The sequence below is a fragment of the Myxine glutinosa genome, chromosome 13, assembly GCF_964187855.1.
Source record: "Myxine glutinosa chromosome 13, kmMyxGlut1.1, whole genome shotgun sequence".
In the NCBI taxonomy this organism is placed as follows: Eukaryota; Metazoa; Chordata; class Myxini; order Myxiniformes; family Myxinidae; genus Myxine; species Myxine glutinosa.
The window spans coordinates 40,156,540-40,266,255 of NC_136273.1; the positions used below are offsets into that span (position 1 = coordinate 40,156,540).

The 109,716-nt window shown below is 46.6% G+C and overlaps 1 protein-coding gene across 1 annotated transcript; it reads left to right on the forward strand.

Moving 5' to 3' along the window:
• The first annotated feature begins 1,235 nt into the window (after positions 1–1,235).
• LOC137438862 (XK-related protein 6) lies at positions 1,236–61,259 on the forward strand. Its single transcript, XM_068134296.2, has 4 exons — positions 1,236–2,227; positions 36,035–36,225; positions 59,486–59,673; positions 59,764–61,259. The coding sequence occupies exons 1-4, from the start codon at positions 1,371–1,373 to the stop codon at positions 60,547–60,549; spliced, it is 2,022 nt and encodes a 673-aa protein (XP_067990397.1). The 5' UTR covers positions 1,236–1,370; the 3' UTR covers positions 60,550–61,259.
• Positions 61,260–109,716: the final 48,457 nt, after the last annotated feature.

The window sequence follows — 109,716 nt, forward strand, 5'->3', positions numbered from 1 at the left end:
CACACGAGCTTACTACAATCGCACAAGGTTAGTACATGGGCACGAGGTTGGTACATGCGCACGAGGTTGGTACATGCTGAACAGGTTGGTACATGCTCACGAGGTTGGTACATGCTGAACAGGTTGGTACATGCTCACGAGGTGGGTACCTGCACACGAGGTTGGGACATGTGCATGAGGTTGGTACATGCTGAACAGGTTGGTACATGCTCACGAGGTGGGTACCTGCACATGAGGTTGATACATGCTCATGAGTTTGGTACAAGCGTACGAGGTTGGTACATGCACACAAGAGTGGAACATGTGCATGAGGTTTCCACACGCACACGAGGTTGGTACTTGCACACGAGGTTGATACATGCTCACGAGTTTGGTACATGCGTACGAGGTTGGTACTTGCACACGAGGTTTCCACATGCACACGAGGTTGGCACATGCGCACGAGGTTGGTACATGCACACGAGGTTTCCACATGCACACGAGGTTGGTACATGCACACGTAATTGGAACATGTGCATGAGGTTTCCACATGCACACGAGGTTGGTACATGCACAGGAGGTTGGCACATGTACACGAGGTTGGCACATGCGCACGAGGTTGGTACATGCACACGAAATTGGTACATGCACACGAAATTGGTACATGCACACGAGGTTGGTACATGCACACGAGGTTGGTACATGCGCACGAGATTGGGACATGTGCACGAGGTTTCCACATGTACACGAGGTTGGTACGTGTGTGTGTGTGTGTGTGTGTGTGTGTGTGTGTGTGTGTGTGTGTGTGTGTGTGTGTGTGTGTGTGTGTGTGTGTGTGTGTGTGTGTGCGTGCGTACATGTACACGAAGTTTGGACATTCGTTCGCGGTTTGTACAAGTGTGCGTGTGCTTCCCCGAGCTGTGTGTTCATAAGTGTGTGCAGTGTGTTGTCATGAACACATCGTCCTTCCGGTGACCCATGCACCAGTTCGGTGCCGCTCACTCCATGAGACGAGTTCATTTAGCGATTACGATCGGCCCCGCCAGGAGTGTTGAGAATGTGGGAATCTGCTCCAGCGTGAGGACATCATGATCGTGCTGTTCACACGTGCTCAGCATCCGGACGGTCGAACGAGAGTGAGCAGGTAGCGCCCTCGCAGGTTGTCGAACCCGCAACCCCCAGCCTCTCATCGAGGCTCGGCTGCCCCGGAAGTGCAGGAGAAGAGGATCAGAGGTGGGCTGGGGGAGCCAGGGGGAGCAGGGCGAGCCGGGCCGGGCCGGACAGGTACGCGCCGGCCCGGGGGGAGGGGGTAACAGAGGAAGAGATAACGGAGGAGGAGGTAGCGGTGGAGATGGTGTTCGTGATGATGTTGATGGAGAAGATGATGCTGGATGATTGGCTCTACATGTGCTGATCTCTCCCGTTCTTGGAGGAGAAGGGCTCGGAGAAAGAAGGGAGAAAGAGGGAGAGGAGAGTCAAGAAAAAGACGACGGAAACATTGGAGGAAGAGGGGAAGGAGGTGGATGAGGAGACGGAAGAGGGCGCTTCTCATTCGGACGATGCCCGTCAGCAAGGCGGGAGCGGGTGGTGGAGCGGGGGCTTCGGGGCCCGGACACGGCACGGCCGACGGTCCCGGGGCGATCACCGGCGGAGTCTCGGGCGCCAAGGGCAGCGGTCACAGCCCGGGCAAGGCCGCGGTTAGCTCACAGCGAGCGGCCGCAGATGGAGGACTCGGGGGTGCGGGAGGGAGCAGCGTGTTCCAGATGTGCCATTGCTGCGAATCCCTGGCGTGTTACTGCGGCTGCGAGAGCGAGTGCTTGCGGGCCCTGTGCGCCCGGGTCGGTCGGAGAGCGAGACGCCCACGAGCGGATCCCCGGGACGAGCCGGGGCTCCCGGAGCGGGCGGGCAACCCCGGCGCCGAAGCCGCGCCGGACGCGTGCTGGGCGACGCTGGGCCTGCTCGTGTGCCTGGCGGACTCGCTCAGCGACCTGTGGCTGGCGGCCAGCTTCTCGTACGCGGGGGAGACGCGCTGGTTCGCGCTGACGCTCTTCTTCGTTCTGGCCCCTTCGCTCGTCGTCCAGGCGGTGAGCTTCCGCTGGGCCGCGCAGGACCTGCTCGAGGTGGATGCGCGCCCGGGTCTCGCCCTCGGCACGAGTCCGCGCCACCGCGTGCCCGGGCGCGTGTGCCGCGCGTGCGTCTGGCTCTGCCAGGTTCTTCTGCACGCGTTGCAACTGGGCCAGGCGTGGAGGTACTCGAACCGTGCGGCGCGTCACACGGGTCGTGCGTCATTGGGCGCCTCGAGTCGCGTGATGTGCGCGGCGCGGCCGGCTCGGGGAACTCGGGCTCTCGAGCTGGTTAAAAACCCCTGTGTGACGTTCGCGTGTCCCCTTGGTAACCGCCACGCGTGCTCTGTGCACCCGTCATGTCTTTGTTCCAGTGTGACGTCTTCGCTAAACCTCTTGACCCGGTATTTCTCAATCCAAAAGTGATTTGCAGGACAAGTCAAGGCAGGGATAGAACGACAGAGTAGAGAATGGTTGAGGGATGAAGTTACTGAATGAGTGCACAAACTTCAGATTATACATGAATTGTTCTTCTTACATTTATTTATTTTTGGTGTAATGACAAAACCCTGTTTGAACTTACAGAATCAAACTTGTGTGGCAAATAATATTATTAACTTACCTTGCTCGTGTGTGTGTGTTTGTGTGTGTGTGTTTGTGTTTGTGTGTGTGTGTGTATACATATATGACCCCCCCCCCCCCCCCCCCCCGCTTAATCTCGCTCTCACTTATACTCTGCTCCTGGTGTTTCACCCTTTACATCTTGTTCCATCCCATTATACTCTTCCACGAGGCTAAATCATGTAAACAAAAACAAGACCAACAGGATAGTCTAACAGCAGCGTAGCCGGACTTGTTGAATAATTTAGTTGAAGAGAATACTATGTAGTATCACCTGCAATGAATACCAGTTAGCAGTTAGCAAATAATGTATTACTTTTTTTTTGACTTAAGGCATGGATGGACAGCCTGGTCGTGAATGACTTGGGTAAAAAAAAATGGTGAATAGCAAATGATGAACTAACTAGATGGTATTCTTAGATTACTTTCCCTGCGCAGTCCACTTGGTGTGAGCCAACTCTTTCATCCAATATGGCTGCCACACCACGTGAGTGATGACATCATAAATTTATATTCTCTAATATAATTGTTGCGTAGATCACACTCAAGAAATTTCAAACTGATCAGACTAAGCGTTGTCCCTGTCGAATTATGACGTCATAATTACGGCACCAATGACGTCATTGTTGACAGCACCTATTCCCCATATGGAGGTCTTTACAATGAGCCACGTTTAAATTTTTTCCATGGAGCGGTTTCGGAGATATAAGGGTGCAAGATAGGGGTTTCGGAGATATTTCAGTTTTTCCAAGATGGCGCCTGTATCACGTGACCCATGGCGTCATAATTATCATTAAAATATTCTACAGGAGGAGGTGCTCCTATGGTGAAAATTTTGTTGAAATGTGAAAATCGCTACGGGATTGCTGCGGGTGAAAAAATTACACCACATGTACGCCACACGTGCACCACACATACGCCACACATACACCAACGTACACCACACGTATGCAACCGAATGCCTAACCCTGATTTTCACCTCGCATCGAACAGTTCGTGAAGGAAGGACAAAAAAAACGTACCCAGTCTGAATGTTGCTATATCCAGTCAATGGTGAAACTGCAAATGGGGAAGCCGCGAATGTCATGGATGGAAACCCTGACGTCATTTCCTCATTCTGCTTTAAACTCAATATCTGTATATTTTCATTCCAAACAGCATCATTCATCATTCCAATCACATATTAATACTATATTATTACTACATATCAAAATATAATGTTAAATCAGGATTGTATTGAGATATTATCAAACCAGAGAACCGTCATCATCTGTTCACTTCCGGATTCGGGAGAAAGGTCTGTGTTGATCACATTTCAAAATCATAATTGTATTGAGGAATTTCTGAAACCTCCTACCTACCTCATGACACCCGCTGGGACCACAAAACTTTCCACTGAAGGTTATTATATTTTCTTTTAGTAAAATATGCAACTGTAATGGTTACTAAACTCGTCTCCCTGTCATGTGACCAGAGTCTTAACTGATTGGTGTACGTTTGTGGGGACATACGGACAGACAAACGCTGTTCGAGATGGCATTTCCTTACGTGCTACGCCGTAACTATATCTCCTCTCGAAACACAAATACTTGAATGAACATCTGCATCGAGTCAACTAAACTTCCATTTTATTTTTCATTATCTGAGGTGGACAAAGATGTTTGATGAAATCATGTTTCCCTCAAGTATGCACCTTAACCTGTATCTATATCTAACCCATCCACCCACTCTTGGTACTCTGAATCCTGCGTTGAGGTAGTGCTTTAAAACAACTTGAATTCTCCTCCTGGATGGCAAATCCAACTGAAGACAACCTGAGACCATTCCACAAAGCCTGCAACAAGTGTGTGTCCACTCGCTGGAGAGACAGAAAACAACATCTGCCCAATCTCAAGAATGAACCTTCGAACTTGTCTCCCTCCTCTAAAACCTGGTGGCACCTTGAGAAGTTGGTCGTTTCTGGTGTATGCTCCCCTTCCATCCTCTCCCTCACTTCAAAAGGAACCATAGCTGACTCCGCTCGTGAAAAGACCGAATGCCTCAATTCTGTGTTTGCTTCCCAATTAGTGTCCCTAACCTCTTTCTCTTTCTCTTTCTCTTTTTCTCTTTCTCTTTCTCTTTCTCTTTCTCCCTCCCCACCCTTCCCAGACATATCCAACTGCTCCTGGATTATACCTTTTGCACCTGAGAAGGTGGAGAAGTTTCTGGCAACCCTTGACTCTGATTCTGCAACTGGACTGGACGGCATCAGCTTACGTGTCCTAAAAAACTACTTTGCTGCTCCTGCACCTCTTCTCTCTTCCCTTTTCACCATGTCGTTTACCACAGGTCATCTTCCATCTGCTTGGAAATCAGCCAACATCACAGTATTACATAAAAGATGAAAAAATGGATCTCCTTAGCTACAGACCACTTAGCTTACTTCCAATCATCGGCAAGGTCATTCAATCCATCATCGCAGTTGACGTACAATCATTCCTTTTTTCCAAAAGCCTCATTTCCGATCATCAATTTGGATTCAGACCTGGTCACTCTACCTTGGACATGCTACCTCTACTCTCTCAACAATGGATGGAGGCCTTCAATATCAGACATGAGATCAGGGTTGTCTCTCTGGCCATATGTCGAGCTTTCAATACAGTCTGGTATCCCGACTTGCTCTCCAAACCATCTGCCTATGGAATCCAAGGCCAACTCCACTCTTGGATTACTGACTTCATCCACTCTCTTCGCTAACATGTGGCTCTCAACGGAACCCTTTCTTACTCTCTCCCCGTCAAGGTTGGAGTACCCCAAGGCAGTGTTCTTGGCCCCCATCTTATTCCTCATCTTCATCAATGATCCACTGACTCTCTGGAAAATCCTCTTTATTTCTTTGGTGATGACTCCACCCTCTGCCATGACATCCCTCATCCTTCTGACAGACAGCAGTCTCTTCCCTCTCCTCAGACCTTGCCAAAATCACAAACTGGTCAAACACTTGGAATACGTCTTTCAATTCTGCGAAATCCCACACATACTCTATCTCTCTCTCCGAAAGGACCATTCTGCAGTCTTCCATCTACTCTCTCAATAACTCTGTCAAAGAGGTTCAGTCACTCAATCTATTGGATCTCACTGTCATCCATGATCTCTCTTGTGCAAACCACAATTCAAAGTTGGCATCCAAACCCAGATGTCCATTGTGCAAAGTCCTTCCTTGGTACACCTGAGCTTCTATCTACCTAACAAATCTTTTATCCGCAGCTCGATGGAGTACTGCTCTCCACTCTGGGTTGGCTCCCCTGCCTTACATCTTTCTCAGCTTGACGCCATGGAAACAAAGGCCTTCAAGATCATTGGAATCTCTCGCAATGAAGCTGAGTCTATGGGCCTTTCACTTCACCATCGTCGACAGGTCACTGGTCTCTCTGTATTCTTCCACCTCATTTATGATGTTGCACCCTCTGCCCTCTCCATGCCCTGTCCCTCCTAAGTATCTGCTGGCAATCGCTGACATGCAATCCACCAGCAATCCCCTCCCTGTGACTCCTTAAATCCAGAACCACTGCTTACCACCACTCATTTATTCCTCTCTTTCTTTCTTCCCGCCTGTGGAACCACCGTCCACACTCTCTTCGATCCAATTATTCCCTTCTTCAAGATAGCTGTTCACTACCATCTCAAGTCATCCCCCATTCAAAGGCATGATCTTTTCTCCACACATTGAAACCACCTCCACCCCTCTAAATTTTTTGTTTATGTATCCAACTTGTCCACCCCTTGCATTCTCCCGTACCCTTCATAGTTACCTGCATCCCTTGTTTGTCCATCTCTGTCTACCTTCTCCCTCTGCCCTCCCCTGTCTCCTGCTGTTCCCTTTGTTATGTTGTGTTCTGATTTGTTCTGTGTCCTAGCTCTACCATGAGCGATGACCATATACAGTATATTTTAAAAATGTCAAAATGTCTATTGGGTCTGAAGGATATAACTGGTTTAGCGGGTGTTTATGAGGTGTAATGGGTTAGGGTTAAGCAAAATAGATAGACAGTTAAATAGATAACCAGATGGTATTCATATAATACTTACCCTACGCAGTCAACTTGGTGCGAGCCATCTCTTCTGTTTTTGAAGTGTTTTTTTTATTTGATCCAATATGGCTGCCAGACCACGTGAGCAATGACATCATTAATTGATATTCTCTAATATCATTGTTGCATAGATCACGGTCAAAAAATTTCAAACTGATCAGACTAAGCGTTGTCCCTTGTCGAATTATGATGTCATCATTAACAACACTTATTCCCAATGCTGATTTCTTTGCAATGAGCCACGTTTCAATTTTTTCCCTGGAGCGGTTTAGGAAATATAGAGGTGCAACATTTTTGGGGTTTTCCAAGATGGTGCCTGTACCACATGACCTATAGCGTAATAATTATCATTAAAATATTCTACAGGAGGACATGGTGAAATGGTGAAATCCTATGGTGAAAATTTCCTGTCGATCGGACCAACAGTTGCAGAAAAAAAAAATTCATACTGATCTGATGAAGCGTTATATTTTTCAAATTATGATGTCATAATGAAGGCAACTATGACATCATTATCAACATATCCTATTCCCATGGGGAGTACTTGATAATGAGCCATGTTTCAATTTTTTCCATTCGGCGGTTTCGTAGATATAGAGGAGGAACGATTTTCCAAGATGGCGCCCGCACTTCGTGACCGATGACGTCATAATTACAAATAAAATAATTCTACAGGCCGAGGCGCTCCTATGGTACCATTTCGTGTCAATTGGATAGACGGTTGCCGAGAAAATGCATTTTAAAAATGCAGACGCAGGTATGCCACACAAAATGCAGGTATGCCACACATGCGCAACCGATCACTTAAACCTGCTTTTCGCTTCGTGAGCGCAGGATAAATACACAGACACACAAAGGCAAAATGGATAGATAGATAGACAGACACATGTAGACGAAATGGATAGACAGATAGACAGACACATATCGGGAAATGGATAGATAGATAGACAGACACACATAGGCGAAATAGATACACAGACACATATCGACGAAATGGATAGATAGATAAACAGACACACATCAGGAAATGGATAGATAGATACACAGACACACACAGGCGAAATGGATAGATAGATAGATAGACAGACAGATACACAGGAGGAGCAAAAGGCTCCTCTACCATGGAAGATCCTGCAACAACATTTTTGATCCTACACAGTGAGTACAAATAGGCCTTATTAGCCTGTCCCATTTGAACTTAAATATCCAGGCCATAATTATTTTTTTTATGAATTGAACTTTTGTCATCCAACCTTTATTATGAGAATATGGAGAAAAAAAATGAATAAAACTTACATTTTTTGTGGTTTTCCTCATTTAGTTCGAGTAAAAAGCGGACGCTGACAGGCTTTGCATTTTTAGATGCTTTCTAGTTACCCTCGCCTGAGGAGAGGGTCTTGCATTTGAGTCCGTTTGTTTGTCCATTTGTTACTTGCCGGAAAAGATTCCGGCAAGTATGTTGGTTGGTTGGTCTGTCTGTCTGTCTGTTTGTTTGTGCGCAGTACTACATCTACACCATTGCACATAGAATCCCCAAACTTTACACTCATATTTGTCTTGCCCTGGAATAGACTGTGCCCAATTTTTAACTCTCTCAGCCCAAGGCCTCCATTATGACGTCATAATTCGATAATTCGACAAGTACAAAACTTCATCCAATCAAGATGCAATTTCTTGAGCGCCAAGTCGGCATAAACTGGTGGCGAAAAAAAAAATGATGACATCATCGGTCATGTGGTTCGGCCGCCATATTTGTCCAAAATGGCCGATAAGAAAAAAGTACATTCCGGCAAGGCCTCGGTCTCTGTCCGATTTTTCATTTGTTTGTTTGTCTGTTTGTTTGTCCGCACAGAATAAATATGATTTTCTCTGCAACCGTTGGTCCGATTGACAGGAAATTTTCACCCTAGGTGCAACTCTACCTGCAGAATTTTCTAATGATAATTATGATGTCATATGTCACTTGGTATGGGCGCCATCTTGGAAAAACCGAAAAAACTTTGCACCTTTATATCTCAGAAAGCACTGAATAGAAAAAAATTTGAGACATGGCTCATTGTAAAGAACTCTGTATGGGGAATAAAATATGTTAATGGTGATGTCGTAGGTGCCTCAATTATGACGTCATAATTCGACAAGTACAAAACTTCACCCGATCAAGATGAAATTTATTGAGTATCATGTAGGGATAAATTGGTGGAAAAAAAAAAGATAATGACGTCATCGGTCATCGTGCCCATATTCGTGTTAACACAAAATCCTTAAAAACCACTGAAAACGTCCTTGCAAGGGTCTGAATGAAATCTCTGATTGCTCTTTCTAGTTGTATATGCATTACCATTACCTGCTTCTCCAATCTGTCTGCAAATAATGTAGATCATCGCCGATGCATCCTTGTCCCAAACTATCCACCCAGACTTGCTACATAGTGCATTCAATACTTTACTTGTCATGTAATACTTCATTTTAGCCTGAACTGAGAATATTTGTTTTTATCTTGTAGTTTACCGGAAAGGAAAGGAAAACGGAAAGAAGAATTGAAGGATGAGCCACCATTGGTAAAGGAGGTTCAGGAAAATGAACACCTTGAGATTCAGAAAATAGAGCAAAAGGAAGAGAGGTTCTGGAGATGAAGGAAAAAATTGATTTCACAATAAAACAAGACTCTGTTCATAAAGAACAAGAAGATGAAGAACAAGAAGAAAAGCTGTTGGTAGAGCAAGCAAACCTGCAGGAAAGAGAGGATAGGTTGGTCCAAAGTATCACCATAGTATCACCATGAGCCCGTTGAATGTATAGGGGTGTTTTATGCCTCTGCCGACGAAGTCGCCGGAGGAATTATGTTTTTGTGTTGTCCATCCGGCTGTGTGCCCGTTATTGGCTTTCGTTAACTTAAGAACGGCTGAAGGGATCTAAGTCAAACATGGTACAGCTATGTATAATTATGTAAAGATGTACTGATTAGATGTTTGAGTCAAGAGGTCAAAGGTCAGAGGTCATGTTAAGTAAAAATAAATGTTACTGGGCCAACTTGTGAACCAGTGATGGGAATTTTAACAAACTTGTTATAAAGTAAAAGGTTTATGGTTTATACCATGTGGTGGCTCTTAAAATAGCTATTTATATTCTTTATACTTTAAAAATAACTCCAAAAGGAAAAGGAAATAAAGGAAAGTAGGTCTGAACTATTTTTTTATTATTAAATAATAACGTTTGGTTTTAAGCAATTTTTAATTTGTGAAGCGAAGTGTATTCGATGCTTTCAAGTTTAAAAATGGACAAGAGAAGTAATTCAGTCAAGACAGTTCTCCCCACTCTCTCCCTGTCCAGTGAAGTCAATTAAGTCAATCCTCTCAAGTTGAGGTTGAAGTGTCACTTTCCCCCCTGTCACACCCATCTTGCCCTTCAACCCTAACCTCCCACCTCTCCCCTGTGAGCGAATTTCTCCCCTGTGAGCGATCCTCTCCCCTGTGAGCGAATTTCTCCCCTGTGAGCGATCCTCTCCCCTGTGTACGATCCTATCCGCCTCCCCTGTGAGCGGTCCTCTCCCCCTGCCCTGTGTGCGATCCTCTCCCCTGTGAGCGATCCTCTCCCCTGTGAGCGATCCTCTCCCCTGTGAGCGATCCTCTCCCCTGTGAGCGATCCTCTCCCCTGTGAGCGATCCTCTCCCCTGTGTGCGATCCTCTCTCCTGTGTGCGATCCTCTCCCCTGTGTGCGATCCTCTCCCCTGTGTGCGATCCTCTCCCCTGTGTGAGATCCTCTCCCCTGTGTGAGATCCTCTCCCCTGTGTGAGATCCTCTCCCCTGTGTGAGATCCTCTCCCCTGTGTGAGATCCTCTCCCCTGTGTGAGATCCTCTCCCCTGTGTGAGATCCTCTCCCCTGTGTGAGATCCTCTCCCCTGTGTGACATCCTCTGCCCTGTGTGAGATCCTCTGCCCTGTGTGAGATCCTCTCCCCTGTGTGAGATCCTCTCCCCTGTGTGAGATCCTCTCCCCTGTGTGAGATCCTCTCCCCTGTGCAATGTGCATGATGAAGGGGGAGAGTGGGGATGGTTGGAGGATTTGAGGTCTTGAAGTCACATTTTACATTGCGTGTAATTACACATTACAAACTATTTCACATGTGTTTGGACATGTATTCACATGTGAAGTAAATAAATTGTGAAGATTACATAATTTATGGATATGATGAATTGCCAATAACCATTTTGTAAATTTCTACCTGCAGCATCTACTCAAGATGTCCAAATGTCACACACGTCTATACCCATGGGTTTCCCTCGGGTGCCCCATGAGTACATTATAAGTAACAAATATATTTACTAATTAAAATGTGTTTTTTTTACCTGCGGCGTGTTGCAGGTCTACAAGAGCTCCGCGTTGCTGTTGTTGTACTTATTGGGGATCAGTTTTTGAAATGTGCATCCATTGATCGGACAGCTGCCGGACCCCACCCACATTTGTTGCTTTACTCCACCCACCATGGCACCCAGATGAAATAATATGGCTGCCATCTTGCTTTTCTGGTGGGCCTAAGACATTAGGCCTGTAGGCCTCTGCTGATTATACATTGCCCAGGATTGTTGCTTCAGACTTCCATTGGCTTTGTTTTGGTTGTGTGTTCCCACCGGCGGAGGTTTTGGGGAGCGCAGGGGGGCAATGCACCAACCTTAATTTTTTTCAGTAGTTTACAATTAAGATAAAAACACCCCGTATTTAAACGTGAGTAACAATAATGAACGTAAACTGTGTTTGTAATTTAACGTACACTGTAACTACACTAACAAACGGGAATTTTGGAAATCAGACCTAGCTACACAGTACCAATTATTAATATTCAGCCCTTGCCCCCCAAATAGAGAAGTCAAACTACGCATATGCAGTGTTGCTCACAATGAGGGACCCCAAAAATCTAATCGAATAAAAATTATTAGTAAGGTTTAATCAAACCATATCATGCTTAAATTAGTAAGATTTAAGCATGATATGCAGCTCCTTTAAAAAATAGCGCTACACAATTTTTGAACAGCCCCATATTGGGGTAAACAATCTGTGACTGTGTGATGAATCATCTCGTTCTGATATCACTATGGCGTAGGCTGACATGGATGAGAGGTGTCGATTTAATTTTTGAATAGCACATTAAGTGTGTGTTTCCCAATCGCAATGATCATCTTTGAGGAGTGCTTTAAATGCACGTTTCCCAATCGGCCCGTTGCTGGATTTTGGCGTGCAAACAACGTTTTCAACAAAAGAAAGAGCAGTTAAGCGATGGCATCTCATACAAGCATGGTACACAGATTCAGTTTGTCACACTGTTCAATTATTGCTCGACAAAAGTGGTGAATTAGGGAATTTGTGGGTAGTATCCAATGGGTAATTCGCCATTGGAGATCACCTACGTGTTTTGGGATGGATAGTTTATAATAACATATCCAATTTGGGCAGAAAGGAGGGATGTGTGGCAGAACTGTAGACCACTTACAAGGTGCTTGGGTGCACAAAGAAGGGAAAAGTACTTCTAAACCTTTTAGGTAAACGGTTTTCCAGTTGTTACCAGAAAGAGAAATAGAGTGGCCAAATTTCACAGATTCTAAACGGGGAGAACCAGATAATTGAAGATTGGTGAAGGAGGTAGGAATGGAAAGTGAAAATGAGTGCAATTCAGAAGGAGGTATCTGAGGATTCCACCCAACTTGGTTGTACGGTAAACTTAACAACTTGTCTGTCTATTCTTGAGGTCAGATCTAATACCAGTCACTGAGGCAAGAGAAGAAACACTGAGCCACCTATCGCTTGTATTGTTTTTTGAGGTGGCACACTTTGGTTGTAGAGGCATGAACAAATTGTTAAATTAAAATCCTATCATTTTCAGAGACTTCAAAAAGCGTGTTATAAAATAGCGCGTCATTAAAAAACATTGACTGCTCACAAGTAGCGAGGTTGCGAAGACAGGTGAAGGCTTGCCAAGCATTTATAAGGCTTTGGTGAAAGTAAGGCAGTGGAGATATACCAACTCTGGTTAAGTCAAACAGGAACAGCTCCTGAGTGTATCCCAATTTCCCAGCTTGACAGAAGATGCTGTTGGTAAGGTGTCTCCAAGCCAGTAGGGGCTCATACAAGAAATGCCAAGTCATTTGTAGACAGAAGGCGATGATGCAGCACGTGACGTTAATAAGTCCTTGGCCACCCTCATACAAAGGTTGATTCAGTCTTTATGGTTGCAGCCAATGTTTTCCGACCCAGAAAAAGTGAGGAACGCACTTTTGTATTTCATCCATCATTACAGTGGGTGGCTGAAAAGCAAGGATCTTGTGCCATAAGATGGAGGTAACCAGGTTGTTTATTATTAATACTCTGCCTCAATAAGAGAGTTGGCAAAGTCGGCCTTTCCATTTCAGCAAAAGCAGTTCAATACATTCAGGCAAGCCTTCCCAGTTGAGCCTCACAAAATTACCGGGACCAAGGAAAACCCACAAAAATGTAATCCCATCTCTCGTCCAAGTAATATTTAAAGCGATTGAAAGCGGAAAAGGGAGTGAGGGGATTGGAGGAGGTAAGAAGGTTCAAATGATCCCGAACAACAGAGATATCAACAGCATGTTGTGAATTGCAACGCAATAGGTTTGATCAATGTGCAAAATGTCTTTTAACCGGGGTGGAAAGTCTGGTGTTGGCTTAACAGTTAAGGTGGTTGGCTTAAGATCTTAGGGTCTTGAGTTTGAGCCCCTGTTATGCCGTTGAAATAACACCAGGTGGATCGTCCTGAGGTTTGGATTATAATCTTCCTGGAGGTTTGGATTAATTTGAAGCAACGTTTCCTTTATATATTGTTACCTCCGCCATCAAAGGTGGATGGAGGTTATGTTTTCACCCATGTCTTTGTCTGTCCGTTTATTTAATTTGTGAACAAAATATCTCAAAAAGTTGTGGGACAGATTCGGACGAAATTTGGCTGAGATGTAGCGTATGTAACCAGGACGAAATGATTCGATTTTGGTGAAGATCCGGATCCGGATCCGGCTACGAGAATTTTTGAAACGAATTCTTCACCATTGGGAGATCGGGCCAAAAACGATACATAGCAGGATATCTCAAAAAGTTGTGGACGGATTTGGACGAAACTTGGTGGACCGGTTGGGTGTGTGACAAGGACTATTCGATTCGATTTTGGTGAAGATCTGGATCCGGTTCCAGCTAGTAGAATTTTTTAAGTGATTCTTCACCATTGGGTGATATGGCCAACCATGCGGAGGTATATGCTCTCTATTAAGTGCCGTTCTAGTTATGTATATTATTAATTACATAACACACCAGCACACAAACACGACAAAATACATCACACAAAACAACTCCTGACGAGGGTCTGCAATCTCTAAATGCTCAATCTTGTTTACCGATGCAACTGAATTCAGATAAGGGAGTGATCTATATTTACGCAGGGACCCAGTGAACAGCACCGAGAGCGCCCACAGTAAACGAGTGCTTAGGTCTGGAGGAGTGAATGGTGCACTAATTTGGAAAGGATCGCACATGTTTCCAGATGAATGTGTGCTATGCCATTCCAACAAGTACAAACAAGATTGCATTTCCGGAATGAGTTCACTGGTAAGGTTGGATAGGTGTGAACAAGTCAAGTTCTGCAAGAAGCTTAGTGAAAAGAAGACTCCATTCTGCTTCCAGAGATTGACGGTGAGGATTTGGTTGCCCTTGAGTTACCACCATGAGGCCTCAAAGAGTACAAAAGATTTCTTAGTAAGCCTGCCAAGCCATTGATACCATTCCAGACAGGATACATGGATGCATACTCAAACTTCGGTGATGCAGACATCATCAGAGTACGTTTACGAGGTAAAAAGGAGATTCTTACATTAGCCAGACTCAACGAGCTCTTCATATGAACAATTAAGCAAGTGGAAGGCATCGATGCTCCATATCACACATGGAATCTAAGAAAAGACTACCGGTATGGAAAACTTTTCCCCAGCTCATCTTTCTGACACCAGCCAACCGTCAAATGAGCAACATGGTTACCTCCGCCACTGAAGGTGGACAGAGGTTATGCTTTCATCCCTGTTTGTCTGTCTGTGAGCGCAATATCTCAAAAAAAAAAGTCACGGACAGATTTGGATGTAACTTGGTGGACATGTGTGACAAGGACGGATTGATTAGATTTTGGTGACGATCTGGATTAGGATGCAGATACTATATATCTTTAGGTGATTCTTCACAATTGAGAGATAGGGCCACAGTGATATATAGCATGATACTATATTTCAAAAATTTGTGGATGGGTTGGGTAGGTGACTAGAACAAGCCGATTAGATTTTGGTGTGTGACAAGGACGAATGGTCCGGATGTAGATCCGGCCTGTCGGTGGGATACAAAGCCAACTGTTCAGCCTGACGGAGGTACGTTGCCCTACAGAGTGTCATTCTAGTTTATTCTGAAATTTCTTCAGTTTGGCAGATTATCTGGTTGATGCTGAGCCTCCTGAAGAGGTGTCTGAGATGTCTCTCAAAGGCCGTAAGTCTACTTGCTTCTGTGCATTGAATGTCAGATGGGGTATGCTGTGACCATATTGGTTTGAGGGCGCCAATGGTAAGAAGGTGGCGGTCAACGACGAGCGGTACTGCGAGGTCTTATCCCGATTACATGCTGATCTCGTTAAACTAGTGTCTCCTCTTTGAACAAACGCGGAACAGACATTGAAAATGTCAATTACAAGCAGTATAATGAGCGATTTGAAAATGGCATGGTGTATGCTTTCCATCAATGTATCACTGAACTTGCTATCTTTTGTAATTTTTCTACAATAAAACGTTCAAATAGTCCATTTTTTTGAACCAGCCTGTGTTCCGGACCCAAATGACCATCGTTGGGCAATGTACAATGCTACTCCAGTCATGAATTCGCTGATTGGTAGTAACCAACCACCATCACCGCCTTGGCCTCTAACTGCATAGCACTTGTCAATCGATAAAGCCAAGGATGTGGTTCCACGCAAGCTTCATAATTCATTGGCCTGGGTTGTCAGTGGATCATCGGATCCAGATATTTCAACCTTTGTGTGTGTCAGATGAGTGTCATCACAAGATTTTGTCAATTTCACAAGTCATAATCTACTTGGCCAAGAAAGGCAAAACACCGATGCCCAAACATATTGCTCTAGCAGCTACAGCTCACCATTTGAAAGAGATTTAAGAGTTAAACTTTTTTAGAATGTCATGATACTTCATATTTCAATATCATTAATGTTTACTGCACTTGTCTTTGTCTGATAATTGTATATAAACATTGCACATGGACATCAAAGAATTACAAGCCAACCCGGTTTTAAGACGAGATATATTCAACACACCGACACACAATATTTGCCAGCTTTGACACATTTCCAAATTTATAATTTCTTTGAAATATCCTTGTTGCACAAAAACTGTATTTATGGGACTTATACCCCTATGTGCAATGGCCCATTCAGCTCAATGGGGGTTCATCCTTTTTCAGGCTTTCTTAGAGGACCAAAAGCTATTCAAGTCCCATTAAGTCCCAAAACAGTTCAAAGTTAGCGGTCCACCAAGGCCAGGTGATTCCCCTTTGTCAAGACTATTCAGGGCAATGGAAAGTTCCCCAAGCATGAGTGGTTTCAGCTCACCTTTGCTCTGGGGTTAAGGTACATATTATACCATCAAGCAAATAAGATAGACAATGCAAATCGATATCAGTTGTTTGATAAAGCTTGGAGAAAAAAAAAGTCTAGCTTCCTGCTTGATTCCTTCAGGATAAATAACGACGTGCTGAAAACCTAATCTTGTTAACGCTCCTTGGGTTTGGCTATCGATTATACGGGATTACTAAGGAAGGCCTTCTTCTCCAGCAGTCTGAGCTTTTCATCGGGGTCAGAGTGGGGTTTTTATTCGTTTGCATATGTATGATTTCTTTTTTCAATTCAGGCCTTGTGTAGTTAGAAAACGATACTGTTAACAGAAATCCCAAATGTTAGACCTTTGCCTTGCCCCATCGTAGGTGTTCATTTCTAAATTGGGGTTTGCAATAAAGTGAGCAGACCATAAACTTTCAAATACAGCTCCAAACAAGAAAAAGAGCAATCGAAGATTGCAAACCCTCGCCAGGATGTATTTTCAGTGGTTTTTAAGGCTTTTGTGTTAAAACAAATATGGCGGCCGAACCACGTGACCGATGACGTCATCATTTTTTTCTAAACCAATTTATTCCTAGATTATGCTCAAGAAATTTCATCCTGATCGGATGAAGTTTTGTACTTGTCGAATTATGACGTCATAATGGAGGCACCTATGACATCATCATTAACATATTTTATTCCCCATGGAGAGTTCTTTACAATGAGCCATATCTCAATTTTTTCTATGCAGCGCTTTCGGAGATATCGAGGTGCAACGTTTTTCGTTTTTTCCAAGATGGCGGCCGAACCACGTGACCTATGACGTCAGCAATATCTTTTTTCTCCACCAATTTATGCTTACAGGATGCTCAAGAAATTTCATCTTGATCGGATGAAGTTATGTACTTGCCGAATTATGACGTCATAATGGAGGCACCTATGACATCATCATTAACATATTATTCCACATGGAGAGTTCTTTACAATGAGCCATGTCTCAATTTTTTCTTTTCAGCGCTTTCGGAGATATAGAGGTGCAAAGTTTTTCGGTTTTTCCAAGATGGCGGCCGAACCACGTGACCTGTGACGTCATAATTATCATTAAAACATTCTACAGGTGGAGTTGCACCTATGGCGGAAATTTCCTGTCGATCGGACCAACGGTTGCAGAGAAAATCATATTTATTCTGTGCGGACAAACAAACAGACAGACAAACGGACTCAAATGCAATACCCTCTCCTCTGGCAGGGGTAATAATGGTTATCTAAAACAGTGACATTAAGTTTCAAAAACATATATATAACTGTGAGAAATAGCAGAAACTCCACAATATGAGTCGGGTGCCACATTTGCATAAAATATATAACCGGAAGAAATTAAATGAGTTACAGGTGTAGCTTCAGATCTAATAGGCCTTCTTCTCGGTCTTCCTCAACGAGAGTGAATGTGGTCTAGGCTCATAGAAGAGCTAGGACACAGAACAGAAAAGGACAAACATAAAGGGAACAACAGGAAAAAGGGGAAATGCCAACGGCAGGGTGGAGGGAGAAAGGAGACGGACAAACTAGGGATGCAGCTAACATGAGGGGTAGAGGAGAATGCAAGGGGTGGGTAAGATGGATACATAAACAAAATTTTGAGCTCGGTGTTTGTTTGTTTTTGGACTAACAGCTCTGCCCAGAGGGGGCAGAGGATGCAAGACGAGAAAAGATTATGGTTTTGGATTGGGGATGACTTGAGATGGTGATGAACAGCTGTCTTGAAGACCTGGGGGGAAGAATGAGATTGAAGAGAGTGTGGAAGGTGGTTCCACAGCTGGGGAAAAAGAGGAATAAATGAGTGGAGGTGAGCATTGATCCTGGATTTAGGTAGTTTCACTGGGAGGGGGTTGCTCATGGACCACGTGCATCTCGATGATATATTGGGGGGGGTGGGTGGGGGGGACAAAGCACGGAGGGGGCAGAGGATGCAAGATGAGAAATGAGGCGGAAGAAGATAGAAACCACCGACCTGTCGGCAATGGCAAAGTGATAGGCCCATAGACTCAGCTTCATCATGACGACAGATTCCAATGATCTTGAAAGCCTTGGTTTCCACGGTTTCAAGCTGAGCAAGATGTGAGGCAGAGCAGCCAGCCCAAAGGGGAGGGCAGTACTCCATCAAGCTATGGATGAAAGCATCATTGTAGGTGGATATGAGTTCAGGTGTGCCAACAAAGGACTTTTGCACGATGGAGGATGCCCAGTCGGCATCTGGATTTGGAGGCCAACTTTGGCTTACTTTGAAATGTGGCTTGCCCAAGAGAGATAACAACTGAGAGTGAGACCCAAGAGTTTGAGTGGCTGAACTTCTTTGAGAGGGTTGTTGAGAGAGTAGGTGGAAGCGATCTCGTGTGAGATTTCTTAGGATTGAAAGACATATTCCAAATGTTTGACCAGATTATGATTTTGTCAATGTCTGAGGAGAGAGAAGAGGCTGCTTCCACCTGTCTGCCAGAAGGAATGAGGGGTGCCGTGGCAGAGGGTGGAGTCATCACCAAAGAGATAAAGAGGATTTTCCAGAGAGTCAGAGATCATTGATGAAGATTAGGAATAAGATGGGGCCCAGGACACTGCCTTGGGTACTCCAGCCTTGTAGATGGAGGAGAAGAAAGGACATGGTTAAGGTGCATTCCATTATCTACAGAGCGATTGTGAAGTTGCTCAAGAATGAATCACATACGAGATTCCATATGAGTACTGTACTGGGCTATAAAGTGTTTTGCAATCTTTGAGAAATGATCAGTTGGAGCAACTGGGTGAAAGTTTTCAATGGTGGCAGGGGATGATTTCAGAATAGGGACATCACGTGCTCTTTTCCACTGTGCTGAGAATGTCTGTTGCACGTACGACGCATTGATTATGTCCGTCAAGGGTTAAGCTGGTTCAGACGAGAACTGACGGATAAGTCTGGCAGAGATGTTGTCAAGACCACATGCTTTTCGAGATCTGATTTTCCCAAGTTCTCGGTAGATCTCTCAAGGTCGAACCTGACAAATTGGAAGAGATTGTAAATACGCAGGAAGTAAGGAGAGGTTCAGTGGTTTTAAATCACTTTCAACTGATGCAAAGTGGGGACCTATTGCATCAGCAAGAGCTTTGTGATCTGATTGATCAATGTTCTCAACTGCAATATTGAGATGTAAACTGCTATTGCTGGTAGTCATGAATAAATTCTCGCGATACTGTGCTCTTGGAGTTTATTTGAACGTTTTAGATGTTCAACTTTAAAAGTGTAGTAATTTCACTTTTCTGTCTTCATTAGGCGTATGACCCTATTGAGGTAGTGTCTCCAGCGTGGACATTTTCCACAAAGGTAGAAGGCACGCTGACAATTTTGTACGAGTCTTTATGTACGGTGTTATCTACGCTTTGGCCTGTGGATGCTGACGAACAATTCGCTGTGGAAAGTTGTTTTTTTGAGGCTCCATAGTCGTGGAGGAGCTGCGACACAAATCACGCACACACGTAGATATGGACATATGAGACAACACCAGACTTGACTTTCACGCAAACCCAGCCGCTGAGATTGGGGGAAGTGACATTACTTCCCAGAGCACTCTGGGTACCAGAGACATCATCTTTATGACATCGCTTTTCTCTCGCTTGCTAATTTAAAGATTTAGCCACAGACAGGAGATAGGAATAACAAAGGGATTCATTGACTCAAGGTGATGGTCCAACTAAGTTAAACTGTGTTGTTGGGATGGTAGGGAAAGGTAAAATGTGTTCAGGCCTGCTTCAATCATGAAAGGGAAACTTCTTCAGGAAACATCACCTAGACAGCGGGATTAAAGCAGGTGTGATCACAGGAACAGCGGTAAAAAGCAAGTGATAATGGTTATGCTGTGCAGGCGTTGACAGCGAAGTCAACATACAATGCGTAGGTATCCACAGGTGGTGTGCTTTCACACATACATATGTGTGGGATGTTGCTCCTCGAAAGTCCAAAAAGATCAGTTGTGTTGCTGGCATTCTGACCCAGATTTTAGAATGTCTGGCATGTCTCTCACTCACACTTACACCAGAGGCATGTTTGGTGTCTCTGTTTCTTTCACTTGCTCTCTTATCTACTTATTATGTACACAGTTATGGCAGAAGTTTGAGCCCCTCCACTACTTTCCATGTCCACCACCCACCCCAACCGATATGTTGGAACTTAATTTTGTAATATTATAAACACATACGATTCATCACAATAAATAATAACATTACTACACTCTTGATGGTTTTTAATTCTCCTTAATGAATATTTACATTGTTGTACCTATTAATATGGTATTATATATGTTGGTTTCAATCAAATTCAAGTGTGTTCTGGTTTCAGAACCATTTCACTTTGAGAACAGGGTCCAGGAATTCAACTTGTCAAACTGTATGTACACTACATGGCCAAAAGTATGCGGACACCCCTTCTAATTAGTGGATTCGGCTGTTTCAGCCACACCCATTGCTGACAGGTATATATATATATTGTTGCGAATATGGAATTTGACCTCCATATCCGCTTGTAAATATTCCCCTATCTTCTCCGATACTCCCCAACTCTCCCCTTACCCCATTCCCTAGTCCCATTGTCTGTAAACAACACCCATTAGAGCCGATCTTCCCCTTCATTCCCCCATTAAATGTCGTGCCCAGGTCCCCCGCACCACACGTAGACCATTATAGGACATCTTGCTAGTTATTCTTAATCTATGTCAGTTAAGGACTTGTTTCCATTAATTATGACTCTTCGTTGCACCAGAATGTGATGATATGGCACCAGTAGGAGTTTAGGACCTTCCCATACCTCCCCGCATCTCTTCCCATCATCTCAAGCTCCAACAACAACCACAACAACAGCGGCTTTGCGTCCTCACTCCGGCTCGGTTGGCCGCCATTGAACATGTGCTCGACGGGGTTACCCAGAAGGGGGCTCCCTGTCGGCCCCTCGTCAAGGGCGGAGCCGGTAACCCCCGCACCCAATGAGAAGCCATGGGCCGATGCCATATGGGGCGGAGCTAACGAGCGAGGGCGTGACTCCCCGCCGGATATACGCGGCCCCGCGCCGGACGTGACGTGAGATGCGCCCCGAGCTTGGAAAGACAAGACGCCACCCTCCAGAGCGCTGAGCGACCTCCCCGGCATCTCCACCAAAGTCGCGACCCACGAGCGCTGAGAGACCTCCTGCATCTGTTGGGCCGCGCCATCCTGTCCCTGAGCACAAGGTGCACCTTGTGCTGGCCATCAAATACCCGCTTTCCTGGCCATCAAACCCCGTGTGAGTGAGCCTTGTCCCGTTTATCTGTGGTCTGTCTAGGGTTAATATAAGAGTGTGTTTAAGTGCCCACCTTCCTATGTTTCCCTCTTGTCCCTGTAATCTAACCTTCCGCCTTAATATAACCTCCTCCGGAGGTCTTGAGAACTGAACCCCTGGTGTCGTATTGTGTCATTATAACCCAGCCGGGTGTCTTCTCTTTCCTATTGAGCCAGCATAGCGCGGCTTCGTCGACATTCGGGCACAATCGGGTAACTTGTACGGATACGGCGGCCATCCCGCTCGGCCCACCATACCATCAAAGTCGTATCTGTAACAATTGGTGTCGAGGAGTGAGATTGGACCCGGAGCGCGTTTACGCGCTCGAAATTATAACAGCGAAATTTGATTGTGTTTTACAAAAAAAAATAAAAATAAAAACCCGAATTTTGAAAGTCGCGCTATGGCGGGTCAAGACGGCTGGGGTCCGGTAGGGGAGAGTGAAGCAGGGTCGATCCAGGACCAAATTGAGGGACATGAGGGACATGAGGAGAGCGAAACAGCGGGGGTAGCAGACGCGCGAAATTGCGCCTCGCACATAGCTACGGCGGCCGCACCCGCTGCACAAGTGGGAGGGATGGCCCAGATGCAGGTCCTCATGGAGCAATTTATGGCGCAAATGCAGGCGTCCCTCAAACTGCAGAGTAACCAATTGGGGAACCGGATGGATGCTCAGAGTGAGCAAATGAGGGTTGATAGTGGGCGAATGGAGGGCCAAATGGGGGTAATGGGAAACCAAATGGCGGTAATGAGGGACGAAGCGAGGGCTCGGAGTGAGCAATTGGGGGTAATGAGGGACGAAGCGAGGGCTCGGAGTGAGCAATTGGGGGTAATGAGGGACGAAGCGAGGGCTCGGAGTGAGCAATTGGGGGTAATGAGGGACGAAGCGAGGGGTACCAGTGAGGGGTTAGACAATAATTTTGAGGAGTTAGACAAGAAATTTGGGAAGATAGACAATAATTTTGAGGGGTTAGACAACGGGATAAAAGAAGTGAAAAATGGGTTAATGGGGGTAGAAAATAGAATGGCTGCCCAGGAGAATCAGATAGAGGGAGTGAAAAATGGGTTAGAGGGGTTAGAAAACAGTATGGAAGGCAAATTGAGGGACATGAGGGACCAAGCGGAAAGGGAAGTTAACCAAATGGGGCAGCAGATAGAGGGGGTCAGAATGGGGGTAGAAACCAAACTGGATGCTCACAGGGAGGAAATGGAGCAGATGAGGGTGGCATCTGGGCAGGAGATGCAAGTGATGGGAGAGGAGATCAGAAGAGGAGTGAGTGAGGAGGTCGGAGGAGTGCGCGAGGAGGTGAGGCACTGTGAGGAGCACATGGAAAAGGAGGTGAGAAAGGGGACTGTAAAGTTACAAGGGGGCATAGAGGACCTGACGCAGGAGGTGGAGCAGCTGACGGTGGGACAGACGGAGTTAGTGGAGCAGGTTCAAAGGAACACTGCGGTATTAGGAGGTTTAAAAGCGACACAAAACGACATAAAAAACGACTTGATAGCGACAAAGAGGGAATGTCAGATGGTACGTGAGGGACTGACAACGAGGCTGGACGAGGTGATAGAGGTTATGGAGACGAAGGACCGGCAGGTGAGGACGCACATGGAAACGGTCAAGGTAGCCTTGGAGGACGAGCTTGAGGAGACGTACCGGGGAATAAAAGAGGTGAGGCACAAATTAGAAGAAGTGGAAGAAGGGGTGAGCGAAATTAAGAAGCGACGGAGAGGGGATAACAAGGAGATAAAAGAGGAGATAAAAGAATTGGTCCAAAGTCTGTGTTTGGATCGTGATGTGCTCATTAACCGGATGAGGGATTCGCAGGTGATGGAGGAGAAGCGAAGAGGAAGAGGACCTGGTGTAAGTGGTGACCAATATGGTCGTGCGTATGATGCGCCAGGGGATTTAAGAAGCTTGGGGGTCGAGATGGACCCGGGTGTTCGTGAGAGGCCGTTGGTGAAGTGTGCGACAGGTCTGGTGTGCGAAAAAGGAGGTGTGCGAGAAAATCCGACTCTGGGGTGTGTGAGGAAAAAGTGCGTGCCAAGGAGTGAGGGTGCTGGCGAGAGTGAGTCGGTCGTAGCGAGTGTGCGAGGGAGCACATGGAAGCGCGGTGTGGTGAGTGTTGCAGAGGGTGTAACGGGAGAGTGTGCGCGAGAAAGGTGTGTGACGGACAGGTGCACGAGGAAAGAGTGCGCTGTCAGAAGTAAGGAAGAGTGTCCACCTGTGGTGAGTGTTACAGAGGGTGTGACGGGAGAGTGTGCGCGAGAAAGGTGTGTGACGGACAGGTGCATGGGGAAAGAGTGCGCTGTCAAGAGTAAGGATGAGTGCGCTGTCAGGAATGGAGGTGAAAGTAGTGAGAGTGACATGGAGCGTGAGTTAGTTGTGACAGGTGAGCGAGGATGTACACCTGGAATAGAAGGATGCACACCTGGAATGGTAGAGCGTGAGTGGGAATGCACGCTGGAGTTGGTGGTGAGGCACGTGGATGGGTGTGCGAATGAGGGCACACCTGTGATTGTCACAGAGGAGGTGACAGAGGAGGGGGCGCGAAGAGGTGTTTTGGTGAGGTGTGCTACCAACGAATGTGTGCCAAAGTGTTCGGTGGTCAGGTGTGTGACCAAGGCTGTGAGTGGAATGGGTGTGCCTGGGTGTGTAAGGAACGGTACGAGGAGCATGGGCACGGCTGGATGTGTGAGCAAGGAACGGGCTGCGGGATGTAAGCGTCCAGGTGAAGCATCGACGTTAGACGGGTTAGAGGTTAGAGCGACTTTTAGCCGAAGCAGGCCCTCGGTGCGTGCCGGGCCTCGCTTTGAACGGCCGCGTCCAGGCTCCACTAGGCGGAGCTGGCAGCCCAATAGAAAGGGTCGTCATGGCGACCACTTTTTGGTGAGACGTGCCGGCAGGTCTAGATCGGGGCATTGGATGGTTCCACGCCGAGGTGGTGTGTGGGATCTCGGGCCGGGTAAACCTCCTTCCCTGCACCGAGTGCCGGATGTATCCAGCCGCTGGCACAAAACAACCAGCATCCATTGCTTGGCTTTACGAAGCCGGGCTTTGGACAGGGATTGGCGCACCGAGAGGTATTAGTGAGTAGACTGGGTGATGAGGTTAGTGTTTTGGACCCAAAATTAGAGAAAAACAAAATTTGATGATTGGCAAGGGATTGGCAGTAGTGATTGGCAGATGATGGGCAGTGATTGGCAAATTTTTAATTTGTTGAAATTAGATGTGAAAAATTGGTAGTGAGAGACCCCCGATGTGGTGGGATGGCAAATCCACCATCCCTCACAGGTGGGGGGCAAAGGAGCAATAGATTATGGGGTGTATGGCAGTGAAAACTAGCCCGGGTGGGTTAGGATATGGTGTGTAGGGATCTAGCGAAGATGACCTTAGGTAACGTTAAGGTTAGTTAGTGACTGATACCTGTAGTGGGGACGCAGGCAGATTAGTGTGGATTATAATGACGAGGGAGCGCAATAGTTTAAAGGGACGACTGGGAAGCGCAAGTTTCAGAAGGGAGTAGTTAGCTGAGATGATGCCGTGTTTGTGAGAATTGAACAGGTGTGATTGCACAGGGGTGCAACTGGACAGGTGTGTGGAGCAGTGTATGAGTAGTGAGTGTGTGGATCAGCGCGAATGCGCTTGGGGAGAGAAGGGTGCAGGTGGCACCAGGTGTGAGAGCACAGGTGTGCAGGTACCGGTGTGTGGAGAGAGTTGGAGTGAGTGGTACGGAGTGGTGTGCATGGTGCGAAGGTGTGGATGGGGGAAGAGTGGACCCCTTTCACGAGCACCCGGGGCGGGTAGTGTAAGTGTTAGGTAGAGGGTGCAGGTAAATTGTGGTTGGATATTGGCATTTGTGGTGCGGTTGCAGAATGGTGTTGTGAATGGGTGCATTAGTGTTGTGGAAATGGCTGGGCGTGTAGCCTGTTAGTGTGTGTAGTTGGTTGGGCACTCCACCACTGTGAGGATGTCGGCCAGGTGAGGCCGCAGGTGGGCTCTGGGAGCCGGTAGTTGTGAGTGGGTGCCTGAGGATCCCGGGTGTGGATCGGGCAGCCCAGTGCCAGAGAGGGCACGGAGTGGGGAGAGAGCCAGAGGGCCTTCCCCAGGTAGTTAGGTTAGGGTGAGGAGCAGGTAAGCTCGGAGGCAACTGCAGTGGTGGAGGTGTGCAGGTGGGTAGACCCACTGGGAGAGGTACACGCCGCAGCCCAGAAATTGTGCGAGGGCACCGGGAGATGAATCGGGGGAGTGAGACCCCAAATTGAAGAGCACCACAGTTTGGCCAATGGGAATTGGTTGTTTAGAACCAATAGTGTAAGAGGGCCAATGGTTGGCCGGAGAAAGACCCCGGGTAGTGTAAAGTTGTTAAAGTCATTTAGGAGATAGTTAGGATTGATGAACCTGTCGCACCATACGCAGCCACTTACCTGTGGTGATGATGATGACTCCACACCTGTGTTTTCTTTGTTTGTGTTGCAGAAATGAGAATTGCTGTTGGATTTGTGAGACGCATCACGACGTGGATGAGACATTGGGGTGATTCCATCTCTCCCTCCCTAGGAGGGACTGATGATGAATTGGTGATGGCAAATTTTGATGTTGAGTTGGAGATGGCAAATTTTGATGAGAGTTGAAAATGGCAAATTTGATTGGTTAGGAGGGAGAGAAGACGAATTTGGTATATGGGAGGAACGGGGAAGACAGTAGGGATGTTTGTTGATTTGTAAAGTAGATGTTTATGGGTAGTGTTGTGTTTTGTGGATGCAGTAAGGGGTAAGGGAGGGGCCATGTAGGTTACCTGGTGGGGGGGGGCGTACGATAGGAACGTACCTGTCTCACCTGGTTCCCATGTGCCCCCAGTGTGCATTACCTTATATTGCGTGCACTTTTGCGCCCTTACCACCTTACTCACTTGTTTCTTCTTTTGTCTCCCACCTCCGAGGATCTGGCTTTGGGGTAGAGAGAGAGGAGAGAGAGGTGCTGGCTACGCAGTTGTGGGCCTGCACTTTCGCTGCTTGTTGCCTGGATCGATACACCATATGGACCGCAATGTTGGTGGCCACCCACAATGGACCGTAGTTCTTTTGCGGCCAAGCACCACCCGGGGATGGACCTATGGGTCAACGGGGCACCTATGCCATACAGGTGAACCACTAATAATTAACACCAAGTGCACCACAAGAAGAGCAAGAGACACCTGCAGGGTTAGGGGTTGTCGAATTTATTTTTATTTCATTGAACAATGGTGACTGCACCGATTGGTGGTGGGGTGGTGCTGTTGATGCTCGGAAAGGGTGCTCTGCACGTTATTAAAGGCCGTCGGCCACAGAGCACTCGTGGGTTGGCGTATCGATGTTGGCAAGCGCGCTCTCTCTATGCATAACATCTGCATGTGTTCCTCCAAAAACAGGTCCTGGATCGTAGTGTAAATAGCAGCATAGTCTTGTAAATAATGCTCCCTACCGGCTGTATGTTTAGTTTGAGAATTCTTTCCGGATTCGGTTATCCTGTGGGTGTGTTTCTGAGAGGAGAAGGGTGCAACGTCGCAGGGGGACATATTTACTCATTTGTGAATATCTGTAAAACTGTCGCACTCAGGGTAGAGTTAATAGTAGAGGGAACTACATTGCGTGCCACACTAAAGTAGGTAAAAATTTATCGGGTCGGGACGCCCCGAGGGTAGAGAAGGGTGCAATGTTGCGAATATGGAATTTGACCTCCATATCCGCTTGTAAATATTCCCCTATCTTCTCCGATACTCCCCAACTCTCCCCTTACCCCATTCCCTAGTCCCATTGTCTGTAAACAACACCCATTAGAGCCGATCTTCCCCTTCATTCCCCCATTAAATGTCGTGCCCAGGTCCCCCGCACCACACGTAGACCATTATAGGACATCTTGCTAGTTATTCTTAATCTATGTCAGTTAAGGACTTGTTTCCATTAATTATGACTCTTCGTTGCACCAGAATGTGATGATATGGCACCAGTAGGAGTTTAGGACCTTCCCATACCTCCCCGCATCTCTTCCCATCATCTCAAGCTCCAACAACAACCACAACAACAGCGGCTTTGCGTCCTCACTCCGGCTCGGTTGGCCGCCATTGAACATGTGCTCGACGGGGTTACCCAGAAGGGGGCTCCCTGTCGGCCCCTCGTCAAGGGCGGAGCCGGTAACCCCCGCACCCAATGAGAAGCCATGGGCCGATGCCATATGGGGCGGAGCTAACGAGCGAGGGCGTGACTCCCCGCCGGATATACGCGGCCCCGCGCCGGACGTGACGTGAGATGCGCCCCGAGCTTGGAAAGACAAGACGCCACCCTCCAGAGCGCTGAGCGACCTCCCCGGCATCTCCACCAAAGTCGCGACCCACGAGCGCTGAGAGACCTCCTGCATCTGTTGGGCCGCGCCATCCTGTCCCTGAGCACAAGGTGCACCTTGTGCTGGCCATCAAATACCCGCTTTCCTGGCCATCAAACCCCGTGTGAGTGAGCCTTGTCCCGTTTATCTGTGGTCTGTCTAGGGTTAATATAAGAGTGTGTTTAAGTGCCCACCTTCCTATGTTTCCCTCTTGTCCCTGTAATCTAACCTTCCGCCTTAATATAACCTCCTCCGGAGGTCTTGAGAACTGAACCCCTGGTGTCGTATTGTGTCATTATAACCCAGCCGGGTGTCTTCTCTTTCCTATTGAGCCAGCATAGCGCGGCTTCGTCGACATTCGGGCACAATCGGGTAACTTGTACGGATACGGCGGCCATCCCGCTCGGCCCACCATACCATCAAAGTCGTATCTGTAACAATATAATCAAGCACACAGCCATGCAATGTCCATAGACAAACATTGGCAGTAGAATGGGCCGTACTGAAGAGCTCAGTGACTTTCAACGTGGCACCGTCATCGGATGCCACCTTTCCAACAAGTCAGTTTGTCAAATTTCTGCCCTGGTAGAGCTGCCCCGGTCAACTGAAAGAGCTGTTATTGTGAAGTGGAAACGTCTAGGAGCAGCAACAGCTCAGCCACGAAGTGGTAGGCGACACAAGCTCACAGAACGGGACCGCCGAGTGTTGAAGCATGTAGCGCGTAAAAATCATCTGTCCACGGTTGAAACACTAACTACCGAGTTCCAAACTACCTTTGGAAGCAACGTCAGCACAACAACTGTTCATCGGGAGCTTCATGAAATGGGTTTCCATGGCCGAGCAGCCACACACAAGCCTAAGATCACCATGTGCAATGGCAAGCGTCGGCTGGAGTGGTGTAAAGCTCGCCGCCATTGGACTCTGGAGCAGTGGAAACGCGTTCTCTGGAGTGATGAATCACACTTCACCATCTGGCAGTCCGACGGACGAATCTGGGTTTGGCAGATGCCAGGAGAACGCTACCTGCCCGAATGTATCGTGCCAACTTTAAAGTTTGGTGGAGGAGGAATAATGGTCTGGGGCTGTTTTTCATGGTTTGGGCTGGACCCCTTTGTTCCAGTGAAGGAAATCTTAATGCTACAGCATACAATGACATTCTAGACGATTGTGTGCTTCCAACTTTGTGGCAACAGTTTGGGGAAGGCCCTTTCCTGTTTCAGCATGACAATGCCCCCATGCACAAAGCGAAGTCCATACAGAAATGATTTGTCGAGATCGGTGTGGAAGAACTTGACTGGCGTGCACAGAGCCCTGACTTCAACCCCATCAAACACCTTTGGGATGAATTGTAATGCCAATTGAGTTTAAAGTAGAGTAATGAGGATATGACGTAGGGGTTTCCACCCATGACATTCGTGGATTCGCTATTTGCAGTTTCGCCATTGATTGTGTATCGAAACATTCAGACTAGGTATGATTTTTGCCCAAGTCCTTCACAAACTTATTGTCAATGCCTGACATTCAACTGAAGGTGGCACAGGAATGTGGAATTTTTTGGTTCATGGTTTAGCATTTGCCATTTCCGCATTGTTTGTTTGCTTTTAGCTTCCCACTTGTGCATAGCATGGGTACCTCACTGGTATATACTGTGTTATGGAGCATAAAGAAGAATGCTAAAAGTATTCGTAATGCTGTGGCTCATTCTACGCCGCTGTCTGCCAAGATAACCACGTAGATTAGGAACCCACAAATGGAGAAGATGGAGAAAATGCTGTCGCTATACATTGAGCATGAAACAAAGAAAAAAAAAATCAAACCTCAGTAACCTGACGCTTAGGTCTAAAACTCTCAAGCTTTATGAGCGTGTTTATCAAGAGGAAATGCTGCTGAACCTGAGCCATTTCAAGCTAGTAAAGGATGCCTGAATAAGTTTATTTTTAGTTAAAATAAAGTTCCAGATGCATAAAAACAATCTTTCTGTTAATGTTTGTATTCATTCTGATATATTAATATGATTTCAGTGTAGTTAAAATGTATTTGAGACATTATATTTGATGTTGTTGCACGCATTCCCCTTTTCTCCATATGTTTATATATTCGATATATGCGATTTCCGTTTATGCAAGGTTTTCGCAGAACCTAACCCTCGCATAAATCGAGGGATTGGTGTATATTTACGTATATATGTATCAAATTAATAAACCAAATCAAATGGTTTATTAATGAGCGTAATATGGTCACGAATAAACAATCAGCAGTATATTGCCCTGATGTGAGCCTGGTGTTGGCTCAGCGGTTAGGGTGCCGGCTTGGGTTCAAATCCCGGTTGATCGCTGAATTAACATCAGGGGGGTTGACTCAGCCTGTCATCCTTCCGAGGTCGGCAAATTGAGTATACCAGTTCACTGGTAATTCCGTGTGTCACAAGAGACGACTAACAGTGTTGGCGGCAGGAAGGGCATCCGGCCGTAAAACATTGCTTCAAAAAGGGGACCACGGTGCCCAAAAAAAGGCCAACCTCCGCCCTGCGGCGAAAAATGGCCTCTGAAGGCGGTTCAGTATGCTGCCCTGATGAGCCCACAACAAGGGCGAAATATAGATCGACATCTTTGCTTTCGTCTATTTGTGACCATAGGATTTAAATCTCAGTCGGCAAAGGCTTGAGTACCACGCGGATGCCTCCTAGTTTGGAGGTGATGTGTTGGCATAATTTATGCACATGACGTCAGCATCATGTCGTATGGTCAGTGTGCTTCTTTGGTTGAATTTAATATTCCTGGCTACAAACCTCCTGACTGACCAGCAGGACAGAGACAATGTGCTCGTGTGGCAATCGCTACACCATGATTACCTGCACTAGCTATGCCCTCACCAGTCACCATGGCAAATCTCCTCTGCAGACTCAGTCCACAAACGTAACCAACTTTTGTCTACAAAGTATTCACACTCTGATACATGCTGTAAGGTAACTATCCGTTCTTTCAACCTAGCAATAACTATCCTCATGTGAGCTATTTCCTCATACTTCCGACAACATTGAAGAAGATCACTCCTTTTGCATCTTCAGATGCATAGGGCTGACGAAGCAGTTTCCTAGGCTATTGGGCACAATCCTGGACAGGTCGCCACTCCGACGCAGGATACTCGAATGGAAAGATGACAGGCTGAGTCAACCAAACCTGGTATCTCATCAACGGCATGACAGTGCCTCAAACTCAAGACCCTAAGATCTTAAGCCCTGCTCTTTAGATGGCGGGTTTCATACCGGCTGAATAAGAAACCTCTTGCCAACACTCTCCCTGCAATTTTACACTGCGATGGCTGGGATCCACGATTTGAAAACTCTCCCACCTAGCCACTTAGCAAGCACACAATTTGGCGAATGTTACATACAACGGGGCACTATGTGAGAAAACGAGCAACTCTCGGACGCCGAAAGCATGAAGGAACAACTGCCTTGTGAAGACTCGCCAAACGCCATTAGGTCAATGTTAAAACACCGTGGGCATCGAGCTTCAGGCAGCCAAAGCTGTTGTATAATCCTCCAAGCACTTCATGGAATGGATGGCTCGGCTGACTTAAAGGACTCCAAGTGGTGATGGGTTGGCACATCATTTATGATCGCTCGTAGTCTCGAACGCAAGGCCCTCCGGTCCTTGGTTCCGAGGCGAGGGGAGCATCAGAAAGACATGGAAATACCTTTCCCAACACCCCTTGTGGTAACGCATGGTCATGTGTCGCATATGTCATTACGAAATAAATAACTCTTCACCTATCTCCTTATTCAAGCCTGGTGTTGGCTGAGCGGTTAGGGTGCTGCTTGGGATCCTAGAATCCTGGGTTTGAATCCCGGTTGATCACGGAATTAACACCAGGGGGGTTGACTCAGCCTGTCATCCTTCTGAGGTCGGCAAATTGAGTACCAGTTCACTGGTAATTCCCTGTGTGTCGCAAGATGCGACTAATAGGGTTGGTGGCAGGAAGGGCCATAAAACATTGCTTCAAAAAGGGGACCACTGTGCCATAAAAAAGGCCAACCCTCGCTCTGCGGGGAAAAATGGCCTCGAAAGGTGGTTCTATCTCCTTATTTCATGTCAAACGTTTACTCGTGTGTTCGCGGGGCAACCACCACCATTGGAAGTAAAGTGAAACTGATGTTTCATGCAGCTGCTCTTCCTCCCCTTTGCTCCAAAGAACTTGTAATGCCTTGGAATCTCCCGTGATGAAGCTAACTACGAGGGCCTTTCACTTACTCACTGCAGGTTGGTGGTCTCTCTGTCTTCTACCGACTCCTCTCCAGCCTTGCTCCCCCAGCTCTCTCTGTGCTCTGTCCCCCAAATATTCCTAAAGGTCGCACAAGATCTGCTAGCAACCCTCTTATGGTGAAACTGCCAAAATCAAGACTCTCTGCTCACCTTCACTCTTTCATTCCGCTTTTCTCCCGCCTCTGGAACAAACTCCCTCACTCTCTTGAATCCCACTCCTCCCTCCAGGTCTTTAAAACAGATGTTCACCACCATCTCTTATCTTCCCCCATCCAAAACCTTGATCTTTTCTACCCCCGCTAATTCACCCCAGATCCACTTTTTTGAAATTCCAACTTCTTTCCTGGAAGTCCTAGCAGTGTCCATATGTTTTGTAGCTCTCCCACCCCCCCACCCCCCTTCCCTTCCCATGCCCCCGCCCAAAGCCCTCTCCATCCCACAGATCTCTCGATGTCCCTGCTCTCAAATGTTGTGTTTGTGTGCTTCCCCTTCTCTCCCCATCTTGTCTACCGCTCCCCTTATTATATGTTTTGTGTGTCTGTTTGATTTTTTGTGTAATAAATGTTAGCTCTTTCATGAGCCTCGATCCTGTACACACACACAAAAAAAACCCACCTAAAACGTCACCTTTTTAACTCAATGTTGATTCCCATGGCAGATAGAACACCTTTGCTTCACACGTTGGTTCGCTTGACCTTTGCCAACAGCTTACAGTTGACAAAACCGTGTGTTCAAATATCTATGGACACAAACCAACATGAACCTTGAAAAGTCTAAGATTCATCTGAGATGTATTAATATAGGTCTTGCAATGACATTCTACAGTCATACCAGCTCGGCGAGATGGACTAAGTTTGTTGATGTCTTATTAATCCACATCTTATACCCATGATTCGTTCAATTGAAAAACGAAGTACAGCGGATGCCACAGCAACTGCCTGCTCTCAACATTTCTGTGATTTTACTAATGCAAACTTTTCACTGATGTACTAATGTATCAAGTGGTTCTACGAATGTTCCTTATTGCCCGCTTCAACCCACTGATTTAATAATTGTTTAGTATATCAAAGTCGTGAAAAGAAAGCTTCTTTTATGACTTTAACACATTTTCCTCGACTCATGGATACCTGTTTCTCACATTTCCCGGTCTCTGTTCCTACTATATAAGAGATGTTGGTCTATGTCGCCATTTTTCTCAGAGTTCGCTGAACGGATCTTTGTCAAACTTTCAGAGGTTTCAGAGTGAGTGCCTGGGAATGTTTAGGCAAAAAAAAAAAAAAAATTGAAAAAAAAAAGGTTGGTTTTTTTGGATTGAATTTTTTTTTTTTTAAAGTAGAAAAAAAAAATCGCTCGATAGTTATATATACAAGTACAGTTATATACAAGTACACATTCCCATAAATAAATACAAAACAATCACCAGACATTTGAACACAAATAAATCAAACAATTCCAGAAGTGTACGAAGTTGGTAGTACAGCTTCTTCTTCCTGATCGGCATCACACTTAACTCAGAAGCGTGATGAACGGCACATTCACCCACCAGCATATATATATGAACCCCCTTCCTCCCCCCCCCCCTCCTCTCGTACCCCCCCTCCCCCGCCCAGCAACGCCGGGTACTTCTGCTAGTCTCTATATATAAAGGAGGAGTGTCTGTCTGTCTGGATGTCCGCTTATAACTCAAGAACTACACATCGGAGAAAAGTTTTAGACACAGATTCGGAATCGGCATATAATTCCGGTGGTTATAGGCTACTTTTTATTTTAATATCAATGGTTTAAAAAACCGCGCCAGCTGCAATTCCATGGTGTAGTTTGTGGCGGCGCTATTGCCCCTTTCCGATCCCATGACGCATTGCGGTTCCGATTCGCGATAAGGTCTATGCGCTATCACCGACACTTTTCCACCTTTTAATCAGATATACCTTATCGTCCATCTTAACCACATTACGCTTGGAAACACTAGCATTATCCTTCTTCGGACCCATGGCTAACACAGACACAGTAAAGGAATACTGTACGTCGCCTCTGTTTTGAATGCGAATCAGTGGTTGCGCGTACGTACAGTATACTGTACATACATATTTATATATTTTTAATGTGCTTTTTATTGTATTTTAAATTGTTTTTTAGCTTCTTTTATTGTTAATTTATGTACTATTTTATTTATTTTAAATATATTTTTAAGGAAAACAAATGTTGTCACGTCCGTAGGAGTGACGTAAAGTCACACATAATGACAAAATGCGCACCATTTTTTCGCGCCAAGAACGGAAAAACATTCCTCATTAATATCATTATGGCCAAGGTTCGTCAAAAGTCGGAAATTGCTCTGGCTGTGGCCTCAAGTGGAATTGCAGCTACACTTCTTGAAGGAGGAAGGACAGCACACTCAACTTTCAAACTGCCTTTGGATTTGACCAAGCAAGACACCCCAACCTGCAACATTAGCAAGAATTCAGCAAACGCCAAGATCCTTCAACAGTGCAAAATCATCACCTGGGATGAGGCTACTATGAACCACAAGCAGGCATTCGAAGCAGTGAACAGAACACTCCAAGATATTCGCAACAACAAGAAAATCATGGGTGGTGTGACAACTGTTCTGGCTGGAGACTTTCGTCAGACTCTCCCAGTCATCCAACGGGGCACTAGAGCAGATCAAGTCAAGGCCTTTATCAAGTCTTCTTATCTCCTCTGGCCACATGTGCAAAGACTTACCCTGAATACCAACATGAGAGTCCACCTTCTTGGTGACAACACTGCAGGGGCGTTCTCAAGCCAGCTTTTGAAAGTTGGCAATGGCCTATACCCTCAAGATGCATCAGAACAAATAATTCTACCATTTGGACAGTTTGTTGAAACAAAAGATGACTTGATCAAAAAGGTCTTTCCCAATATGGAGACCCAGTTCCAGGACTCATCATGGCTTGCCGAAAGAGCCATTTGTTCAAGAGATCAACAATTTGCTCCTCCACCAACTTCCCGGTCATGAAAGAAATTATGATTCTCTTGACAAAGTGACAGATGAAGATCAGGCAGTAAACTTCCCAACTGAGTTTCTCAACAGTCTTCAGCCTCAAGGACTCCCAACACACAGGTTGATTCTCAAGGTGGGAGCACCAATCATGCTTCTAAGGAATTTTGATCCACCAAAGCTGTGTAATGGAACACGATTGACAATCCAGCAAATGATGCCGCATGTCCTAGAGGCAACCATCCTCTCAGGACAATACAGAGGAGAGAAAGTATTCATTCCAAGGATACCACTTATTCCACCTGACCTTCCATTCTCCTTCAAGAGGATTCAGTTCCCCATCAGGCTATGTTTTGCTATGTCCATCAACAAGGTGCAGGGGCAATCAATGAAGGTTGTAGGCCTGAACTTCACAGAACAAGTGTTTGCCCATGGCCAGCTGTACGTGGGCTGCTCGAGGGTTGGAAAACCAAGCAATCTTTATGTTTTCGCACCAAGTAAGAAAACCAGAAATGTTGTATACCCAGAGGTTTTGAGAAATTGAAAATTGACAAAACGTCATGTAGGAAATGTACTGTGATATTGCTCTAAAATATACATGTTCTTTTCATCATATATTTGTCTTATTCTTATTCAACCCGGGCGAAGCCGGGTACCTCAGCTAGTAATGAATAAATGTCTTGAGATTTGGTGCTCAACCCATGACATGTGTTTTCCAGGTACGTGCGTGTGGCGTACCTGTGCACGCGATGTCGGCGAGTGGACGGCGCACACCTCAGTTGGGCCCTGCGCTGCGAACTTGCAGATGCCGCGAGGCTACGTCTACTCGGAGCTTTTCTGCAGTGCGGACCTCAGCTGGTGCTTCAGCTGTGCATCATGCTCCAGAGAACACGCACCGACGGAACGCAGGGTGAGCTCGGGTCCATGGACGGTTTTGAATCCGTGCTGTGACGTGAACGCCAAAACCCACAGTGAGCACCTGAAGCAGAATTATGAGAGCATTGCAAGCAAGTATTGATACAATGTTCCATTAACTAGTATTTTCGGAGATATCAAGTGTGCTTTTACATCATGTCGAAGGATATACAAGGAACGGTGCAGGAGACTATTCGGCCAATCATGCCTGCACTACAGCAATACCAGAAACCTTCACGCATCCTCACACAAGCTACCTACAAGTCCCACCAGTATCCCTCTATTTCTAATTAATCTGGATACCTACAGTATATAATTCCAATTTTAAGTTACTAGTACACCCGCAGACTCTGGGAGGAGCAGGGAGGGTCATTCCTCTTTGGGGTATATAGATTACAGTCGATCTATGGTCGGGTCTCAAGAACATTGGGTGTGTTCATTTATCAAGTTTCTTGTGGAGAGATCGCCAAGTGGTTTAAGCATTCGAGCAAGCACTCTATTCAAAACCGTTAAGGAATGGCTGGCTTGGCAAGCGCTAGCTAGCTGCTTGGTAAATGAGCACATCCCGGTCTTCCTCCCTTTGTTTCATATTAAACAGCGGGAGCGAGTTTCAAAAGTTCGCTACGAAAAATGCCACGGTAGTGGTAGAAAGGGCCATGTTATGAACTCAACATTTTTGGGTTATATAGAGTACAGTAGATCTTCGCTCAGTTCTGCAAGTAAATCTTACTTCATGGATGTCGGGATTCCTCCAAATTTCTTCAATTAATGTTACAAACAGCATTAGTGACTGTTTGAAAAGCTAAGCATACGTGTTTGTGGTTTATAATATTTTTCCTTTCTGTAGAGGTCGTTGCTCACACGGAAACGCCATTATAACTATAAGCTATTTATACATGTTAACACTGCAGGAAAAACGCCTTGGGGAAGTGGGACATTATTAGTATTAATATTGTAATAAAATCAGTAATAACATTAATAATATGCGATTATCATTAATTTTGTTATTCAAAGCGTCTTTGGAAAAATGCCACGATAAATCTTCTTATTTGGAAAAACGCCACGATAAAGCTAATTTAACATTGATATACACCTCAACACGTAACACCATTGACGGCAATGGTGGGGAAAACCTTAAATCCTCTTGGGGGGGGGGGGGGGGGGTGCAAACGAATGCGCTACAACCTTCATTATGCAACCCTTGGTCATCCTGTTATGTTTGTTTGAGATTGGATAAGTAGCAACGGAATGTATTGGCGTCAAAAATTCATCAGACAGACGGACAGACACAAATGGCGTATTTTAGTATATAAAAGGCATTTTAAGGCCATTTTCCCTGCTAGAGCGGGGGTTAGCCTTACGGTCCCCATGACAATCTTCTCCATTTTGCCCTATTTTCTGCATCTCCCCTTGTTAACCCCCTTGCCCACATTTCTTCTTCCACCACCTTTAGCCAAGTCTTTCTCGGTCTTCCCCGTCCTCTACTTCCTTCTACAATAATTTCCATCACTCTTCTCAAAGGGGGACCAAAAAACAACAACAACCACAGTTCCCGAAAAAGGCCAACCCCCGCTTGCGGGGAAAAATGGCCTCTAAACGGTGGTTACTCTTCTCAACCAGTCACTTTCATCCTTCCTCAACACATGACCAAACCATCTCAACCTGTTCCTCTTCACAGCATCAATCACAGGCTCTATTCCCATCATCTTTCGCAATTCATCATTTGTCTTCCTCTCTCTCAACGATACTCCGCACATCCACCGAACCATTCGCATTTCCACCCTTTCCAGCCTTCGTTGCTGCTCGACGTTCATTACCCATGTCTCGCTCCCATAAAGCATAACACTTCTCACACATGCAGCATACACCTTTCCCTTCAGCTTCAACGACACTCCCCTCCTCGTCAGCACGCCACTCAGTTCCCGAAACTTCTTCCATGCACATCTCACTCTAGCAACCATTGCCGAGTCTGATCCACCTTCTCCCTTCAGCATGTCTCCGAGGTAGCAAAATGTTTTCACACCTTCCAGCTTCACACCGTCTCCAAGATCCAACTCAACATCAAAATACATAACATCTGCAGCTTATGTATTTTTGTATGATGTACTCTTTTTGCTGTCTCTACCTTTCTAAGGAGATCATTCCATGCATCAACTACTCCCTGACTGATAGACCCCTACATTAATGCCGTCGTAACTCTCATCTTCCTTACTTGCAGGCCATGGACCCTGTTCCTATCATTGTCTATTCTGCCGAAAAAACAGTCTGCAGTTTTTATGTCTTCACCCTTCATTATCTTAAACATCTCAATCAGATACCCTCGCAACAACCTCCTTTCTAATGTATGAAGTCCTCTCTCTCCTTAAGCTGCTCCTCATAGCTTAGTCTAGCTAGGCCCGGAATGAATTTAGTAGCCCGATGCTGAACCAGCTATGTCCATCCTCAGATGTGGTGACCAAAACTGAACACAATCACTACGTTCCTGTACAGCGTTAGAATTCGTACCTCTTTCGATTTATGACTTATCCCCCTACGGATGTAACATAAAACCCTATTATAGTCCTTGAGCCAGACCAAAAGTAATGCTCCGGCGGGGGGAGTAATTCTCATTATGATTTTCCATTAGACCAATGTCTCAAGTGTCAGAAAAGGTGTGATGGACATCTGAGAACGGTAGCTTAGTGCCCGGATGGACGCCATCTTTGAAACCACCCAGCTCGAAAATGCCCATTTGGTGGGGTACATTGTTGCACGTGTATCTGGACTTCTATACTAGCTATCGATGTGCGGTTGACGACTAAATATACGTCCGATGTGTACCGTCTAAATAAAAAATAATATGAAGCATTTTGTTTTAGATTAATTATTATAAAAATCAATTATCGAAAAAAAATCATATATTTTTCAATATTTTATTATTAGACTTGTACTTTTTTTTAGTGAAACAACACTGGTATGATTTTCCAAATTATGCATTGTGCTACACCGTTTATCTGTCTATAAAAATAACTCAAAAACTAAAACATATCATCCACCACGAGTTTACAACAAATAAATGTAAAGAGGCATAAAATGACTTAGGCCGCCGCTGGCATTATCTATTCTGACGATAACGCAAGTTAGGAACGTCGTACGGAGAGGATTTTAACACCATACGATATCTAATAAGCAGGCGGAAATTGTTACATAGGAAATCTGCACTTTGGTGGCCATCTTGGATTTCAAAATGGCCGCCAATTATATTAATTATTCATTACTAGAGTTTGGAAAGACGTATGGAGCTGATTTTAACACCATACGATGTATATTCCTAATAAGCAAGCGGAGGTATCATTGAACATGTCATGTTTTAGTCAAATAACACCGGTATGATCTTCCAAATTATACATTTTGCTAAACCGTTTATCTGTCTATAAAGATTTTCAGGCAATTTAGCCTGCATTATAATAGAGAACAACATATGCTATACAATATACAGTGCACACAAAGTTAATCATCAGAGTCGCCATCAGAGTCATTGGCATCCTGAGCCACGATAGCATCATCCTGCACCATGTTGGAGCATCCCTGCAGCTTACACACAACAGTGCACTTCAACCCATTCAGTATGCAGGAGCAATCTGACGGTCGACACGTCCTTCTGCATGTGCATGAGATGAGATTCAAGACGACATCTGGAGCTGGTAGACCCGCCATCCATCGGATTGTGAGCGAACCGCCATCATCGAGTTCCCAACCATGTCCTGCTGATGGTGTTGGGACGTCTGGTAGGTTTTCAAGGCTGCGTCGCCAGATAGCCGCCTGATAGTTGGCCCTAAGCGTATGCTGCATCAAGGAGTCTTCACAAGGCGGCAATTGTCCAGATTCGATCTGGCCCTTCTTTGCACAGAACATGTGATAACGGAGCGAATTAACACCGACGATCTTCGTGTTCTTGGCGTACAGCTGACACGTGAAGGCCTGAATGCTATTGAAGACGTCTGTTGGTACATTCCACGAAGATCCCAGATCTGTGAATGCTTGAAGATACAGCTCATTCGCTTGCACAAGCTTCAAAGCCTTTATCTTTCCTTGGCTAGCCAGAGCACTCACAGTGTCACACCCGCTCCATGCATGAAGCCCTGGCAATGCACTGCAAACTCCAGACCCCAATACCGCAGCCAACTTTCCAACGTCGATCATTCTGACTCGAACCTTTGTTCCTCGTCTGATGAAGAGCTGACTATCGATGGTTCTGCTGAGATGAAGACTGATGATCAGAACGTCGGTGTCATCTGCCACTAAGATGATCGTCTTGTAGTGGGTAGCGGCGTGCTTTGCGTGGAGAAACATACGCGTGTCTGCTTCCTCGTGGCTACATTCGAGTGCTTGCACCAACTTCCACCTATCGCGGGTCAGTACCAGACATTTTTCACCACAGGTGACATGCAGTGTTCTGTTGCCTAGCTTTTCGCGATTTGTTTCATGTTTCCACGACTCTGCCAGAAACACAACCAGTTTCTCCTTTGTCTGGCTGCAAGCAAGGAGACGCCGCCAGTTCATGATTTTGTGTGCGGGTCTGAACTCGCTGAAACTGATGCCTTCATTTGAACCGCGGTTCACACGCTCAGCTGCTTTGATGGATTCTTCTGTGTATGTGTCAAAGACAACATCGATGCGCTCACTGCCTTGACCAGCGTGAAGCACTGCAGCAAGGATGCGGTCAGATAGTTCTTCGAACGTGTCGTTCTCGCCATGCATCTTTTGTATGAGAGCCATCGCATCAATTTATTGTTGCACTTCGCTTGTCAACGTTCTCGGCTGGTTCCACAAGACCTTCCATGTGTTTCGCAAGTGCAGCTTTGTTCGTTTTTTTCATTGACCCATCAACGTTTGCCAAAGACCATGGTAACGGCCCTAGTGGGTGACAAAGGACAAGTTGCATGTCGAGGTTCCTTGTCTTGGCGATGAGTATCATGGTGGCAAACAGTTGTCTGTCAGCTCTCAGGACGATCTCCTTGTTTGTGCCCTTCACAACTTTCTGCTTGATCTTACCAAAGGTCTTCAAGTTTAGCTTGTTCAATGTGTCATGAAAGCCTGTTCCCTCTTCAAGACGTTTCTGGAAGCTTTGATACGCCGCTTCCCCCTTTTGCAGGGTGTTGAGTAGGTCATTAGAAACGTCCTCCCTCGCAGCCGCTCCGGTAGATATACTGAGAAGACATGACGGATCATCGGCGAATGGATTGGTCCAGTCATTTTCCAGTAGATCACAGATAGCTGTGACGCCAGACTCATCACGTTTGATGCGAGAAGTAGACAAGTCAGGGTGCTTGGCGTGAGATGTGTCGCTGCCATTCACAAGGATAGTTTCTCGTAGTTGCCTCAGTGCAGTAGCCCGATTTTCTGCAGTTAGATAGTATCGTGACACAGCCCCTTGTCGAAGACTAAAACCTCGTGTTCCTCCAGCTGTTTGCGTATCTTTGTTTACTGTTTCTTCTGTTGTCTGATCAACAGCGATTCTGGCAAATGGATTCCCTGGTCTAAGCTGTACGGAGAAGTAGCCTTGATTGAAATGCCTGTACAACTCGGGGCATGTTTCGTGGAGTTGCGTCATCTGTGCATAGTACACTGGTAGATATCTAGCATAGTTCACCTTGTTCATTGCGAAACACCAAGGGATCACTCTTCTGACACAAGCCAAGTGAAGCATCCAGTCGCCTTCTCTATCCGCACGAATCAACCCCAGCAGGGTCTCTACCATATCAATATACATCATCCAGAAGCGAGCCAGGTCTCCATGTTTGGTTCGCAGAAAATGTAGGTATTTCGCGAACATGTCAAAGCTCTGTACACATGAATCATCATCGAGAGCAGCAGCGAGAGTCTCGTGGCAAACAACCTCCTTGATGCTGCGAATTTTGAGGTCAGTGCTTCGAATCTGGGGTTCCTTGTCAGGATGATTGCTTTCTATCCACACCTGGAAGCCCTTCCAAATGATGCGCATTAGTGCCTCGTACATCAACTTGTGGAGTCGCACAGCACGGTTGTATTGCTTGCCTTCCAGAACCCTGTTGATGGAACCTTCAGCGATTACTCCTGACTCAACAGCTACATCCCGAAGGCCTGCATCTCCAAACATTTTCCCAATGCTCGACATGAAGTTACAGATGGTATGGAAGTTCCCCATCATGAGCACGATTCTTCCATATCGATCGACATCTTTCCATGCTATTTCAGTCGCCTTAGCAAATAGTGCCTGGTCTAGCACCACCGGTATACGCTCAAGCTGAAGTGATGACATGATGTTCAGAGCTTCTCTGAGGATTTCTTGCACTGTTGCCATATCTGTGGCAGGCGCGTTTATAGTCGGCAGGTAGCCAACTACATCTTCCGTCACCTGAACACGATCTCTAGTCATGATGTTGAAACCAGTCCACGAACTGATTGTCTGGTCGCATGGTTCCAGCATGCGAGTCATAATCCATACGTGATTTCGGCGCTGCGCAAGGGATGTTGCGCCTGCAAGAGTGTCAGAAAGATCTGCAGGCTTGATTGCAGGTGGGCCCTCTCGTTTCCCACCGCTGTATATTGGAACTAAATCGCTGGATGACGGGATAGATCGCTTCTTATCTGCTTTGGATACTGCCGATGGAGGTTGGGGCGGCAAACACGACTGCGACTTCGGTTGGACGATGATACCGTTGACGCGATGCGATGTTCCGCCACCACTCAGCGATTCCTCTAGCCTGTCGATGTTATCGAATGCTAATACAGTCGGGACCGAAGGGTGCACATGTGACGGAAGTGGTACTGTATCTTTCTCCACACTTGCTAATTTGTCTATGCATAGCGCTGTCTCGATTTCTTCCAGAACTGTGTACGAACATCCGTGCCCGAGTCGATTCAATATTCTGATGACCTCTGTATTACCGGTGAGCGTTTTCATGACCCACGGAAGTAGGACATGCTTCGATGTTCTGATGGTACCCCGGTGTACAGCATTGATGATATCTTGAGCCATCGACCATACCAGTGTGTCGGCACGCGCAGAGCTACCCCCACTCCCGCAAATCAAAGTATGCAGAAATACGCGAAGAGAATCTGGTATCTTCACGTAATCTGAAGTGAGTTCTGCTGGCTGAGGCGGCCAACGTTCATTGTAATGAGCATCTTTGATCTGGTGTCGCAGTGAAGTAGCTGCACGCACAATGTTACTTTCACCGTCCGTTCGTTCAAATGCTTTCACTTCTGCTTTCAGGTTTACGCACTCTGCAGCAATCTCTCGCTTTGTCAGATTATCGGGCATCAAGTATACACGGTGTTTCACATTGAAGAAGATGAGCGATTCTCCAAACTCTCTTTGTAATGTGCGCTGCAGATTCTTCTTGATGGAGTCACGGACATCAACTGAAAATGTATCTGAAGACAGGATATCTGTTGCAACATCAACTATTGGAACAATCCTCGGGTTCAAGAACAAGTCAGTGCGAATGAAATTGAATATACATCGTATCATTTCTTTTTTCTCGATATTATCTTCAATGTCAGTTTCTACTTGAGGTTTTTGGGGCCGTGTGTAGTTTCTATAGCAGGAGAAGTGGTAGTGAGCCTCAGCTGCAACCATATCTCGTGTAGTCAATGCCAAAACTCTCTCATCATTGCGAGCTGTCGCAGCATCTCTTATTGTCTTATCTGCTCGAAGTTCAACAGCCAAGACAACTGTTTCACGGGTACGACTGCCTTTTATGAATTTTGAAGCACGCTGGCAAAAAATGCATTTATCATCGTAGACCGTTGAAGTTGATCCTGTCTCTTCCCGTGATGATCGCCGTCGCACCGCATCGCCAGTATCAACTGAAGAACTTCTAGCTGCATTGGTCAAAGTAGCTAGGTGGTTTTTGTGAGTGAAGTCTGATCTACAAGCCCTATGGTATAATATTGGAATATTAGGAAGTTCAACTGCGCCTTCTTGGACTAGCTTTAGAATTGGATAAAAGTTTCTAACTGCGGCTGCGTCACACAATGTCTTCCAAGAACTGTTGCCCGCTGCCTTGCTTAGTTCAGAGAGTGGCGACTTCTTGCTGCACAGGATGCACGTTCCGGACTCAGGTTCAATCTTCGCCCGTTTCGCCTCGACACCGGCCATCTCAGCTGAAAGAACAAAAAGACTGACGTTAGATTACTCCGATATCCGAAAAGCTCGCCAGCTTACATAGACATACTCATCCAAGTCAGTGAACATGTTAGATGGCGCCACAATACAACTCTATAATAGAGTTGTATGTGGCGCCATCTAACATGTTCACTTTTAGTTCTTAAGCCACCCACCCCCCCCCCCCCCCCCCTCAGAAATTAATCAGGTCACCGCAACAAATCTCAGACTGAGATATAGAATATAGAATATAGATATAGAATAGACTGACGTCACTTTCGGCACTGGGTTCTGTGGGTTGATTATCGGCGGGAAATTCCAACTGACATAGTTTCGGTTTGTGGAAAGTGCATGCCTTTTCATATATTTTTTGTGTACACTCGTGGTGGATGATATGTTTTAGTTTTTGAGTTATTTTTATAGACAGATAAACGGTGTAGCACAATGCATAATTTGGAAAATCATACCAGTGTTGTTTCACTAAAAAAAGTACAAGTCTAATAATAAAATATTGAAAAATATATGATTTTTTTTCGATAATTGATTTTTATAATAATTAATCTAAAACAAAATGCTTCATATTATTTTTTATTTAGACGGTACACATCGGACGTATATTTAGTCGTCAACCGCACATCGATAGCTAGTATAGAAGTCCAGATACACGTGCAACAATGTACCCCACCAAATGGGCATTTTCGAGCTGGGTGGTTTCAAAGATGGCGTCCATCCGGGCACTAAGCTACCGTTCTCAGATGTCCATCACACCTTTTCTGACACTTGAGACATTGGTCTAATGGAAAATCATAATGAGAATTACTCCCCCCGCCGGAGCATTCACTTCAAAAAATGGCCGGTTGGCTCAAGGACTATTAGCCTTACCTACAGCTGCCTGGCACGGACCTGTCTGTCGTCTGCCCCGCTCTGCACCTCCAATGTCAGCAGCACAGTGTACTTCACATGATGATTTACAAGGACATCAAGAGATATTAGTGTACTTTACATGATATACAAGGACATTCAATGTCAGTGAACTTACATGATGGACTAGACCTTATAACTTGTACTCTGCTCACAACAGTGGAACACTCTTTGTTGTGTCAGAATGGACCTCTGGTAGCTTGTAACTGTTGCTGCGTTTTGGCCTGAGGAAGAAATGCTGAAATCTATCTATCTGGGTACTTCCCAACATCTTTCTAGGGCTAGTAGCTTGGGCTAGGAGTTAGGGCTCGGAGTTAGGGCTAGGAGCTTGGGCTAAGAGTTTGGGATCTTTGTTCCTTTCACATTTCTTTCTACTTTTTCATATTTCTCTTTATTCATTTTAATTCTTTCTTCTTCTTTATTTCTCTTTTTCTTTATCTATCTGTCTTCGGAGAAGTAAAATCTTGCACAATTTTTATTTTCTGGAATGTTCACTTGGCTGCACCTGGATGGGTTTGAGGGTAGTGGAGTAGCGGCTGAAACCCGAAGCCTATCCAGGTTTCTCCTAACGACTCCATCTTTACTCTATACTTTTATTTATTTGTTTTTGGTTCCTTCTGATGACTCCAATGCAGTATTTGGTTTTCAATTTCACTAGGACTGAACTACATCACTAAATAGAGTATATTGTTGCGGATATGGGACTTGGCCTCAATATCCGCTTGTAAATACTCCCCTATTTCCCCAATACTCCCCAACTATCCCCAATCCCCCATTCCCTAGTCCCATTGCCTGTAAATAACACTCTGTAGAACCGACCTTCCCCTTTTTCCCCCATTAAATGTCGTGCCCAGGTCCACCGCATCTCACGTAGACAACTTTCGGACATCTTGCTAGTTATTCTTAGTCTATGTCAGTTAAGGACTCGTTTCCATTAATTCTGACTCTTCGTTGCACCAGAATGTGATTATATGGCACCAGTAGTGAGTTTAGGACCTTCCCATACCTCCTCCCATCTTCTTCCCCAAACAACAACTACAACAACAACTACAACAACAACTACAACAACGGCGCGGCGCGGGGGAGTGTGCGTCCTCACACCGGCTCGGTTAGCCGCCATTGACCATGCGCTCCGACGGGGTTACCACGAAGGGGCTCCCTGTCAGCCCCTCGTCAAGGGCGGAGCCGGTAACCCCCCCGCACGCACCCAATGAGAAGCAACGGGCCGATTCCATCTGGGGCGGAGCTAACGAGCCGAGGGCGTGTCACTCCCCGCCGGATATACGCGGCCACTTACCGGACGTGACGTGAGATGCGCCCCCGACTGAAGAAGACAAGTCGCGACCTTCCAGCGCTGAGAGCGACTTCCCCGCATCTCTAGACCGGACCGGGTCGATCCTGCCCTGAGCCCAGGTGCACCTGGAGCCATCGATTCTGCCTTTCCTTGCCATCAATCCCCGTGTGAGTCAGTTTTTGTCCTGTTTATCTGTCGTCTGTCGGGGCTATAATAAGATAAGTGTGTCTAAGTGCCTGTCTTTCTATGCTGTCCCTCTTGTAGTTGTAATCTGACCTTCCGCCCTAATATAACCTCCTCCGGAGGTCTTGAGAACCGTATCCCTGGTGTCGTGTCATTTTAATCCCAGCCGTTGTGTCCTTTTCCTTCATTGATTTAGCGTAGCGCGACTCGGCAACGTTCGAGTATAATCGGGTAACTTGTGCGGACACGGCGGCCATTCCGCTCGGCCCACCCTAACATCAAAGTCGTGTCTGTAACAATTGGTGTCGAGGAGTGGAATTCGGACCCGGGACTAAATTTATTAGGCCCAAATTTTGGAACACCAATTGTACCACTAGGGTAACAATTGGTGTTGGGGAGGTAGAATTCGATTCGGAGCGCGTTTCCCACGCTCGAAATTATAACGGCGAAATTTGAATTTGTTTTACGAAAATAAAAACCCGAATTTTGAAAGTCGCGCTATGGCGGATCAAGACAGCTGGGGTCCGGTAGGGGAGAGTGAGGCAGGGTCGGTCCAGGACCAAATTGAGGGACATGAGGGACAGGAGGAGAGCGAAGCAGTGAGGGCGGCAGGGTCGCAAAATAGCGTTGTCGCGCACGTGGGTGTAGCGGCACCAAATTTAGCCGCGGCCGTGGTCGCGGTAGCCGAACCCGAGATGCCAATGAATTGGAACCTGTTTATGAAACAGATGATGGCCTTTATGGTAAAAACAGACGATAATTTCAAAGGGATGGGAAACCAAATGGGGGTAATGAGGGACGAAGCGAGGGGTACTGGTGAGGGGTTAGACAACGGGATAAAAGAGGTGAGAAATGGGTTAATGGGGGTAGAAAACAGAATGGCCGCTCAAGAGAATCAAATGGAAGGGATGCAAAAGGGGTTAGAGGGGGTAGAAAATAGAATGGCTGCCCAGGAGAATCAGATAGAGGGAGTGAAAAATGGGTTAGAGGGGTTAGAAAACAGGATGGAAGGCAAATTGAGGGACATGAGGGACCAAGCGGAAAGGGAAGTTAACCAAATGGGGCAGCAGATAGAGGGGGTCAGAATGGGGGTAGAAACTAAACTGGATGCTCACAGGGAGGAAATGGAGCAGATGAGGGTGGCATCTGGGCAGGAGATGCAAGTGATGGGAGAGGAGATCAGAAGAGGAGTGAGTGAGGAGGTCGGAGGAGTGCGCGAGGAGGTGAGGCACTGTAAGGAGCACATGGAGAAGGAGGTGAGAAAGGGGACTGTAAAGTTACAAGGGGGCATAGAGGACCTGACGCAGGAGGTGGAGCAGCTGACGGTGGGACAGACGGAGTTAGTGGAGCAGGTTCAAAGGAACACTGCGGTATTAGGAGGTTTGAAAGCGACACAGAAAGAACTAAAAGACGACTTGATAGCGACGAAGAGGGAATGTCAGATGGTACGTGAGGGACTGACGAGGTTGGACGAGGTGATAGAGGTAATGGAGACGAAGGACCGGCAGGTGAGGACGCACATGGAAACGGTCAAGGTAGCCTTGGAGGACGAGCTTGAGGAGACGTACCGGGGAATAAAGGAGGTGAAGCAGAAATTAGAAGAAGTGGAAGAAGGGGTGAGCGAAATTAAGAAGCGACGGAGGGAGGATAAGAAAGAGATAAAAGAGGAGATAAAAGAATTGGTCCAAAGTCTGTGTTCAAATCGTGATGATGTGCTCATTAACCGGATGAGGGATTCGCAGGTGATGGAGGAGAAGCGAAGAGGAAGAAGACCCGGTGTAAGTGGTGACCAATATGGTCGTGCGTATGATGCGCCAGGGGATTTAAGAAGCTTGGGGGTCGAGATGGACCCGGGTGTTCGTGAGAGGCCGTTGGTGAAGTGTGCGACAGGTCTGGTGTGCGAAAGAGGAGGTGTGCGAGAAAGTCCGACTCTGGGGTGTGTGAGGAAAAAGTGCGTGCCAAGGAGTGAGTGTGCTGGCGAGAGTGAGTCGGTCGTAGCGCGTGTGCGAGGGAGCACGTGGAAGCGTGGTGTGGTGAGTGTTACAGAGGGTGTGACGGGAGAGGGTGCGAAAGAGTGTGCGCGAGAAAGGTGTGTGACGGACAGGTGCATGGGGAAAGAGTGCGCTGTCAAAGGCAGGGAAGAATGCACGCCTGTGGTGAGTGTTACAGAGGGTGTGACGGGAGAGTGTGCACGAGAGAGGTGTGTAACGGACAGGTGCATGAGGAAAGAGTGCGCTGTCAAGAGTAAGGGTGAGTGCGCTGTCAAGAATGGAGGTGAGAGTAGTGAGAGTGACAAGGAGAGTGAGTTGGTTGTGACAGGTGAGCGAGGATGTACACCTGGGATGGAAGGATGCACACCTGGAATGGTAGAGCGTGAGTGGGAATGCACGCTGGAGTTGGTGGTGAGGCACGTGGTTGGGTGTGCGAATGAGAGCACACCTGTGATTGTCACAGAGGAGGTGACAGAGGAGGGGGCGCGAAGAGGTGTGTTGGTGAGGTGTGCTACCAACGAATGTGTGCCAAAGTGTTCGGTGGTCAGGTGTGTGACCAAGGCTGTGAGTGGAATGGGTGTACCGAGGTGTGTAAGGAAAGGTACAAGGAGCATGGAAACGGCTGGATGTGTGAGCAAGGAACGGGCTGCGGGGTGTAAGCGTCCAGGTGAAGCATCGACGTTAGACGGGGTAGAGTTTATAACGACTTATAGCCGAATCGGGCCCTCGGTGCGTGCTGGGCCTCGCTTTGAACGGCCGCGTCCGTGCTCCACGAGGCGGAGCGGGCGGCCCGATAGAAAGAGTCGTCATGGCGACCACTTTTTGTTGAGGCATTCCGGCAGGTCGAGATCGGTACATTGGATGGCTCCACGCCGAGATGGTGCGTGGGATCTCGGCCCGGGTAAGCCCCCGTCCCTGCACCGAGTGCCGGACGCATCCAGCCGCTGGCACAGAACAACCCGCATTCATGGCTTGGCTTTACGAAGCCGGGCTTTAGACAGGAATTGGCGCACCGACAGGCATTAGTGAGTAGACTGGGTGATGAGGTTAGTGTTTTGGCCCCGAAATTAGAGAAAAACAAAATTTGATGATTGGCAAAGGATTGGCAGTAGTGATTGGCAGATGATGGGCAGTGATTGGCAAAAATTTTGATTTATTGAAATTTGATGTGCAAAATTGGTAGTGAGCGATGGGCCCGGTGGGTAAGGCTGGCATCCCTGCCACCCTTCCCATATGGGGGCAAAGGAGCAATAGTTTATGGGGTGTATGGCAGTGAAAACTAGCCCGGGTGGGTTAGGTTATATTGTAGGGATCTAGAAGAGATGACATTAGGTGACGTTAAGTTTAGTTAGTGACTGATACCTGTAGTGGGGATGCAGGTAGATTAGTGTGGATGATAATGACGTGGGAGCGCAATAGTTTAAAGGGACGACTGGGAAGCGCAAGTTTTAGAAGGGAGTAGTTAGCTGAGATGATGCCGTGTGTGTGAGAATTGAACAGGTGTGATTGCACAGGTGTGCAACTGGACAGGTGTGTGGAGCAGTGTATGAGTAGTGAGTGTGTGGATCAGCGCGAATGCGCTTGGGGAGAGAAGGGTGCAGGCGGCACCAAGAGTGAGAGCACAGGTGTGCAAGTACAGGTGTGTGGAGAGAGTTGGAGTAAGTGGTACAGAGTGGTGTGCATGGTGCGAAGGTGTGAATGGGGGAAGTGTGGACCCCCATCACGGATACCCGGGGCGGGTAGTGTAAGTGTTAGGTAGAGGGTATAGGTAAATTGTGGTTGGATATTGGCATTTGTGGTGCGGTTGCAGAATGGTGTTGCGGATGGGTGCATTAGTGTTGTGGAAATGGCTGGGCGTGTAGCCTGTTAGTGTGTGTAGTTGGTTGGGCACTCCACCACTGTGAGGATGTCGGCCAGGTGAGGCCGCAGGTGGGCTCTGGGAGCCGGTAGTTGTGGATGGGGCCCGAGGATCCGGAGGACGGACCCGGGTAGCCCAGTGCCAGAGAGGGCACCGAGTGGGGAGAGCGCCAGAGGGCCTTCCCCAGGTAGTTAGGTTAGGGTAAGGAGCAGGTAAGCTCGGAGGCAACTGCAGTGGTGGAGGTGTGCAGGTGGGTAGACCCGCTGGGAGAGGTACACGCCACAGCCCGGAAATTGTGCGAGGGCACCGGGAGATGAATCGGGGGAGTGAGACCCCAAATTGAAAAGCACCACAGTTTGGCCAATGGGAATTGGTTTTTAGAACCCATAGTGTAAGAGGGCCAATGGTTTGGCCGGAGAAAGACCCCGGGTAATGTAAAGTTGTTAAAGTCATTTAGGAAATAGTTAGGATTGATGAACCTGTCGCACCATACGCAGCCACTTACCTGTGGTGATGATGATGACTCCACACCTGTGTTTTCTTGTTTTGGTGCAGGAAATGAGAATTGCTGTGAGGATTTGTGAGACGCATCACGACGTGGATGAGACATTGGGGTGATTCCATCTCTCCCTCCTTAGGAGGGACTGATGATGAATTGGTAATGGCAAATTTTGATGTTCAGTTGAAAATGGCAAATTTGATTGGTTAGGAGGGAGAGAAGACGAATTTGGTTTATGGGAGGAACGGGGAAGACAGTAGGGACGTTTGTTGATTTGTAAAGTAGATGTTTATGGGTAGTGTTGAGTTTTGTGGATACAGTAAGGGGTAAGGGAGGGGCCATGTAGGTTACCTGGTGGGGGGGGGGGGGCGTACGGTAGGAACGTACCTGTCTCACCTGGTTCCCATGTGCCCCCAGTGTGCATTACCTTATATTGCGTGCACTTTTGCGCCCTTACCACCTTACTCACTTGTCTTCTTCTTTTGTCTCCCACCTCTGAGGATCTGGCTTTGGGGCAGAGAGAGAGGAGAGAGAGGTGCTGGCTCCGCAGTTGTGGGCCTGCACTTTCGCTGCTTGCTGTCTGGATCGATACACCATATGGACCGCAATTTTGGTGGCCACCCACAATGGACCGCAGTTTTTTTGCGGCCAAGCACCACCCATTGATGGACCTCTGGGTCAACGTGGCACCTATGCCAAACAGGTGAACCACTAATAGTTGGCCCCCTGACGGCCACAATTTAGAAATGGACGCGGTTGGCGCCTTTCTTTATTTCTAAGGAAGCCAGAACACCAAGTGGGCTCCAAGGCAAGACCAGCGGCAGAACATCGGCCGGCTGCGACACCACCGGTGATTTATAGACACTTTATTGGTGCACCGGATGGTGCTGACTGTGTGATGGGGTGGTGCTTTTGGTGCTGGGAAGGGGTGCTCTGCACATTATTAAAGGCCGTAGGCCACAGAGCACTCGTGGGTTGGTGTATCGATGCTGGCATGCGTGCTCTCTCTATGCATAACATCTGCATGTGTTCCTCCAAAAACAGGTCCTGGATCGTAGTGTAAATATCAGCGTAGTCTTGTAAATAATGCTCCCTACCGGCTGTATGTTTAGTTTGCGAATTCTTTCCGGATTCAGTTATCCTGTGGGTGTGTTTCTGAGAGGAGAAGGGTGCAACGTCGCAGGGGGACATATTTACTCATTTGTGAATATCTGTAAAACTGTCGCACTCAGGGTAGAGTTAATAGTAGAGGGAACTACATCTGAGTGCCACACTAAAATAGGTAAAAATTTATCGGGTCGGGACGCCCCGAGGGTAGAGAAGGGTGCAATGTTGCGGATATGGGACTTGGCCTCAATATCCGCTTGTAAATACTCCCCTATTTCCCCAATACTCCCCAACTATCCCCAATCCCCCATTCCCTAGTCCCATTGCCTGTAAATAACACTCTGTAGAACCGACCTTCCCCTTTTTCCCCCATTAAATGTCGTGCCCAGGTCCACCGCATCTCACGTAGACAACTTTCGGACATCTTGCTAGTTATTCTTAGTCTATGTCAGTTAAGGACTCGTTTCCATTAATTCTGACTCTTCGTTGCACCAGAATGTGATTATATGGCACCAGTAGTGAGTTTAGGACCTTCCCATACCTCCTCCCATCTTCTTCCCCAAACAACAACTACAACAACAACTACAACAACAACTACAACAACGGCGCGGCGCGGGGGAGTGTGCGTCCTCACACCGGCTCGGTTAGCCGCCATTGACCATGCGCTCCGACGGGGTTACCACGAAGGGGCTCCCTGTCAGCCCCTCGTCAAGGGCGGAGCAGGTAACCCCCCCCGCACGCACCCAATGAGAAGCAACGGGCCGATTCCATCTGGGGCGGAGCTAACGAGCCGAGGGCGTGTCACTCCCCGCCGGATATACGCGGCCACTTACCGGACGTGACGTGAGATGCGCCCCCGACTGAAGAAGACAAGTCGCGACCTTCCAGCGCTGAGAGCGACTTCCCCGCATCTCTAGACCGGACCGGGTCGATCCTGCCCTGAGCCCAGGTGCACCTGGAGCCATCGATTCTGCCTTTCCTTGCCATCAATCCCCGTGTGAGTCAGTTTTTGTCCTGTTTATCTGTCGTCTGTCGGGGCTATAATAAGATAAGTGTGTCTAAGTGCCTGTCTTTCTATGCTGTCCCTCTTGTAGTTGTAATCTGACCTTCCGCCCTAATATAACCTCCTCCGGAGGTCTTGAGAACCGTATCCCTGGTGTCGTGTCATTTTAATCCCAGCCGTTGTGTCCTTTTCCTTCATTGATTTAGCGTAGCGCGACTCGGCAACGTTCGAGTATAATCGGGTAACTTGTGCGGACACGGCGGCCATTCCGCTCGGCCCACCCTAACATCAAAGTCGTGTCTGTAACAATATCATAGTAATGGAGTTCATGTTCTCATGATTGGCCAGTGGTGGCGTTTCGTGTGCAGCCTGTGGCTGCTGGTTGCATCATTTCCTAGGGACGCAGCTGTGCTGCTGATGCAATACCCTCGATTACCAGTCAGCTGGTACTCATTTTGCTGACCTTGGAAGGATGACAGGCTGAGTCAACCCACCTGGTGTTAATTCAACAGCTGCCTCCTCCTTTTTCTTTTGCATCCTCAGATACATAGGGCTTCTGAAGTAGTTTCATATGCTATGGGACACAATCCTGGACGGGTCGCCACTCCGATGCAGGGTACTCCGAGGGCCTCAAGAACTGTGTTGGAAACTCAACTGATGGTGCAGCAAACATGCAGGGGCGCTACAAAGGCTTCAGTACTCTGCTATCAAAGGAAGCTCCAATGGGTCATTCCATGTCAAATCATCAAAGAATCTGCCGTCATCTCTCAGATTTTTGTAAAACTTTGGGAACCAATTGGGACCCATGAAAAACGGCAAGAACTCAAATATTTTTGCTAACAGCCTCTTAATTAGTGAGATACAGACTAACGAACTTTGGACTAATTAGCGCGACGTCGCGAATTCAAATGGCCATATCTCTAAAAGTATAACACCTAGAGAGCTGGTTTTGGTGTCATTTTAAAGGTATTTTCATGCCCTATAAATTTGTCTGGGCAACATTTTCCTACCTCCAACCACAAAAAAGTTATCACAAAATATAAACTTCAATTGTGAATCCCCAAAAAATGTATCCTTCAAATTTCCTCAAATTCATCCCAGAGGTACCTTATGATGTCACGAAGCTTCCACATAAATTTTGTGATGGGCACTCCAATAGTTTCTGAGATATGAGCAATAATGTACATGTACGTATGGCATATAGGTTCGAAAATCAGCATTTGTAATGTATTATACAATCAATAAGTGAGTTCAAGTACACAGTGTTCACTAACCTGACTTAGGCTTTCAATTTCCTCTTCAATGCAGCAACAGCAGCACTTGTTTCTTTCTTGGAAATACAATATGTCCTTCCAGTTGCAGTGGTTGGTTCAACAGTAGTAAGCACATCCTGGTAGTCAATAGTGAGAGGGTCTGCTGGTTCCGGAAATGTATATGATGGGGATGGTCCATGTGGATGGAGGAACTTAACATCCACCTCATGCCTCTCTGGGGTATGTTCCATGACACATGCAACCCACCAGTGACCATCATAATCCACTGTAACATAACCAGTTATGGCTGAGACATTGTGATCGATCATCCCAGGTGTAAGTTTCAAACTTGATTCAAACTTGATTCAAACTTGTGCTTGAGTTGCTCTATCATCTCCTGTCCTGCATCCTGGAGTTTGTTAGACTAGGACGTGCCCGTACGTGGGTGCCCGTTCCTTGCCAAAAAAAAAAAAAAAAATGTCTTCGCCCATGCATGCATGGGCGTGCCCATGGGCCCATGGGCGTGCCCGTAAGTGCGTGATGTGACCGTACAATGAATGTATCGTCCCGACGCCGCAGCTCGGATGGCGCTGCAGTTAATCGGACCTGTATCGGCAGAGTTATTATAAACGTGTACTACAATCGATCGTACCTTACAGCGTCTGCTCGCCACGTTCAGCATCAGTACGTCGTCACTATGACTATCCGTAAGTCCGGAAGTGACGTCCTCATTTGACTGTCCGGAAGGTCGCATATCGCAGTTACGATGAATCGCAAATTAGTTTTAATTAGTTTTAAAACATAGTTTAACGCCAACATAGCGCCAACATAGTTTGCCAACGTGAAATAAATGAATACGCTCTCAAATGTGCCGTCCGAGGCAGAGTCTGTTCGCCACGTTCGGCACACGTGATAGCTCGCTGCTCTCTGATTGGTTGAATCGTTTTTTGGACATAGCTCGGTAACTACTTCTCCGATTAATATGAAACCTTGAAAAGGCACATCCTCGGGTCCCCAGCAATATACCTGGCAAGTTTCAAGTATATCGGACCCGTGGTTGTCGAGAAACAGCAGTCACAGACAAACAAACACACAGACACACAGACACACAGACACACACACATGCACACAGAGTTTACTGGAATTATAGATAGATGGCAATCCTGTCGCGATTTCCAATTTTTTCTTCACAGTGTCACCGATTTTCTTGGTTTTGGATTTCACATATTTATCTGCAGCAAGTCTCTTTTTTGGAATAGGTGATTCTCCAATCAATCCCAAAGACTCATTCAGTGTATTCAGTTCCATTTCAGGAGAATGAAATTCAAACTCCCCTGAACTGCCTGGTATTGGTGATTCACCTCCACCATCATTGTCCTCACTACTGCTAATAGCGCTGCTGGTCACTGGTAATGGTATTTCACTCTGAGTCTCTACCACACCTGGTTGTCTTTTTGCCAGTTTCTTACGACACTGGGTACAGATTTTCTGTGCACTTTGCAGTTTGAGGCTTGGATGAGCGGCTATGGCTTTTTGGCTAACAGCTCTCAAGCCAGACGACTTTGGTTTTTCATGAGCTCCAAAGGGATTGCAGCAGGATTTCTGCTTCAAGATGAACTTTTCCTTGGCAGTCGTCATTTTTCTGCAGCTCCTTCAGAAGTGAACTGCCAATTTCTGTTGGTGGCAGGCCTAAGCATTACACTAAGCCAACTTGGACTTTCCCTGGGGATCTTAGACTGTGAAAGTTGCATCACCTCGAATTACCCACATGGGAAATCCCAGTTGGAATTCCCCAGATGAGAATTCCCCTCAGGCCCAGTTGAAAATGAAAGTATATGATACTTCAAAGCAATTGATGGTTGTTCCCTGTGTTCCCTGTCATGGCTAGGTTAGAATGATTGTATAATACATTACAAATGCTGATTTTCGAACATATATGCCATACGTACATGTACATTATTGCTCATATCTCAGAAACTATTGGAGTGCCCATCACAAAACTTATGTGGAAGCTTCTTGACATCATAAGGTACATCTGGGATGAATTTGAGGAAATTTGAAGGATACATTTCTTTTGAATTCACGATTGAAGTTTATATTTTGTGATAACTTTTTTGTGATTGGAGGTAGGAAAATGTTGCCCAGACAAATTTATAGGGCATGAAAATACCTTTAAAATTACACCAAAACCAGCTCTCTAGGTGTTATACTTTTAGAGATATGGCCATTTGAATTCGCGACATCGCGCTAATTAGTCCAAAGTTCGTTAACCTGTATCTCACTAATTAAGAGGCTGTTAGCAAAAATATTTGAGTTCTAGCTGTTTTTCATGGGTCCCAATTGGTTCCCAAAGTTTTACAAAAATCTGAGAGATGACGGCAGATTCTTTGATGATTTGACATGGAATGACCCCAATGCAGATCCATGTTTGGTGCCACGCACATGTGTTAAATCTCGTTGTGACCGAAGCTACAAGCGTTGTGGTGACTAGCGCATCACTGTTCTCACTACTGAATGGCATTGCAGTATTCTTTCGGGAATCTTATCAGCGAATGAACATCTTGAGTCGACACTCCACTACTGTGAAACGAATGGGAACTATCGGAGAAACGAGATGGTGGTCAAAGGATGCCGCTTTGAAGAAGGTTTTTGGTTCATTCAACAACCCAACTGGAGCGCTTTTCATGGAAGTTATCACCACTCTTAATGCCATACGAGTTGCTGACCAGATCCAAGCAGCTGTTAAGGCCAAGGTGAAGGGATACATTGACAGTCTCCTGAAGTTTGAAACAATTCTGACTGCACAAGTATATCTGCAAGTATTCTCCCGCACTACAGCGCTCTCCAAGTATCTACAAACTGTGCAATTGGATCTGCTGACTGTGCACCAGATGGTGGATGAATTGCTAGAGAATATGCAGATGCTACGGGATGACTTCCAAGCTTGTCATGATGCAGCTGCAAAGTTTGTTCAATGGGCTAATGACCAGTTGGATGAAATGGATGTAAATCTTGTTATGGAAGAGTCCCTTCATATAAAACGGCAAAGACAGTACAAACGCATTGATGGCGAACTGTCCATAGATGAGGCTACATCAGCTTCTGACCCAGTAAAGAAGTATCGCATTGAAGTGTACAACCGAATAGTGGACACTATTGTGAGCAGCATTGAGCAGCGGTTTGACAGATCAGCAACATCAACATTGTATGCTGATCTCTCACTTCTTCACCCAAGGAACTTTGATCAAGTGCCATCGGGAGCTATTGAAGAGCTGCATAAACATTTGGTGAGATTTGATGATGGTGTCACTGCGGAACAGCTAGGAAAAGAACTGCGAAGCCTTGGAGAACAATGGTCAACACTGAAACAATCAGTAGCAGATGCTTATACAGTGCAGGAGGACAGTGAGTCTGAACAGGACAGGAAGACTCTGTCAAGTACATGTAAGTGATGTAAAGCCTGTCCTCTCTGCTGCTACAAGGTGCTCCTCAAGTTGAACCTCTTCACTGATGCCGACAAGAGCATTGGGCTTGCCTTCAAGCTGCTGCTGACGCTGCCTGTATCACAAGTGGCATGTGAACGGTCTTTCTCTGCTTTGAAGAGAATCAAAAGCCGTCTGCGAAGTACAATGACACAAGAACATCTTGAGGCGTTCATGTTGATGTCTGTGGAAAAAGGGATCCTGGTCAAACTTGAAACTAAGGATATCATTGATGGTGTGGCTGCCAGAAGCAGCGAACTGCGCAGGCACCTACTCTCTTAGACATGACATGTGCTTGTGTTACTGAAAATAAATTTAATCTTTAGTGGATTTTATTTAGTTTTTGTTTTTCAAGCATTTCGTCTATTTTCTCAGATAAGCAACATATTAATGAATAATGGGCCGACCTAGGTGAAGGATGCCCGGGCCGGTTTTAAGACCCAGTCTGCTACTGGGTACTCGATTGGCTCATTCTTCAAACAGTGGCTCAAACTTATTAAGCAAACACCAGGCTTTTATTGGCCAGTACCTGCAGACATTGTTTGATCTACCTGAAAGAATATAATGATAGGATATTATTTTTAGCTCACCTGGAACTTAGTCTGGAGAGCTTATGCGATGGCGCGTCGTCCGTTCGTCAGTCCGTAAACACTTGCAACTGCATCTCCGAAACCGCTGATGGGATTGTGACCAAACTTGGCACAAATTATATTTGGTATGTTGCAACTCAAGTTTGTTCACAGCATGAAAAAGCTGGGTTCTAAGGGGGGTCAAAGTGGATCCAGGTTTGACCCCCCAAAATAGGAATTTGCTTTTTCCTCTGAAACTACACACACTATTTTGATGAAACCTAACCACAACCTTCATCACCCAGGATGTACCAAAGTTTGTTCACGGCATTAAAAAAAATTGAGGTCTAAGGAAGTCTACAGGGGGTTTGAGCCCCCTAAAATAGGTATTTGCTCTGCTCTCCGAAACTTCACACACAATTGTGATGAAACTTCATCACCACCTTCACACCCGTGATATACCAGTGTCTATTCACGGTAATAGAAAAGTCGGGATTTAAGGGGTCTACCGGGGAGGGGCTGGGGGGTGGGGGTGGGGAGGGGGATGGCGTGGGGTTGTCCCCCAAAATAGTTTTTTTTTTCTTTCTTTGTTTAAAGTCCTATGATTACGTTAGTACAATTCTACATGCTACCCTGTGTTCTAGCAACCATTGAAATTGGTTTAAAATGCCTTGATACTGTTTTAAAAAGCTTTAGTTGGTGTGGTATACTGCCTTATTCTTCTGGGTGAGCACCCAGCGTTATTGCAATTTGCTCGCACAGATGTAAAATGTAAACTGATGAATTTGAGAATGTTACTTGTTTGGTGGTGAACTCCTAAACCTTGGTGGTGCTCCATGCTTTTATTGCCTTGTTTGAAGTTAAATGCAAATCGATCTAAAATGATTCAATAAATTATTTCCTTTACCTAATTTAACAATGATTCCTTGCATCCCTTACTTTCATTCATATCCCTGTTTGACAGCCATGGCAACGGCAGTATCGCTGCTTGCACTCAGCTGGGCTTTGGCAGCATACAACAAGGCCTTGAGAGATGCGCGTGATGACAAAGCCACGATGGGTCTGGCTAGGGCTGCCCTGCAGCTCACTTGGAGAGCTTGTACCATCTTCTCTCGTGTTGTTTCATTCGCTCTATTCGCTTCCATCTTCCAGGTGAGCAGCTGAGCTGTATGGGAATATGGTAATTGGATGCTTTAATTTTCAAGTGTATGAAACTTCAGCCTTCTTTTATGCATCATACAGGTATACTTTGGAATTTTCGTTGTGGCCCACTGGTACCTAGTAACCTTCTGGGTCATCTATGGTGGCACTGACTTCTGCACATCAAAGTGGGAAGAAATCCTCTTCAACTTAGCTGTGGGGGTAGTCTACATCTTTTGTTGGCTCAGTGTTCACGAGGGTCGGACGTGTGGCCGTATGCTGGCTTACTACGGCCTTGTCGCAGCTGAGAACCTCACACTTACTCTTGCTTGGTTCATGCACCGACACACCGCCAGCACAGCATCCTTTGCTGTACCCGCAGTCCTTGCTGTGATTGGAAGTTTTGCCGCGGGTATGTCATGCGCACTCGTCTACTATGGCTTAGCACATCCGTCTGGGCGCCGCTTTCGTGGTCTGCCAAGCTCCTGCTGTTCAGAGGTGCTCGACGGTGTGCCATTACCCCCAGATTCTCAGCCCCAGCAGCAGACAACCCCGGTGGTTGCCTCAGGTGATGAGGGCTTGGGGCAGCCAGGACTTGGTGACCCTGACGCGTGTCCACACACATGGCGTCCGAGCCAACCCTCGGCGGCAGTTCCGACCACAACACTGCCGGATGCAGCTATCATTCGAGTAGACATGCCACGGAAACGCTACCCGGCATGGGAAGCACACCACATCGATCGACGGTTACGTTCGGCCATTGTGGGATTGCAGACATCGGCCTTAAGGGCAGTACCCTCTCTGACAACAGCAGCCACGGTCGCACCGGTAGTTCGTTACCGTGACGGTGCCATTTATGAACTGATAGAGTATGAGACAACAGTTTGAGGATTTCCATTTGTTTTGCTCGCCTTAATTTTTTTGGCACTCTGCAGTCCTTATCATTTTCACCTGTTATGTTTTCCGTCTTCTGGATGACTCATGACTCTCTCTCGTATATACATATATATATATATATATGTAGGCACACATACACAGAGACCTTTAAACCACTCTGTACATTTGCTTTTGACCTTCTATCAAATTACGTCTCATTGTTTTCTCTTCTTCAACTAGTATTTATTTATCTTTCTACCTTCTTCCAATCCTTTCTTATGTTGCTGTAATGTATTAAACCTTTTCATCCGTTGCTTACCTACAACTGCACACCAAAAACCTCTTTCGCTCTCAAGAGGAGTTTTTTCTTTCACAAGATCTGTTGTTGTAACACAACTCTTTGGAAGACTACCCCTACTCTGCCATCATCAAACATTTTAAGGTTAGCATACCGTGAAGGGATTAAGACTTGTACAATGACATTGTATAATGGAAGATCATGTTTTGATGAGCTCCAGCATTTCCTCAACTTTTCCATGGCAGAGGAGTTCCCTCGCCTTCCACAGATTGCAGTGAATGAAGCTTGCCCACTGAAAAAGTTGTTCTGCAGGAAGTTTATCTGCAAAATCATTTAGAATTGTGCGTATGTTGCAAAATGCAGACCGAATCACCTTCAGAAATACAACCAGGACCTCGTGAGAGTTTTGAGGCAAAGGCGTAAAGGTGTTTTTGTTTTCTCAAAGGCATTCCTCATGATACCTCTTCTGTGGTGCTTCATCTCCTATTCAAATTTGAATCCTCACAAATCCTCACTCATGATACCATCTCCCTTCACGCCATTCAAGTCTGGACGTTTCTCACCTCCGGAGCTGCTGCTCACCGGTGAGTCCTGTGACCTTTTCAAAGGAATGCACGTTGCCGTGCTGTCTCGGTTTTTATTGTAACAATATTGATTGCGCAAAACATCATTGAGCAACTTATTTATTTGAGTATATTTGTCCATCACAGGTCATGAAAGGTGCAGTAAATGGAGGGGTTGGCTGGTTGAGGATGTGACCCAACAAGTTGGGGAACCTGAACATTTAGGAGTTTATGAAGCTGCTTGCCATTTGGTGTTTGATGGAGAGTCCTGCATCACTGGCATGGCCATGATAGAAGATGGAGAAATGTAGAATGTAGTTGCCTGAGCAAATTAGCGGAAACCATTTATGTTGCTACATCACTGCAAGCTGCCAGAACACAAGTGACTCAGTTGTAACGATCAGGAATACCTGCCTTACTCCTCTTCTTCTCTTTCCAGTTCTGCCTACTTAGCCAGTCATCTCAGGAGGCCTGCACTGCCGATGCAAACTCATCACAACCTCAATCCCCACATGAGCTGCTCTTTGTTGAAAGATGGATTGCCATTTTGCTTGTGTGCCCTGTCGTCAAAACCTGGTGCTAACACCTCGGGCACCACGTTTCCTCAACGGCAATTGGGCTTTCCAGGACGTCAGTACTCCCTCGGCCCTTCTTTCATGATACAATCTTGGTTGTACTTCGAATTGTTCTTTATGGTGATATTTTGCCACCTTGTACATCTCCTTTAACTACTCCGTTAAACGAGGTGTTATCCCAATTGAAATAGTCATGCTGCCATTTGCATTTCTCTTTAACCCCCGGTGTGCTTGCCACTTTGGGGGTCATCTACTTATACAGAAGCAAAGAGAGGTAGATCATATTGAGAAAGCAAACAAAATAAGGGGAGCAGCAGCCAGAGAGGAGGTATAAGAGGGTGAAAGGGGAATGTATGAGATCAAGGAGTTCTGATATTTTTGCCTACGTAAAATGTAAATGTTGCTTTTTAGGTACAATTACCGGTAAAGGGGAAATGGTAATATCTTTCTTGGTCCTCTTGGCCAGATGAAGGTTGTTTTTTTAATCTCTTACTGGACAGCGAGTGTAGCCGAAAGTGTGAAGGATGTCACTCTTGTGTAGGTTCTCTTCAAAATTGCAGTTCCAACAAAAACGAGGACAAAAAAAAACTTCACATTATTTACTTGATTGAGAAAATACTATGAAGAAAAAAGTCTCGCAATGCAAATCACATGATATATCTGGATATAGATAAATGCATTGCCTTTCAAATTGATATATCTATATGAGTCTCTTGATATAGCAAAATACATTGCCAATCACAAGATACAGTATATCTAGATACAGCTAAATGCATTACCAATCACATGATATATCTAGATACAGCTAAAACCATTGCCAATCACATGATATATCTAAATACAGATAAATGCATTGCCATTCACAAGATATATCTAGATACAGCCAAATGCATTGTCATTCACATGATATATCGATATACAGCTAAGGCCATTGCCAATCACATGATATATCCAGATGTAGATAAATGCATTGACAATCACATGATATATCTAGATACAGCTAAATGCATTGCCAATCACATGATATATCTAAATACAGATAAATGCATTGCCATTCACAAGATATATCTAGATACAGCCAAATGCATTGTCATTCACATGATATATCGATATACAGCTAAGGCCATTGCCAATCACATGATATATCCAGATGTAGATAAATGCATTGACAATCACATGATATATCTAGATACAGCTAAATGCATTGCCAATCACATGATATATCAAGATATAACGAAATGCATTGCCAATCACCTGATATATCTATAACTAAATGCATTGCCAATCACCTGATATATCTATAACTAAATGAATTGCCAATCACATGATATATCTTGGTATAGCTAAATGCAATGCCAATCACCTGATATATCTATATATAACCAAATGAATTGCCAATCACATGATATATCCAGATATAACGAAATACATTTCCATTCACTTGATATATCTCGATACAGCTAAAAGTATTGCCAATGACATTATTTATCTCCATATAGCTAAATGCATTTGGGTTCACATTCTTTATCTAGATACACCACATGAATGGCAATATGTTAAGCTATATCTAGATATATCATGTGATAGGGAATAAATTTAGCTGTATCTAGCTAAATCATGTGATTGGCAATGCATTGCTGTATCTATCTATATCATGTGATTGACAGTGCATTTTGCGGAATCTAGATATATCATGTGATTGGCAATTCATTTAGTTATGTATAGATATATTAGGTGATTGCCAATGATTTTAGCTGTATCTAGATATATCATGTGATTGGCAATGCATTTCGCTGTATCTAGATATATCATGTGATTGGCAATTCATTTAGTTATGTATAGATATATTAGGTGATTGCCAATGATTTTAGCTGTATCTAGATATATCATGTGATTGGCAATGCATTTCGCTGTATCTAGATATATCATGTGATTGGCAATGCATTTTTCTACATCTGGATATATCATATGATTGCCAATGATTTTAGCTGTATCTAGATATATCATATGATTGCCAATGATTTTAGCTGTATCTAGATATATCATGTGATTGGCAATGCATTTCGCTGTATCTAGATATATCATGTGATTGGCAATGCATTTTTCTACATCTGGATATATCATATGATTGCCAATGATTTTAGCTGTATCTAGATATATCATATGATTGCCAATGATTTTAGCTGTATCTAGATATATCATGTGATTGGCAATTCATTTAGTTATGTATAGATATATTAGGTGATTGCCAATGATTTTAGCTGTATCTAGATATATCATGTGATTGGCAATGCATTTCGCTGTATCTAGATATATCATGTGATTGGCAATACATTTAGCTGTATGTAGATATATCATGTGAATGGCAATATGTTTAGCTGTATCTAGATATATCATGTGATTGGCAATGCATTTAGCTGTATGTAGATATATCATGTGAATGGCAATATGTTTAGCTGTATCTAGATACATCATGTGAATGGCAATGCATTTATCTCATCTGGATATATCATGTGATTGGCAATGTATTTAGCTGTATCAAGATATATCATGTGATTGGCAATGTATTTAGCTGTATCTAGCTATACCATGTGATTGGCAATACATTTAGCTGCCTCTAGCTATATCATGTGATTGGCAGTGCATTTATATGTAGATACATCATGTGAATGGCAATGCATTTATCTCATCTGGATATATCATGTGATTGGCAATGTATTTAGCTGTATCTAGATATATCATGTGAATGGCAATATGTTTAGCTGTATCGAGATACATCATGTGAATGGCAATGCATTTATCTCATCTGGATATATCATGTGATTGGCAATGTATTTAGCTATATCTAGATATATCATGTGATTGGCAATGTATTTAGCTGTATCTAGCTATACCATGTGATTGGCAATACATTTGGCTGTCTCTAGCTATATCATGTGATTGGCAGTGCATTTATATGTAGATATTACATGTGATTGGCAATGCATTTAGTTATATCTAGATATATCATGTGATTGGCAATGTATTTAGCTGTATCTAGATATATCATGTGATTGGCAATGTATTTAGCTGTATCTAGCTATACCATGTGATTGGCAATACATTTGGCTGTCTCTAGCTATATCATGTGATTGGCAGTGCATTTATATGTAGCTATTACATGTGATTGGCAATGCATTTAGTTATATCTAGATATATCATGTGAATGCAAAATGCAGACATATGTAAACATGTTGCCCTTCATAGGCAATATCTAGATACAGCTAAACACATTGCCATTCACATTATGTTTCTAGATATAGCTAAATGCATTGCTATTCACATTGAAATATCGAGATATACCATGTGAATGGCAATATGTTCAGCTATATATTGATGTATCATGTGAATCCCAAATGTAGATATAGCTAAAATCATTTGGGATTCACATGGTATATCTAGATATAACTAAATTCATTGCCAATCACAAGATATATCCAGACATAACTAAATGCATGGCCAATCACAAGATATATCTGGATATAACTAAATGCATTGCTAATCACAAGATATATCTGGATACTGTATACCTAAATGCATTGCCCATCACATGATATATCTCGATATAACTAAATGCATGGCCAATCACAAGATATATCTGGATATACCTAAATGCATTGCCCATCACATGATATATCTAGATATAACTAAATGCATTGCCAATCACAAGATATATCTCGATATAACTAAATGCATTGCTAATCACAAGATATATCTGGATATAACTAAATGCATTGCTAATCACAAGATATATCTGGATATACCTAAATGCATTGCCCATCACATGATATATCTCGATATAACTAAATGCATGGCCAATCACAAGATATATCTGGATATACCTAAATGCATTGCCCATCACATGATATATCTAGATGTAACTAAATGCATTGCCAATCACACGATATATCTCGATATAACTAAATGCATTGCCAATCACATGATATATCTCGATATAACTAATGCATTGGCATTAACATAATATATCTAGATATAGATAAATGCATTGCCAATCACATGATATATCTCGATATAACTAATGCATTCCCACTAACAATTTTTTCGAGATATAAGTAAATGCATTGCACATCACATGATATATCTGGATATACCTAAATGCATTGCCCATCACATGATATATCTGGATATACCTAAATGCATTGCCAATCACAAGATATATCTGGATATACCTAAATGCATTGCACATCACATGATATATCTCGATATAACTAATGCATTAGCATCAACATAATATATCTAGATATAGATAAATGCATTGCCAATCACATGATATATCCAGATATAACGAAATAAATTGACATTCACATGCTATAATCTAGATTTAAATAAATGCATTACAATTCACATTATGTATCTATATATAACTGAATACATTGCCATTCACATGATATATCTAGACACAGCTAAATGCATTGCCAATCACATTATATAGCTAGATACAGCTAAATGCACTACCAATCACATGACGTATCTAAAAATGAATGAATGAATGATCGTTTTAAGGCAATTTTCCCCGCTAGAGCAGGGGTTAGCCACCCCTGTCATACATGACGTATCTAGATACAGCTAAATGCATTGCCAATCACGATATATCCAGATGTAGATAAATGTATTGCCAATCACATGATACATCTAGATATAACTAAGTGCATTGCCAATCACATGATATATCAAGATATAACTAACTGCATTGCCAATCACATGATATATCAAGATATAACTACATACATTGTCATTCACATGACATATCTAGATGTGGATAAATGCATTGCCAATCACATGATATATCAAGATATAACTAAATGCATTGCCATTCACATGATGGAGATATAACTAAATGCATTGCCAATCACATGATATAGCTAGATATAGATAAATGCACTGCCAATCACATGATATATCTAGATACAGGTAAATTAATTGCCAATCACACGATATATCTAGATACAGGTAAATTAATTGCCAATCACATGATATATCTAGATACAGGTAAATTAATTGCCAATCACACGATATATCTAGATACAGGTAAATTAATTGCCAATCACATGCTATATCTTGGTATAGCTAAATGCATTGCCAATCACATGATATATCTTGGTACAGCTAAATGCATTGCCAATCACATGATATATCTTGGTATAGCTAAATGCATTGCCAATCACATGATATATCTTGGTATATCTAAATGCATTGCCAATCACATGATATATCTTGGTATAGCTAAATGCATTGCCAATCACATGATATATCTTGGTATAGCTAAATGCATTGCCAATCACATGATATATCTTGGTATAGCTAAATGCATTGCCAATCACATGATATATCTTGGTATAGCTAAATGCATTGCCAATCACATGATATATCTTGGTATAGCTAAATGCATTGCCAATCACATGATATATCTTGGTATAGCTAAATGCATTGCCAATCACATGATATATCTTGGTATATCTAAATGCATTGCCAATCACATGATATATCTTGGTATAGCTAAATGCATTGCCAATCACATGATATATCTTGGTATAGCTAAATGCATTGCCAATCACATGATATATCTTGGTATATCTAAATGCATTGCCAATCACATGATATATCTTGGTATAACTAAATGCATTGCCAATCACATGATATATCTTGGTATAGCTAAATGCATTGCCAATCACATGATATATCTTGGTATAGCTAAATGCATTGCCAATCACATGATATATCTTGGTATAGCTAAATGCATTGCCAATCACATGATATATCTTGGTATAGCTAAATGCATTGCCAATCACATGATATATCTTGGTATAGCTAAATGCATTGCCAATCACATGATATATCCTGGTATAGCTAAATGCATTGCCAATCACATGATATATCTTGGTATAGCTAAATGCATTGCCAATCACATGATATATCTTGGTATAGCTAAATGCATTGCCAATCACATGATATATCTTGGTATAGCTAAATGCATTGCCAATCACATGATATATCCTGGTATAGCTAAATGCATTGCCAATCACATGATATATCTTGGTATAGCTAAATGCATTGCCAATCACATGATATATCTTGGTATAGCTAAATGCATTGCCAATCACATGATATATCTTGGTATAGCTAAATGCATTGCCAATCACATGATATATCTTGGTATAGCTAAATGCATTGCCAATCACATGATATATCTTGGTATAGCTAAATGCATTGCCAATCACATGATATATCTTGGTATAGCTAAATGCATTGCCAATCACATGATATATCTTGGTATAGCTAAATGCATTGCCAATCACATGATATATCTTGGTATAGCTAAATGCATTGCCAATCACATGATATATCTTGGTATAGCTAAATGCATTGCCAATCACATGATATATCTTGGTATAGCTAAATGCATTGCCAATCACATGATATATCTTGGTATAGCTAAATGCATTGCCAATCACATGATATATCTTGGTATAGCTAAATGCATTGCCAATCACATGATATATCCAGATATAGCTAAATTAAATTGACATTCACAGCTACATAATCGCCATTTTGTAGTTGTAATTGAATGTTTAATTTGTTTGTTTAATTAACTCAGTTATTAATTATTCCATCTCATGATATTTAACAGATAGATCATAATTCCCCTTTTGTTTGGAAGAAACTTCAAGAGGAAGCTTTTTATTAATGTCTCCAAGTTGTCCAAATCAGACAATTACAGCGAAATGGTTCGAACAAACAATGATAATGTGAAGGAAAAATATGGGATAGAACATTTACATGATGTTTTTTGAATGATTATTTATGGCTTTGTAATCACTCGATTCGCTGATGCAGGTCCAAGCTGTAATGTGTTTTTAGTTCTGCGTTTTATTAATATTTTATTGGTAACACAATATTAGTATATTGGTTTCTGCGCTCATCACATCCAACTCGGTGTTTGTCGATGGGATCTCAAGACGCTTGGAATTTTTAAATCCTAAAGCAATGCCACGGACATCTCCTTCACTTCTCGGCTTCCCCGGGACCGCCACAAAAAGTTGGGAGAATTTTTCTCCATCCAACGTTCTCCTCCCCGGAAGACGCGTCACAATGCTATCGATTGTGCTTTTTCGCGGTGCTATTGTAAGAGTTGGGAATTTTAGACCCATATCTCCCCTCCCCGTTGTTGTACGTGTGTGTGTTCGCATCGGTGTACATAGGTGTGCACATAATGATATATTTTGAGTTTTGGAACATGTTTCGTTTTCACGCAGAAACAAATTTGATTCAGAACGCAATGTGTTCTGCGGTTACAAAAGGCAACACCGAGGAATTAAAAGGCTGAAGGTTGATTAAACGGTGCTAGTGTGGGGAACCTTTTGTGTGTTTAAAGCCTTACCTGTTATTGTAAATATCGAGCGCTTTGTACATAATACTGATGCACAGATATATTATGCTGATGCTTGTTCGAGGGCACGGAGTTCAAACTTTATGCGCACATTGCAGGTCAGTCTGACGACAAAATCAAACTTTCCTTTTGTTTGTGAAATCTATGTGGATCATGGCGGATGGGTCTGGCGATTGGGGAGGATGGGGGAAAGCTGAAAATTTTTAAGCAAAAAATAAGGAAAAATCAATGGCAACACAAGACGCACGCACTTTCTCACCATTTATCAGCGAGCTATCTCAGTCCGAAGCAACTATGCAATTTTTACTCTAGTTTAAAATGTCCGTCCTGGAAAGTACACAGCAATTGCGCTCATTTTAAACCTAACCTTGTTTCCCGTTTCCTCGTTCGCTGCCAAATCCTCTCTGATCCACATCTCCACCATGTCTGAACCTGGCGGTTCGACTGCTCGTGTACAGAGGGATCAGTGTGCTTTTACATGGCCTGCTGCTTTCCATGCCACGTTTCGCTCTTTCAGTTTCACAAGTGCTTGGGGTGAATGTTCCACATGGGGAGGTACAGAGTGAGGGAATAAAAACTGAAATTAATGAGGGTTTTACTTAATCTAAGAAATAAAATCATGTGCGGTATTTTAATCGGAATAACACCCTTTCCCTCATAACATAATTGTGCAAAGTTAAAGAGAATAGCATTGTTTCTTCCATTGTTATGGTGAAAATAGATTTGTGTAAATTGTAACATAATGGGCCATCCATTTTGGGGGTCATCCATTTTGTAAACGGTGTTGAGAGGGGCGGGGATTAATTTGAGAAAAATAAGAAAAGGGAGCATGGTAGGAGAGAAGGGAGGGTGTGGGGAGTGCAGGGAAACAAAGTTTGGAGAGAATAAAGGAAGGGGAAGTGCATGTGTGGAAGATAAATGTTGGGGAAGGAGGGGGAAGTGGTAAAAATTCCACAATATTAGCATACGTAATAAATAGATGGCCTCTAAAGCCATGTAAAACAGTTATTTATCATCAATAACCCACCTGAAATGTGGGTCAGGCCAATGTTTGATGTGTATATATATATACAGGGTGAGCCAGAAATATGGTTATTTTTAACACTCGTGTAAAGGTAATAAAAAGTTGTATTTCATAACAAATTCTTACAAGAAAGTGAAGAACATAACATGCCATTTATTTGTGGAAAAGAACATCTAGGAGATGCGCACCATTTCGTCTGACACATTCCTCCAATCTTGGACGACAATTATTCATGACGTTCTGCAACATGGCCAAGCAGGCCAATGTTTTTGCCTCACATTTTTGCCTCACAAAAATGATTGCTGGCAATCTCATCATCTTGGCCTAATTCCTGGACAGTTTGAATTTTATAGGGATAAAAGTTTAAATCCTTATGCAATATGCAGCGTAGTGACGTGTGAGAAATTCTTAAGGCTGATGCATCCTTTCGGCTGGAGCGATGCGGACTTCTCAAAACTGACTCCCTTACACGCTCAATGTTTTGTGCCATTCTTACTGATTTGGGTGCTCCCGGCTGTTTCTCTTTCAAAGTTGAACCGGTCCTCTCAAACTTCTGAACCCATAACTTGATAGCACGAACAGACGGCACATTTCCATGATGTTGAACATTGAAATGGAGTATGAATTGATGTTGTGCAGCAGTTGCACGATCATTATTCTTGTAAAAAGCTTTGATAGCGAAAGCGCATTCTTCACCCGACCAGTTCCACGTGGTCACTCAAGTTTTTGCCTGCAAAAAATAAAACTAAATCAGTAAAAAATAAAAATAACAAAAATGCATGTTATGTATGTCAATATCATGAATGAATTTATTTTGAAATTCAATTTTTTATTTCTTTCACACGAATTTCAAAAATGACCATATTTCTGGCTCATCCTGTATATATATATATATATATATACTGTATATATATATATATATATATATATATATATATATATATATATATATATATATATATATATATATATATATATATATATATATATATATATATATATATATATATACATACACACACAGGGTGGTCCAAAATTATGTACAACATTTATTTAACTGCAGTATATTATATCATTGGTCGATTTTGTTTGTTTTTGTCTAATAATACACAGGGTTAGTTAAATTTTTGTTCATTACAGTGAAAAAAAATGCTTCAACAAGCAATAATTAGTAGTTGATGAAGTGCTCAATCCTAGCACCCCACCTCTGGATGACTGCTGCCATACTGACACTGAAGTTGTCAATGACTTGGCTGAGAACTGGAGCTAGTATGCATCTGATTTCTCATCAGATGTTCTTTAACTCTTGCAGTGTTTTCATTGAGGGACCTTTGAGGGACCCCCATGGGTAGTAGTTGAGAGGAGATCCGGGGAGTATGGAGGCCATGGGTTGGCCGTCTGTTGATAAGTCTATCACCCTGGGAATGTCGTCTCAAACATTCCAAAGCACCATGAGATGTATGCTGTGGGTTGTGGTGCATAGTGTTGGTTCCTTTGCAGTGCCGGAAATAATTTTCTCCACAGCATACACCTACTACATACATCCACAGCATACAGTCCACGTATTTATCAGTGTTGACTTTCACTGTTTGTCCAGCTTCATTATCAAAGAACAAAGGTCCTATTAGACCGCTACATCCGATTGCACACCAAACCTTTGCGTCCGCTACAGAAGCTGGTTGTTCCATATGTTTGTGGGTTGGTGTTCCACCTAAAATTGCATGGTTTTTTTGTTCATGTGGCCACTGAGATGGAAGTGGGCTTCATCACTAAAGAAGATGTTGCCGAGTAAATCCACTGGGCAATGGCGGTCAAAATTCTAACCTCTCCCTCTTATTTCATTTGGTCTGGTGCTGCAGTAACTGTATTTTGGAAGGATATAGTTTCAGGTCTCGTGTATAATTCCGCCAATGGTCATGCGAGAAGTTCCCACCAGTTGTGCAAGCCGGCTTGTCGATTTCTTCAGAGAAACCTGGAAAGCTTGGAAAGGCTTCTCTTACAGCCTCTATCTTGTTTGGTGTTCTCATTGAAGGGATTTTTGACCTTTCATTTGGTCTTTTAATTTGGTCTTTCACACTTCCAGTGTCTCTAACCTTTTCAACAACACATTTCATGGTTTTGTATATTGTGGAATTATTTCATTTGGATAGATCCTATGAAACTGCCTTTGTGTAGAGACGTGTGACTTTGTCGCAAAAAACGTCTCCAAAATGAGCATCAGCTGGGGCACAAATAAATTGTTCTACATGGTTAAAACTTATATTCCAAATAATTAAAACTTCTTCTACGCTTGTTCTTTAGGCGACCTGAAAATTGAAAAAAAAGGATCACATTAGTATAATTATGCTAGCTGTTTGAAAAGTTTCTCATCATTTTGGACCACCCTGTATGTCTGTGTAGTCTGTATGTATAGAAAAATAACAAAGGTGGCCCAGGGGTTAAGGGGAGTAATTAATTATGGAGTAGTTAGTTATGTCTTCAGGTATACATGTTTAAATAAGTAGTTTTGTATTCGTGTGAATAGGAATTGTCAGGGTTGATCGAGTATAAAGCATTTCCCCCCACTTATCTTCACCCCTTTCCTCTCATCCCTCTCAATTCAAAACATCTTCAGTCTTTCACTCATTGGCTGCTCGGTTTGCACTGAACTTTAAATGGTAAGGGACCTTACCAGAACCGACCATCTTGGGTAGGAAGGCCGAGACGTGTGCACATGACTTTTGGAAGAAGTGGCCAATGGGATTCAGACTTGGCCCCTTTCAGACCAATGAGGAGAGCAGTGACATCATTTGAGCTAGTTTTAATTGCTTGGAGCAGATTCAGCGGGGTCTTTAAATGGTGAGGTTCCAACAAACCGATTCCACAGAAGTCCTTCTGCAAGCTATTCAGCTTGGGACAAAAGACATCTGTAGATTGTGCCCCTGTGCTCTGATCCGCAAATGGAGCAATATTACCCGGATCTGTGACCACGCTTGAGCAACACACTTCAAGTCCGTTTTGTGTGGGGAAACGACAGCCTGCACATCTGACCAAAACTAGCTTCTGGGGCCTCAAGCCCATAGGAAGGCCTTATCCTTCCATCCTGCCCCATCATCATCTCAGACCTTCCTTTGTATTGTTTGCACACTTATTAAGTGATAAGGCTTAGTTATAACATTAGACAAAGGTCAAGATAATGGAATTAGATTAATTGTGTTGTCTTTGGGGGTTATTTATTTACTTCGTTTGAGCTAAACCCTTCCCTTATTTCCTGTGGAATAAATGTGTTTCAACTCTCCCTCCGACTCACTCCCATTAATCCCGCGTGGATAAAATTGCAGTTAATCTGGGGGGAAAACATCAGTTTGTGCTTTCCCACAGCTGGAGTGTGAAATTCCATGCGTTACATTAATGCTACATCAACGATTGTGGTGATTAATGGAATATAATAAAGATTGCCTCGGAAATCGCTCGGTTTCATCTTTGTGGGGGTAATTACTCATGTTGTGGCATGTGGATTCTGTCAATATGGTTTCTCCTGAAATTCGTGCCACTCACACGGAGATAGCAGAGGGTGCAAAACCAGAAATAAGGGGGAAGAAGGCACAGAGACCAGCAACTTGTCGGTGATGGCAAAGTGATAGGCACATAGACTCAAATTTATCGCAAGAGATTCCAATGATCTCGAAAACCTTGGTTTCTACAGCGGCAAGCTGATCAAGATGTGAGGCAGGGGAGCCAGCCCAGAGGGGAGAGCAGTACTCCATCGAGCTGCAGTTGAAAGCCATGTAGGTGGATAGAAAGTCAGCTGTGACAAGGAAGGAGTTTGCGCACGGAGGATGCTCAGTTGGCGTCTGGGTTTGGAAGCCAACTTTGAAATATGGCTCGCCCAAGAGAGGTCATTGCTGAAAGTGAGACCCAAGAATTTGAGTGACTGAACCTCGTAGAGATGGTTGTTGAGAAAGCAGATGGGAGGGTTTGCAGAACTGTCCTTTCGGAGAAAATGAGTGTGTGGGATTTATCAGGATTGAAAGACCTCCCGGTGTTTGATGAGTTTGTGATTTTGTCAAGGTCTGAGGAGAGGGAAGAGGCTGCTGCCTGTCTGTTAGAAGGATGAGGGATGACATGGCAGAGAGTGGAGTCATCAGGAAAGGCATAAGGAATATTTTCCAGAAAGACAGTGAGATCATTGATGAAAATAAGGAATAAGATGGGGGCCTAGAACACTGCCTTGGGGTACTCCAGCCTTGACAGGGAGAGGAGATGGAAGGAAAGGATTCTGTTGAGAGCTGAATTTGGGTTCAATGTAAAATGGACAGAAGGAAATTAGAGGGGAGATAACTCGTATAAAGACGGTGTGTCGTTAAGGTAACAAGGAAATGGTTGTGAGATGGGAAATGCTGGGTGAGTGTGGAGGAGCTGAAATAGGATTAAAGGGGAAATTGTGTGTTTTAAAGAAGAGGTCAACAAGCGTGTGGAAGCAGTTATAGCTATCAGGGATGATGCCTTGCTGGAGTAAGGTGAGAGTTGGATACACTGAAGAGGTGCAGTGACTTGGGAGGGTGGGGCGTGGGGTGGCTGCCAAGGAGAAACAGCACAACGAGATAAAAGGTACTTTGCAAAACACAATAATGTTGTGGAGGAGAGCAGGCAGCACAGAAAACAAAAAGTAGAGGCTCCTCACAGTAATTTTTGTTCAGGTAAGATTATAGGGATCAATGGAATGCCAGGTGGGTCATTTGAGTGGAAGGTAGAAGGAGAAATGCCGTTAGTCATGAGGATGTGGACTGATGTGTTAGGTACTAAGTTGGGATTGTTCCATCGGGTCACAGATATAGTGGCTAATCATCACAGAGATTGTGGTAGGTATGGGCTGTGACCACCAGGAATAAGGGATGTCCCGCTGACAAACTATCGTGGGACAGGTAGCCTCGAGGTGTTCCTCATGCAGTTCGACTGCATTAGTCAGTTAAATGACTGGGACAAAGATGAAAGCAGAGTTCATTTGGTGGCTGCAGATGTCCCGACAAACTATGCCTAGAGGTCCAACCTCGACAAAAGAGTTGATTTTGGCCCTAAGATGCTGCTTTGTTTTGGAGAGCCAACAGGAGCTGGTGAGAGCTCAGCTCTCGAGTCATAAAAAGGACCAAATGAGTCAATTTCAGAATTGACTCAGACCATCAAGCGCTCCAATAGGATCATATAGTCCTCTATTTCCGCTACTGTGCAGGACAGCCTGGTCCTACAATAATTTCTAGAGGCCCTTCTAGACCAAAGCCCAGGCTCCATCTGTCGTTACAGAGATCTGGGATCTTCAGTGAGGTTACTGAGTTCAACTCCCAGTGGGATGCAATAAAATGCTCCCACCTGAGAGTGAAGCAGAGCAGAGCTACTTGGTCCTTAAGATGTGCCCCATGAGGAAATCATCAAGATTGTGCACAATCTGCTAGATGAGAGAATGGACGAGCTCTCAAGTACACATTGGATGGAAATGGGTTCATGGCCAGGCGATTGAGGGATACAATTTTGTGTGCCTAGTCCAGGATTACCAATTCAGCCAACCATCAGGGTCTATTTGAGTTCAGGCACAGCACACCCTACAAGAGCCACTGTTATAATTGTGGCAGGCCAGGTTATCATGGGAGGGTCTGTAAGGTGCCTCGCAGAAGACATGATTACCCGATATCAGCCGACTCCCCCACCGGGCACATTAAGAAGCAGCCAGCAGATTGCACCCCCTCACCAGCTACAGGGAAACTACAGACTTGGCATTTAATATGGAATATATTTTTTGTGGGGGTGAACTTACTTTTCAAGAGGACTTAGAACCAAAAGTTCATTGGAATTATGTTGAAATTATTCTAGATTTTGTTAATGTGACCTTTAAAAGAAACAAAAACCACATTTGACATTTCGAAGCAAATAAATTGATCCTTGAAAGTGATGTAAACTGATATCGAACTCAATTCACGGACAGTACTGTGTTAAACTTCTGTACGTTTTCCAGAAGTATCTCTTTATTTTGCACATTAGCCAAAAATTTTTTCAACAAAAGCTAAATTATGACTGGGATTACGGACAGAAAAATTACAGTTCAGTACTTCGTGTAACCCCCACGAGCATTCAGGAGAGTACGTATACGTCGAGGCATGCTGTTCACGAGATTTGCCAAGGTTTGGACAGGAATCGCTTGCCATGCAGTGGCAATAGCCTGCTGCAATTCACGCACAGAGGCAGGCTCCTGGTCCAAGTTGTCGATTTGACGCGTTAATTCTGCCCACAAGTTCTCTATCGGATTCATATCCGTGGACATGGCAGGCCACTCCATATGCTCTACACCACGGTCAGCAAGAAAGTGTTCGATCATGCGAGCACGATGAGGCCGTGCATTGTCATCTTGGAAGACAAAGTTTCCTCGAAAGGCTGCACGAGCAAATGGAAGCAATGTTTCTTCCAGAATGACCCTGTACTTGAACTGGTTCAGGTTTCCATTCAGAACAACCAGGTCAGTTTTGCCCCCTGCATGAAAAGCAGCCCAAATGGTCACCCCACCACCTCCAGCTTGGACTCTTGGCACAACACAATCTTCGTTGTGGGCTTCATGCACTTGTCTGTGCACTCGGGCGCGGCCATCTTGACGATAGACCAGAAATCTAGACTCGTCACTGAAGGTCACGTGATTCCAGTGTCCTGGCTGCCATTGACGGTGCTCTCTGGCGCACTGCAATCGGCGCTGGCTGTGTTTTCTGGTCAGGCGTGGCTTTCTCAGGGGACGCCTGGCACGATAGCCTGCTTGAACCAGTGGTTGGTTGACTAGCCTTCTGGATACAGGCACATTTGTCAGTTGCTGCCACTCAGCCCTAAGCCGATTAGCTGACTTGGTACGGCCATTGCAGACTAACCGGTGCAGCTGGCGATCATCTCTCCTTGTGGTTCTGCGTGGACGTCCTGGCCTCGGTATTGGAGTAGGGACACCCCTCTGAGCATTTCGTTTCAGGATCTTTGACACCTTACCTTGAGTGATGCCATACTGCCGAGCAAGAGCACACTGTTTCATGCCAGAATTTCATAAAGCCACCACTCCATGACAAACAGCATTGTCAAGTTGACGGACCATCTCCAGAGGAAGCGGCAATAACTTTTGTAGACGTGCAGCAGTTGTTTTCCACTAATACAGAACGCAACAAACCTTATATACCCGATTGTGAAGCCAATCGTCAAATGTACCTGTCCCTACATTTTGTCACGCCACCTGTGATATAATCCTGTTATTGACTTCTTGCTGCGAAAGACAATCAGTGACATGGTTCTTTCAACAAAGACATCACCGAAGGGTAAAAGAAACTCACCAGATTGATATACTGAGTTCCGAAAGTAAACCCAAGTCAAGGAAAAAAAAAATTCCATATTAAATGCCAAGTCTGTAGTAAATGCTGGTTATGGAGGGCTGTCTTCGGCAAACATGGATGGTTGTGAGCCCTCACCTCCACATTAAATTGACCACGTGCATGGGGAGTGAAAGGCAGGGTTAAGAAATTGTTGAATGTCTGTTCATTCGTCTGTCTAGAAATGGCAGGTTATGATGGAGGAGCCACTCAATTACAATGGAATGTTATATTTTGAACATGAATCGGAACGTCAATTTGAACAAGCGTTACGCTTAGGTCCCCCGTCGGTGAAGTGATGTGAGTTGACAAAGTGGAACGCATGGCGGCCATCTTGGATTTTGACGTGGCGACCCAATTTTCAATAGCGTTCTCCCTTATGCCTAGATACACCCACACACCAGATTAGAAGTTGGTACTTCGCTTATTTTTCAAGATATTCCGCTCACAAGGTTCAGACATACATGGCGGCGGCCATCTTGGATTTTGACGTGGCGACCCAATTTTCAATAGCGTTCTTCCTTATGCGTAGATACACCCACACACTAGATTAGAAGCTGGTACTTCGCTTATTTTTCAACATATTCCGCTCACAAGTTTCAGACATACATGGCGGTGGCCATCTTGGATTTTGACATGGGTTGCACCCACACACCAAATTAGAATTTGGTCCTTCGCTTATGCACGCACGTACGCACGCAAGCACACACGCACGCACGCACGGATGGACGGACACACGGACGGAGGGGAAAACCATAGTCCCCCTTTCGCTCCGCGGTGCGACGGGGGACAAAAACGAACCTGAAGTTTAGCAGTACTTTGGCGCTGAATTCATCCTGATCGCACATGCGCAGAGAGGATTGAGTTAATTCTTTTTTTACTCCGTCTGCCTGTCAACCAAAATTCAAAATCATTCCAAACAGGAAACTTACTGTTTTTAAGGATGTCATAAAGGACACAAACAACAGCCACGAATAACTAATTCAACGTCTTAAATAAGGTGGTGCAGACTGTAGAAGACGCTGCATCTCCACTGAACTGAAAATATATCGAATGACCATTGCCATTCACACCACACAGATGGAGATGTAGCCACCGGGCGCCATCTTGGTTGGCACTCGATGCTGGGCGATGGCGATTTCCGTCATGTGTTTGCACGTAATTCAGAGCGAAAAGCAATTGCGTTTTTTCACCTTTTTGTGCGATCGTTTTTCAATAGGAAACCTATCACAGTTACTACAACACTTTCCTTTATCATTTCCTTTTCACAAAAAAAAAATTCGAGAACAAATATTGTTAATTTGGGAGCGTGAAGAACTCGGGACATTTTCATGAAACTTGCGAAGAGTCTGTCCGAATTATTTCACAATGATTTGTTTTTGGTCAAAATTGAAAACATGAATTTAGCTGTCCTTTTATTACGTATCAAAATAATGCAAACAAAAGTGATGAAATGTAATCAACTTTATTAAGTAGGCCCAAATGGTTGGCAGAGTGAACAGCCGAGAAGAATGTACATGTCTGTGTGTACAACGTGTGTACATGTTGTGGCGGGCACAACGGGCAATAATTCCGCGCACCAGTGGGTGGCGCGAGCGTCCAGGCGAGGAACTAAAATGCATGCCACGCCTTTCGACCGATCGGCCACGCCCGGGGGCAAGGCGTGGCCTCGGGACATATATGCGGGCTCTAAGCTCGAGCCCGCCCAGTGCTGAAGTGCGAGCTCTGAATAAAGACTCTTGTACCAACGCGTTGTGGCCTACCTCTCTGGCAATCGAGTCGTGTGTGCGCAGCACTACACTGGTGACCCCGATTGGTTCAGCCGTTGCTGACCCCCGAACGCGCCATGGCTACCAACGCCGTCGCAATCAAACTCCCGGAGTTTTGGGAAGCGCAAGCCGACGTTTGGTTTGTGCAGGCCGAAGCTCAATTTCAGCTCCGAGGCATCACGGCGGACGAGACCCGGTACTACCACGTGGTCGCCGCCCTCGGGCCCGGCACTGCCGCCCGAGTCGTGTCCATCCTTCGGCGCCCGCCGGGCGACCACAAGTACGAGGCGCTCAAACGTCTCCTCCTCGCCACGTTCGAGCTCACAGGGATCGAACGGGCCGACCGCCTCCTGGACCTTCCCGCCCTCGGCGACACACGACCATCCGTCCAGATGGATTTCATGCTGTCTCTGCTTGGGGACCAGCGCCCGGATTTCTTGTTCCGCGCACTTTTCCTCCCCCAGCTACCGATACAGGTGCGCCTCGCGCTGGCCGGTTCCAACATCACGGAACCCCGCGCCCTGGCCGGAGAGGCCGACAAGTTTTTCACGGCCTGCGACACGCGGTCGGTTTACGGTGCCGCCGTGGTGGCTCCCGGTGCGGAGGCTCCAGTGCTCCCGGCTTCCCTCATGGCCGCTGCTGCGCCCCGCCCACTACCGCCACCGCCACCACCACCGCCGCCGGCATGGCCGACGCGGCCGCCACCGCCGCAAACCTGGTGCTACTACCATGCCAGGTTCGGCCGCAAGGCTAAAACGTGCCGCCCGCCGTGTTCTTTTGACGGGTCGGGAAACGACCTGGCGGCGCTCACTTGCGGCCCTGAGCATCGGCCATTCCGGCAGCCTCCTGTTCATCACGGACACCTTGTCCGGGCGCCGTTTTCTTTGCGACACAGGAGCGCAGGTAAGCGTCCTCCCTGCCTCCACGTCCGACAAGCAAACCGTGGGCCGGGGCCCCGCTTTGCTTGCCGCCAACGGTACACCCATCCGCACATTCGGGAAGCATTGCCTCTCACTGCGGTTCGGAGGGCAGCGCTTTCAATGGTCGTTCGTTACTGCCAGCGTGCCAATGGCCCTGCTCGGTGCGGACTTCCTATGTGCGCATGGGCTGTTGGTCGACGTTAAGCGCAGACGTCTCGTCCAGGCCGAAACCTTCAGCTCTCTCGCTTGTTCGCTGAGCGGCTCGTTGAGCAGCTCGCTGAGCGGCTCACCGAGCGGCTTGCCAAGCGGCTTGCTGAAAGGTTCCCTCCCGGCGAGGTTAGTCTGCACGCTTCCGGCAGCGGACGAGTTTACCCGCCTCCTCGCCAGTTTCCCGGCCCTCACGCGGCCCACCTTCTCAGCGGTGGCCGTCAAACACGGGGTGGAGCACCATATCCCCACGGTAAGGCCGCCGGTCTACGCCCGGGCACGCCGACTCGACCCCACGAAGCTCGCCGTGGCGAAAGCGGAGTTCGCCATGCTGGAGCGGCTGGGGATCGTACGGCGCTCCAACAGCGCTTGGGCTTCTCCTCTGCACATTGTGCCGAAGCCCGGCGGAGGATGGCGGCCGTGCGGTGACTACCGCCAGCTCAATGATGCCACCAGCCCCGACCGCTACCCAGTCCCGCATATCCAGGACTTTTCTGCCCGGTTAGTGAACACGACCGTGTTCTCCAAGGTGGACCTCATCCGGGGCTACCACCAGGTCCCCGTCCAACCGGACAATGTCCCAAAGACGGCCGTCATCACCCCTTTCGGCCTCTTTGAGTTCCTGCGAATGCCTTTTGGGTTGAAGAATGTGGCTCAGGCGTTCCAACGGCTCATGGACAGCATCTTGCGCGACTTACCTTTCATCTATGTCTACCTGAATGACATCCTAGATGCGAGCGCGTCCCGGGAAGAGCACCTGCTCCACCTCCGCACGCTTTTCGAACGCCTGGGCCAGCATGGCCTGATCATCAACCCCGCAAAGTGCCGTTTCGGCATCGCCGCCATCGACTTCTTGGGGCACCGCATCACCAGGCACGGGGCGCCATCCCTTTACCGGCCAAGGTGGAGGCGGTCAGGGATTTCCCGTGCCCCCGCACGATCAAGGGGCTCCAGGAGTCCCTGGGCATGGTAAATTTTTACCACCGCTTCGTGCCCCACGTCGCCCAGCTCCTCCGCCCTCTGCACGAGGCCCTCCGGGGCATGCCGGGAAAAGGTGACATCGCCTGGTCGGAGCCGATGGCCGCGGCGTTTGCGGGCGCAAAGCTGGCCCTGGCCAACGCCACCATGGTGGCGCACCCGGCGCCCGATGCACCGATCGCCCTCACCACCGACGCGTCGGACTACGCGGTGGGCGCGGTGCACGAGCAGTGGGTGAGTGGTGCTTGGCAGCCGCTGGCATTTTTTAGCTGGCAGCTTCGCCCGCACGAACGCCGCTATAGCACCTTCGACCGCGAGCTGCTCGGGCTCCACCTGGCGGTCCGACACTTCCACCATCTGCTCGAGGGCCGCCCGTTCACGGCTTTCGTCGACCACAAGCCCCTTGTGTTCGCGATGGCCAAGGTCGCTGAGCCATGGTCGGCACAGCAGCAGCGTCACCTCTCTGCCGTGTCCGAGTACACGACGGACATCCGTCACGTCGCGGGTAAAGACAACCCGGTGGCGGATTGCCTTTCCCGGTCCGTCGCGCACGCGGTCCACCTCGGGATCGACTATGCCCGGATGGCGGAGGACCAGACCGCCGACCCCGGCGTCCAGGACTTGCGGACCGCCGTCATGGGCCTCCACGTCACCGAGGTGCCATTCGACATCGCGGGCGTGGCCCTCCTGTGTGACGTGTCCCTCGGCCGGCCTCGCCCCATCGTGCCCGCTGGCTGGCAGCGCACGATTTTCGACGCCATCCACGGCCTGTCCCACCCGGGCACGAAGGCCTCCCAGAAGCTCGTCGCAGCGAAGTTCGTCTGGCATGGCCTCAGGAAGGACGTCTGCGACTGGGCCAGGACGTGCCTCGCGTGCCAGCGCGCAAAGGTCCACCGTCACACCCAGGCCCCGTTGGCCCCGTTGGCCCCGTTTACGATGCCCGAGCGTCGGTTCGACCATGTCCCCGTCGACTTGGTGGGACCTCTGCCCCCCTCGCGGGGGTTCACCCACCTCCTCACCATGGTGGACCGCACCACACGGTGGCCGGAGGCCGTGCCATTGGCGGCGACGTCTGCGGCTGATGTGGCGCAAGCCTTCATCGCCACTTGGGTTGCCCGGTTCGGTGCCCCCTCGGACATCTCGTCCGACCGCGGCCCCCAGTTCACCTCGGAGCTCTGGGGTGCGGTGGCGCAAGGTGGCTCGGCGTCCAACTGCACTGCACCACGGCCTACCACCCCCAGGCCAATGGCCTGTGCGAGCGCTTTCATCGCTCGATGAAGGCCGTGCTCCGGGCCAGCCTCCGCGATGGCAGCTGGGCCGACAGGCTCCCCTGGGTCCTGCTGGGCCTCAGGACGGCGCCCAAGGATGACCTGCGTGCATCCTCGGTGGAGCTGGTCTTCGGGCAACCACTGCGGGTACTGGGCGAATTTATCCCTGACTCCACGGCTCCTTGGTCCGCGGCGCAACAGCGCTCCACCCTGCAGGAGACCGCCCGGAGGTTCGCCCCGGTGCCGACGGCACACCACGGTTGCCCGTCCTCCCACGTCGCCCCGGAGCTTCGCACGGCGGAGTACGTCTTCGTCCGGCACGACGCCCACCGGGCACCACTACGGCTCCCATACGACGGGCCCTTCCGCGTGCTGGAGACTGGGGACAAATATTTCACCGTCGACATCGGCGGTGCCCTGGATCGTATCTCAGTGGACCGCCTCAAGCCGGCCCACCTCGATCTGGACCACCCCCCGCAAGCAGCTCTGCCTCCGCGTCGAGGCCGCCCCCCGGCGGTCAGACCCCCGGCACCCCCCAGCCCCGCTACCCCCCAGCCCTGCACGCATCGCCAGGGGGCATTTCGGCCGGGTCATCCGGCTTCCCCGCAAGCTCACCCTTCAGGTGCGTGGGAATTCTGGGGGGGGGGCGTGTGTGGCGGGCACAAGGGGCAATAATTCTGTGCACCAGTGGGTGGCGCGAGCGTCCAGGCGGGGAACTAAAATGCATGCCCCGCCTTTCGACCGATCGGCCACGCCCGGGGGCAAGGTGTGGCCTCGGGACATATATGCGGGCTCGAAGCTCGAGCCCGCCCAGTGCTGAAGTGCGAGCTCTGAATAAAGACTCTTGTTGTACCAACGCGTTGTGGCCTACCTCCCTGGCAATCGAGTCGTGTGTGCGCAGCACTACAATGTAATGTTTGTATTAACAGTAATGTAAATGTAAATTTTGTAATTTGTAAAAATGTAAATTGTTAAATGTAAATGTTTTTAACAGTTGTCTGTCTTTTAAAATCTGGGACACGTTCAAAACAAACGAGATCGCGAAGCGAGTCGGTCGAGTCGTGCTCACCAAGATGGCGACCCGGCGGCTACACTTTTCACGGAGTATGAGCGTTCTATATATTTTCAATTCAGTGTGCATCTCCAGTGGTAAACTTCCGGGTTTTTCTACGACCTTTAAAGACTTAATTTTATTTCAAATGAATTGTATACGGCAAAGTACCGTGAATGCTGTGGAACACAAATCGCCTTTTGACACTTACAAAACCCTTCCGTCTAGCAGTACTTGGACATGTTAAATCAGGTGGTGTATAAGACACAATAACGGTGCTTAATTTCCGGAATTTTTTTAATACAACCTTTAAAATCATTATTTTAGTTCAATTGAATTATACAGGTATCCCCCACTTAACTAAGGGGTTACTTACCTTTATGCAAACCATTGTTATGCTGGAGCTCTTTTTCCATTATTACCTCAGCCACCAAAGGTGGGTAGAGGTTATGTTTTCAACACTTAGTCAGGTTCACTATGTCAATAAATTATATTTCGTTCAAAATCATGGTAGATTAGCAAACCTATACATTTTTGGAAAGGTTATAGCATAAGGAAACTAAAAATCAATGTTTACATTTGGAGAGATACAGGTATGGCGGCCATTTTGGATTTTCAAAATGGCCACTGTAAAATACATATTTTGTTCTATTTCTGCCTCTAATTACCCTAAAAACTTTTAAAAATATACTAAACCTATATTTTCAGGGACAAGGAATCCAATGAAAGTATCAAATTAGTGCTATGGGGAATGGTAAGACACGAATCAAAGGTTTTGAATTGCAAAATACTGTCTTTATATTCGCGATAAGTTGCATAATCAAATACATGTTATCATTTTGTACAGGCAGTTAATAACATCAAAATGTGTCACAATAATTCATATCACCAAACATACACAGGCAGTCAGCAAAATCATATATACACATGCAGTCAGTATAACTTCACATCTACACAGGCAGTCAACGACAAAATATACACAGGCAGTCAATGGCATCAAACATACACGATTACAGAATATGCCATTTAGAGTTCGTCATCACTGTCCTGTGTGTCGTGTCCGACAATATAGTCCGCATCGTTTTCACAGTCCGTTCCACACGAGCAAAGGTCGGTCAAATTGATTGGCAAATCGAATTGGTCGAACGGTCGATCGAATCGAATTCGATGAATCGAATCGAATAGAATCTGTCGATTGGTCGAATGGTCGAATGGTCGAATTGGTCGAATGGTCGAATTGGTCGAATGGAATTGGTCGAATTGGTCGAATCGAATTGGTCGGAATTGGCAAATGTAAACATTGATTTTCAGATTTTCCATGTAATAACGTTTCCAAAAATGTATAGGTTTGCTAATCTACCATGATTTTGAACGAAAAAACATAGTGAACCTGACTAACTGGCTGTTTGTCTGTATGTTTGTTTGTGAACAAAATATCTCAAAAAGTTGTGGACGGATTCGGACGAAATTTGGCAGAGATGTAGTGAATGTGACAAGGACGAAATGATTCGATTTTAGTGAAGATCCGGATTCTGATCCGGCTACGAGAATTTTTAAGCGATTCTTCACCATTGGGATCCCAAAACCAAAAGGATAGGGCCAAAAACGATACATAGCTGGATATCTCAACAAGTTGTGGACGGATTTGGACGAAACTTGGTGGACCGGTTTGGTGTCTGACAAGGACTAATCAATTCGATTTTGGTGAAGATCTGCAAATGGATTCGGATATGAGAATTTTTTTTTAAAGCAATTCTTCACCATCGAGTGATATGGCCAACCAGGTGGAGGTTTGTATGTTCTCTACTGAGTGCCGTTCTAGTTTCTTATGGGAAAATTACAGTTTCCTAACTTTAAAAATTTTTTGGTATACTCGCGAAGCCATATGCTTGGTATAACGATGGTTTTAGTTGCACGTGACATTATAATATTATTATTTATCTATCTATAATTCCAGTAATCTCTGTCTGTACGTTTGTCTGTGACCGCTGTTTCTCGACAACCACGGGTCCGATATACTTTTAACTTGCCAGGTATATTGCTGGGGACCCGAGGATGTGCCTTTTCAAGGTTTCATATTAATCGGACAATTACTTACCGAGCTATGTCCAAAAAACGATTCAACCAATCAGAGAGCAGCGAACGATCGCGTGTGCCGAACGTGGCGGGCACACTCTGCCTCGGATGGCACATTTGAGAGCGTATTCATTTATTTCACGTTTGCAAACTATGTTGGCGTTAAACTATGTTTTACAACTAATAAAAACGAATTTACGATTCATTCGCTTTCCTGCGCGTTTGTGCACGCGATGGCGATTTCTTTACCAAACTCCGGAAGCCGTTCGCTTTGGACCAAACCATTGCATGTAAATAGAGGGGGGGGATTGTCACCGTACTCGCAAGCCGTTCGCTTTGGACCAAACCATTTCATGTAAAAAGAGGGGGGGGATATAATTTTAGATATAGATATAGTACGGGCAATGCCCTAGTCTATCTATAATTCCAGTAATCTCTGTGTGTCTGTGTGTTTGTCTGTGACCGCTGTTTCTCGACAACCACGGGTCCGATATACTTGAAACTTGCCAGGTATATTGCTGGGGACCCGAGGATGTGCCTTTTCAAGGTTTGAAATTAATCGGACAAGTGGTTCCCAAGGTATGGTCACCGTACTCGCAAGCCGTTCGCTTTGGCTTTGCGAATGGACCAAACCATTTCATGTAAATAGAGGGGGGGGGGGGGTTCTACCGTACTCGCAAGCCGTTCGCTTTGGCTTTGCGAATAGACCAAACCATTTCATGTAAATAGAGGGGGGGGGTTCTGTGGTCGTTACTGCCACGTGGTTTCAAAGTTTTTTTTTGTTGTTGTTGTTTGCACGCATGTTTTTTTGCACCCACGTACGGGCACGCCCTAGTCTAATAATAAAGCGAATAACACAATAATAAAGTTAATTTAGTTGTAACATTTACCAAAACAACCTTGAGTCCAAGTTTCCATGTGAGAAGGTGGCAGCAGGAGCCGGTGGAGGAGATAGTTACTTTTAACCCTTTCATTCTGAAAAGTTAATTCTTCAAAAGCCTTCTGAAACGGTAATCACTCCATTGAATAGTTAATCGGTGGGAATAACGTATTGGTGCCATGGAAGTGACATTGCCCAATCACCAGCCACTGTGTTGTGGGGACGGCTCCTTCGTTGTAGCAAATGAAGACCTTCATTAACCCTAATAATTAGTTTAACAATGTATTTCATGTTTTATTAGTGGGGGTAGCCCTAAATAAAACCATTCGTTGGTGCGATCCTTCGCTATTCGAACGTTTGTTAAGCGGGAGATACCTGGATACCTGGATACTTTGCGGGTTAAGGTGTTCCTTGAACTCTCCAGTGTTGATACGTGGGTGGCTACACACATTATCATTCCAAAAACACCTTTGTGGTTGACAATCAATAACAGGTAAACAAACCAATTCACTCGGTGGGGTGAGTAAGTTTGTTTATACTCACCAAGTTGGCACGTACTTTGAAAGATCTAAATGAGTAATCTGCTTGATGAGTTTATTGGTTCGGTTTTCTTTCCTATTTCATTCAATATGGTTTCTCACTACAGACGGGCTTGTTCGCACGCAGGTGTGCTCCCGATTCTGCTCTGTCTGCCTTTAGCTTGATGGTTTATTAATTATATCTCACCACATGCTCTCTTCAACTGAACACAATGTCCTGCAGCCAGACTGATTTACTTGTAAATGGTGCTTGGCAGTGAATTGGCCACGATGATATACTGCCAAAGCTCATCTGTGAAGGTGGAAATGTAAAGTTCTTAAATACAGATATTAACGTGCTCCTGTCTGTCTCAATTATTACAAAATGTTCATACTGGCTTGTGATCCACCAGGGCTGGATAACCCCTCTGGGGGTTACAAAGCAAGAATTGTCCTCTTAAACAAGAATGGCATGACAGCATCAAGTTCTTAGGTACATACATGTACATGTACACACACACACACACACACACACACACACACACACACACACACACACACCAACAAAACAAGACCGAAAGTCTAACAGCGGCGTAGCCGGGCTTGTAAAATATTATAAACCAGAAACACACAAGATTAGCTATTTAAACAGTCGCTAATGCTGTCCATCAAATTAAACAAAGAAATTTGGAGGAATCAAGACATCCATGAGGTATGTTTTACTTACAGAACTAAGGGAAGATCTACTGTAATCTAGATACCCTACAGGGGTTGGGTACGTACCGTTTTGTTGGAAGAGACGTAACGCCGGAGGCTTTCGATATTTGATAGTCATTTTAACAACAGGTTTGTTTGTGTTTCACACTGAATGAAAAACGTAAATGTAGAGCATGGCGATTGTGATATATGACAGGTTCGACGATATGTTCGGCATGAACGGCATATAAATCAAAATGGCGGTGAATGGAGAGTCGGCCGCCGTACCGCCGTAATGACATCACCCTGTCATGTGACCAGATCCTCAGCTCTGATTGGTATACGTTTGAGGGGACATACATACATACATACATACATACATACATATATGTATGTATGTCCTCTCCTTCTCCTCTCCTCCTCCTTCTCCTATATCTCCTCTCCTTCTCCCTCCTTTGTGCTTTGAATATTTCCCTATTGATTCTTCTTTTTTTGCAATTGTCTTTATGTTTTGCTATGCATTATGTTTTGCACTCTGTCAAAGCGTCTTTGGGCTTCCTGAAAAGCGCTATATAAAATAAATGCATTATTATTATTATTATTATATATACTAGGGCATGCCCGTACTATATATATATCTAAAATTATATCCCCCCCCTCTATTTACATGAAATGGTTTGGTCCAAAGCGAACGGCTTGCGAGTGGTGACAATCCCCCCCCCCCTCTATTTACATGCAATGGTTTGGTCCAAAGCGAACGGCTTCCGGAGTTTGGTAAAGCAATCGCCATCGCGTGCACAAACGCGCAGGAAAGCGAATGAATCGCAAATTCGTTTTTATTAGTTGTAAAACATAGTTTAACGCCAACATAGTTTGCAAACGTGAAATAAATGAATACGCTCTCAAATGTGCCATCCGAGGCAGAGTGTGCCCGCCACGTTCGGCACACGCGATCGTTCGCTGCTCTCTGATTGGTTGAATCGTTTTTTGGACATAGCTCGGTAAGTAATTGTCCGATTAATATGAAACCTTGAAAAGGCACATCCTCGGGTCCCCAGCAATATACCTGGCAAGTTAAAAGTATATCGGACCCGTGGTTGTCGAGAAACAGCGGTCACAGACAAACGTACAGACGTACAGACAGACAGACAGAGATTACTGGAATTATAGATAGATGTTCATACTGGCTTGTGATCCACCAGGGCTGGATAACCCCTCTGGGGGTTACAAAGCAAGAATTGTCCTCTTAAACAAGAGTGGCATGACAGCATCAAGTTCTTAGGTACATACATGTACATGTACACACACACACACACACACACACACACACACACACACACACACACACACACACACACACACACACACACACACACACACACACCAACAAAACAAGACCGAAAGTCTAACAGCGGCGTAGCCGGGCTTGTAAAATATTATAAACCAGAAACACACAAGATTAGCTATTTAAACAGTCGCTAATGCTGTACATCAAATTAAACAAAGAAATTTGGAGGAATCAAGACATCCATGAGGTATGTTTTACTTACAGAACTAAGGGAAGATCTACTGTAATCTAGATACCCAACAGGGGTTGGGTACGTACCGTTTTGTTGGAAGAGACGTAACGCCGGAGGCTTTCGATATTTGATAGTCATTTTAACAACAGGTTTGTTTGTGTTTCACACTGAATGAAAAACGTAAATGTAGAGCATGGCGATTGTGATATATGACAGGTTCGACGATATGTTCGGCATGAACGGCATATAAATCAAAATGGCGGTGAATGGAGAGTCGGCCGCCGTACCGCCGTAATGACATCACCCTGTCATGTGACCAGATCCTCAGCTCTGATTGGTATACGTTTGAGGGGACATACATACATACATACATACATACATACATATATGTATGTATGTCCTCTCCTTCTCCTCTCCTCCTCCTTCTCCTATATCTCCTCTCCTTCTCCCTCCTTTGTGCTTTGAATATTTCCCTATTGATTCTTCTTTTTTTGCAATTGTCTTTATGTTTTGCTATGCATTATGTTTTGCACTCTGTCAAAGCGTCTTTGGGCTTCCTGAAAAGCGCTATATAAAATAAATGCATTATTATTATTATTATTATATATATATATATACAGTATATATATATATATATATAAATATATATATATATATATATATATATATATATATATATATATATATATATATATATATATATATATATATATACACACGCATACATACATACAGTTACGTGAAAAAGTAAGTACACCCCATGTAAAGTTTTGGCTTTTTCAACATATTTCAACATACAGCTATTTGATCTTCATTTCAACAATATTGATAGATAAAGGTGATATAATATTGTTGCGGATCTGTCGCCGGCCTTCTCCCCTTATCAAGGGGGGATTAATCCCCTTGTTTTTACTGACCTGGCGCGACCCGAGACCTATTACGTCCCTTCCGGACAGTGCCAAATAGGGTTTCGGGACCAGATTCGCTCGTACCTAAGTACTCGCGCTGCCCTGGAAGCGAGGAAACAAGCCTCGCACGAACCACGTGTGGTTGGAATACGCCGAGCGGTTTGCGTACACGTGATCCGCGCCGTTATAGATAGTGAAACCCGATTGGAGCGATATTATTCGTGCCATGCTTAGTCAATGGAGAAATCACAAAGACGATCGAATTCAGAAGAAAAGGAAGAACAGATCGATTTAATTATTATGGCACGTATATACAGGACAGCACGAAGAGACACAGGGAAATCCTTATACAGTCTTATTCTTAGTACCCAAAGACAACGGGCCCATCTGACACACTCACACGGGGATTGCAGATGGGCAGGAGTTCTCCAGCACCACGGTGGTCATCCAGGATCGGCCCCGTCCAGCTCTCCACGGTCCCCGGCACGTCCCGCGGAGATGGCGGTAGGCGAAGGCAGGAACTCGTATTGTGTCGCTCGAACAAACGGGTAATCTCGGGGCTAACGGTAGAGGGCGGACTTAGCGCGGCTGGCGGTTATTCAGCCGCGTTCACTCGCTTTGGCTGAACCGCGCAAGTTATCAACGCCCTGGCTGCGCCCACGTATCCCTCGTAACCAAGTTCATACAGTGCGAGTGATCCTCTTCAAGAGCGTCCTCTCTCTCCTCTGCCAGTCCTTTCAAGCACCTCTCCCTCCTCAGAACTCTTCAAGCGCCTCTCCCTTCTCATAACTGAGGTGGGGGCTTCGCGCAATCGGTTTTATTGCCAACCCTCTTAGCCCGATCGATGTTCCAACCACGCCCTGTGATGCAGTGCTGCAGCCACACGCTGTGAGCCCTGATCGGTAGCTCATTCTTACCATCCCCACTGCTGCTGCGCCAACGTCAACCCTCCTCCACCTTCCGAGGCCCACCTCGTGTTAACTCGCGCCCAACACAACCAGGGCTTTTTAGCCGCAATGGATCGAGCCTATGGACGTGGAATGGTTTGTAGAAGTAGGGCCTATCCTCCTGTCTTTACACAACGCAGGATTAACACTGGAAGGGGCCTACTCTCACATTTACTAAGACATAACTATACTACAAATGAGGCTACATGTTGCTCGTGTGACTATCTATGGGGGGCAAACCTTTAACCTTTATTAACTTTACTGTGCACATCTCAAAGCAGTAGCAATATAATAAATATCATGAAACATTTACATTTTGTAGTCCCTTGTATAATTTAAAAAAACATAAATGCAAATTTCGCATGTGGCAAAAGTAAGTACACCCTTGGCTCTAATAGGTGGTATTGCCCCCTTTGGCAGAAACAACCTCAAGTAGGCGTTTCCTATAACTGTCTACCAGTCTCTGACATCGACTGGGAGAAATGTTTGCCCACTCCTCCATGCAGAATTCTTTCAGCTGTGCGATGTTTGAGGGGTTTCTTGCATGCACAGCTCGTTTCAAATCCCCCCACAACATTTCGATGGGATTTAGATCCGGGCTTTGACTTGGCCATTCCAGAACCCTCCATTTCTTTCTTTTCAGCCATTCCTTGGTGGATTTACTGGTATGTTTAGGGTCATTGTCATGTTGCAATGTCCACCTTTGGTTGAGCTTCAACTTTCCGACAGATGGCCTCACATTATCCTCAAGCACCCTCTGGTACAATGAAGAATTCATAGTGGATTCTATGATGGTGAGCTGCCCAGGCCCTGATGCAGCAAAGCTGCCCCAAACCATAATATTTCCACCACCATGCTTTACAGTTGGTATCAGGTTCATGTGGTCAAATGCTGTCTTTGGTTTTCGCCAAACATGTCTTCTGGTACTGTGGCCAAATAGCTCTACCTTTGACTCATCTGTCCAGAGTACATTGTTCCAGAAGTGCTGGTCTTTCCCTAGATGTTCATTGGCAAACTTTAGTCTTGCCCTGATGTTCTTTCTGGACAGCAAAGGTTTCCTCCTGGCACACCTCCCATGTAGATCAAATTTGTGCAGCCTCTTTCTAATGGTAGACTCGTGCACTTTGACATCAACAGTGGCAAGAGCTACCTGTAGGTCCCATGATGACATTTTGGGGTTCTTAGAGACTTCTTTCAGCATATTGCGGTCTGCTCTCGGGCTGAACTTGCTGGGGCGGCCTGGCCTGAACAAGTTGGCAGTTGTTTGGAATCTTCTCCACTTGTCGATGATCTTCCGGACAGTCGAATGATTGATTTCAAATTGTTTGGAGATCTTTTAAATCCCTTCCCAGGCTCGTAGGCATCCATAACCTTCTTTCTGAAGGCCTCAGAGAGCTCTTTTGATCTAGGCATGGTGACGCCGCACACTTCAACAACAAAGAGCAAATCAAACTAAATGTCTGAGGTTTAAATAAGATAGGTTCCTCCAAGATCATCTCTAACGATGTTCTAATTATTTGCACCTGAGCTGGTGCACCTGATTCTAATTTTAGGTATTTGAAGTAGTGATAAATGTAGGGGTGTACTTACTTTTTCCACATGCGAAATTTGCATTTATATTTATTTAAATTATACAATGGACTACAAAATGTAAATGTTTCATGATATTTGTTATGTTACATCACCTTTATCTATCAATATTGTTGAAATGAAGATCAAATATCTGTATGTTGAAATATGTTGAAAAAGTCAAAACTTTACATGGGGTGTACTTACTTTTTAACGTGACTGTACATACATACATACATACATACATACATACATACATACATACATACAGATGGACAAACTGTTCTAGACGGCTTTGCCCTATGGGCTACACCGTAAAAAGAGAAACTAAATCAACAATGGGAGAAAAAAAAACACGTTTGAAAACAACACAAAAGATTCTACCGTGAACTATGGAAACAATTAAACAAAATGCAATAAAATCCCCCTGACAAACATAAATTTGAATTGCACATTTATATTACAGCACTCAAAAGGAAAGATCAAAATACCAGAAGTGAAGATACCTCGTGGGATCTTCCAGGGAGACAACCTTTCGCTTCTCCTATTTTGTCTTGCTCTGGACCCACTGAGCAACCTCATTAATGAGTAAGGACATGGGTACAACCTGACATCAAATAAGAGAATGTCCAAAGAGACAGGGAATGTGACAGGGAAGTTTGAAGAGGGAAGATTTAAAAGGTTTAACAGGGAAGATTTAAAACAAAGAGGCAGAAGGTGACACATCCACTTTACATGTGTTATGGATTCGTCACTTCCATTGTTGTGGTTTTCATCCACTGTAAACATTTTTGATTCCATGTATTATTATTATTGTTGTTTGAGGGAAATAGCAATTACTATTGTCAAAAGGTAAAAAGGTTAATGTTTCAAATGAAACCGGAACCGGGCGAAGAAGAAGAGGGAGCGGAGAAAAAGAAGGCAGAGCGAGTGGAGTCGGAGAAGAAAGCCGAGTTGCTTTGCGGTCTGGAGCGAACATTGGCGAACGACAGTCACGAGTGAACGTTGGGTTTCCCAGGAAAGGGATTCCTGCGACAGAGTTGTTATCGCTGTGACAGATCAACCTGCGTGTCAGGTTTTGCGGTCGATTCTGAAGAGAATCGTTGGACTGCCGTTACGTCTCGAGTACGGCCGTCGGCCAATTTGACTCGCGCGCTTTGCGCGTCGAGCAAGGTTTCTTTGCTTCGCTTCAGCCTTTGCGCATCGCGCAAGGTTTTTCTTTGCTTGACTTCAGCTGTTTTCACCGCATTCAGACGTATCTGGTGTGTGTGTGTGTGTGCAACGTGGATTTTGGAGGTAAATCTGAGGTTCGCCGACTGTGAGCCTTGGAACATCCATACCCGAGGGTGTGATTTCCCAGTCGCCTGGAGGGCGCCTTTGGATTTCCCAGTCGCCTGGAGGGCGCCTTTGCACAGCTTTGGCAGCAGGACTGTAACTGCCAACCCAACGGGATTCTGGTCTTGATTGGACATTGATCTGACGATCGCTGGAGCGAATCAACTTTGGCTTGAAGCCGGGAATAGAGACATTGGGAATCTTCTTCTTTTCGCTCACTTGGAGCACAGTGAGTTATATTGTACGAACCTGATGGTACCATCATAGGAATGATATACTATTTGTTGTACAATTGATTACTATTGTTTTTGTACTGTTGTTCTTGTGTGATCTTAATACAATATTTGTTTGTTGGTAACAATTGGTGTGGCTTCACCATTGATCTTTGACATACAGAATAACACTCTCGAAGCTGCTCCATGCGCTCACGCTTTCGAAGCTAAGTGATATTTCTCAATTGTGTTTTTGTCGAGACTGTATCTATCTTTCGGTGTATGTACCTATAGCGTATCTTTTGGAAAATTTTCGGTGCTAATTTTTTGTACATGTATACACAATCGTCGGTTAATGGTATCGAGTATTCTGCGGCCTAGTACTTGTAGGCTTAGACTACCGTACCGTCTCCGACCTTGTGGTTTGTTTTTCTCTCAGCGATTCGTCGAATGCGCTGAAATTATTTTCGTTCTCTGTTTCGTACCAGTCGTTCACCCCGTACCTCCTTGTTTAATATCTGTACTCACAAAACAACAAAAAAAAAACCCAAAAAAAATATTTCCTTCCCAGGTCTTATTCGTTTATTTGTTGTTTTTTGTTCGTTCGTTCTTCGTTCGCGATCACGCGGTTAGAAATGTATAATCTCTCCCCTGAACAACTATTTTCTCTCATATATTATAATGTGGCGGACACAAAAGCCCACTGGCATGGTGACATCATTCCGCGCACCAAGTGGGCGGTGGCCACGCACCAGGGGTAGGCGTGGCCTCATGATATACACCGGGCGCCCAGCCCGGGACAGTACAGTGTTACAGTGTAGTCTTACAATAAAGACGTTTATATGTTACCGCTTGTCCGCTTCCTCCTTGCTCACAAGCAGCGCGCGTAACGCCGCGCTTTACTGGTGACCCTCGACGTTGGATCTGCTGGAGCGATCCTTCCACACGCGACGCCATCGCCATGGCCGACTTCGTCAAACTTCCGGAATTTTGGGAGGCTCAGGCCGAAGTCTGGTTCGTCCAGGCCGAAGCCCAATTTCAGCTTCGGCGCCTCACCGGCGATGACACGCGCTATTGCCACGTCGTCGCCTCCCTCGGGCCCGGCACGGCCGCTCGAGTTGTGTCCGTCCTTCGCCACCCACCGAACGGCCACAAGTACGAGGCACTCAAGCGGCTACTCCTAGCCACGTTCGGCCTTACGGACGACGCACGGGCCGACCGCCTCCTGGATCTCCCCGAGCTCGGTGAGACGCGCCCGTCGGTCCGAATGGACCATATGCTGTCACTGTTGGGCGACGAAGCCCCCGGTTCGCTATTCCGGGCGCTTTTCCGGCGCCAACTTCCAGCGCAGGTCCGCCTCGCGTTGGCCGGGACCGAGCTAACGGAACCCCGAGCATTGGCGGCCGAGGCGGACAGGTACTTCGCCGCTTCGGACATGCGGGCGAGCGTCGGCGTGGCCGTCACGGCCCTCGACGCTGATGTTCAGCAGCATGTTCCACAGCATCAGCTTCTACAGCACGCTGATGTTCAGCAGCATGCTGATACGCACCTCGTGAACGCCGCCACGCCCCGCCCACCGCCGCGGCGAAAACCGCCACCGCGGGGAAACCCGCCAACTCCACCGGCCTGGCGGAGCCAGCCGCGCTCCTCCAGCTCCACCACCTGGTGCTGGTTCCATGCCAAGTTCGGCCACGAAGCTCGGCGGTGTCATCCGCCGTGCTCCTTCAACGGGTCGGGAAACGCCCGGGCCGGCGCTCAATAGTGGCGATGAGCGCCGGCCATTCGAACAGCCTGCTGTTCATAACGGACACCTTCTCCAGGCGCCGTTACCTGTGCGACACGGGAGCGCAGGTGAGTGTCATTCCCGCCGGCACGTCAGATCAGACAAGCACGCCGCGGGTGGGGGCCCCGCGCTGCTTGCCGCGAACGGGACGCCCATCCGTACGTACGGAAAACGCTGCCTCTCTCTGCGGTTTGGAGGGCAGGTTTTCCGATGGACGTTCGTCACCGCCGACGTGCCCATGGCACTGCTTGGCGCGGACTTCCTGTGCGCTAATGGGCTCCTGGTCGACGTCAAGCGCAGACGGCTTGTCCAGGCCGAGACGTTCAGCTCGCTCGCTTGTGCGTTGCCCAGCTCAACGAGCGGCTTGCCAAGCGGCTTGCCGAACGATTCGGTTCCGGCCACGTTGGTCTGTACGCTTCCGGCAGCGGACGCATTCACCCGCCTCCTCGCCGGCTTCCCGGCCCTCACGCGGCCCACCTTCTCGGCGGGGGCCGTCAAGCACGGGGTGGCCCATCACATCCCCACCGTCGGGCCACCGGTCTACGCCCGGGCACGCCGCCTCGAGCCGACGAAGCTGGCGGTGGCAAAAGCGGAGTTCGCTACCCTGGAGCGACTCGGCATCGTTCGGCGCTCAGAGAGCGCTTGGGCGTCGCCGCTGCACATCGTGCCGAAGCCCGGCGGGGGATGGCGACCGTGCGGGGACTATCGCCGTCTCAATGACGCCACGACTCCCGACCGCTACCCCGTCCCCCACATTCAGGACTTTTCCGCCCGTTTGGCGGGCAGGTCCTTCTTCTCGAAGGTGGACCTCATACGCGGCTACCATCAGGTCCCCGTCAGGCCGGAGGACGTCCCGAAGACGGCGGTCATCACGCCATTCGGACTCTTCGAGTTCTTGCGCATGCCCTTCGGTCTGAAGAATGCGGCTCAGGCGTTCCAGCGACTGATGGACAGCGTCCTGCGCGACTTGGATTTTGTCTACGTTTACCTGGATGATATCCTCGTCGCCAGCGTGTCCCGCGAAGAGCACCTACGCCACCTCCGCACGCTCTTCGAACGCCTGGGCCAGCATGGCCTGATTGTGAACCCCGCAAAGTGCCGGTTCGGCGCCGCCACAATCGATTTTCTGGGGCGCCGTGTCACCAGGCACGGAGCCGTCCCCCTACCGGCCAAGGTGGAGGCGGTGAAGGGGTTTCCGCGCCCCCGCACGATCAGAGGGCTGCAGGAGTTCCTGGGCATGGTGAACTTTTACCATCGGTTCCTGCCCCGTATCGCCCAGCTCCTGCGCCCCCTGCACGAAGCTCTCCGAGGTAAGCCGGGCAAAGGCGACGTTACCTGGACCGAGCAGATGGACACGGCGTTCACGGGCGCGAAGCTCGCCTTGGCTAACGCCACCATGCTCGCGCACCCGGCGCCCGATGCACCGATCGCCCTCACCACCGATGCCTCGGACTACGCGGTGGGCGCAGTGCATGAGCAATGGGTGCGTGGAGCTTGGCAACCGCTGGCGTTCTTTAGCCGGCAGCTTCGCCCGCCCGAACGCCGTTACAGTACCTTCGACCGCGAGTTGCTCGGACTTCACTTGGCGGTCAGGCACTTCCGCCATCTGCTCGAGGGCCGGGCGTTCACTGCCTTCGTCGACCACAAGCCGCTGATCTTTGCGATGGGCAAAGTCACCGAGCCGTGGTCGGCCCGGCAGCAGCGTCACCTCTCGGCCGTGTCCGAGTACACGACGGACATCCAGCACGTCGCGGGGAAGGACAACCCGGTGGCGGATTGCCTTTCCCGGGCCGTCGCCCACGCAGTCCACCTCGGCATCGACTATGCCCGGATGGCAGCGGACCAGGCCGCTGACCCCGACGTCCAGGCCTTGCGGACCGCCGTCACGGGCCTCCGCGTCACCGAGGTGCCGTTTGACGGCGCGGGCGCGGCCCTCTTGTGCGACGTCTCCCTCGGGCGTCCTCGCCCCATCGTGCCCGCGGGCTGGCAGCGCCAGGTGTTTGACGCCATCCACGGCCTGTCCCACCCGGGCGCGAGGGCCTCCCAAAGGCTGATCGCCGACAAGTTCGTCTGGCATGGCCTCCGGAAGGCCGTCCGCGGCTGGGCCAGGACGTGCCTCGCGTGCCAGCGCGCCAAGGTGCACCGGCACACCCAGGCCCCGTTGGCCCCGTTCACGGTGCCGGAACGCCGGTTTGACCACGTCCACGTGGACCTGGTGGGACCTCTGCCCCCCTCGCGGGGTTTCACCTACGTCCTCACCATGGTGGACCGCACCACCCGGTGGCCGGAGGCCGTGCCCTTGGCGTCGACAACGGCGGCCGATGTCGCGCAGGCTTTCATCGCCACCTGGGTCGCCCGGTTCGGCGCCCCCTCAGACATCTCATCCGACCGCGGCCCCCAGTTCACCTCGGAGCTCTGGGGGGCGGTTGCGCAGGGGCTCGGGGTCCGGCTGCACCGAACCACGGCCTACCATCCCCAGGCTAACGGCCTGTGTGAGCGATTTCACCGCTCATTGAAGGCCGCGCTCCGGGCCACCCTCCGCGACGGCGGCTGGGTCGACAGGCTCCCCTGGGTCCTGCTGGGCCTCCGGACGGCGCCCAAGGAGGACCTGCGCGCATCCGCGGCGGAATTGGTCTTCGGGCAACCGCTGCGGGTGCCGGGCGAGTTCCTCCCCGACTCCACGGCACCATGGTCCGCGGCACAGCAGCGCTCCGCTCTACAAGAGACCGCCCAGAGGTTCGCCCCGGTGCCAACGGCATGCCACGGGCACCCACCGACGCACGTCGCCCCGGAGCTTCGCACGGCGGAGTACGTCTTCGTCCGCCACGATGCCCATCGGACACCACTGCGGCCCCCGTACGACGGGCCTTTCCGCGTGCTGGAGACCGGGGCGAAGCACTTCACCCTGGACATCGGCGGTACTCCTGACCGCGTTTCGGTAGACCGCCTCAAGCCGGCCCACCTCGATGTGGACCATCCACCGCCAGTGGCCCGACCCCCACGTCGGGGCCGCCCTCCTGCGGGCGGACCCCCGGCACCGCCCAGCCCCGCCGCCACGCCGCCCCCCGGTCCTGCACCCATCCCAGGGGCAGCCAGGGGCATCCCACCTGGCATCCCTGCACCCCGGACGCCGCCGATCGCCAGGGGGCGCTTCGGCCGGGTCATTCGTCTGCCCCGCAAACTGGCCCTCCAGGTGCGCGGGAATTCTGGGGGGGCGCGTGTGGCGGACACAAAAGCCCACTGGCGTGGTGACATCATTCCGCGCACCAAGTGGGCGGTGGCCACGCACCAGGGGTAGGCGTGGCCTCATGATATACACCGGGCGCCCAGCCCGGGACAGTACAGTGTTACAGTGTAGTCTTACAATAAAGACGTTTATATGTTACCGCTTGTCCGCTTCCTCCTTGCTCACAAGCAGCGCGCGTAACGCCGCGCTTTAATAACACCCTTTTCTTCTTTTCCTACAAAAGGATGCTTTCGTCTTGCTCACCAAATCTATTCATTCCAAAAAATATATATAATACCATCTCTTACAGTTCCTCCTTTCTACATTCCATAAACTATCCAGAACTCCATCCCTCCTTCAGTGTCCTCAAACGTATTTTTGACTCGAAGGTCTCAAACTCATTTTGCAAAAAATGTTCGTTTCCCATGAATCGTACACTTTTCAAAATCCAATCTCACCCCTCCCCTCCAAATCCTCCCCATCACCCATCCCTTTCAAATCTCCCCCCTTGCCCCTTCCCTCCCCTCCCTCCTAAACTCCTCCCACACCCCTCCCCTCCGAGACTCTCCCTCGCTCCTCCCCTCCTAGACTCCCCTCTCACCCCTCCTCCTCAAAGCATCCTCCCTGCTTCTTCCTCCTTCCAACTTTCACCTTCATCTCCCCAAACCTTCTGCCTTGCTCTTCCCCCTCCTCAAATAACACCTCACTGTGCCTCACCCAATCTCCATCAAACCTTTTGTCCGCCCCATTCTTCCCTTTCTCCAAGCTATTCTGAAATCTCTGACACACCTTCAACAGCTCTCCCTACCTCTTCCTCCTCTTCCACATCTTACCCTACCCCTCCCCCCCCCCCTGTTCTGGACCCGATGCTCCCCCTTCCTCTTCATTAACGGTATGGACCTCAAACATCCGGGGCCTTCGCTCAAACTTGACTGACCTCTCCATACAGGTTGCTTCTGACAAACCAGATGTGATCTGCTTAACAGAAACTTTCCTCCTTCATGATGTCTCTGATGCCTTGGTATCTCTCCCAGGTTACTCCCTCCTCCGGTATGATAGACCTGAGCCTCGTCCTGGAGGTGGGGTTGCTATCTTTATAAAAAACTCTCTTCCTCACTCGCCCTCCACTGCCCTCTCTCCACCTCACCCCCAGGAATACCTTTGGCTACGGCTTCCCCTTCGCTCCCACCTTTTGTTCATATGTGTGTTGTACCGTCCACCAATCAGCGATGACTCCATCTACATCTCACTGTCTGATAATATGGACCAACTTCTATCTACCCATCCCAACTCTCTCTTCCTCATATGTGGTGATTTCAATTGTCACCATGCCAGTTGGCTGGGTGTGGGTACCTCTCTCACCAGCCATGGCTCTTCAGCAAAGGACTTCTGCGACTCACTGGGACTGACACAATCTGTCAATTTCCCGACCCGGATCTCAGTCAACGGAGCATCTTCTCTTCTGGATTTGGTTATGACAAACTTCCCTGAAAATGTCTGCTGCTCTTCTTCTGCTCCAATCGGCTCATCTGATCATGTGCTTGTCAAAGTGGACATCTCTCTGACCATTCTCAGAGAGCCTCCTCAGCGTCGACGAGTCTGGCATTTCACTCAGGCCAACTGGCACGGTCTTCAAGCAGCCATCAATCATCTGGACTGGTCTCCCATCTCTACCGCCTCTGACATCAACTCATCCTGGGAATTCTTTCAAAGTAAATTGCTCTCTCTCATGCACAGATTTATACCATCTCGTCTTCAGTTGTCATACCCTTCCTCCCGTCCATGGTACACGGAATCTTGTGGTGAGGCTGTTGCCCTGAAACAACTTGCTTTCGTCTCCTGGAAAGCAAATCCAACGGAAGGAAATCTCATTTCCTTTCACAAAGCCCGAAACAAGTGTGTGTCCACCCTCAGGAGAGCCAGGAAACAATATCTCACCATTCTCAAGACCGAACTCTCTTATCTGTCTCCCTCTTCCAAATCCTGGTGGCGTCTGGTCAAATCTGTTTCTGGTGTTTGTTCCCCCTCCATCCCCTCCCTCACCTCAAACGGCTTAACGGCTGACTCCGCACGTGAAAAAGCTGAATGCCTCAACTCTGTGTTTGCCTCTAAATCTTGTGTCCCAAACCCATCCCTCTCTGTACCCACCGTACCCAGTCGTACCCAGCTGCTCCTGGACTCTGTGTCCTTTCCTCCTGACAAGGTGGAAAAGTTTCTGTCAACCCTCGACTCTGATTCTGCAACTGGTCCTGACGGCATCAGCCCACGGGTCCTAAAATCATGTTCTTCTGCTCTTTCACTCCCTCTTTCTGTTCTCTTCACCCTCTCTTTTGCTCAAGGTCATCTGCCATCTGCTTGGAAATCAGCCAACATCACCGCTTTGCACAAAAAAGGTGCAAAAACAGATCCCAGCAACTACAGACCAATCAGCCTTCTCCCAATTATCAGCAAAGTCATGGAATCCATCATTGCTTCAGATATTAAATCTTTCCTCTTCTCCAATGGCTTGATCTCTGATCATCAATTTGGTTTCAGACCTGGTCACTCTACTCTGGACATGCTGCTTCTGCTTTCTCAACAATGGATGGAGGTCCTCAACGCCAAACAGGAAATTAGAGCAGTCTCCCTTGACATTTCACGTGCCTTCGATACGGTCTGGCACCCTGCTCTGCTCTCCAAACTCTCCTCCTTTGGTATCCATGGAAATCTCCACGCATGGCTGGCGGACTTCCTCTCTGGTCGTAGTCAACGTGTGGCCCTGAATGGGTTTCTCTCATCTCCTCTTCCTGTTCAGGCTGGAGTTCCCCAAGGTAGTGTTCTGGGCCATGTGCTTTTTCTGGTCTTCATCAATGATCTCTCTGACTCTCTTGAAAATCCTCTCTATCTCTTTGCTGACGACTCTACTCTCTGTCGCTCCATTCCTCATCCCTCAGATCGGCAGTCTGCAGCCTCCTCACTCTCTGCAGACCTGGACAAAATCACAGACTGGTCAAACAAGTGGAACATGTCTTTCAATCCTGACAAATCTCACACTCTTACAATGTCTCTCCGAAAGGACCGACTGGACAACCCTCCCATCTACTTTCTCAACAATCCTCTCCAAGAAGTTCTGTCGCTCAAGCTTTTGGGTCTCACTATCTGCCATGATCTTTCTTGGGAAAACCACATTTCCAAGCTGGCCTCCAAAGCCAGTCGCCGACTGGGCATCCTCCGTCGTGCGAAGTCCTTCCTTGGCACACCTGAGCTCCTCACCACATACAAGGCTTTCATCCGCAGCTCAATGGAATACTGTTCCCCCCTCTGGGCTGGTGCTCCTGCCTCACACCTTGCTCGGCTTCACGCTGTTGAGGCCAAAGCTTTCAGAATCATTGGAATCTCCTGCGATGTAGTCAACGCTGAGGGCCTTTCACTCACTCACCGCAGGCAGGTTGGTGGTCTTTCTGTCTTCTACCGACTCCTCTCCGGCCTTGCTCCCCCAGCTCTCTCTGTGCTCTGTCCCCCCAATATTCCTTCAGGTCGCACAAGATCTGCCTGCAACCCTCTTATGGTTAAACTGCCAAAGTCTAGGCTCTCTGCTCACCTTCACTCTTTCATTCCCCTTTTCTCCCGCCTCTGGAACAAACTCCCCCACTCCCTTCAATCCCACTCCTCCCTCCAGGTCTTTAAAACAGCTGTTCACCACCATCTCTTATCGTCCCCCATCGAAAACCTTGATCTTTTCTACCCCCGGTAATTCACCCCAGAGTCCTTGCAGTGTTCATATGTTTTAATCCTCTCCCACCTCCCCCCAAGTCCTCCCGATGTCCCTGCTCTCAAATGTTGTGTTTGTGTCCTTCCCCCTCTTCCCCCTCTCTTTTGTGTCCTTCCCCCTCTCTCCCCATCTTGTCTGCCGCTCCCCTTGTTTTTTGTGTTTTGTGTGTCGGTTTGTCTTTTTGTGTGATTAATGTTAGCTCTTTCACGAGCCTCGATCTTGTATACAAAAACAAACAAACAAAAAAAAAAACATTTTTCTGCCGTGACTCCTCTCGGGGCTCGGAGGTACACCGTGACCAGGGGGTTGGGGAGGAGCACGTAACACATGGATGATTTAAAACTCCTTGCATCAAACAAAAAATTGGCAGAATAACTCAAATTAGTGAAAAGGTACTCCGTCGACATTCAAATGGAATTAGGCCTTGATAAGTGTGCTAGGTGCACATTCATACAAGGTAGACCAACAAAAATGGGTAACATAAACATCGACCTACATACAGCAATACAGGAACTAGACAATGAACCCTCATACAAATATGTCGGAGTAGAAGAGGGCCACCAAATTTCCTTCTCTGTTCTCATTCGTTTATTCATTCTTATTCGTTCGTTCGTTCTTCGACCACGTGTTTCTCCCCCATTTCCCCAGATAGTTTTCACTGTTTTCACTTCAATGTTTACACTTTCCCCTCAAGTTATGTATTCCGTCATATTTTATAACACCTTTTTCTTCTTCTTCTTTAAAAGGCTGCTTTCGACTTGCTCACCAAATCAATTCATCCCAAAAAAAATATCCATCTCCTATAGTGCCTTTTTTCTACATTCCCTAAACTCTCCTGCACTCCATCCTCCATCCAGCGTCCTTAAACGTATTTTTAACTCGAAGGTCACAAGAAACTCATTTTGCAATAAATGTTCGTTTCCCATAAATCGTACACTTTCTAAAATCCAATCTCACCCCTCCCCTCCAAATCTTCCCCATAACCCCTCCCCTCCAAATCTTCCCCATCACCCCTCCCCTCCAAATCTTCCCCATCACCCATCCCTTTCAAATCTCCCCCCTTGCCCCCTCCCTCCTAAACTACCTCCTCACTCCTCCCCACCAAGACGCCCCCTCGCCCCTCCCCTCCTAGACTCCTCCCTCACCCCTCCCCTCCAAATCTCCCCCATATCCCATCCCTTTCAAATCCCTCCCCTTGTCCCTTCCCTCCCAAACTCCCCCCTCACCCCTCCCCTTCAAATCTCCCCACCCTCATTGCTTCTCAATTTCCCCCCTCTCACTCCCCCTCCTCAAAGCGTCCTCCCCGCTTCTTCCCCCTTCCAACTCTCACCTCCATCTCCCCCAACCTTCTGCCTCGCTCTTCCCCCTCCTCAAATAACACCTCATTGTGCCTCACCCAATCACCATCAAACCTTTTGTCCGCCCCATCCTTCCCTTTCTCCGAGCTATTCTGAAATCTCTGACACACCTTCAACAGCTCTCCCTACCTCTTCCACCTCTTCCACATCTTACCCTACCCCTCCTCCCCCCTGTTCTGTATCTGATGCTCCCCCTTCCTCTTCATTAACGGTATGGACCTCAAACATCCGGGGCCTTCGTTCAAACTTAACTGATCTCTCCATACAGGTTGCTTCTGTCAAACCAGACGTGATCTGCTTAACAGAAACTTTCCTCCTTTATGATGTCTCTGATTCCTTAGTATCTCTCCCGGGCTACTCCCTCCTCCGGTATGATAGACCTGAGCCTCGTCCTGGAGGCGGGGTTGCTATCTTTATCAAAAACTCTCTTCCTCACTCGCCCTGCACTGCACTCTCTCCACCTCACCCCCAGGAATACCTCTGGCTACGGCTTCCCCTTCGCTCCCACCTCTTGTTCATATGTGTGTTGTACCGTCCACCAAACAGTGATGACTCCATCTACATCTCGCTGTCTGATAATATGGACCAACTTCTATCTACTCATCCCAACTCTCTCTTCCTCATATGTGGTGATTTCAACTGTCATCATGCCAGTTGGCTGGGTGTGGGTACCTCTCTCACCAGCCATGGCTCCTCAGCAAAGGACTTCTGCGACTCACTGGGACTGACACAATCTGTCAATTTCCCGACCCGGATCTCAGTCAACGGAACATCTTCTCTTCTGGACTTGGTTATGACTAACTTCCCTGAAAATGTCTGCTGCTCTTCTTCTGCTCCAATCGGATCATCTGATCATGTCCTTGTTAAAGTGGACATCTCTCTGACCATCCTCAGGGAGCCTGCTCAGCGTCGACGAGTCTGGCATTTCACTCAGGCCAACTGGCACGGTCTTCAAGCAGCCATCAATCATCTGGACTGGTCTCCCATCTCTACAACCTCTGACATCAACTCATCCTGGGAATTCTTCCAAAGTAAATTGCTCTCTCTCATGCACAGATTTATCCCATCTCGTCTTCAGTTGTCATACCCTTCCTCCCGTCCATGGTACACGGAATCTTGTGGTGAGGCTGTTGCCCAGAAACAACTTGCCTTCGTCTCCTGGAAAGCAAATCCAACGGAAGGAAATCTCATTTCCTTTCACAAAGCCCGAAACAAGTGTGTGTCCACCCTCAGGAGAGCCAGGAAACAATATCTCTCCGTTCTCAAGACCGATCTCTCTTATCTGTCTCCCTCTTCCAAATCCTGGTGGCGTCTGGTCAAATCCGTTTCTGGTGTTTGTTCCCCCTCCATCCCCTCCCTTACCTCAAACGGCTACACAGCTGACTCCGCACGTGAAAAAGCTGAATGCCTCAACTCTGTGTTTGCCTCTAAATCTTGTGTCCCAAACCCATCCCTCTCTGTACCCACCATACCCAGTCGTACCCTGCTGCTCCTGGACTCCGTGTCCTTTCCTCCTGACAAGGTGGAAAAGTTTCTGTCAACCCTCGACTCTGATTCTGCAACTGGACCCGACGGCATCAGCCCACGGGTCCTAAAATCCTGCTCTGCCGCTCTATCTCACCCTCTCTCTGTTCTCTTCACCCTCTCTTTGCTCAAGGTCAACTGCCATCTGCTTGGAAATCAGCCAACATCACCGCTTTGCACAAAAAAGGTGCAAAAACAGATCCTAGCAACTACAGACCAATCAGCCTTCTCCCAATTATCAGCAAAGTCATGGAATCCATCATTGCTTCGGATATGAAATCTTTCCTCTTCTCCAATGGCTTGATCTCTGATCATCAATTTGGTTTCAGACCAGGTCACTCTACTCTGGACATGCTGCTTCTGCTGTCTCAACAATGGATGGAGGTCCTCAATGCCAAACAGGAAATTAGAGCTGTCTCCCTCGACATATCACGTGCCTTCGACACGGTCTGGCACCCCGCTCTGCTCACCAAACACTCCTCCTTTGGTATCCATGGAAATCTCCACGCATGGCTGGCGGACTTCCTCTCTAGTCGTCGTCAACGTGTGGCCCTGAATGGGTTTCTCTCATCTCCTCTTCCTGTTCAGGCTGGAGTTCCCCAAGGCAGTGTTCTGGGCCCCGTGCTTTTTCTGGTCTTCATCAATGATCTCTCTGACTCTCTTGAAAATCCTCTCTATCTCTTTGCTGATGACTCCACTCTCTGCCGCTCCATTCCTCTTCCCTCAGATCGGCAGTCTGCAGCCTCCTCACTCTCTGAAGACTTGGACAAAATCACAGACTGGTCAAACAAGTGGAACATGTCTTTCAATCCTGACAAATCTCACACTCTTACTATGTCTCTCCGAAAAGATCGACTGGACAACCCTCCCATCTACTTTCTCAACAATCCTCTCCAAGAAGTTCTGTCACTCAAGCTTTTGGGTCTCACTATCTGCCATGGTCTTTCTTGGGAAAACCACATTTCCAAGCTGGCCTCCAAAGCCAGTCACCGACTGGGCATCCTCCGTCGTGCGAAGTCCTTCCTCGGCACACCTGAGCTCCTCACCACATACAAGGCTTTCATCCGCAGCTCAATGGAATACTGTTCTCCCCTATGGGCCGGTGCTCCTGCCTCACACCTAGCTCGGCTTCACGCTGTTGAAACCAAAGCTTTCAGAATTATTGGAATCTCCCGCGATGAAGCTATCTCTGAGGGCCTTTCACTCACTCACCGCAGGCAGGTAGGTGGTCTTTCTGTCTTCTACCGACTCCTCTCCGGCCTTGCACCCCCAGCTCTCTCTGTGCTCTGTCCCCCAAATATTCCTACAGGTCGCACAAGATCTGCCAGCAACCCTCTGATGGTTAAACTGCCGAAATCTCGGCTCTCTGCTCACCTTCACGCTTTCATTCCTCTTTTCTCCCGCCTCTGGAACAAACTCCCTCACTCCCTTCAATCCCACCCCTCCCTCCAGGTCTTTAAAACAGCTGTTCACCACCATCTCTTATCTTCCCCCATCCAAAACCTTTATCTTTTCTACCCCCGCTAATTCACCCCAGATCCACCTTGTTTGAAATTCCAACTTCTTTCCTGGAAGTCCTGGCAGTGTCCATATGTTTTATACCTCTCCCACCGCCCCCTTCCCATGCCCCCCCCCCCCCAAAGCCCTCGCCCTCTCTCAGATCTCTCGATGTCTCCATGTCTCTCGGTCCCTGCTCTCAAATGTTGTGTTTTTGTCCTTCCCCCTCTCTCCCCATCTTGTCTACCGCTCCCGATGTTATATGTTTCGGTTTGTCTTTCTGTGTGATTAATGTTCGCTCTTTCACGAGCCTCGATCTTGTATACAAAAAAAAATAAAAAAAATAAAAAAAATGTCACAAACAAATGCGCCAAACAATTACCAAAAGAATACCTGTGTAGAACGAGGCTGATCCTGAAAACATACCCATCTCCAAGGAAGAAAATCAAAGCCATAAACCAAGTTGCAGTACCAGTATTCCAGTACAGCTGCAGATTAGTAAACTGGCCACAATCAGAAATCAATAAACTAGATTTTAAAATAAAGAAACTCCTCACCATCCACAAAATATTTTACTAAAATTAAATGCATCCTGAAAATATACCTGCCGAGACGAGAAGGATGTAGCACCCTGATGGAGCTCAACCAGGTGCCAGAATGACAACTGTAGCATTGGCCAAATATGTAAAAAGTGCAACAGACTACCGAATCCAATTTGTATGCAAAGAAAGACAGCAAGCCAGAGAAGGTATCCGTAACCCACCGAGCAAACATTTTCCAAACATAGGTGCGAATAGATGTCACACAACAAACTGAAACAGCAACGAGTACAGCCCCAATGAATGCAAATGACAAAATAAAAACATAGAGTGAAATATCAACAGATATACACTGACAAATGGGAAAATGATGAAATGGCAGGAAGCTATAGAAAGAGTTGGACAGATTAGGCATAGACAAAGAAGGCTCTTTGGAATGGCTAAGAAGCGCTCTGCTCAACTGTGATGTAAAAAACTCATGTCAGAACAGCTGTATACACAAAGGCACAACAGGGTATGTAGATTAATCCACTGGCACATCTGCAAAAACTTTAATAAAACCCAGATCCAGAAAACTCTTGGAAACATGAAATGAAAGCAATCACTGAAAACAAACAAATTAGCTATGGAATACCACATTGATATTAACAAGGAAGAATGACCTGATGATCCCATCGAGCATGAACAAAGAAAACAAAGCAATGCGACAGGATATAGTACTTTGGTACAAAAGGAAAAGACGGGCATTGCTAATTGAAGTTTTACGACCCAGAGATTTGGGCCTAAGCAAGAAAATGACCAACTACCAGGACCTCAAAAATGATCTTGGAAAGATGAAGGTCTTGGAAGCTGAAGAGCATCGAAATTGTACCCGTGATAATTGGAGCAACAGGAATGATAAAGAAGAACCTTACAACGTTCCTAAAAACATCCTTGGGAATATTACTACAAACAAACTATAGGTGGAAACTGTCCAGGGCTGGTGATAATCCTGAAAAGAGTCGTCAGAACAAAACTTTGAGAACAACAAAAACGGAGGTGAGTACTTTGAGTCCTGCAATGACTGTACCACCTCATGAAACCCGCATATGGAGATAACAACCAACGACACACAGGATCAATGGCTTACAGCTGTTTTTCAATTAATCTGACCAGAAGATAGTTCCTTAGGAAATGGAATACCGCATTGCAGTAAAGATCACTAAATGGACGATTATAGCACTGCACTGTAAAATACTGAGGGAAACACACCTTATGAGTGATATACATACAGGAAGTCACCATAAAAACTAGAATGGCACTCACTCGGTGGAGCACATTTCTCCTCCAGGCTGAACAGTTGATGTTTTGTATCGCAAGGCGTGACCAAGGGTTGG

Coding starts and splice junctions, on each gene's coding strand:
- LOC137438862 (XM_068134296.2), top strand. CDS start 1,371: ATGATTGGCTCTACATGTGCTGATCTCTCCCGTTCTTGGAGGAGAAGG. Junction 2,228..36,034: donor CAACTGGGCCAGGCGTGGAG/GTACTCGAACCG, acceptor TGTGTTTTCCAG/GTACGTGCGTGTGGCGTACC. Junction 36,226..59,485: donor ACGCACCGACGGAACGCAGG/GTGAGCTCGGGT, acceptor CCTGTTTGACAG/CCATGGCAACGGCAGTATCG.